The sequence below is a fragment of the Salmo trutta genome, chromosome 21, assembly GCF_901001165.1.
Source record: "Salmo trutta chromosome 21, fSalTru1.1, whole genome shotgun sequence".
NCBI classification, from domain to species: domain Eukaryota; kingdom Metazoa; phylum Chordata; class Actinopteri; order Salmoniformes; family Salmonidae; genus Salmo; species Salmo trutta.
Genome location: NC_042977.1, coordinates 12,095,614 through 12,203,061, shown reverse-complemented (window position 1 = coordinate 12,203,061; position 107,448 = coordinate 12,095,614). Strand labels below are relative to the sequence as shown.

Sequence of the window (107,448 nt, the reverse complement as noted above, 5' to 3'; positions counted from 1 at the left end):
ATACATTTTGCCATGTCTAATGTGTATTCATGTGATATTTGAGTGACAAAAAAATTCCAACAATATCTATGGGCTAAAATAAAACTCCATGAAAGTGTTAGCTGATCTGAACATTTCTGACAAGTTAGAAATAGCTCTCTAAGGTCTACAATAACTAACATGACAAGATTAACTGATGATGCTATCCCAATTTCTAAATTGCACCTTCTGCATTCTACTATTACAACTTTCACGAGTAAGTTTAAAGCCGGAATGAGTTCCTTTAAAAAAAATGTATTTATTTTTTTGTGGGGGTGGAGACCCCGCGCCTCCCCTACCAATCCCTTGCAGTTTGGTAATCACTGGCCTAATACATTGTAGTAGTACAGTAGTAGTAGTTGCAGAGAATAACTATCATGATTGTAACCAAATCTGTCCAGTTGCTGACGCCAATCTAAAATAGCTGTCAACTGACTGCACTTGATACCAATGGCACCACACTGTCCATGTGCAGGCAGGCCTTCTACAGAAATGACTCCAACAACATAAAGAATCAAGTCATGTCCATTATACAATAGATGTCCGTGTGTTAAGTTCTGGACATGTGCGCCCTGTTCAATAATATCCGTCACAACCTGTGAGACACTGGGATGTTGGTCTGGCCCCAGTGTATTATGTAAGGCTGTGCTGAACTCTACCTCTCACTTAGGTGAGACGTCATACATAGACGTCAATGGAATGTGGGAGAGTGTTCCATAGTGTGTGCCCATTACCCAAAATCAACTTTTCTGAACACAGCCCTAAGCTTCTATTAACCTGAAATGTGATCTTTTCAATCCAACAGTACTACAGTAGTTCATGGGTTTGATGTGGTAATAAGTTGGTTTCAAGTGTTGGGTAGTAGTGAACTCAACTCAGCAAAAAAAGAAACGTCCCTTTTTCAGGACCCTGTCTTTCAAAGATAATTCGTAAAAATCCAAATAACTTCACAGATCTTCATTGTAAAGGGTTTATACACTGTCTGGTCCTCACCAGACATCACAGGCAACAACGTTGCCTATGGGCACACACCCACCGTCGCTGGACCAGACAGGACTGGCAAAAAGTGCTCTTCACTGACAAGTCGTGGTTTTGTCTCACCAGGGGTGATGGTCGGATTCACGTTTATCGTCGAAGGAATGAGCATTACACCAAGGCCTGTACTCTGGAGTGGGATCGATTTGGAGGTGGAGGGTCCGTCATGGTCTTGGGCGGTGTGTCACAGCATCATCGGACTGAGCTTGTTGTCATTGCAGGCAAACTCAACGCTGTGCGTTACAGGGAAGACATCCTCCTCCCTCATATGGTACCCTTCCTGCAGGCTCATCCTGACATGACCCTCCAGCATGACAATGCCACCAGCTATACTGTTCGTTCTGTGCATGATTTCCTGCAAGACAGGAATGTCAGTGTTCTGCCATGGCCAGCGAAGAGCCCAGATCTCAATCCCATTGAGCACGTCTGGGACCTGTTGGATCGGAGGGTGAGGGCTAGGGCCATTCCCCCCAGAAATGTCCGGGAACTTGCAGGTGCCTTGGTGGGAGAGTGGGGTAACATCTCACAGCAAGAACGGGCAAATCTGGTGCAGTCCATGAGGAGGAGATGCACTGCAGTACTTAATGCAGCTGGTGGCCACACCAGATACTGACAGTTACTTTTGATTTTGACCACCCTTTGTTCAGGGACATATTATTCCATTTATGTTAGTCACATGTCTGTGGAACTTGTTCAGTTTATGTCTCAGTTGTTGAATCTTATGTTCATACAAATATTTACACATGTTTAGTTTGTTGAAAATAAACGCAGTTGACAGTGAGAGTTCGTTTCTTTTCTTGCTGAGTTTACATATATTTTGAGTAATTTAACTACATCAAATCTTGGTAGTGTTTTCAGTAGTTAATTACTTGTTTTGCCATGTAGCGGTGTAGCTAACTACTGGAACTACACATTAGGCAACTTTTTTTGCAAAAGGAAAATAAAATATGGGTGAAGTAGGCAATAATGATTTATTTTCGGCATCAGACCTCCATAATTCTCACTTGAAACATTGTTTTTGTGTTTAACAGGCTAAATTACACACTGTTAACATTTGACCCCAGAGTGATCTGTCTTGCAATTTGTAGTCTGTGAGATTTCAGATTTAGATATCCTTTTTCACAAAGTAGTTTGGATGTAGTGAACTACTTTTTCAAAGTAACTTTAGTTACGTAAACTATATACTTCTTAAGGGTAGCAGTTAGTTGTAGCTTAACTTCTTCCAGTGTAACGTAATTGGTAGCTTGGTAAACTATATTTTAAGAGTAGCTTCCCCAACACTGTTAGTTTCCTGCTTCTGTATCATCACCAGTACATAAGAAAGTTGTTACACATCAGATTACACTATATAGCCTTCATTACAGGTCCTGGATCAGTTTGGTCATCTTACAGATGAAGAGATCCAATCTCATGAAGTAGGTCTCAGATCAGTCTGGGAGGGCTTGGACAGAGGGCAGGGAAACCCTTTATATTGGGTCACAGTGACAAGTCCAGGAAGTTGTTGTAGGCTGGCTATCTAATGATGGGATTAATAGGAGATTGGTTCAGTAATTGATGACGAGCATGAGATTACCTGGGCCTGGCTGGGTAAAGCTTGGTGAGACACCGATTCAACAGGCAGCCCTGGGACTGTGACTTACCCGTTTCTTCGATCAGAGAAGTTGATGTATACTTTTTGCCATTCTTTTCCTCAGTTTGGAAACCCCCATGTCATTTGGTCTCAATCTGTTTTTTCAGGAAGAGGTATCACCTAGCCTGATCCATGTCTTTTCACTTACAGTAGCCAAGTGTTCATTTGCTGTTTCCATGACACACACACATCACCATGGGCTGGATAATGTCACCCATAGATGTCTCCACTCCAGGCAGGTGAAGACACAAATTAGCCAATGAGCTCCCTCTATAGTACAGAGAGAACAGCAGCCAACATTTTCAGTGTCAATCAATGTACTAACAAATAATTAAATAAAAAGCATGCAGTAATGGGTAATTCATTTTTTTTATAAGACAACAAAAACACGGGAATGACAAAATGATAACAAAAACATGGTGGGGTTGACATTCCAACAGATACTACACAGACAGAGAGAGAGAGAGAGCCTGTCTTTGCAGTGATTTGGGTTGGTTAGGGAGGAAGGGAAAATAGGCTGAGTAACCAAAACTACAGGAGTAGCCTCTGTATAACATAGACCTTAAAGGGGCACTTCACCACTTTAACCTCACATTCATTATACAGTATATACAGTTGAAGTCGGAAGTTTACATACACCTTAGCCAAATACATTTAAACTCAGTTTTTCACAATTCCTGACATTTAATCCTAGTAAAAATTCCCTTTCTTCGGTCAGTTAGGAATACCACTTTATTTTAAGAATGTGAAATGTCAGAATAATAGTAGAGAATGATTTATTTCAGCTTTTATTTCTTTCATCCCATTCCCAGTGGGTCAGAAGTTTACATACACTCAATTAGTATTTGGTAGCACTGCCTTTACATTTTTTAACTTGGGTCAAACGTTTTGGGTAGCCTTCCACAAGCTTCACACAATAAGTTGGGTGAATTTTGACCTATTCCTCCTGACAGAGCTGGTGTAACTGTCAGGTTTGTAGGCCTCCTTGCTCGCACATGCATTTTCAGTTCTGACGACAAATTTTCTATGGGATTGAGGTCAGGGCTTTGTGATGGCCACTCCAATACCTTGACTTTGTAGTCTTTAAGCCATTTTGCCACAACTTTGGAAGTATGCTTGGGGTCATTGTCCATTTGGAAGACCCATTAGCGACCAAGCTTTAACTTCCTGACTGATGTCTTGAGATGTTGCTTCAATATATCCACGTCATTTTCCTCCCTCATGACTATTTTGTGAAGTGCACCAGACCCTCCTGCAGCAAAGCACCCCCACAACATGATACTTCCACCCCCATGATTCATGGTTGGGATGGTGTCCATCGGCTTGCAAGCCTCCCCCTTTTTCCTCCAAACATAACGATGGTCATTATGGCCAAACAGTTCTATTTCTGTTTCATCAGACCAGAGGACATTTCTCCAAAAAGTCCAATCTATGTCCCCATGTGCAGTTGCAAACCATAGTCTGGCTTTTTTATGGCGGTTTTGGAGCAGTGGCTTCTTCCTTGCTGAGCGGCCTTTCAGGTTATGTTGATATAGGACTCGTTTTACTGTGGATTTAGATACTTTTGTACCCGTTTCCTCCAGCATCTTCACAAGGTCCTTTGCTGTTGTTCTGGGATTGATTTACACATTTCACACCAAAGTACGTTCATCTCTAGGAGACAGAATGCGTCTCCTTCCTGAGCGGTATGACGGCTGCGTTTTCCCGTGGTGTTTATACTTGCGTACTATTGTTTGTACAGATGAATGTGGTACCTTCAGGCGTTTGGAAATTGCTCCCAAGGATGAACCAGATTTGTGGCGGTCTACCATTTTTCTTCTGAGGTCTTGGCTGATTTATTTTCATTTTCAAATTATGTCAAGCAGAGGCACTGAGTTTGAAGGTAGGCCTTGAAATACATCCACAGGTACACCTCCAATTGACTCAAATTATGTCAATTAGCCTATCAGAGGCTTCTAAAGCCATGACATCATTTTCTGGAATTTTCCAAGCTGTTTAAAGGCACAGTCAACTTAGTGTATGTAAACCTCTGACCAACTGGAATTGTGATACAGTGAATTATAATTGAAATAATCTGTAAACAATTGTTGGAAAAATGACTTGTGTCATGCACAAATTAGATGTCCTAACCAACTTGCCAAAACCATAGTTTGTTAACAAGAAATGTGTGGAGTGGTTGAAAAACAAGCTTTAATGACTCCAACCTAAGTGTATGTAAACTTCCGACTTCAACTGTATGCCATTTAGCAGATGCTTTTATCCAGAGTTCTCATTCACCCATACCAGTGTCTGTGAAATCAGCATGTTTCTACAAGAAGATGACTGAGAAAATGACTCCTGATAATGTCACATGGTGAAGTGCCCCTTTAAGAACATGAGAACACAAGCCATGTTTAGTTTTTACTGCCTGCCTACCATCCCAACATCACAGTTTACCTCAGGAGATTCAATCTCTCTTTTATAATCCACTGTGGGGGAAAAAAAAAAAAAATCTTTTTCGTACTTCTGCTGTCTCAAAGTCTGGGCTAGGGCTTGATTAATTAAGGGCTGTTCTAGTGCTCCGGCACAGCAGTCACTGTGGCTGGGCTGAGTTACAGAGATGATGTGATCAGTGTGTGTCTGTTAGTAGGCCATCAATAGAAGAACAGGAACTGGCATTAGCAGCACCAGCAGTTAGCAGTGCACGCATTGGGTTAGGTAAAGTTAGTCTTACATGATAACCATAGAAAAATACATGAAAATGGATTGCAATTTATGATCCTAAGGAGAATATAAAGAAATGAAAATAATCTGGGATAAAAAAAAAAATCGGTCATGAATAAAAAATGGTCAACGTCACCCTTTGTTTAGAGAAATACAACAAGTTCATGTGTTTACAGCAGCAAAACAATGGACTTGGGGGCACTTTGGGTTCAAAGAGCAAACATATGATATATCGACAATAAAAGCACTAAAATGAAATGGTCTCTTGCAAATCTAGAGAAAGTAACTAAAGCTGAGAGAAAAATGTACAAATGGCTCGCTCATTAACTAAATGTGTTATACCAAATCTGAAATTATAGCAAGTCCTCTTGAAATAAAATAACCGTTTAATCCAGATGTATTGAAATTAGTAATATGTACAGCAGCTGAATTGTCTTCTTCCATAGTTTAATTACATCATGTGTAAACACTTCACATTCCACCTAGCAATAATCCAACTGGGTCAAAGAGTCTGAAAACAAGTAAATAAGTACAGTATAAAACACTGAATAGTAGTACCATAGTCGTGAACAGGGTGTATCAGTCACCCAAGTCTATGGAGGCCACAGAATTTAGATTTTGTAAAAACGTCTTCAATTCATATAGATAAACTCCAAGATAACATTGTAGTCAACTTTTAATTTTAGACGGTTACATCATTTGAACACATAAAAAGTGGGACGACAATGTTCCCATAGACGATGATAGTAAAGTAGAATGAAAATACAAATAAAATGCAAACAAACAGAACAAGCCAATAAAAACCTGCCCTCTGGACGGAAAATACAAATCATGTGACCAGAAGTAAAAAGGACATGGCCAGCTGCCAAGTAGACTCATCTCCTGCCATGTGTCTGTCAAGCAAATCACTCCTGTGAACTGTCACCTGGAAGGAGAAAGGTAGTCCTGGAACTTAGATGCTGGTGGGAAAATGCCCTATTGGCACTCTCGCACCAGGAAGAGGCAGCTTCCTGGTTCTGTCGGCTACTATGGAGACGGAGGAGTCAGTGAAGCGGGCGACATTCAGAAACTGCTAACAACGTCTAACACAGACAGTTCCACAGATCCACTGATGATCTTAGTTTTCCTCCTCTCCCCTGTCCTCTCCCCAGTGTGTGTGACTACGGCATGAAGCCTAGATGAATGGTCCATCTTTCATGTGCGCTAGTTTGTTTTGGGGTAGATCTTCTCATAGAAGAAGTTCTGAGCCAGCAGGTAGAGTTCCCCGTCCTTCTCCCGGACGGCGTGAGCCCGGACAAACTGGAACTGCTCCAGGGCAAACTCGTAGAACTCGTTCTCCATCTTCCAGATGGCGGACTGCTGCAGCTTGGCGCTGGATTCCTTGGTGGGCGGCTTCTTTTCACTTGTCTTCCTAAGGTGGGATTTCTTCCCTGTTGGGTAAGGGGCATATCGTTTTTAGTTAAAGTTGGTATGTAGAAATTGTCCAATATCATGAAGAGCTGTTAGAGCTGTGAAAAAAAGTGAGAATTGGTCTCTCACAGAGCAGCAACAAGTGAAAATGTGCTTTTGTTTACACACTTAAATCACCTCTCCTGTGACAAAAGGTACATCTACTGTACATGCTTCAACACATTCAAAAACAGGTACGTCATCATTCTACATACGATTGGCTGACACTAAAATAAAAAAAAAGCTGGAAAAAGACTAAATCAATCTCACCTTAGTGATAAATAGTCCTGAATAAAGTCCTAATCTAAAACGCCCTCTCAGTAGGAAGTAGGCATTGGTAGCGTACCCGTTTTGTAGAGCTCAGTGGCGCCCCTGAAGAAGCGCGGCAGCGCCGCCTCCAGCATCATTACAAAGTCCTCCAGTTCCTCAGTCACCCCCACCAGCAGGTACTCATTGACCAGGTTATACTTGGCCTGCTCCAGAGCCCAGTGGCTGCCCACGTTCCTATGGGGGGGGGGGGGGGGGGGGGGAATGGATCGACTGTCTATCAAATGTATTTAGAAAGCCCTTTGTACACCGGCTGTACGCGAGATGTTCAGATTTACGAGCTGAATTGCAGTATACAGTACAAGCACGGGAAAACAAATACAAAAATCAATAAACTGCGTTGCAAATCAAGCAAATAGGCCAGTCTCGCATTCTCGACGGTTGAGACGGGGGGCAGAAAGAGAGGGGGGGATGATACAGATCACAAGAGAGAAAAAGCTTATCAAAAGGCATGCAATAGTATGTATAATGGAGGTAAGTTTAAATGGATGTTAAAAGGGGTTCAACTGTACATATCCCAGCCCATTAAGAAATGTGTTATAGGTTAAGAATGCAGGGTATGGATGTCACGTAAGTAGGGGTACATACCAGCATTCGGAGTAGTGACCACAGAAAAAGGGGATCTGCAGCCACAGCTTTTCCGGGGCGCAGTCTGAGCCACCCGCCGACACACACTCATCAAAGGTCTGAATCACATCAACGAAAAATGTAATGTAGCATTACCTATGGAAGCGTGTTTTACTGTTCAAACACATTGTATACAGTACGGCTAATAAATCAAATATAATCATTCTGTCCTAAGTGGAACCCTAAAGACGGAATCCGCATTAGGGGAAACAGTCCTACTGTTCGCTCCAGCACCTTTGTTATCGTTTTTGTTTTGTGGACGAAACAGAGGTGAGGTGTGTCGAGCAGTAGGTGGGGGAAAAAATCAAAAATAAAACGGCAGTACATATTGCGCTGTTCTACCGCGCATGCAAAGATGTACGAGGTAACGCAGAGGACTGACCTTCTTATCCCCCTGTTTCCGGCGCCGCAGGCCGGGCCGGTAGTCGTCCCCAAAACGCAGGAAGTAGTAGTAGGACACCAGGCGCTCGATGGGGTCGCGGATCACATTGATGTAGACGGGCTTCTTCTTCACTCCAAACCTGGGTCAAAACAGAAAGCTAGTGTTAGAATAAATTGTGTAATGATGTCCTACCCGACCCGTATATTACACATATATTGTCTAAGATGACCTATGAACAGACAATATCTTAATCGCGGGCCTGTTCAATAGGAGATGGTGTTATCATTTATTGTATAAGGACTTACGTCTAGCATAGAGACGTTAGAAATGACATATCTAAGATGACCTATGGACACGTCACAAGTTGCAAATCTAGGCCCTGTTCAATAGGACAGTGTTGCTTCAACTTGCCATTACGACACCCCTTTTCATACGATTTAAAGCCGTATCCCTTCGATAGGCTGCAACCATCTGTGACATTCTGAATGTTGCGCAATAGTGGTGTAGTATTCTATTAGAGCACAAGGGGGAGACAGCAGCAAAAGGGCTATCTGGTAGGATGTGTGCAGTAGTGAGGGGTTCTCACTTTGTAAAGTCCAGGAAGGAGACGTGGCCGTGGTAGAACGCCGGCTTCATCTCCCTCCACTCTGTCACGTTCTTCACAAACCGCACCTGAGCAGGTAGGCAGCGGCAATTAATGCATGACATGTGCCTATGCAATCCCCTCTTCAATCTCTCCCTCCCTCGCATTCACTCTTGCCGATTTTTAAAGTGACACCAGCTGCCACTCGTCGTATGCTGCCAGAATTCTAATGTAGCAATGTTTTGACCTCTGCGGAAGAGCGAGAGAGACGTATAGAGTTACTCTATACGTCTCTTCCACAGAGGTCAAAACATTGCTACATTAGAATTCTGGCAGCATGTAAACAGTGGGCGACGAGTGGCAGCTGGTGTCACTTTAAAAATCGGCGGATGGCCTCATTGCAATGGTTGGAATGGATCACGGAAGAAACCATGTGTGTGGAGCCTTTATATTCATTCCATTCCAGCCATTACAAAGAGCTAATCCTCTGATCTCTCCGTCCATCAGCATCCACTGTATGTAATATTTTCCTCTAATCAGCTACATATAGAGGGACGTTAAACCCTTGACCCTCTGGCCTCAACTCGCTCACCTGGTCCTGCATGGACATGACTGGGTTGTTCTTGGTGGTGTTGATGTGCAGCACGTGGTAGCGGTTCTTGCCACACAGGTCGTAGGCGATGTTGGTGAAGGAGGTGCTGGCCGTCTTGGGCACGCGGTTGTAGATAACTACCACGTCCTCGCCGCCGGCCGCCGAGGGGGCCTCCCGCTCCCGCAGGCCGTCCTGCGTGTGCCTCTCCTCGATCTCGTGCACCTCGTGCCTGGCGATGGCCCGCTCTGCCCAGAAGAAGAGGAGTTAAACGGTTAGTCCACCATATTATAGACAATTTTTTCCACTTAAAAAAAATGGATGCCAAACAAAAAACATCATCTTCAAAGTTTTACTGGAAGAACTACGCAGATGCAAAGTCTGGTAACAGAATTTTGGTAAAATCTCCCTCAGTGTGTTCTATGTGACCACGTATTTCAAAGACTCTTACAATATCTGCTCAAAATGAAAGATTCACAGATGTCTGCAGAAAGAATGGGGTGTCAGCTATGACGTGACACCTTGAGTTTAAAACAAAATCTATTTGGGTTATTGAACTACAGTAAGAGAAGTGAATTTACACGCGGTAGAATAATTGCTTTAATTGAATTTCATCTTCGGTCCCTGATCTGTACTACACAGAAATGCATAATTATAGATATGAATGTCATTCTCTTCATGGTGATGTGTCCTAAATTTGGTACACCAAAAAAAAGGTAGAAATATGCAATATCCTCCTTTGCATATTTGATTATTATTATTATTATTATTATTATTATTATTATAATAATAATAATAATAATAATAATAATAATACACAGATTATACTATTATCCAGAGCGACTTACAGGGGCAATTAGGGTTAAGTGCCTTGCTGAAGGGCACATGAACAGAGCCTTGTCGGCTCTGGGATTCAAACCAGCAAACTTCCAGTTACTGGCCCAACGCTCTAACCACTAGGCTTCTTGCAGCCCAGTCATAGACATCTATGTTTCACAAGTTTAAACATCAAAGTAGAGCTCAGTATAGCACATAACTGTACAGTACAGTCAAGTAGAGTATAATTCAGTACATTATACTGCCCTACCAAGCAAAAAGGCAGTAACTGCTCATTTGGTCGAAAATGAATGAGTCATTTTTGCTACATTAAATAGATGCTTAATCATCTGGACAAGTATCCTGCCTCTATTGTATTGTGTTTTGGAGAAAATGGGGGTCATGTTAGCAGTAACTGCATAAAGTTACTGTGGAACCAAGGTAAATAAAAGCCATTTTTCTCAGTTCCACGCTATAAGCAGTTACCGCCTTTTTGCTTGGTATAGTGTACTCAACTCTAGTGTGCTCTGTGCACTTTACTCTATTGAACTATACTCTACTCTGCTGTCCAAACTTGTGCAACATAGAAGCCTATGATTGCTTCAGATTTGGTCCGGTCCAAATCTGAACCAATCATTGACGTCTATGTTTTGGCCAAATGAAGACCGGTTGAAGGCTGGAATGATAAAATGTCAACGTCCATGGACGTCTTGTGCTCAGTGGGTGAGGAGACCACCAGATGACAGAAAGAAAACAGGTATGAGCTGAACATTACAGTATGCCAGTGGAAGGGAAGTCAGTAGCAGGTGACCCAACTGTGGTTTGTGACTACGATTTCCCCATTGTATCAGATTTTAATTGCAGAAATTCCGTTAACGATTTTTCTGAAATTCTGTTACCAATTTGGTAACAGAATTTCAAGTGTTAATCACTTAACTCAAAATTAATATCAGTTAAAATACTAACTAATAGATAGGGTATACCTTTCATTATCCTCCCTAATGAGGGAAAGAAATGAGAAAATATCTAAAAGATGTGGGCAGGGGTCTTCACTTCAACATTGTGTATGGATGTATTTCTAATACAGTTTAAGACTTTCCGGTAGATGTTTTCTAATTTATTTGAAAATAAATCAAAGCCTTTGCTTATTCCTAATAGGAAATGTATATATGCCTTAATGACCAGTAGCAAAAAATATATATATATATAAAAACCAAAATAAAAACTATGGGTCCTTAGGGCACTTTCTATTTAGGTAAACTATCCCTTTAATGGCCTTCAGCACCTACTATCAAAACAATTGTGTGACTGAAACAAAAATAGGCTTCTGTGTCAAATCAGTCTCAGATTGACTGGTGGTGACAATGGCTCAGATCTGTGCTGGAACACAACAACACTCCTGCACCTAATACTCGTGGGAACACAGAGCCAAGTCAGCCCAGGTCATGCCTATCCATGTAGACACGCTGGCACCTGGTAGAGGGGAAATGAAGATGTAATCTGTGATCACTCTGCTTCCCCCTCTGCCATCCCCACATACACCATCCCCCATACGCCCTCCCAGGCGTCTGCTTATGTCCCACTGATCAAAGCTAGCGCTAACCAACCGTGCTAACAGCTGGTGCTAGCCACGATACTGGGCTGTGACAGGTGGCTGTCTATGGTCGTCTGTCATCATGACCATCGATAAATATGGTCATGAGTAACACCCAAAATAGCTAAGTGACCCCCCCCCACCTAAAGCACATAGCCATAAACGAGCTGTTATCGGACCGTTACAATTTCATAAATCAGGGCCCGTATCCACAGTAGGAGTGCTGATCTAAGATTAATTTTGATCTAAAAGGCTAAACTGATGTGATTATATGGACAGTTGGGTAGCTGATCCTAGATCAGCACTCTCACTCGGAGATGCCATGTATGCGGATTCGAGCCCAAATCTCTAGGCCTAGAACAGGGGTCGACAAAAAGCCATCCAGTGTGAAATGTTTGGGACCTCCAAAGTTGTCAATTTATTCATTTTAGAATTTTTTTTGGGGGGGGGGGGGGTAAAAGCCCTAATATCATCAGGAATTCAACCCCCCCAACCAAAAAAATTAAATGACATACAGTGCCTTCAGAACGTATTCATACCCCATCACATTGTCTGTTACAGCCTAAATTCAAACTTGATTTGATTTTCTCACGCACCTATACACAATACCCCATAACGACAACGTGAAAACATGGTTTAGACATTTTTGCAATTTTATTGAAAATGCAGAAATATATCATTTACATAAGTATTCCCACCAGTCAATTCATGTTAGAATCCCCTTTGGTAGCAATTATAGCTGTCTTTCTGGGTAAGTCTAAGAGCTTTGCACACCTGGATTGTACAATATTTGCACATTATAATTTGTCAATTCTTTAAGCGCTGTGAAGTTGGTTGTTGATCATTGCTAGACAGCCATTTTCAAGTCTTGCCATATATTTTCAAGATGATTTAAGTAAAAAATGTAACTAGGCGACTGAGGAACATTCAACGTTGTCTTGGTAAGCAACTCCAGTGCATATTTGGCCTTGTGTTTTAGGTTATTGTCCTGCTGAAAGGTAAATTCATCTCTCAGTGTCTGTTGGAAAGCAGACTGAACCAGGTTTCTCTCTAGGATTTTGCCTGTGCTTAGCTCCATTATGTTTATTTTTGTATCCTGAAAAACTCCCAAGTCCTTGCTGATGACAAGCATACCCATAACATGATGCAGTCACCACCATGCTTGAAAATATAAAGAGTAGTACTCAGTGATGTGTTGGATTTGTTCCAAACATAATGCTTTGTATTCAGGTCATGAAGCTCATTTCTTGCAGTTTTACTTTAGTGCCTCATTGCAAACAGAACGCATGTTTGAGTATTTTTTATTCTGTACAGACTTCCTTTTTGCTCTGTCAACTGTGTTTGTTTTATGGAGTAACTACAATGTTGATCCATCCTCGGTTTTCTCCTATCACAGCCATTAAACTCTAACTGTTGTAAAGTCACCATTGGCCTCATGGTGAAATCCCTGAGTGGTTTCCTTCCTCTCTGGCAATGAAGTTAGGAAGGACGCCTGTATCTTTGTAGTGACTGGGTGTATTGGTACACCATCCAATGTGTAATTATTAACTTCACCATGCTCAAAGGGATATTCAATGTCACATTTTTTTTATTTTCACCAATAGGTGCACTTCTTTGTGAGGCATTGAAAAAAACTCCCTGGTCTTTGTGGTTGAATATTTTTGAAATTCACTGCTCGACTGAGGAATTTGTATGTGTGTGGGATACAGAGATGAGGTTGTTATTAAAAAAATAATTGTTAAAAATCACCATTATTGCATACAGAGTGAGTCCATGCAACTTATTACTCCCAAATGTATTTAGGCTTACCACAACAAAGGGGTTGAATACTTGACTGAAGATGCTACAGCTTTCATTTGTAATTATACTGAACAAAAACAACAATTTCAATGATTATACCGACAGTTACAGTTCCTATAAAAAGTCAGTCAATTGAAATAAATTCATTAGGCCCTAATCTATGAATTTCACATGAATGGGCATAAGCCCACCCATTGGGGAGCCAGGCCCAGCCACTCAGAGTGAGTTTTTCCAAACAAAAGGGCTTTATTACAGACAGAAATACTCCTCAGTTTCATCAGCTGTCCAGGTGGCTGGTCTCAGATGATCCTGCAGGTGAAGAAGCCAGATGTGGAGGTCCTGGGCTGGCGTGGTCTGCGGTTGTGAGGCTGGTTGGACATACTGCCAAATTCTCTAAAACGACATTGGAGACTATTTCTCTACAATAAACTAACATTAAATTCTCTGGCAACAACTCTGGTGAGCATTCCTGCAGTCAGCATGCCAATTGCACACTCCCTCAACTTGAGACATCTGTGGCATTTGTGTTGTGTGACAAAACAGCACATTTTAGTGACCTTTTATTGTCCCCAGCACAAGGTGCACCTGTGTAATGATCATGCTGTATAATCAGCTTCTTGATATTCCACACCAGTCAGGTGGATGGATTATCTTGGCAAAGGAGAAATGCTCAATAACAGGGATATAAATACATTTGTACACAAAATGAGAGAAATAAGCTTTTTGTGCATATGGTACATTTCTGGGATCTTTTATTTCAGCTCATGAAACCAACACTTTACATGTTGCGTTTATATTTTTGTTCAGTATAATTGGAGAAAATTTCTAAAAACATAGTTACACTTTGACATTATGGGTGTTGGGCGTATGCCAGTGAAAATCTCAATTTAATCATACTGTAACACAACAAAATGTGGCAAAAGCCAAGGGGTGTGAACACTTTCTGAAGGCACCGTATGTGACCGTGTCTCAATGGAATCAAAGCATGATTGTTATTGTCAAATACAATTTATTTTTGGGCTTAGTTGGGCTCAGTTTGCAGTGTACAAATTATTCTAATTATATTCGGCCCACCTGCCGCTCTGAATAAAAATGGTCTGCGGCTGAATCTAATCTAGTTACCTACCCCTGGCCTTAGCCTATTCCCATGGCATGTCCTAAATATTGGAGACTAGTCACTCTAACTGAATCAGGATCAGCTCTCCCTAGCTCTAAAGCATAATGAGCTGAACTTAAAACAGGCCCCAAACCGAAAGTTAAGAGCATGGTGTTCAGTACCAACAACAAAGCATGAGTTACAGCCTTGTTGTAGTCCATGGTGTTGAACAAGCTCAGTTAGAAACCCACTGTATCTGAGCAGAGGGCGCCAGACACTTAAGCTAATGGTCGACTGAGGTAATTTAATTACTGGACAAAAGGCCTGCTCTTAAAAGAATAATCACTCTGGCCACACAGTGCGCTTCCATTCAGTTCCCATTTCCGTTGGTTCCCCCCTCGCCTCCATAGAATTCCAGCTAATTAATGACCTATGGCGGCAACACAGTCTTAAACACTAAACCGATACCTATTATTCTGAACACATTCTAAAAACACCAGCCGAGATCGCAATAGACTATTTACTACAATTTCACGCTTAATTCGAATTTCCAATCAATCATACTCGGCGGGAAATCCGCAAATGACAGTTTGTCATATATTACGGCCATCTCATAAGATCTGATAATAAAAACAGGGGTGATTATCTTTTCTCCGGGCAGCTCATACATCCATCATACTCCGCGGCTATTCATCCTTGTTAGCCCCCCGAGCCAAAGTCTGGGCTAAGGGGTAATAGAGATTGGCTATCGCCAGTCTGAGAGGTAGACGCCTTGTGTCGTTCTGCTTCAATAGCGCTGGATTGCAAAATCAATGGAGTATGACAGGGAGGAGATCTAGGTTGCAGCTAGAAGAAAAAAAAGTTAAAGTGATGTTTTTCCCCCCCCCAACTTTAGCTTTGCCCTGTTTCCTGGTGGATAATTAGGTGAGACACAAATTCTCGCTCATGCCGCACATGTATTATTTGTTTACCGTAGTGCCAGGAGTGAATAAAAGTGTGTGATTAGTTGAGGAGGTGCAAGATGAGAGGTACACTCAGTTTCTATTGAAGACCTGCATAGACATTATTCATGAAATGTCAAGCGTATTGTATGAGGGACCCGTGTGCTAACTTTTCACAGCTGCAGCAACTAGAAATGTACAGGAGCCTGATCAACTAAATGCTTCAATGACGGTACAGAACTACCGTTTCAAACAAATGCATGACAAAAAAAACACAGACCTACACAAACATCAGAATCTTGCAGCGTTTGTGAAGAATTGACAGGAAGTGAATGAGTTACAACTTAATTGCTTTAAGTGCTCTTTTTAGGACAGATTACCGTAGCTGGGGGGGGGGGGGGGGGGGGGTTCCTGGCTTGGAGACAACTGCAGCTTTGATGGCCCATGAAAGCTCTCATTCACGTCTAGCCTGGCAGCTGAGGTCTAGACATCTGAGAGAGTCAAGGCAGTAAACGAGAAACGACTTTTTTTTTTAATATATATTTTTTTAATAAAAAATAAAAAAATTAGAAAATAATTCGGCTGTCGTGTACAGCCTAGCCCAAGCAAGTGCGGATATTTCTCTGGCGTCAGAGTTGCGGTGGCAACCGTGTAACCAAGCGCTCAGATGCCCCATTTCCACATGCCAATACAAATCTGGTATGTGGAAGTAGCCCATTTCTTGGTGGAAAGGTATCTTGTTAAGTGGCCTATTTTCCTCATGGGAGTTTACACAAGCCTCTACTGTCAGTGAAGCGAGACAAAACAAACAATCTGTTGTCAGCAGACAAAAGCATGCCCTTTTCAGTTAGAGAAGGGCAGAAGGAAACACCTTTTCAGGCAGCTGAGGGAGGTTGTTGTTTGGGGTAAAAGGTCTTACGATGGTCCGATTGTAGCCTTATGACAGGGTAAAAAAACTCAATAAAAAATACAAAAGTTACAGTAACATGTCTGGATATTATTTTTGGCGGTGTCGCAATATTTTTGCGCTAGTCGGCTGTACCAGCGGCAAAATTCCAGTATTTTTCATCCTATAGCTTGTTCTCCATCTTCCTTTTAAAATGGTAAGACAATCTATTGTCAGCACTTATTTCCATGACTGTTCAAAGCTAATTTTCTCATGGCTCTCGTGTCCCTCTGCTGCAGACATATAGTGAGCAATACATGTATAGAACATCAAATGGCAATAAAATCACAGTATCGACATGCCTTCATATAAAATTGGGACACCAACAGAATTGCATCGCACCAGTTGAAGTTAACATACACCTTAGCTAAATACATTTAAACTCCGTTTTTCACAATTTCTGACATTTAATACTAGTAAAAATTCCCAGTCTTAGGTCAGTTAGGATCACTACTTTATTTTAAGAATGTGAAATGTCAGAATAATAGCTGTTTAAAGGCACAGTCAACTTAGTGCATGTAAACTTCTGACCCACTGGAATTGTGATACAGTGTATTATAATTGAAATAATCTGTCTATAAACAATTGTTGGAAAAATTACTTGTGTCATGCACAAAAGTAGATAAAACTATAGCAAACTATAGTTTTGGCAAGTCAGTTAACAAGAAATTTGTGGAGTGGTTAAAAAAATTAGTTAATGACTCCAACCTAAGTGTATGTAAACTTTCAACTTCACCTGTATCGTGACAATATCGTATTGTGAGGTCCCTGGCAATTCCCCGCCCAACTTAGTATCATTACGGGTATTCACAATGGAGAGCGTTCAACCTGGCTGGCCTTAAAATCTGTTAGAAAAGATGGAGACCATGCGCTCTTAAGATGAGCATCAATAGGAGTCCAGTCTGTTCTTTAGCCAACTCCTCTTTGTGTTAGAAGACTTAGGCCCATCTAGTTCAGTTTCTCAACCTCCGGTCCGTGGGATGCTATGCTGACCACATCCCCGAGATGGTTCTGCTAATTTAGTCAGCTATAGTCTACATACAGTAAGCAGCACACCAAGGAAGAAAAAAAAAAAAAATCATAGCTTGCTGCCGGCACTTGACTCAAGAGGGATAGCTTGTCAGTCCCTAGTACAATTTTTTAAAGGCTGAGAATGAGAAACAAGTTCATTGTTTCTTAACCACTGGTTAGGCTGTGGACCAACACTGGTCTCTAGGATACTAGTCCCTTGGATGGTTAGCGTAGCGGACAAGGGTTTAGTCAGTTCTTAAGTGCTAGTTTTAAATTTAAGCAATCCTCCAAAAAAAAAGGAAGTACCATAGCATGTCTAGAGTCTACAGTACATAAAGTATGGTACCAGGCTACTGTATCACTGCAAGCTTAACAGATACTTGTAAGGGTACAAATCAGTTGCCAGTATGCGCGTACCTTGTCAGTTAAATAAAAAAAATAAAAAAAAGCTTCCATCACATCCACCCCCCCAAAGAAAACTGCCAGTTACACAAGAATATAGAGCAGTTTATACAGACGGCAGGCCATAGAGACTAATAATTCAATGCCTTGTTAATGGCCGCTCTGTGGGGTGGACAATTGATTTGACTGGATCTCTTGGCAGGACTTGTCATTGACTAAGCAGGGGAATATCTTCTCATTAACAGAGATTTGTCCATGTCCACCACCGATTAAGAGATGGTAAGGCAAACTGATCATGTGGGAAACCACACTGTCGTCCACTATCCAAATGTCAAAACGGTTGTTTAAACCCCAGAAAGACAGTTTATATAACAATACAGATGTACAGTGCCGTGGAAAAATATTTGCACCCTTTCTAATTCTCTATTTTTACATATATTTTTTTTTTACACTGAATGTTATCAGATCTTAAACCAAATATTAGATTAAAAAAAATGGAACCTGAGTGAACATCTAACAAATAAAATAGGTATCAACATTAATATAAGAGAGGTCATAAAACACCCAATGCCCGTGCAAAAAGTAAATTGCTCCTTACACTAACTGGTTTTGCCACCTTTAGCTCCAATGTCTATAACCAAACACTTACATTTTTTTTTTTTACATCTTAGTCATTTAGCAGACGCTCTTATCCAGAGCGACTTACAGTAGTGAATGCATACATTTCATACATTTATTTTTATTTTTTTTCTGTGCTGGCCCCCCCGTGGGAATCGAACCCACAACCCTGGCGTTGCAAACACCATGCTCTACCAACTGAGCTAGTTGTTGATGACAGCCTACAGGGAGGTCAGTGACCTGGCAGTGTGGTGCCGGGACAACAACCTCTCCCTCAAAGTCAGAAAGACCAAGGAGCCAATTGTGGACTACAGGAAACGAGGGGCGAGCATGCCCCCGTCCACGGGGCTGCAGTGGAGCGGGTTGAGAGATATAAGTTCCTGTGTCCAAATCACTAAGGACCTTACTTTTTTTTTCACGACCTTCACAGTCGTGAAGGCGCGACAGCACCTCCTCCCCCTCAGGAAGTTGAAAAGGTTTGGCATGGGTCCACAAATCCTTAAAAAGTTGCACCATTGAGAGCATCTTGATTGGCTGCTTGGTATGGCAACAGTACTGCCCTCAAATCGCATGGCGCAGAGGGTGGTGCGCACAGCCCAGTACATCACTGGGGACAAGCTCCCTGCCATCCAGGCCCTCTATATTGGACGGTTTGAAATGAAGACCCGGAAAAGCCAGTCTTTTCTCTGATCCATACAGCAAGCGGTACCAGGCTTCTGAACAGCTTCTATCCCCAAGCCATTTAGCCACCTTCTTGCCGGGGATAAGCCTTTTAGATCTCCCGTGCCCATGGCGGCAAGTTTAGGAGTGGCAGTACGTGCACGTCTATTTGAATAAATCCATTGAATATACACCATCACAATGAAATCCGTTATTACATTTGTTTTAGGCAGGTCCTAAGACACATAAAAGACTAATAAAAATGTATTTGAAAGACTCAAATGGCATATTGAGATGAATTATGTTACTGGTCTGTGCAGCCTATAGGGTACATGGCTGTGCCGTACACATGAACTCAATAGTTGTTTTGTTCATATAAACCAGACAAGACACATTTAGCCTTCCCTGATCAGTCAACACACATACTGCATATTTTCTAGTAGGCCATATGAAATATAACAGAATAAAATACAAAAGAAACATTTTCCCACACAACTTGCGTTAAGGCAACGTGTGGAACCGCTGTCATATAAATGTGATATTTTAAAAACAGTTTGTCTTGCCCTCACTCCGCTTTGTTAGGGAGAAGGCGTAGGGTCTTACATTGAGAGCATCTTCATCATGATACCGATTGAAAATAGCAAATGTGTATTTTCAAAAGGATGCATGTCCCGTGTTCATACTACACAACCTCCACAGGCTTTTGGAGTTTCCGATACGCTATACACGTGCCAAACGCATTCCAAGGAGGGTCGAGTGTCTGCAGGTTTTTTGCTCTTCCCTTGTACTTGATGAATTAAGGTCACTAATTAGTAAGGAACTCCCCACACCTGTTTGTCTAGGGCTTAACTGAAAAAAGAAAATGGAGAAAAACCCTGCAGACACTAAGCCCTCCCTGGAATGAATTTGACACCCCTGCTACACACGATCGAGCAAAAATAATAGGCCTACACTTGATTTAGGCTACATTATAGCATGTTAAAAACAGATCTGATCAGTGATAGATGAGCAAACAAATACATAACGTATACAACCACTTACTTGCCCAGATAGAGAATTAACCAGATATACAGATGGAGATTCAGTGAAACAAAAATCACATTGAGTAAGACAAGTCACAAGCTTTTTGTCAGGGGTAGTGGATCATTTCTCTTCACTCGCAGTCGTTTAGTAGGCCCAGCCAAGGCCCACTATCAGAACATTTTTTGCTAGCATGTTATGATCAGTGCTAACAAATGAGCCAACATCATCATCGTCATCATCATGAGCAGCACTCATCTCAACGAACACTTCCACAGCCTCCATTTGGATATAAATCAATTTATCTAGACGAGTCCCGACGCTTGTCGCAAAGCAGCGCGAAAAGCTGCTGAAATAGTTGACCACACGCGGGTAAGCTATTGCTTCAAATGTATTATAAACAAGTTTCAGTAAGCAACAATGATGCCTTCAAATTGCGTTAGCCTACTTTATAATATTTGTCATTCAATGATATTTATCACAAAGTCATTCTTTATGGATCCATCCAGTTGTGGTTAAGAACACAGTGCATGTAGTAGCCAAGTTGAAGATAGTTAGCATCCTAGGTTTAAAAATATATCCTACGCTGCCTAGCAACCATTAAGAGCTCAAGAGAGTAGTGCGCATAGATGCAAAGCAAGGTTCTATCATATCCTGACACTTAGGCTGATACATACAATGCATTCGGAAAGTATTCAGACCCCTTGACTTTCCACATTTTTTTATGCTAAAGCCTTAAAAAAATATATATTTTTTGGAGTAAGTTCACAATCTACACACAATACCCCATAATGACAAAGCAAAAAAAACAGGTTTTTATAAATATGTTTGCAAATGTATAGAAATATGACATTTACTGAGTAAAGGGTCTGCGTACTTATGTACTTTGTTAATCACCTTTGGGATCGTTTACAGCCTTGAGTATGACGCTACAAGCTTGGCACACCTGTATTTGGGGAGTTTCTCCCATTCTTCTCTGCAGATCCTCTCAAGCTCTGTCAGGTTGGATGGGGAGCATCATTGCACAGCTATTTTCAGGTCTCTCCAGAGATGTTTGATCGGGTTTAAGTCCAGGCTCTGGCTGGGCCACTCAGACATTCGGAGACTTGTCCCGAAGCCACTCCTGCGTTGTCTTGGCTGTGTGCTTAGAGTTGTCCTATTGGAAGGTGAACCTCCTCCCCAGTCTGAGGTCCTGAGTGCTCTACAGCAGGTTGTCATCAACGATCTCTGTACTTTGCTCTGTTTATCTATCCCTCAATCCTGACTAGCCTCCCAGTCCCTGCCGCTGAAAAACATCCCCACACCATGCTTCACCGTAGGGATGGTGCCAGGTTTCCTCAAGATGTGACACTTGGCATTCGAACCAGAGAATCTTGTTTCCTCATGGTCTGAGAGTCTTTAGGTGCCTTTTGGCAAAACTTCAAGTGGGCTGTCATGTGCCTTTTACTGAGGAGTGGCTTCCATCTGGCCACTCTACCATAAAGGCCTGATTGGTGGAGTGTTGCTGAGATGGTTGTCCTTCTGGAAGGTTCTCCCATCTCCACAGAGGAACTCTAGAGCTCGGTCAGAGTGACCACTGGGTTCTTGGTCACCTCCCTGACCAAGGCCCTTCACCCCCAATTGCTCAGTTTGGAGCTGGCCGCCCAGCCAGGAAGAGTCTTGGTGGTTCCATACTTTTTCCCTTTAAGAATGGAGGAAACTCTTCTTTGTACCCTTCCCCAGATCTGTGCAGCGACACAATCCTGTCTCGGAGATCTACAGACAATTCCATCGGCCCATTGTGCCATAAAGAAATTCTTTAACTCAACGACATTTGTGGAGTTTCAAGCATGAACTGCTTGTTTCAAGTCCTGCCACAACATCTCTAATTGGGTTTAGGTCTGGACTTTGACTAGGCCATTCCAAAACTTAAAAAATGGGTTGCTTTTCAGTCATTCTGACAAACTTGCTTGTGTGTTTCGGCTCATTGCTGCAATACTCGGCTGCGCTTCAGCTCACGGACGGACGACCTGACATTCTTATTATAATGATCTGCATACAGAGCAGAATTCAGGGATCCGTCAATGATGGCAAGTCCTCCAGATCCTGAGGCAGCAAAGCATCCCCAAACCATCACCCTATCACCTAGGGAGGGTCATGAGTAAGAGTACTCAAAACCAACTTCAAACTTAATTAAAAAAAATTAAAAAAGGGGCAATCAGTTGCTACATATTTGTTGGCTTATAAATTAAGGATATGTACCCATAGATTATTGAAGAACATAACTTTTAAATGCCTAAAGCTTAGTTCAACTGTCGTACACCAACAGAACCCAAAATATAAGCTTGGTTTTACACCATGTTTGTAAACAACGTAAATGTAAACAAACAGTTTATAGCCTCAAAACATGGTTAAAACTTATTTTGATGTCATGGATAGTCAGTCCTTGCATCCATAGCTCGGTCTATGAATTTGAGAGGGTCCTCTCCAGCCCCATCCCTCAGTTTTTTACAGAACCAGGGAGGCAGCGTTGCCATTGTTTCTGCTGTTTGCCGCTTTAACCAAATATATATTTTTTACAAAAACTGTAAAACTATTTGGTGGACTGTGCTTTGTGGCTGTCTGAACGGACAAGTGAAGTTGTCTTGAAGACGATGTTCATTTGCTTTGACTCTAGTCTTCCATTTGTACATTTGCCGGTACAACCAAGCTGAGCACCAAACCGGTCTTCTCCCCAAATTCCCTTTGCCCTCAGTGTCTCGTTCACTCAATTGCATTCCGACCGCTCCCTCCACACAAGTCTATTTTCTGCTTAAGCTACTTTGCAAACTGCCATTTAGAATTGTTTAGCCTACACTATAACCCACTAAACAGACCGGCTCCACACTGAAAATATGCAATAACATTATTTTATAACTAAGTGTATTTTCATCAGAATCATTAAGCATATGCCTACCCACCAGATGTCGTGGCCGTAATTCATCAACATGCAGTGTTCAATGTGGAATTGTTCATCCATTTTTTTAAATTCCAAAACAGGCAGAATAAACTGTCTGTCTATTAAAAAGAAACAGATTTTGGTTTGTAACCCTGAAAAACATTGTCTTTCAACTCGCCAAATTGAGCCACGTTTCAAAATTATCACTCGGAGAATAACGGTTCCAGGCACGAATGTGCATTCGCACTGGCAACTTTTTTCATTTCTAAAAAATATTGTTATGTTTTTTTTACTATAAAATAGGCGTGTCTTGACTGTGATAAGTGCTCGTCTGCTAAATTAACAAAACACGGCTATGCCATTGCAAGAAAGCGCAACGGATGAGATTACTGCCTTTTTGAAGATTGTGTTCCACCATATAATATAAGGCTTTCAATAAATTAATCTTAAAATGGCACTTGCTTTTTTATTCACTGAATATACTGTATATTGGGCAATTCAGCAATTAGGATTTGTTATCTGTAATAGTTATGATAAATTAGGCATTGTTGTGATCTCTTGCCTAGTTAAAATAAACACAACATGTAAAGTGTAGCTGAGCTGAAAGATCCCAGAATTGTTTTCATATGCACAGTTTATTTCTATCAAAGTTGTGCCCAATTTTCTCTTTTTTTTTTTTTTTTTCTTTTTTACACATCCCTGTTAGTGAGCATTTCTCCTTTGCCAAGATAATCCATCCACCTGTCAGGTGGATGGATTATCAAGGATTTGATTAAACAACATGATCATTACACAGGTGCACCTTGTGTTGTGGACAAAACTGGCACTCTAAAATGTGCAGTTGTCCCACAACACAATGCCACAGATGTCTCAAGTTGAGGGAACGTGCAATTGGCATGCTGACTGCAGGAATGTCCACCAGAGCGGTTGCCAGAGAATTTAATGTTTGTTTATTGTAGAGAAAGTGTCTCCTATGTCATTTTAGAGAATTTGACAGTACGTCCAACTGGCCTCACAACCACAGACCACACCAGCCCAGGAGCTCCACATCCTGAAGGGATGGTGAAAGACTAGCCATCCAGACAGCTGATGAAACTGTGGGTTTGCACAACTGAAGAATTTCTGCACAAACTGTCTCAGGGAAGCTCATCTGCGTGCTCATCATCCTCACCAGGGTCTTCACCGGACTACAGCTCAGCGTCGTAACCGACTTCTGTGGGAAAACGCTCACCTTAGATTGCCACTGGCACGGTGGAGAAGTGAGCTCGTCACGGATGAATCCCGGTTTCAACTGTACCGGGCAGATGGCAGACATCGTGTATGGCGTTGTGTGGGTGAGCAGTTTGCTAATGTCGACGTTGTCAGAGTGCCCCGTGGTGGCGGTGGGGTTATGTCATGCCATTCAACCGCCACCATCACCTCATGTTTCAGCATGTTAATGCACGGCCCCATGTCACAAGGATCTGTACACAATTCCTGGAAGCTGAAAATGTCCCAGTTCTTCCATGGCCTGCATACTCACCAGACATGTCACCCCATTGAGCATGTTTGGGATGTTCTGGATCAACATGTACAACAGCATGTTCCTGTTCCCGCCAATATCCAGCAACTTCGCACAGCCATTGAAGAGGAGTGGGACAACATTCCATAGGCCACTATAAATAGCCTGATCAACTCTATGCAAAAGAGATGTTGTGCTGCATGAGGCAAATGGTGGTTATACCAGATACTGACTGTTTTTCTGAGCCATGCCCGTAACTTTTTTTTAAGGCATCTGTTGCCACATGCATATCTGTATTCCCAGTCATGTGAAATACATAGAGTAGGGCCTAATACATGTATTTAAAAATTGACTGATTTCCTTATATGAACTGTAACTCAGTAAAATCTTTGAACAATTGTTGCAAGTTGCATATTAGTTGTTCAGTGTAGATAAACGCACACACTTTTTCCAGCACAGGCCTTGTGTTCTAAATTATAAAAATGTTCCTCCCTTTTGGGTACTTGCAAAAATATAAAATCATGTGAGTACTCAAACAGTCAAAAAATGTCAAATGCACATCCTTATTACCATCACAATGCTTGACCGGCGTTCTTACTGTGGAATTCTGTGTTTGGTTTTTCACCAGGATCCACGTCGTCCAAAAAGTGGACTCAAGTTTGCCGAAAGGTGCCTAGGGGAACCTGGATTATCGTAAAGACTCCTGGAAGAATGTTCTATGGCCAGATGATTCAAAGAAACTTTTTGGACGACATGGTTCCCATTATGTCTGGCAAAAAAAAAAGAAAAAAAAAAAAACACTGCATTCCACAGTAAGAACCTCATTACAATTGTCAAGCATAGTGGTGGTTTTGGTTAAACCAGACTGAACACTGCACACTATTGTGAAGTGAAACAATGACAAGCGTCCCATTTAGTCTGGTTTAACCAGGCTACACGAACAACGGCAGTAGCTAATGAATTGACAGAGATCATTCGTCAACATCTCGAGTTTTCCAAATGGCCTTTCTATGACACACCACTTCTGTGGTAAGAAGCTGTCCCTATAGGCAGTCTCGTCAGCGACACACAGTGTACCAGACTGCCAGCACTCACAGTGCACTGCTGAGGAGAAAGTCTGCCAGAGCAGTAGAGAAACTCAGTTCCCCCTAGAGCTGAAAGTAGGATTCAGTTGCATTTCATTTCCACCTTCTATACAGCAAGGCAGGAGGAGAGCAGTGGAACAGTTCTGCCAGACTGCCTTATCCCTCTATTCTCTGATAAAATTGGTTGTAAAATGCTGCAGGCATGTGTCTCTCCCCTCTTTTGTTAAGGCTTATGATGGGTGCTACCAGGGGTTTAACTATTTTTGTGTTGAGATGAAAATGTAATTCCTCCCTCCCCTTTTGATACAACTGTAAGCTCTGAAGCGGGAGATAGAAGTCTGAAATTGGGAAAGACCTATCCAAAAGGCTGTTTGGCCACAGGGGATTATAATCTTGCACTGCGGTATCATCCCAGACTCCAAATTTAAATAATAAAAATATATATATATATATATATATATATATATATATATATATATATATATATATATATAAATAAATAAAAAAAAGAGGCCATTTATGGTTATTCACTAGCAACGGAAGTAATATGATTATCCGTTATGACAGTGCCGGTCTACAGAAGCTCTTGTTTCAGCTGGGTCTCTCATAGGGATGTTGAGCAGTGTTATAAAACGAGATAGTCACCCGCCTCGAATAAAACGACACCTTCTTCCCCCCCCCCCCATGCTTAACCACACCGACCCCGGATCGCTCGTCAAACCTCTTGGAAACCGACAAGGGAACAACATGCGCGCGAGGAGAGCCGTCTCAACTACACTCCGGGTTGCGAAACAGTTCACAGCACCGTGATTAGCCTGTCAGTAATCCGGTCGCAACTGTGCACAAAATGTAGCGCAGAACTTCACCGGAAGACATTCTTCTTTAAAGTGGAAGCCAATGTCCATAAATACACCGAATCAGGGCCCTAACTGCTCGAGATTAGGGCCATTAGCACTCTGCCCACACCAAAGCCATTCCTGAGACCTGCATTTCCACAAATCGGATCCAATCCATTAGGCACTCAAACGGCATGTTTCAGAGTGGTGAGGGCGAGACACTTAGAGATGTACAGTAGCCACTCTGTAGTGAATGCCAGCCAATTAACATTACTCGGGCCTTTTTATAACCCCGGGAGGCTAAAAACGGCTCCACGGTGTCAAAAGGAGTCAGAGTGCGCTGGATAATGGCGACAAAGAGAGAGAGCGAGCGAGCGAGCAAGCAGAGTTGAACTTGGAAAGGAGTCAAGTTGGCCACTCCTCAATTAACCTACTAACGAGGCTAAATGAAATGATACAACCAGGCCTCGACCAAGAGCCATACATTTGCATACACAGCTCTGGCCTAGACTATACAGAAAGGCTGTATTTTCAGACTCTTGATACTTGTGTGTAATTGATTGTTGACGCCAATGAATGAGTTGGTGTTAGAGTAACAGTTTGTGTTACGCAACCTCACTTCAGTTAGGACTTTTCCCCTCAGGTACAACGTGATAAAAACAACTCAATCAAGCAGCCACACTCATCGGCTATAACATTACTCGGTGACTAACTTAGCTCATTGCTCCTCGGGGAACATATGGGGACCATAGTGGAGACTGGTGTGGGCGTTAAACTTAGATGCATAGCCTAGTTAGTGACATGGGCCATGAGGTGACAGGTTTATAAACAGCGTTTCTATTTACGAGGCTCTTAGCAAGCATAGCATGACTCCCCTCTAAAGTTACGGCCAATGGGGAAAGCATCCAGTCAGTGCCCCTCGCCCCACGTGCTAACGCTAAAGCACTTTACGTTTCTACAAAATATCTGTGCCATCCTTAAAATGGCATAAGAGGATGCTAAGAATATATATGTCACCAGATAACACAGGTGATGCTAACACAGATGATGCTAGCTACAGGATAAGCAGATCGTTAAAGGCAGAGATACCAAGCCACTAACAATATGCCTGGAAGAAAATCTAAATAATAGGAAAAGTGATTCAACCTCTGAGTAAAGTAACAAGATATGAATGACACAGGGAGCAAAAAGCAGATAAGAAAATAAGTTGTGAATGGGTAATATTTGAGTGTGCAATAAAATGGGCCATATAAATATACAAAACTTGCTTTCTCAATGTAGACGGAAGAAATGCATCAGAACCTGGTTAGACAGCCAGGGGTGTCCATCATGTCACCCTGCCTCAAACCTCAGAACTATTTGACTATGCAACACATAAGTTCACTGCTCCAGTGTACAGAGACGTTTGATCTGTGGACGGAACAATCAGACGTATTGCAAAGTCAACAAATTATTGGAGTGCGCAGTAATGCTGGCCTTCTAGGCAGAGTTCCTCTGTTCAGTGTCTGTTCCTTTGCCCATCTTAATCTCTTCTTTTTAATCGGCCAGTCAGATATGGATTTTTCTTTGCAACTCTGCCTAGAAGGACAGCATTCCAGAGTCGCCTCGTCCCTGTTGACGTGTGCAAAGCTGTCAAGACAAAAGGGTGGCCATTTGAAGAATCTCAAATATAATTTGATTTGTTTAACACTTTTGGTAACTACATGATTCCATGTCTTATGTCATAGTTTTGATGTCTTCCCTATTATTCTACAATGTAGAAAATAGTAAAAATAAAGAAAACTCTTGTAGGTGTTCTCTGTCAGAGTGACATTGGGTTCTTTGTCACCTCCCTGACCAAGGCACTTCTCCCCCGATTGCTCAGTTTGGTCTGGTGGCCAACTCTAGGAAGAGTCTTGGTGGTTCCAAACTTCTCCCATTTAACAATGATGGAGACCTTCAATGTTGCAGAAATTCTTTGGTACCCTTCCCCAGATCTCTACTGACAATTGCGTCGACCTCATGCCTTGGTTTTAGCTTGACATGCACTGTCAACTGTGGAACCTTATATAGACAGACAGGTGTGTGCCTTTTCAAATCATAACCAATCAATTGAATTTACCAAAGGTGGACTCCAATCAAGTTGTAGAAACATCTCAAGGATGATCAATGGAAACAGGATGCACCTGACCTCAATTTTGAGTCTCATAGCAAAGGGTCTGAATACTTATGTAAATAAGGCATTTCTAAAAACCTGTTTTCACTTTGTCATTATGGGGTATTGTCTGTAGATTGATGAGGATTTTTATTTAGTCAATCCATTTTAGAATAAGGCTGTAACGTAACAAAATGTGGAAAAAGTCAAGGGGTCTGAATTCTTTCCGAATGCACTGTATATTATCACTACATTGTGACGTTTTTTGTTTGTTTTGGACGTAAGCTGTTTGGGTTTAGGCACACACAATTTTTCCCTCGAGGCAAGCCGAAGTCGGTAGCCGAAGCCCCCTCGTCGGCGATTGGTCAACAGTAGGGTTTGATCAATGACGTGCCAGTCGTTATTCAATGAGAGACGAGAGGCTCGGGGGAATGGAAATGGAGTCCCAGGAGATGGCGGAAACAAGATGGTGGTTAGGAGTATTTGCAGTATTATGATGAGGAGACGTGTACTTGGAAAACTGAGGGAAATGGAGAGGGTGAGAAGGTCTGAGAGAGAGAGAGAGGGAAGAGGGTGAGCTTGAGTCAGGTAAGAATGGTGGAAAAAAGGGAGATGGTTTGTTAAAGAAGGGAAGAAAGTGTAAGCAGAGGGTGCTGAAGACAGGAGGAGAAATGGAAGTGAATGAGGGTGAAGTATCGGAGGTGGTAGGTGTGGTGAAGTTATCGGAGCCCGAGGCTTGCACCGAGGGTCAGGATAAAGATGAGTCTGACAGTAGGAATGAAGTTTATGGAAAAAGTGTACTCTTGCCTGATCCATTTGTGGTTTCACAGTGGGGGTCTTTTTTAATTTATTGAAAAAATGAGTTGTACTGTGGAATCGGTGAAGGTAAACAGAATGGGTCTAGTGATAATTGTTTGTGTTTCTGCTGGTCAGAGGGAGAAGGCACTCGGAGTAAAACAAATGGGCGCAAGACAAGTGAATTGTTTCGCTCTCAAGAAAAGGGTGCCAATGAAAGGAGTGATACCTGGGGTCGCAGTAAATATAAAAGTTGACCAGCTGAACTGAAAGATTCCCGGTGTATGTGATGCGACGCAGAAAGGGTGGCGAGAGTGGGGAAACAGAAGTCGTCTGTTCTTTTGAGTTTTGAAATTGAGTCTTTACCCGCCAAAGTGAAGCTAGGATATATACAGTTAAAGTCAGAAGTTTACATAAACTAGTTTTAAATGACTCCAACCTAAGTGTTTCAGCCACTCCACAAATTTCTTGTTAACAAACTATAGTTTTGGCAAGTCAGTTAGGACTTCTACTTTGTGCATGACACAAGTAATTTTTTCAACAAATGTTTACAGACAGATTAATTCACTATCACAATTCTAGTGGGTCAGAAGTTTACATACACCAAGTTGACTGTGCCTTTAAACAGCTTGGAAAATTCCAGAAAATGTCATGGTTTTAGATGCATCTGATAAATGATGTCAATTAGCCTGAGTCAATTGCAGGTGTACCTGTGGATGCATTTCAAGGCCTACCTTCAAACTCGGTGCCTCTTTGCTTGACATCATGGGAAAAATCAAAAGCAAGCAGCCAAGACCTCAGAAACAAAATTGTAGACCTCCACAAGTCTGGTTCATACTTGGGAGCAATTTCCAAATGCCTGAAGGTACTACGTTCATCTGTACAAACAATAGTACGCAAGTATAAACACCATGGGACCACCCAGCCGTCATATCGCTCAGGAAGGAGACGCGTTCTGTCTCCTAGAGATGAACGTATTTTGGTGAAAAAGTGCAAATCAATCCCAGAACAACAGCAAAGGTCATGTGAAGATGCCGGAGGAAACAGGTACAAAAGTATCTATATCCACAGTAAAACGAGTCCTATATCAACATAACCTGAAAGGCCGCTCAGAAAGGAGAAGACAATGCTCCAAAACCATCATAAAAAAGCCAGACTACAGTTTGCAACTGCGCATAGAGACAAAGATGGTACTTTTTGGAGAAATGTCCTCTGGTCTGATGAAACAAAAATAGAACTGTTTGGCCATAATGACCATCGTTACGTTTAGAGGAAAAAGGGGGTGGCTTGCAAGCCGATGAACACCATCCCAACCATGAAGCACGGGAGTGGCAGTATCATGTTGTAGGGGTGCTTTGCTGGTGCACTTCACAAAATAGATGGCATCATGAGGGAGGAAAATGATGTGGATATATTGAAGCAACAGCTCAAGACATCAGTCAGGAAGTTAAAGCTTGGTCGCAAATGGGTCTTCCAAATGGACAATGACCCCAAGCATACTTCCAGAGTTGTGGCAAAATGGCTTAAGGACAACAAAGTCAAGGTATTGGAGTGGCCATCACAAAGCCCAGACCTCAATCCTATAGAAACTTTGTGGGCAGAACTGAAAAAGTGTGTGCGAGCAAGGAGGCCTACAAACCTGACTCCGTTACACCAGCTCTGTCAGGAGGAATGGGTCAAAATTCACCCAACTTATTGTGGGAAGCTTGTGGAAGGCTACCCGATATGTTTGACCCAAGTTAAAACAATTTAAAGGCAATGCTACCAAATACCATTTGACTGTATGTAAACTTCTGACCCACTGGAAATGTGATGAAAGAAATAAACAATTATTATTCTGACATTTCACATTGTTAAAATAAAGGTGGTGATCCTAACTGACCTAAAAAAATGAATTTTTACTAGGATTAAATGTCAGGAATTGTGAAACTGAGTTTAAATATATTTGTTGAAGGTGTATGTAAACTTCCGACTTCAACTGTATATATACACACACACACACACACACACACACACACACACACACACACACACACAAAATCATTGAGGTACGTTTTCCTGAGGTACGTATCGCAAGGCTTCACGGTGTCTTAATGTAACCTAGCCCTTGATCGTGACTCATTTCCATTACATATAAGAGTCATTGGACGAAGGAGTCTTCTGTAGTTTAAGAGCCGCGACGCTTGGTATGAACATAAACACACATCGCTTGTGGTACGGTTTTGGAAGCATAAGGACCTTATCTTTCATATCAGCGAGAAATCATTTTCAAATCAAAAGGTTTAATAGATACACACCTTTATAGGGTTGCCACAGGAGCATATTTCCATGTTACAGCGCTTGTTTACGTGACAAACCGATGGAAGACCGAATGGACTACCTGTGCTAATTACCTGTGTGTTAACAAGACAGACATCACAAATGCATTGTCACTGAAAAATACTGTCAGCTGCAACTGTTAAAAAGTGTACAGTAAGTGTGCATTTTAAATTTGTTTAATGATTTTGATATTAAAGTAGAGGGCTATATGTTTCTAGAACCATATAGCAATTGAGAATCAGTTCACACTTCAAATGGAGTATTTGGCTGTTTTGGCTTCCAGAGCCAATTCACCATTTAAACAGAATATGTAAGGTCCTTGGACTAAGGAGTAACCTTAGGCTCTTTTAGTCCAATATTGGGCTAAATGTAACCATGACTGCGTCCAGACATCAGTGCAGTTTAGTGTAAACAGCGTAAGTGTATGTTTGGTGTCTTCTGGCAAAAACACAATCTGACTGTAAATTGGATATCTCTCTCTCTCACACACACACACACACACACACACACACACACACACACACACACACACACACACACACACACACACACACACACACACGGGTTTGCCCTCAAAATGCCAGTTTGTCTCTTCACACAGACAGAACTGTCACAAGATAACCCTAAATTGACAACCATGCTGACAAAGGCTTAGCAATGATTCAACCCCTATTGGATGTCAGACTCATTTTCCTTGTTGTATTACCTGCATCATGATTAACATGGACAGTTGGAACGCAGTCTTACCTAGCTTCACCCGAGACTCCTCCAGCTTCTGGATTTGGTTCTCCAAGAAGAACATTGCCACTGCGAATGCCAAAAGCGCCAAAAGCTGAAACTTTGGCGGCATCATGATCCTTAGAAGCCCCATCAAACAATCCAGTGAGAACAGGTCATTCCTTGTTTAGAAAATACAACATAAAAGGAAGTGGAACGTTGTCAATAACAGCCCGAATTTGTCTGTGTATGGCCCTGTGCATTTGAATTGTTCTTGTCCAGTGTTTACATCCCTGGTTGTTCAGTAGGGAACACACTCAGTTCCAAATTATTTGTTTCATAGGATAATGTACTCTCATAAAAGAGAACTGCATGAAACCTCAACACCGTCTTGACGTTGAGATGCCCACCCCTCACAAGTGTGTCAACAGAAACGGCCTTGTGTTCCTCGGTGTCTGCGATTCTTCCTCTCTAGCGCTGTGTCCCGTTCAGTTCACTCCGCACGCCTATCTTCGTCGGATGATTTATATTAGTTACAAAATCCCTATTGGTGGAACCAACAGTCCACTAAATTAGATAGGCTTTTCATTGGTCAACAGTCAAGTCTGTTGTAACGGGATTGGACACATTTTAAACAGTTCTTGAATTTGGCAACAGGGGGCGGTGTCCACGTGCGAATGGAATGTAACTGTGTCTGATCAAAGAAGAAATGTCAAAGGTGCCTTTCTGTTAGCCATATGAAAAGAGGAAGAAAAATGACAAATTACAACTTTTAGACGGATAATGATAAACAATCAAATATTATTATTGCGAATATAAAATCACAGTGTGTTGAATATAAAGAGAACCTAAAAAGCGTGTATATTGTAATTTACAGGACATCAGGCAGTTGGCAGTACTACTTCCTACTTTTAATGGGTCCTCAATTTCCTTCCCTAACAAAGCAATCTCCAAAATGTCTGGGGAGGTGTATCTCCTGTGGCTTCTTTCTCTCATACAAACGGTAGGTTTATCAACAAAAATAAGAATAGCCACACGTATAAATAGCACAACGTTTATCGGATGGCAGATTTTCTTTTGTTACACTCGATTTATACCCACTCCTTTGCTGCGACAGTCTAGCAATCTTGAAACGAATGACGTGGTTGATCAAAATCGCACCGGTTTACGAAAGTTGATTCGTTCACCAGCTAACGTTAGCTACAAATGACAAGACATCTCGAACGTTAACACTTACATACTGCACTTTAACGCAAACCCGATTTAACGCGAGTTGTGATAGATGAAAGACTGAAGTGACAAAGGAAAGAGCCAACCACGGCGAGACAGTCAGCAGCTGAGATTATGCAAACATTCTACCTAGCTAACCTCATTGTTGTATTTCTGTGAAGATGAACGCGATAATTTAAACGGGTTACATGCACACGACCCAATGATGTGTATATAATAAACACGTGTATATAAATTAATGTTTACGTACGGAATTTCCACACCTTTACTTTGTGTTAGTAATGGATGCTCAATGAAAGGAATTGTCCTGATTTGTCGTAGAAGCTTGCTTAAAAAACTTGAGCACGCCTTCCTTCATGAACTGGCCTCTGTAAAATGGTATAGAATCTAGCTTGATCCCCTCTGTTGAAGACACTTGGACCTTTTTTGACATTTTCAGTTGTATTGTTAACAAACACGCCCCCATAAAGAAAATGAGAATTAAAAACAGGTTAAGCCCCTGGTTCGACCATGATCTTGCAGAGTTACTCCACCTCAAGAATTGCATTTGGCGAAGGGCTCGGCACACACATACTCAGGCTGACTGGCTCTCGTTTAGGCAAATGAGAAATAAGTGCACTCAGGCTGTCCGGAAGGCCAAAGTTAGTTACTTTAAGGAGCAGTTCTCTCTCTGGGTCTAACCCCAAGAAGTTCTGGATAACGGTTAAAGACCTGGAGAATAAACCCTCCTCACAGCTGCCCATGTCCCTTAAAGTTGATGTGGTTGTTACTGACAAGAAGAACATGGCTGAGCTCTTTAATCACCACTTCATTAAGTCAGGATTCCTATTTGACTCAGCCGTGCCTTCTTGCCCATCCAACATTTCCTCATCTCCCACCCCTTCTAATGTGACTAGCCACTGTGCTCTTCCCTCTATTTCCCCTGCAACGCTACAAAGTTTCTACCTGCAGGTGTTCACTGAGTCCAAGGTGCTGAAGGAGCTCCTGAAACTTGACCCCAAAAAAACATCTGGGTCAGATGGTTTAGACCCTTTTTTTCTTTAAAACTTCTTATGGGCAGGTGGGACGGTAGCGTCCCACCTGGCCAACATCCGGTGAAATTGCAGAGCGTCAAATTCAAAATACAGAAATAGTCAAATTAAACATTTATAAAAATACAAGTGTTATACATCGGCTTAAAGATTAACTTCTTGTTAATCCAGCCGCTGTGTCAGATTTCAAAAAGGCTTTACGGCGAAAGCATACCATGTGATTATCTGAGGACAGCGCCCCGCTTACAAAAGCATAGAAACATTTTACAACCAAGTAAAGGAATTACAAAAGTCAGAAATAGCGATAAAATTAATCACTTACCTTTAATGATCTTCATATGTTTGCAGTCACAAGAGTTCCTGTTACACAATTAATGTTAGTTTTGTTCGATAAAGTTCCTCTTTATGTCCCAAAAACTCTGTTTTGTTGGCGCGTTTTGTTCAGTAATCCACTGGCTCAAAGGCGGTCACGACATGCAGACGAATACATCCTAATAGTACCGGTAAAGTTCGTCGAAACATGTCAAACGATGTTTATAATTAATCCTCAGATTGTCTAAATAATCGATAATGCACTGCTCAAAAAAATAAAGGGAACACTAAAATAACACATCCTAGATCTGAATGAATGAAATAATCTTATTAAATACTTTTTTCTTTACATAGTTGAATGTGCTGACAACAAAATCACACAAAAATAATCAATGGAAATCCAATTTATCAACCCATGGAGGTCTGGATTTGGAGTCACACTCAAAATTAAAGTGGAAAACCACACTACAGGCTGATCCAACTTTGATGTAATGTCCTTAAAACAAGTCAAAATGAGGCTCAGTAGTGTGTGTGGCCTCCACGTGCCTGTATGACCTCCCTACAATGCCTGGGCATGCTCCTGATGAGGTGGCGGATGGTCTCTGAGGAATCTCCTCCCAGACCTGGTCTAAAGCATCCACCAACTCCTGGACAGTCTGTGGTGCAACGTGGCGTTGGTGGATGGAGCGAGACATGATGTCCCAGATGTGCTCAATTGGATTCAGGTCTGGGGAACGGGCGGGCCAGTCCATAGCATCAATGCCTTCCTCTTGCAGGAACTGCTGACACACTCCAGCCACATGAGGTCTAGCATTGTCTTGCATTAGGAGGAACCCAGGGCCAACCGCACCAGCATATGGTCACAAGGGGTCTGAGGATCTCATCTCGGTACCTAATGGCAGTCAGGCTACCTCTGGCGAGCACATGGAGGGCTGTGCGGCCCCCCAAAGAAATGCCACCCCACACCATGACTGACCCACCGCCAAACTGGTCATGCTGGAGGATGTTGCAGAACGTTCTCCACGGCGTCTCCAGACTCTGTCACGTCTGTCACATGTGCTCAGTGTGAACCTGCTTTCATCTGTGAAGAGCACAGGGCGCCAGTGGCGAATTTGCCAATCTTGGTGTTCTCTGGCAAATGCCAAACGTCCTGCACGGTGTTGGGCTGTAAGCACAACCCCCACCTGTGGAGGTCGGGCCCTCATACCACCCTCATGGAGTCTGTTTCTGACCGTTTGAGCAGACACATGCACATTTGTGGCCTGCTGGAGGTCATTTTACAGGGCTCTGGCAGTGCTCCTCCTGCTCCTCCTTGCACAAAGGCGGAGGTAGCGGTCCTGCTGCTGGGTTGTTGCCCTCCTACGGCCTCCTCCACGTCTCCTGATGTACTGGCCTGTCTCCTGGTAGCGCCTCCATGCTCTGGACACTACGCTGACAGAAACAGCAAACCTTCTTGCCACAGCTCGCATTGATGTGCCATCCTGGATGAGCTGCACTACCTGAGCCACTTGTGTGGGTTGTAGACTCCGTCTCATGCTACCACTAGAGTGAAAGCACCGCCAGCATTCAAAAGTGACCAAACATCAGCCAGGAAGCATAGGAACTGAGAAGTGGTCTGTGGTCCCCACCTGCAGAACCACTCCTTTATTGGGGGTGTCTTGCTAATTGCCTATCATTTCCACCTGTTGTCTATTCCATTTGCACAACAGCATTGGAAATTTATTGTCAATCGGTGTTGCTTCCTAAGTGGACAGTTTGATTTCACAGAAGTGTGATTGACTTGGAGTTACATTGTGTTGTTTAAGTGTTCCCTTTATTTTTTTGAGCAGTGTATTTCAACTGAACAATAGCGTCTTCAATAGAAAGGAAAAACAACGAACGGCGTGCAATCGGTCACGCGCTCAAACAGCTCTGGTTCATTCTACAGTCCACTGAAAGAATGGTCTCATTCTTCCTCATTATTCAGAATACAAGCCTGAAACAATGTCTAAAGACTTGACATCTAGTGGAAGCCATAGGAACTGCAATTTGGGTCCTATCCAAATACATACAGTATAGGCATTCAATAGAAAAGTACCCACATCAAAAATATCCCAGTCCCTGGATGGATTTTCCTCAGGTTTTTGCCTGCCCTATCAGTTCTGTTATACTCACAGACATTATTTTAACAGTTTTGGAAACTTTAGTGTTTTCTATCCTGTACTACCATGCATATGCATATCCTAACTTCTGGGCCTGAGTAACAGGCAGTTTACATTGAGCACCTCATTCATCCACAATTCAAAATACTGCCACCTACCCAAGAGAGGTTAAGGTTGCTGTCTCTGTCATAGCCAAGCCTATCTCAGACCTTTTTAACTTGTCTCTCCTCTCTGGGGAGGTTCCCATTGCTTGGAAGGCAGCCATAGTTTGTCATTTATTTAAAGGGGGGAGATCAAACTGATCCTAACTGTTATAGGCCTATTTCTATTTTGCCCTGTTTATCAAAAGTGTTGGAAAAACTTATAGTCAACTGACTGGCTTTCTTGATATCTATAGTATTCTCTCTGTTATGCAATCTGGTTTCTGCTCAGGTTATGGATGTGTTAGTGCAACCTTAAAGGTCCTCAATGATGTCACCATTGCCCTTTATTCTAAGAAATGTTGTGCTGCTATTTTTATTGACTTGGCCAAAGCTTTTGATACAGTAGACCATTCCATTCTTGTGGGCCAGCTAAGGAGTATTGGTGTCTCTCTGATGGGTCTTTTGCCTGGTTTGCTAACTACCTCTTTCAAAGAGTGCAGTGTATAAAGTCAGAACATCTGCTGTCTCAGCCACTGCCTGTCACCAAGGGAGTACCCCAAGTCTCAATCCTTGGCCCCACGCTCTTCTCAATTTACATCAACAACATAGCTCAGGCAGTTGGAAGCTCTCTCATCCTTTTATATGCAGATGATGCAGTCTTATACTCAGCTGGCCCCTCCCCGGATTTTGGGATAAACTCTCTCTACAACAAAGCTTTCTAAGTGTCCAACATGCTTTTTCTGCCCTTAACCTTGTTCTGAACACCTCCAAAATAAAGGTCATGTGGTCTGGTAAGAAGAATACCCCTCTCCCTGCAGGTGTGATTACTACCTCTGAGGGTTTAGAGCTCGAGGTAGTCACCTCATACAAGTACTTGGGAATATGGCTAGACGGTACACTGTCCTTCGCTCAGCACATATCATAGCTGCAGGCTAAAGTTAAATCTTGACTTGGTTTCCTCTATCGTAATTGCTCCTCTTTCAACCCAGCTGCCAAACTAACCCTGATTCAGATGACCATGCTAGATTACGGAGACGTAATTTATAGATCGGCAGGTAAGGGTGCTCTCGAGTAGTTTCTGTGAAATTGTTAGATTACTTGTTAGATATTACTGCACGGTCGGAACTAGAAGCACAAGCATTTCGCTACTCTCGCATTAACATCTGCTAACCATGTGTATGTGACCAATAAAATTTGATTTGATTTACCATTCAGCCATCAGATTTGCCACCAATGCTCCTTATAGGGCACATCATTGCACTCTATACTCCTCTGTAAACTGGTCATCTCTGTATTCCCGTCTCAAGACCCACTGGTTGATTCTTATTTATTAGGCCTCACTCCCCCCTATCTGAGATATCTACTGCAGCCCTCATCCTCCACATACAACACCCGTTCTACCAGTCACATTCTGTTAAAGGTCCCCAAAGCGCACACGTCCCTGGGTGGCTCGTCTTTTCAGTTCACTGCAGTTAGCGACTGGAACGAGCTGCAACAAACACTCAAACTGGACAGTTTTATCTCAATCTCTTCATTCAAAGACTCAATCATGGACACTCTTACTGACAGTTGTGGCTGCTTTGTGTGATGTATTGTTGTCTCTACCTTCTTGCCCTTTGTGCTGTTGTCTGCCCAACAATGTTTGTACCCTGTTTTGTGCTGCTACCATGTTGTGTTGCTGCCATGCTATGTTGTTTTAGGTCTCTATGTTGTGTTGTCTCGCTTGTCGTGATGTGTGTTTTGTCCTTTATTTATTAGTTATTTTTTTTATCCCAGCCCCCATCACCGCGGGAGGCTTTTTGCCTTTTGGTAGGCCATCCATTGTAAATAAGAATTTGTTCTTAACTGACTTGCCTAGTTAAATAAATGTGAGATTCCTCCACATTACTGATTGGTATGCCAGCCTATACTCTATCTGTGACACTGTTGTGGCTAAATGGAGATGTACTTAAGAATAAGCGATGTGACAACCAATCCAATGTCTCCCATTGTCTCCTGCTCAGCTGTCGGCATATGGAGCCAACTTGTCCTCAGAGTCATGCAGGGAGCTGGGCTTTTCCAGCAACCTCCTGTGCAGCTCCTGTGACCTGCTGGGGGAGTTCAGCCTGAGCTCGATCCAGCCTGTCTGCAAACAGTGCTGCCAGCAGGAGGCCCATATGGAGTCCAGGAAGGTAAGACATTAGGCTGCATTTAGACTATCTATGGGTATATCAATTGTTGTTGTCTCTGTCCATTCATCTGCACTTATTGGAAAATAATGTGCTGGAAGCTCATTAATAGCCTGAGTTTCACCCGGGCAGTCCTACTCAGACCAGTGCCAATGAGAGGCGAGGAGAGGATGTAGTGAGCTGTATAAGCAAGGATCGACTACGTTACTTACGTGCATGTCATGGGACCAGCTACAGTGCCTTCAGAATGTTTTCACACTCTTTGATTTTTGTTGTTGTTGCATTTAGTTGTTACAAAGTGAGATTTTTGTCTTTTTTTGTCAATGATCTACACAAAATACTCTGTCAAAGTTGAAGAACAATTCGAACACTTGAAAAAAAAAATAGAATGTTAAATAACTATTTTATATTCAACCCCCTGAGTCAATACATGTTAGAATAACCTTTGGCAGCTGTGGACTAAGCCTGGTTAAGTCTCTAAGAGCTTTCCACACCTGGATTGTGCAGCATTTGCCCATTTATTCGTTTACATTTTTTTTCAAGCTCTGTTGAATTGGTTGTGGATCATTGCTAGACAACCATTTTCAAGTCTTGACATAGATTTTCAAGCAGATTTAAGTCAAAATCTTAACTCGGCCACTCAGGAACATTCACTGTCTTCTTGGTAAGCAACTCCAGTGTAGATTTGCCCTTGTGTTTTAGGTTATTGTCCTGCTGAAGGTCAAAATCAAATCAAATTGTATTAGTCACATGCGCCGAATACAACAGGTGTAGACCTTACAGTGAAATGCTTACTTACAAGCCCCTAACCAACAATGCAGTTTACAAAATACGAATAAAAAATAAAAGTTACAAGTAGTTAAGGAGCAGCAGTAAAATAACAATAGCGAGACTATACACAGGGGGTACTGGTACAGAGTCAATGTGGAGGCTATATGCAGGAGGTACTGGTACAGAGTCAATGTTGAGGCTATATGCAGGAGGTACTGGTACAGAGTCAATGTGGAGGCTATATACAGGGGGTACCGGTACAGAGTCAATATGGAGACTATATACAGGGGGTACTGGTACAGAGTCAATGTGGAGACTATATACAGGGGGTACTGGTACAGAGTCAATGTGGAGGCTATATGCAGGAGGTACTGGTACAGAGTCAATATGGAGACTATATACAGGGGGTACTGGTACAGAGTCAATGTGCGGCGGCACCGGTTAGTCGAGGTAATTGAGGTAATATGTACATGAAGGAAGAGTTATTAAAGTGACTGTGCATAGATAATAACAGAGAGTAGCAGTGGTGGAAAATAGGGGGGAAATGCATTTGATTAGATGTTCAGGAGTCATAAGGCTTGGGGGTAGAAGCTGTTAAGAAGCCTCTTGGACCTAGACTTAGCGCTCCGGTACCTCTTGCTGTGTGGTAGCAGAGAGAACAGTCTACGACTAGGGTGGCTGGAGACTTTGAGAATTTTTAGGGCCTTCCTCTAACACCGCCTGTTATTGAGGTCCTGAATGGCAGGAAGCTTAGCCCCAGTGATGTACTGGGCTGTACGCACTACCCTCTGTAGTGCCTTTCTGTCGGAGGCCGAGCAGTTGCCATACCAGGCAGTGACGCAACCAGTCCGGATGCTCTCGATGGTGCAGCTGTAGAACTTTTGAGGATCTGAAGACCCATGCCAAATCTTTTCAGACTCCTGAGGGGCAATAGGTTTTGTCGTTCCCGCTTCACGACTGTCATGGTGTGCTTGGACCATGTTAGTTTGTTGTTGATGTGGACATCAAGGAACTTGAAGCTCTCAACCTGCTCCACTGCAGCCCCGTTGATGAGAATGGGGGCGTGCTCGGTCATCTTTTTCCTGTAGTCTACAATCATCTCCTTTGTCTGGATCACATTGAGGGAGAGGTTGTTGTCCTGGCACCACACGGCCAGGTCTCTAACTTCCTTCCTATAGACTGTCTCGTTGTTGTCAGTGATCAGGCCTACCACTGTTGTCATCGGCAAATGTAATGATAGTGTTGGAGTCGTGCCTGGCCGTGCAGTCATGAGTGAACAGGGAGTACAGGAGGGGGCTGAGCACGCACCCCTGGTGGGCCCCTGTGTTGAGGAGCAACGTGGCGGACGTGTCGTTACCAACCCTTACCACCTGGGGGCGGCCCGTCAGGAAGTACAGGATCCAGTTGCAGAGGGAGTTGTTCAGTCCCAGGGTCCTTATCTTATTGATGAGCTTTGAGGGCACTATGGTGTTGAACGCGGAGCTGTAGTCAATGAATAGCATTGAAATCATCTCCCAGTGTCTGGTGGAAAGCTGCCTGAACCAGGGTTTTGCCTGTGCTTAGCTTTATTCCGTTTTATTTCTTTTTATCCAGTCCTTAACGATTGCATACCCATAACATGATTCAGCCACCACTATGCTTGAAAATATGGAGTGGTACTCAGTAATGTATTAGATTTGCCCCAAACAACACTTTGTATTCAGGACAAAAACATATTTTTTTGCTGTGTTACTTTAGTGCCTTGTTGTAAACAGGATGCATGTTTTGGAATATTTGTCTACTGTACAGGCTTCCTTTTCACTCTGTCAATTAGGTTAGTATTGTGTAGTAACTACAATGTTGTTGATCCATTCTCAGTTTTCTCTTATCACAACCATTAAACTCTAACTGTTTTAAGGTCCCCATTTGCGTCATGGTGAAATCCCTGAGCGGTTTCTTTCCTCTCCGGCAATTGGGTTAGGAAGGACCCCTATATCTTTAGTGACTGGGTGTATAGGTACACCATATAAAGTGTAAGAACTTCACCATGCTCAAAGGGATATTAAATGTCTGCTTTTCTTTGCGAGACATTGGAAACCTCCCTGATGTTTGTGGCTGAATCTGTCTTTGATATGTTCTGCTCAACTGAGGGACCTTACAATTATCTGTATGTTTGGGCTACAGAGATGAAGTAGTCATTGAAAATCATGATAAACACTATTATTGCACATAGTGAGTCCATGCAACTTATTATGTGACTTGTTAAGCAAATATTTACTCCTGAACTGATTTAAGCTTTCCATAACAAAGGGGTTAAATACTTAATGACTCAAGACATTTCAGATTTTCGTTTTTTAATTGTAGAAATTTTGAAAAACTTTTATTATACTTTGACAAACCTACATTTGAATTCATTTTAAATTCAGGCAGTAACACAACAACATTTTGAAATAGTCAAGGTGTGAAGACTTTCTGAAGGCACTTAGCTCCCTCGGTTGAAACTTGTGGCCCTCAGTTTTAGTTTTATGTCCCTGTATAAAAATAGAAAAAAAAGTTCAAATGATTTGAGTGACAGGTTAGCGACGAGAATATCGATTTTGCGCCGTCAGCACGATAGACAGAGCACACCACGATGTGTGTAGGGGTGCTATGGAAAGCCACTGGGGCACAGAGTTTCCGTTAGCAGGTAATTGCTGACTTTTGGCCAATAAAATAAATTGTCCGGGGCTGCTCCGCTGCTGAGGAGAGAGAGAGAAAGCGAGAGAGGAGCCTTTGCCTAGGCTAGTGTTGATTGCAACGATGGAGGCCTTTTTCATTGAAGTGAAACAAAAGTTAGAGTATGCGTATAGTGAAAAGCCTACAAGGCAGGGCTCCAGACTGCAACCCTTTAGTCCCTTTTTGCGACCATTTGACACCTGCCTGTGGGAATTTTAAAAATGAATTGGTTGCATTTGCGTGGGCTATACATTCACCACCTCACTAAAAATAGCCTATTTATTTTTTAGGAGGCTAAAACCATGGTTTAGTCAAACAGTAAAGTACTTTATCGTCATGATTCCTGTAATGAAAGTGTCTGCCTGCCTGCCTGCCTGCTCATGTACCTGTTTCGCCGGGGCCTGCTGCTGTGTCGAGCGAGTCACACTCTCTCATTTCCCAGAGGAACAAATGCTCCGTAAGTGTTATGATTGAATAACATTTTAAAATCCAATTGCTGGGGAAACACAGCTATCCTGTTGTCACAGCTGGGAAGAGGATGCTCTTAGCTTTCTGTAGGTTTATTTTCAATTTCTCAACTCTCAATGATGAGTTGGATAGCAAATGTACTGTTAGATGAATACATTGCTACTTTGTGTGGGTTTTATCTTTAGTTTGTGATCTACAGTGTATTCGGAAAGTATAGTACCACCAGAGATTCAGTTATATGGATTTTTGTCCATATTGCTCAGCTCTTTTTATTATTAGGTCACTGTAGAGTCTATGATTGCTGGGAAGATAATAATCTTTGGGTCTTTTCACCATTATCACCTGACCAGTGGAGGCTCCTCAGAGGAGGAAGGGGATGTCCATCCTCAGTGAATTTCAGAACAATTGTGAAAACAATGTTATCCTTTTTAGATAAAACTATACTAAATATATTCACTACACCAAATAATTGATTAAAACACACTGTTTTTGCAATGGTCTACAGTAGCCTCCGTGGCACTCTGTAGGGTATCACCGTGGTGTAGCCGGAGGACTAGCTAGCTTCTGTCCTCCTTTGGGTACATTGACTCTAATACAAAACCTAGGAGGCTCATGGTTCTCACCCCCTTCCATAGACTTGCACAGTAATTATGACAACTTCCGGAGGACATCCTCCAACCTCAGAGCTCTTGCAGCACGAACTGACATGTTGTCCACCCAATCAAAGGATCAGAGAATGAATCTAGTATTGAAAGCATAAGCTACAGCTAGTTAGCACTGTATAAAATGTGCTGAGTAGTTCACTCAGAAAACAAGAGACTATAGTTGGAAAGTTTTGAACAAGTTCATTTAGAGATTAAAAAAAATAAAAAAATCGCTAGTGAATGCAGCTAGCTAGTTTAGCCTACTCAAACACCAGAATCAGACAGAGGGATGCTAGCTGGCTATGGCCATCCAACACTGGAACTCTTCCAAGTTAAGGTAAGCTTTTTATTTGATTAACTTATTGCCACCGTTGCCCGTCGGTTTAACATGCTGTAGCGGGTTTACTAACATGTTCTAGTATGTTGACTATGACATGACAATGATGTAGGCTGTGTGTAGCAGTTAGTGGTTATGATATAAAGGTTTGGCTTGGAAAGTTGTTTTTGCTTGGTCACAGAAAGCTGATGTGTTGTGCACTGAAGTCCACAAGTGAAAACAAAAGGTGAGAGGAGGAGGAGGGTGCGTAGATAGTTGTGAGAAGGCATTATATACAACGAGCAAAGTGATCTTGCTGTTTTTATGTGGCTGCTATGAAAATGAACTGTGTTTTGCGTGTGATCAGGGGTGAATTCTGCCGATTCTGTTCAAAAACGTTTCTTGAACGGAAGCAAACAAAACGGGGATAAAAAAAAATTCCAATAGAAACTCTCATTTGCAACTGTTGGACGAATGATTACACCTTAGATCAGCTGGATGCGGGCAAGAGTGTGCAAGGCGTATTAAATGTGTCACTGCCACTTTGATTACTTGTGTCATGATCACAATGAGTCAGATCAGCTTGGCAGTGGTTGACAATAACCGGACCTTCTCTCACCCACAGAAGAGGCGAGGAGGGAGCTGGGGGGGGGGGGGTTGTTGGCACCTCACGCCCTGTTGTACATTTTAGTAGAAGAAGACTTTCTTTCCCGCTTCAGTTTTAACCCAAGGAATTTTCTTTTGTTAGAGTTTCGGCGGGAAAAGTCTTAACACGGTCAAACGTGAATAATGGAACAATAATTGGAAAACTATGGAGCTATGGAAAACAAATGTAATATTGGTTTTCATTTTGTGATGTCATTGACTGTATGAACAAAATACTGTAACTTGGAAAGTATATCCCCTTTATCTGTCAAGTTTCCATCCAATACGTTGTGCATATAATATGGAAAATGATGAATGTATTTTTGTTAAGATACGAATGTGATTTTAAGAGGTATAATTGAATCTATCTCCTATAAACTGTGCATAAGTAAGTAGCAACGCCCCGACAAGGTCAGAGAGCATGTCATGCTGACGGAACCGTCCCCTATGCTTCAAACTATCCAATCATACTATGAGTCTCAAATCACTATATTCGCCGACTATCATCATCAATGGGAACCGTCAACACGGCTGGCTGTATTCCAGAGTGAACTTCAGTAGAAGAGACGGGTCCGGACTCTTACAAGCGTGCCGCTGAAAGGCCACTAGCCGTTCTTGGGGGAGGCCCCCCTAAATGTGGAGTATGGAATCATTTTTACATAACTAATTTTTGCTATTCTTTTTTTACATCCGTTATTAGACAGTGGCAACAAAGATGATTATGAACATGGTCTTTTGCCTGCTAATGCCTGCAATGCAGTGAAGAAAACGATATGACAACAATAACATCTAATGTAACTGCCTCCTCTAACAGTACAACTGGCCCCAGCTTGGCCCCCCAGTTGAAATGGTCTAGAACCGCCACTGTGAAAGGCCAACCCACATCCGTCCTAAGAAGGCCTGGTTCCAACAGAGATAAACGGCGAACACAGGCACTCATTCATGATTTCGAATTCCAAATGGGCGGCGGTTTGTGTGCAAAGTATATGATTAATGTGTAACTTGGGCGGCAGGTAGCCTAGTGGTTAGAGCGTTGGGCCAGTAACCAATATCTCAATTCTTATTAGCCAATGCCTGACACGGGATACAAGTGAAGACAGACGCAACTGCTCGCGTCCATATTGAATTTAGAAGCGCATATTGAAGATGATGGAAGAACTGTCCACATTTGCTATTCGTCAGCCAACAAGATGAGTAGGCCTAACGAACAGCAAAAGCACTAGCCTATGTCAATCTACTATCCCCCATAGTACAAAAGTTGACTGATTTCTGTGAGTAATAAATACTCCAAACATAGTCTGGGACAGTTGTGGGATGCGATAGATCCCAAATTAATACAACCACTAGCATAAAAAAAAGCAACAGACCAGAACTTTTAGCTTACATTTTTTATAAACTATTAGGCTATTTCTACACATTTATAAGTGCAGCAATGCGCACACTGCAGTCAATTGGCAGGAAAACACCGATCGCAAATGTGATTATGCATGTAATGCTTTTATTATAAAGGTGCATTTTTTTTCTGCAAAAATGACCTTCCCCAAACTTGAAACTGACACGCTGCCTATGTATACCAGTTAGGCTCTACACCCGTTGTAAAGTGGATTCATTTCCTTACTTTTAAGTTATTTGGCCACTTTAGTTGTGATACAAACCTTATCAAAACATGTAGGCATATGGGCTAGGCTACATGAGGTGTGCGACTATGATTTTTTTTAAAGTTGAGGAAAAAAGGCATGCACTGCTTCTTGCCTTACTGCAAAAAAGCTGGGCATGATTCACAAATGATAATATAATTAACAAGTGATAGGCTAATATTGTCACCCATCAGACTATTCTTGATTTAATCTAGTCTTTAGATATACTAAATTATACATGCATACCTACTCATTCCAGGGTTTTTCTTTATTTTTTACTATTTCCTACATTGTAGAATAATAGTGAAGACATCAACTATGAAATAACACACATGGAATCATGTAGCAACCAAAAAAGTGTTAAACAAAATATATATAGATTATTCAAAATAGATTATTCAAAGTAGCCACCCTTTGCCTTCATGGCAGTTTTGCACACTCTTGGCATTCTCAACCAGCTTCATGAGGTAGTCACTTGGAATGCATTTCAGTTAGCATGTGTGCCTTGTTAAAAGTTCATTTGTGGAATTTCTTACCTTCTTAATGCATTTGAGTCAATCAGTTGTGTTGTGACAAGGTAGGGGTGGTATACAGAAGAGAGCCATATTTGGTAAAAGACCAAGTCCATATTATGGCAAGATCAGCTCAAATAAGCAAAGAGAAATGACAGTCCATCATTGACTGACCTTCATGTCTTAAAGCAATCTGGAAAATTTCAAGAACATTGAAAGTTTCTTACATTTTTACATTTTAGTAATTTAGCAGACACTCTTATCCAGAGCGACTTACAGTAGTGAATGCATACATTTCATACATTTTTTTTTTTTGTACTGGTCCCCCGTGGGAATCGAACCCACAACCCTGGCGTTGCAAACACCATGCTCTACCAACTGAGCCACTGCAGTCGCAAAAAACATCAAGCGCTATGATGAAACTGGCTCTCATGAGGACCGCCACAGGAAAGGAAGACCCAGAGTTACCTCTGCTGCAGAGGGTAAGTTCATTAGAGTTACCAGCCTCCAGAAATTGCAGACCAAATAAATGCGTCAGAGTTCAAGTAACAGACACATCTCAACATCAAGTGTTCAGTGGAAACTGCGTGAATCAGGCCTTCATGGTCTAACTGCTTCAAAAAAAAAATAAGAAGAGACTTGCTTGGGCCAAGAAACACGAGCAATGGGCATTAGACCGGTGGAAATTTGAAATTTTTGGTTCCAACAGCCATGTCTTTGTGCGACGCAGAGTAGATGAACGGATAATCTCCGCATGTGTGGTTCCCACCATGAAGCACGGAGGAGGTGTGATGGTGTGGGGGTGCTTTGCTGTTGACATTGTCAGTGATTTATTCAGAATTCAAGGCACACTTAACCAGCATGGCTACCACAGCATTCTGCAGTGATACGCCATCCCATCTGGTTTGGGTTTAGTGGGACTATCATTTGTTTTTCAACAGGACAATGACCCAACACATCTCCAGACTGTAAGGGCTATTTGACCAAAGAAGGAGAGTGATGGAGTGCTGCATCAGATGACCTGGCCTCCACAATCACCCGACATCAACCCAATTGAGATGGTTTGGGATGAGTTGGACCGCAGAGTGAAGGAAAAGCAGCCAACAAGTGCTCAGCATATGTGGGAACTCCAACACTGTTGGAAAACCATTCCAGATGAAGCTGGTTGAAAGAATACGAAGAGTGTGCACAGCTGTCATCAAGGCAAAGGGTGGCTACTTTGAAGAATATAAAATATATTTTGATTTGTTTAACACTTTTTTTGGTTACTACATGGTTCTATATGTGTTTTCATAGTTTTGATGTCTTCACTGTTTTTCAACAATGTATAAAATAGTACAAATAAAGAAACCCTTGAATGAGTAGGTGTGGCCAAACTATTGACTGACTGGTACTGGGTGTGTGTGTGGCTCATTTTTGTGTTAGCCAGGTAGGCTATACTCATGTTGTAAAGATAAGCATTGTGCTTAATATTAGGACAGTTGAGAAATAAATATAGTAGGCATAGCTTATAGGAAGCTGATGGGATCCTCTTTCTAATAGAGGCCATTTAACTCGGGTTTTCTCACGCAATTGCGTAGCCTATAGAATTGTTGTGCAACATGAGCTCGTGGGCTCTCTTTTACATTACATTTGCTTTGATGTCAGAGTGATTAGAGAGACAATAGTGATGAGTAGCAGGTTTGGTAGGCTACTAATGACCATCCGCATCAGAGCTCGCAGGAGCCTAATGACCGTGACTAAACGGACACGTTGAACAGCCCTACTCCCTCATCTTAAACGGCAACGACCGCCACTGCAGCTTACGTGCCCCAGTGTTTGAAACTTGGTAAAATGTTGCAGTTAACGCAGTATCAACCACACTACCAACGGTGCCACTCTATCCTTAACAAGCCTTCGACTACTCAAATAGACTAAAATCTGATTCAGGTGGTGGAGTACAAAACAACTGTCATTTCTGCTTGATTAAACTAACCCCACGTGCTGCGGTATCCTAGCAACACTACTTAGGAGAGCAAGCCTACAGAGAGCAGTGTGAGCAGCAGCACACCTCATGTCACTTCTTGATTATTACCTCAGTCCTGTAATGTATAATTATACAGTGGGGGGGAAAGTATTTGATCCCCTGCTGATTTTATACGTTTGCCCACTGACAAAGAAAGGATCAGTCTAGAATTTTAATGGTAGGTTTATTTGAACAGTGAGAGACAGAATAACAACAAAAATATCCAGAAAAACGCATGTCAGAAATGTTATAAATTGATTTGCATTTTAATGAGGGAAATAAGTATTTGACCCCCTCTCAATCAGAAAGATTTCTGGCTCCCAGGTATCTTTTATACAGGTAACGAGCTGAGATTAGGAGCACACTCTTAAAGGGAGTGCTCCTAACCGCAGCTTGTTACCTGTATAAAAGACACCTGTCCACAGAAGCAATCAATCAGATTCCAAACTCTCCACCATGGCCAAGACCAAAGAGCTCTCCAAGGATGTCAGGGACAAGATTGTAGACCTACACCAGGCTGGAATGGGCTACAAGACCATCGCCAAGCAGCTTGGTGAGAAGGTGACAACAGTTGGTGCGATTATTCGCAAATGGAAGAAACACAAAAGAACTGTCAATCTCTCTCGGCCTGGGGCTCCATGCAAGATCTCACCTCGTGGAGTTGCAATAATCATGAGAACGGTGAGGAATCAGCCCAGAACTACACGGGAGGATCTTGTCAATGATCTCAAGGCAGCTGAGACCATAGTCACCAAGAAAACAATTGGTAACACACTACACCGTTAAGGACTGAAATCCTGCAGCGCCCGCAAGGTCCCCCTGCTCAAGAATACATATACATGCCGGTCTGAAGTTTGCCAATGAACATCTGAATGACTCAGAGGACAACCGGTGAAAGTGTTGTGGTCAGATGAGACCAAAATGGAGCTCTTTGACATCAACTCAACTCGCCGTGTTTGGAGGAGGAGGAATGCTGCCTATGACCCCAAGAACACCATCTCCACCGTCAAACATGGAGGTGGAAACATTATGCTTTGGGGGTGTTTTTCTGCTAAGGGCACAGGACAACTTCACCGCATCAAAGGGACGATGGACGGGGCCATGTACTGTCAAATCTTGGGTGAGAACCTCCTTCCCTCAGCCAGGGCATTGAAAATGGGTCGTGGATGGGTATTCCAGCATGACAATGACCCAAAACACACAGCCAAGGCAACAAAGGAGTTGCTCAAGAAGAAGCACATTAAGCTCCTGGAGTGGCCTAGCCAGTCTCCAGACCTTAATCCCATAGAAAATCTGTGGAGGGAGCTGAAGGTTCGAGTTGCCGAACATCAGCCTCGAAACCTTAATGACTTGGAGAAGATCTGCAAAGAGGAGTGGGACAAAATCCCTCCTGAGATGTGTGCAAACCTGGTGGCCAACTACAAGAAACATCTGACCTCTGTGATTGCCAACACGGGTTTTGCCACCAAGTACTAAGTCATGTTTTGCAGAGGGGTCAAATACTTATTTCCCTCATTAAAATGCAAATCATTTTATAACATTTTTGACATGCGTTTTTCTGGATTTTTTTGTTGTTATTCTGTCTCTCACTGTTCAAATAAACCTACTATTAAAATTATAGACTGATCATTTCTTTGTAAGTGGGCAAACGTACAAAATCAGCAGGGGATCAAATACTTTTTTCCCCCACTGTATGCCACTTGGCAAACACTTTTCCTAAAGTGACTTAACAGTAAATGCATACGTTTATACTGTGTATGGGAACCCTCCAGAGCGCCACCCTCTTGACAACTGTGCCACAAAGGACAACATGTACTGTAAGGCTGTGGTTGCCATTTTCCATGTTGAACTAAAAACATCACATTTCTGCCCCTCTTCTTAATCCTTAGGAGACCTGGGAGATGGCACTACTACATTCTGCTGCATTATTAATATTTGCGAAAGGACTTTGTATGGTTTTAATGAGCCTCGATGAGCATTGAGGACATTTGTCAATCAAATCTCTCTGTTTGTCCAGAAATGATCCTTCAGTTGCACCTACGGCCCTGCTGCCTCTCTGCAGGCTAATATTACTGTCGCTCCAGATGCATTAGTGGAGCAAGCCAGCAATGGCCTTTTGGGTTTTGGCCCATTCTAATGAGTTTTTACTCAAAGCGTTTTAGAAAATGCCCAAGAAATGGGCATGACATTAGGGATGGGCATCGTTATTTCAATATGGTACTACTATGGTACTTCCACTTATACCATGGTATAGTCTGACTCATGAAAATGTACCATGGTTTTAGCCTTGAAGTATGGTGGTACTGCCATGCACGCAAATAATAATAATAATAATAATAATAATAATAATAATAATGTTATCGCTTAATTTATACCATGGTAGTTGTGGATCATGGAAATTCCATGGTTTTAACCTGCATTATACATTCTACCATGGTAATGCACAATTATGAAAAATGGTACCAATAATTATCATATGGTACCATCTTTATTAATTGTGCGTTACCATATCACAATGGCAGTATAATACATTAAATAAATACCCCCCCCAGGTCAAGAGGTTGGTATTATATTGATTCATTTATATAATCATATGGGCAAGTTTGTAATGAAGTCAGAGGTAGGCTTCTTTTGTTGGTCCTAGTTTGTCTGTAACATCAAAGAAAAAGGGCAATAGTTGCTGTGAAAAAGGGGTAGTCATTTCTGTATTAGTACTGTTTTTGCTCATGTTTAGGTTTCCTGTAGAGGGAGGGAGAGACAATTGTTGGCATTTTGTAATTTACAGTATTTATAGGCAAGGGGTGTTGTGCTTGTTTTGGCCCGCAGAGGGAGCCGCTCGCTCTAGTCATTGCATCACGCACTCTTGCGCTAACCTGCCTAGTAAGTGAGTCAGTTGATTGAGAGCCAACTGAAAATTGTATTGAAGAGGGAAGCACCAGATACTATTTCCTCACGGACCCTTGTAAGAGCAGAACGGAACACGGCTACGTTCAATCCTCGCGCCTTTACATCGCTGAAGACCGTGTACCTCTAGATAAAATCATTTAAATGGAATCCCCGCATGTCGTGGGCCATTTTTGTAACTTTTTTAAATGTATTAACCTGTTGGGGCTAGGGGGCAGTATTTGCACGGCCGGATAAAAAAAACGTACCCGATTTAAACTGGTTACTACTCTTGCCCAGAAACGAGAATATGCATATAATTAGTAGATTTGGATAGGAAACACTTTAAAGTTTCTAAAACTGTTTGAATGGTGTCTGTGAGTATAACAGAACTCATATGGCAGGCCAAAACCTGAGAAGATTCCATACAGGAAGTGCCCTGTCTGACAATTTGTTGTCCTTCAGTTGCATCTCTATCGAAAATACAGCATCTCTGCTGTAACGTGACATTTTCTAAGGCTTCCATTGGCTCTCAGAAGGCGCCAGAAAGTGTAATGGGGTGTCTGCTGTCTCTGGGCGAAGAACAGCAGGAGAATTTGTGAGTGGTCAGCCTGAGAACAGTGACACTGGAGATGAATACAACGTCGCCCGGTTGGAATATTATCGCTATTTTACGAGAAAAATAGCATAAAAATTGATTTTAAACAGCGTTTGACATGCTTCGAAGTACGGTAATCAAATATTTTGACATTTTTTGTCACGAAATGCGCTCGTGCGTCACCCTTCGGATAGTGACCTGAACGCACGAACAAAACGGAGTTATTTGGATATAACTATGGATTATTTGGAACCAAAACAACATTTGTTGTTAAAGTAGAAGTCCTGGGAGTGCATTCTGACGAAGAACAGCAAAGGTAATCCAATTTTTCTAATAGTAATTCTGAGTTTGGTGAGGGCCAAGCTTGGTGGGTGTCAAAATAGCTAGCCGTGATATGTACTCAGAATATTGCAAAATGTGCTTTCACCGAAAAGCTATTTTAAAATCTGACACCGCGATTGCATAAAGGAGTTCTGTATAATTCTTAAAATAATTGTTATATATTTTGTCAATGTTTATGATGAGTAATTTAGTAAATTCACCGGATGTTTTCGGTGGGAATGCTAGTTCTGAACATCGCATGCCAATGTAAAAAGCTGTTTTTTGATATAAATATGAACTTGATTGAACAAAACATGCAAGCGTACCACCTCGCCCAGACAGGTTAAACTAGGCAAGTCAATTAACAAATTCTAATTTACAATTATGGCCTCCCAAAAGGCCTCCTGTGGGGACGGGGGCTGGGATTAAAAATAAAATAAATATAGGACAAAACGCACATCACGACAAGAGAGCCAACACAACACTACATAGAAACCTAAGATGACAAAGCATAGCATGGCAGGAACACATGACAACACAGCATGGTAGAAACACAACATGGTAGCAGCACAAAACATGGTACAAACATTATTGGGCACAGACAACAGCACAAAGGGCAAGAAGGTAGAGACAACAACACATCACGCAAAGCAGCGACAACTGTCAGTGTGAGTGTCCATGATTGAGTCTTTGAATGAAGAGATTTGAGATAAAACTGTCCAGTTTGTATGTTTGTTGCAGCTCATTCCAGTCGCTAGCTGCAGCAAACTGAAAAGACGAGCAACCCAGGGATGTGTGTGCTTTGGGGACCTTTTAACAGAATGTGACTGGCAGAACGGGTGTTGTATGTGGAGGATGAGGGCTGCAGTAGATATCTCAGATAGGGGTGACTTGGGCCTAAGAGGGTTTTATAAATAAGCTTCAACCAGTGGGTCTTGCAATGGGTATACAGAGATGACCAGTTTACAGAGTATAGAGTGCAGTGATGTGTCCTATAAGGAGCATTGGTGGCAGATCTGATGGCTGAATGGTAAAGAACATCTAGCCGCTTGAGAGCACCCTTACCTGCCGATCTATAAATTACGTCTCCGTAATTTAGCAAGGGTAGGATAGTCATCTGAATCAGGGTTAGTTTGGCAGCTGGGGTGAAAGAGGATGATTACGATGGAGGAAACCAAGTCTAGATTTAACTTTAGCCTGCAGCGTTGATATGTGCTGAGAGGACAGTGTACTATCTAGCCATACTGCCAATTACTTGTAGGAGTTGACTACCTCAAACTCTAAACCCTCAGAGGTAGTAATCACACCTGTGGGGAGAGGGGCATTCTTCTTAACAAACCACATTACCTTGTTCTGAACACCTCCAAAATAAAGGTAAAGGGCAGAGAAAGCTTGTTGGACACTAAGAAAGCTTTGTTGTAGAGCATTTAACTCGTAATCTGGGGAGGGGCCTGCTGAGTAGAAGCCTGTATCTGCATATAAATGGATGAGAGAGCTTCCTACTGCCCGAGCTATGTTGTTGATGTAAATTGAGAGGTGTGGGGCCTAGGATTGAGCGTTGGGGTTCTCCCTTGGTGACAGGCAGTGACTGAGACAGCAGATGTTCTGTCTTTATACGCTGCACTCTTTGAGAGAGGTAGTTAGCAAACCAGGCCAAAGACTCCTCAGAGAGACACCAATACTCCTTAGCCGGCCCACAAGAATGGAATGGTCTACCGCAGGGGTGCCCAACCAGTCGATCGCGAGATGATTATACATTTACTCAAATTCAGCCACACAAATCAATGCCTGTAATCTTTCTGTTTTAATGTTCGACAGTCCTCCATTCACAGCAATGTCTGAAAAGTCAGGTGATTTACATAAAATATGACCAGTCCCTGCCCACTTATTGACGTATGCCGAGTTTGCGTGTGTCAGGTGCCCCCTGCCAACTCCAAGTCGAGGTCACGGTGATGCCAGGCAGGTAGCTAGCTAACTTTGTAGCCAGATGTGTCCTTAAGTTGTGTGGTCAACACGCAGCAATAATGAGTGAAGGATACAGAAAACAGGAATGAGTGGAGGATTCTTTTTTTCGTCATGTCCAACTCAATGTGTGTGCCTCATCTGCCATAATAGCATCGCTATCCCAAAGAAAGGTAACAGAACGCCATTTTTAAAACCACACACAAAAGCCCAGGAAAGTGATTTTCCAGCAAAGACTGAATTACGAATAAGAAAGGTAGAAGAACTAAAAAAATCAACTGGCAGCGCAGAAGTCAATTTTCACAAGGCCTGTGACTAAAGGGAAGGCGGCAACCATAGCATCTTATCGCGTGAGTCGCGTTCTTGCTAAGCATAAAAAGTTGTTCAAACATGGGGAGATGATCAAGGAAGCAGTTATTGAGGCTGCAGACTCGCTGTTTGGGGATTTTAAGAACAAGACTGACATTATGGCTGACATCAATGACATTCAGTTGTCTAGAAATACGGTGACAAGAAGATGAGGGAATAGCGGAGAACCTCAAGGATCAACTGAAGAAGGATATTGACAACTGCGAGTGTTATTCCCTACAGTGTGACGGGCCCACACATATGGTAGATGTGGCACAGTTATGCATTTTTATCCGAATGTTATTTGACAACATGAGTACAAAGGAGGAACTACTCGCCATTTTGCCACTGAAAGGACATACATAGGGCGAAGATATTTTTCAAGCTTTTATGGAGTTTGCTAACAAATTCCAGCTGCCCTTTTGTAAGCTTGTCTCCATTACTACCGATGGGGCACCCGCTATGGTAGGACGCATTAGTTAGTTCGTTGCATTGTGCAAACGAGATGATTCTTTCCCGGACTTTCTTAGTTATCACTGCGTAATTCATCTGCAAGCTTTGTGCGGGAAGATGTTAAACATGAAAGAGGTGATGGATGTTGCGATGAAGATTGCGTGTTCTATTCAAGCAAGAAGTCTACAGCGGAGGCTATTTCGCACTCACTTAGAAGAGACTGAAGCAGAGCACACAGACCTGCTGCTGCACACGGATGTGCGGTGGCTGAGCCGAGGGACATTTTTAGGGAGATTCAGTGAGTTGTTGCCTGAAATCAATGAGTTTCTCAAGGTCTCCAAACATGCAGAATATGCACAGCTAGAGGACACACAGTGGCTTCTGGATTTAGCTTTTCTCACTGACCTAACTTACATGCTTAATGAAATGAATGTAGAGCTGCAAGGAAAAGGCAAACATGTAATCAACATGATCAGCTCTGTGAACACTTTTAAATGCGAACTACAACTGCTCACGAGAAAGCTGCAACGTAAGGACCTGCACTTCTTTCAACACATGCATTCAGAACTTGAACGTCAGGGCAAGGATACAGCACAGCTTGACAATGCACGTTACTTGGAGCAAGTCCAGAGCATCTCATCCGAGTTTGACAGTCGTTTCACTGACTTTGCATCACGTGAGTCTATTGCCACTTAAATGTTCTTGCCGTTTAGCACAGACATAAATTTGGAAGTCGTTGCCTCCAAAATGTGATCACATTTTCAGTTGGACACAGCTATAGCAGAAACTGAAATTCTCACCCTTCATAATGACATTCAACTGAAATCCAGGGCAACCACTGAGATGAAGAGTTCTGGGAGCTACTGCTAGAGGAGAAGTATCCCAACATAAGAAGATGTGCTCTCGACCTACCTCTGAGTCTGCATTTTCTCATATGAAGATAAAGTCCAAGTACAGATCTACTATGACTGATGACCACCTTGTGGCCTGCATGAGACCTGCAACAAGCTGCTAAAGCCTTAATTATGAAAAACTACTTGCCTCCACCCAATGCCAAAAGTCACACTAAGGTAGGAAATGAAATTAGTTGCACTTACACTTGTGGAAAACATGTTATTGGTCTACATTATATTTAGGTATCAAATGGGTATCAGAGCGGAGGTCCGTACTCAGTGGTGTGTTGCATTTCATACATTTTGATGGTTGGTTTAGATTTAGAGACTGGTAGACCTCAACAGGCTGGCAAATTTAAAAAGTAGATCTCACATCAAAGAAGGTTGGGCACACCTGGCCTACCGTATCAAAAGCTTTGGCCAAGTCAATAAAAATAGCAGCACAACATTGCTTAGAATCAAGGGCAAAAGTGACATCATTGAGGACTTATAAGGTTGCAGTGACACATCCATAACCTGAGCGGAAACCAGATTGTATACCAGAGATAATACTGTAGACCTCAAGAAAGCCAGTCAGTTGATTATCAAAAGTGTTGGAAAAACTTGTCAATAAACAGGGCAAAATAGAAATAGGCCTATAACAGTTAGGATCAGCTTGATCTCCCCCTTTAAAGAAAGGACGAACCGTCGCTGCCTTCCAAGCAATGGGAACCTCCCCAGAGAGGAAAGACCGGTTAAAAAGGTCTGAGATAAGCTTGTTGACGATAGGGGCAGAAACCTTAAAGAAGAAAGAGATTAAACCATCTGATCCAGATGGTTTTTTGAGGTCAAGTTTAAGAGCGTCAAGTTTGTAAGTGACGACATACAAGATCAGTCATTAATTCATTGCTATTTCCGCGTTCAAGACAAGTCGGAACTCAGACAAACATTTCAGAATTGGAAACTTGTTGTAGAAAGACGAGGGCCGAGTTTCCCACTTGGAAAGTATTAGTAAATCATTTAAAAAAAAAAGTTTACTCAAATTTGACACTAAAGAAAGATTATTCTATTTAAAAAGCAGGGCATTGAGTTAACTTGTTATGGATAGGGGGCAGTATTTTCACGGCCGGATTAAAAACGTACCCGATTTAATCTGATTATTACTCCTGCCCAGAAACTAGAATATGCATATAATTAGCTTTGGGTAGAAAACACTCCAAAGTTTCTAAAACTGTTTGAATGGTGTCTGTGAGTATAACAGAACTCATTTGGCAGGCCAAAACCTGAGAAGATTCCAAACAGGAAGCGCCCTCTCTGACCATTCCTTGGCCTTCTTGATCATCTCTATCCAAAACAGGGGATCTCTGGCATAACGTGACATTTTCTAACGCTCCGATAGGCTCTCAGAAGGCGCCAGAACGTTGAATGATGACTTTGCAGGCCATGGCTGAAAAACAGTAGCGCATTTGGATAGTGGTCGATCTGAGAACAATGAGACTGGGGGCGCGTGCACGAGAAGACTCCATGTTTTCATTTTCAGTCTTTGAACGAAAACAACGACTCCCGGTCGGAATATTATCGCTTTTTTACGAGACAAATCGCATAAAAATTGATTTTAAACAGCGTTTGGACATGCTTCGAAGTACGGTAATGGAATATTTTTAAAAAAATTGTCACGAAACGCGCCGGGCGCGTTACCCTTCGGATAGTGTCTTGAACGCACAACAAAACGCCTCTATTTGGATATAACTATGGATTATTTGGAACCAAACCAACATTTGTTATTGAAGTAGAAGTCCTGGGAGTGCATTCTGACGAAGAACAGCAAAGGTAATCCAATTTTTCTTATAGTAAATCTGAGTTTGGTGAGGGCCAAACTTGGTGGGTGTCAAAATAGCTAGCCATGATGGCTGGGCTATCTACTCAGAATATTGCAAAATGTGCTTTCACCGAAAAGCTATTTTAAAATCGGACACCTCGATTGCATAAAGGAGTTCGGTATCTATATTTCTTAAAATAATTATGTTTTTTGTGAACGTTTATCGTGAGTAATTTAGTAAATTCACCGGAAGTGTTCGGTGGGAATGCTAGTTCTGAACGTCACATGCTAATGTAAAAAGCTGTTTTTTGATATAAATATGAACTTGATTGAACAAAACATGCATGTATTGTATAACATAATGTCCTAGGAGTGTCATCTGATGAAGATCATCAGGTTAGTGCTGCATTTAGCTGTGGTTTTGTTTTTTGTGACATTAAATACTAGCTTGAAAAATGGGTGTCTGATTATTTCTGGCTGGGTACTCTGCTGACATAATCTAATGTTTTGCTTTCGCTGTAAAGCTTTTTTTGAAATCGGACAGTGTGATTAGATAAAGGAGAGTCTTGTCTTTAAAATGGTGTAAAATAGTCATATGTTTGAAAAATTGAAGTTTTGGGATTTTCGAGGACTTTGTATTTCGCACCACGCCCATCATCTAGCGGAACGTCTAGATGTAAGAGGTTAGTGTAAAATGTTCAATGTAATGCATCTCAATAGGTAGTATGTAAAACCTAATGAGAAACTTTTTATCATTTTTGCTTTTTGTAACAAACAAATGTCTTTATAGGGTTAAATATTAGTTTACAGGGCACATGTGATTTTAAAAGTAGCTAGAAATGTATATAGGCCCTATATAGGCTAAATCTCAATCAATTTAGAAATCTTATTTTCTGGTGCTCCTAAACTTTGTTGTGCTCCTAAACTTTTTAAAGTTGGGAGCACCAGTTCTACCAATGGAAAATGTTAATTTAGAGACCTGTCTGTGTCCAAGGCTTTGTCGATATGCACCCATAATCAACAAAACTGTGACTTCCTCCCATGCAGTGTGTTGTGATAATAAATGTTGCTGTCCGTCCTGGCTTAGGGAAAAGGAAGCTTGCTGGTGTAATTTAATTTGTGTTCCCAGTAACAGCGTGCCTGTGAAATACTGCTGTGACACTCCAATTTCCGCTAAGTTATTGTGTTTTGGTGTGGAGCTTTGATTACCAGCGGGCCACAAAGCTGCCATCCGTCAGAACCCTTCCATATGCAGAGGCTCACAGTTTAATGACCCTGATGAAGAGCCTGTCTACCACGTTTATGAATCAGACTGCCCAGAATCACATTATCCCAACTCAACGCCAGGAGCTTCTCTGTGGGTGGGCATCAGTGTGTAAAAATGAATAGTCAGGAAGGTAGTTGGATTGTTTATTGGTCAAATGATTGCGAAGATAAATCTCAGCATTGGTTTAGGACAAAGGTGCTCCAATTCTCGAGGGCCGTAGTCCTGCTGTTTTGTTTTCTGTTTTTTTTTCTCCCTGGCAATTAATGAACTAATTAATGTCGTTGACTGACCAGTGATTGCTAGTTACCACGCATGTTTAAAAAGGCAAGGAGGAGAACTAGCTTGTGGCCCTTGACGTCTGGAGTTGTTTTTCTGGTTTTAGTGATGAGCTGATATATTAGTCAAATGTCGTTTTTTTTTTATTGATGTGAGCTGAGCTCCCAGGGCGTAGTCTTCCTCCAGTAGAACAACATGGACACCCTGAGCCGCACCCTGACCACAACCGTACACTACAGGACTTAACACAGTACTTTCCCCTCCACAGCTCTACCCTGGGGCCATCCTGGAAGTGTGTGGATGAAAATTGGGGAGGTTCCCTCAAGTCCAAGGTGAGTTGTGTCAACATGTCGTCGCGGGACCACCCATCTTGTAACGCTTATTGGTGTCCGTTGTCGTCTTGGTGTCAGTTGGCTGTGAAGGGGCTGTTATTGTAGGCTGCCTTTGTGTAGGGTAGAGCCTCGGAGCTCTCTGCCTTATGGCACTGTTTGTGTTGCGGACAGCTGTACGCTCGCCTTCACAACTGTGGTCCCTTTTAACTTGATTACCGAATGTTTTCCCAACGGTTTCTGTTTACAAGCTTTGTGCCAAAAAAATAGAACTGTCCATCAATTGATTAATTCATTAGACCTTTTGATATTGTTGACCTTTTGTGTCCACAGCTTTTGTCAGGTCTGACAAGCCGAAGATGTTCAAGGGTCTTCAAATTAAGGTACAACATGAATTGTAGATACTCTTGCCTGTTGCGTACAATTAATTAGTTGAGTTAAATACAGTAAAGAAGTGGTTGTTTCTCTGACAGCTTTTATACAACTTTGGAATGAAAACCACATTATGTTCAAGACAATCTCCTGTCATTATGGAAAAGCATGAACCCTATGCTACACCGTATAGAGTTTTTATTATCTTATAGGCATTACAATGGCTGTTGGAATTGGTTAACTTTGTTTGGCCGTAGACCTGATAGTCCTCTGCGTGTTTTTTGTTTCAGTATGTGAGAGGCGCAGACCCTATACTAAAGCTGCTGGACGATAACGGGAACATCGCTGAAGAACTCAGCATCCTCAAGTGGAACACGGATAGTGTGGAAGAATTCCTGAGCGAGAAGTTGGAAGTATATAATACCGATTTGTAGTACTCATCACCAAATTTTTCTGTGCTCTGTTTTGGATTTTATTGTTTAAAGGGACTGCACTATTGGACTTTTTTTTTTTGTAGTATCTGAAAATCGTGAACTTCGTCCGTAGATTTTGTGAACTGACATTATGTGCCAGGGTGTAAAATGGCTGTTTATAGATTTGTAAAGATTGGTGAAGTACATGAACTTACCTGCAAAATGCCTGGCATTAACATCAAAATGATTGGAATGAAGTAGCCAAAGAGAAACTAAAGATGTTCACTGCTTGTTACCTTTTGTGTTGTTTATTTGTTCTCCCATCTGTCAGTTGTCTCTGTAGTTTAAAAAAAATATTACTTGTGGGATCTTAGAGGGGGGTGTGGGGGGGGTCGTTCGCTTCATGCAGATGTTTCGGGGAGGAACACATTAGTGAAGGCCTCACAGTAAACCACATTTTGGGATGTGAGACCCGATGTCCCTGTGTGTCACTCTGGGCATCTTGCAGTGGAGAGAGATTGGATTCCCCAGTGTGTGAATTAGAAAGGGGAGGAAAAACGCTACAATTAATAAAATGTCTCATGTTATTTTTTTATGATTTGTGTCTTCTGTTCAAGCATACACTGCATTTAATTAATTGTGCTGTGTTGTATATTTCTGGTAGTATGACATGGAGGGTAGCTGCGATTTGCCAAAGGGTGTAACATTCATGCCATCTAGTGGAAGAAAATAGTATCATTTCCAGGCACAGTATGAGTACAGTCTACTACTCAGTTTAACTCAATGTTATGGTAGGCCTTTTGAAATGCAGAAAATACGCTTTTGATACATAGAGGGGTTTTAAAGATTGATTTGGTTCATTACATTATACAAATGAAAGCTTCCTCAATAAACCAAGATTGAAACAAATGGTTATTGCCAGTATAAAAATGGAGCCCATTTTCAACCACAGCACAACACACTTTAAATATATGCAGTAAAATGTATGAAAACTCTTCTAATGAATCTAGCACTATATTCTGAGCAACATTTAAAGACCTAACCCTATCCTTAATGCATAATCGAACAAGAATTATATATTTTGGGTTGTCTCTGTTCCCATCCTCTGCATGGTGGTGATCATCTTGGCTTTAGAGGAATCCTCCATGCTGCCCATTTTACAGCACTTGAGCGAGAACAGGGCTATCATCGCCCCAATAACACCCAGGACTATGCCCACTATCATCAGTGTCCTCACTGCCTGAAAGGTACCTGGAAGACCACACCAGATCACCATCGATAACAAACCAAGCTGTGATATCTTCTTCAGAACAGAAACCTAATTAGGTCAGTGAATATAATCAACTATGTATATTACTGACATATGAGCCACATAATGTATGAGTTTACCAGTCAAATTGCCAGGGATCAAGGTTCCAATATGAATAACACACTGAAATGTATTCTGTTGGTATTTGAATTTTGAATCTCTGTTATGTGTTTTGCCTGTGATAATGGTGTTGACTGAACATGAGCCTGGCAAAGAACCATGACACACAATTGCATACTGATAGGAGTAGGCCAGGGCAAAGTGTGGGAGAGGACAAACTAAAAAGCAGAATCACTCAACGTTTTGAGGAACTGAATTGCTCTCCATACACTGAATCATGGCCACCCGAATTGGACCAGAGGCCCTCTTACAAGTCAATGTGTAATTAGAACCCTGAAAGACTGTCTCGGTAAAGACACCACACCAACCTAAATGTAGACATGTTGGCATGCATCACCCAGGTGGGCTCTACTACACATTGGTGGTGAGTGAATTCCCCCAACCTTACAATGTAAATCAGTTGGAAAAGAGCTTTGAATGCTGTGTTTACACAGGCAGCCCAATTTGGATCTATTGCCCAATTACTGGCAAAAGAGCTGATATTCTCATTGGTCAAAAGACCAATTTGTGGGGAAACATGAGAATTGAGCCGGCAGCGCCTATCAGGCCCAGGACAAATTCACCCGTCTAGAGTGCCGTGGCCATACTCTCCGCCTGGTATAGAGGTTTTGGATGGCAGGAAGCTTGGCCCCAGTGATGTACTGGGCCGTTCGCACTACCCTCTGTATTGCCTTGCGGTCGGAGGCCGAGCAGTTGCCATACCAGGCAGTGATGCAACCAGTCAGGATGCTCTCGATGGTGCAGCCGTAGAACCTTTTGAGGATCTGAGGACCCATGCCAAATCTTTTCAGTCTCCTGAGGGGGAATAGGTTTCACGTGCCCTCTTCACGACTGTCTTGGTGTGCTTGGACAATGTTAGTTTGTTGGTGATGTGGACACCAAGGAACTTGAAGCTCTCAACCTGCTCCACTGCAGCCCCGTCGATGAGAATGGGGGCGTGCTCGGTCCTCTTTTTCCTGTAGTCCACAATCATCTCCTTTGTCTTGATCACGTTGAGGGAGAGGCTGTTGTCCTGGCACCACACGGCCAGGTCTCTGACCTCCTCCCTATAGGCTGTTTCGTCGTTGTCGGTGACCAGGCCTACCACTGTTGTGTAATCGGCAAACTTAATGATGGTGTTGGAGTTCAGGCCAAAGAGTTCAATCTTGGTTTCATCAGACCAGAGCATCTTGTTTCTCATGGTCTGAGAGTCCTTTAGGTGCCTTTTGGGAAACTCCAAGCAGGCTGTCATGTGCCTTTTACTGAGGAGTGGCTTCCGTCTGGCCACTCTACCATAAAGGCCTGATTGGTGGAGTGCTGCAGAGATGGTTATCCTTCTGGAAGATTCTCCCATCTCCACAGAGGAAACCTGGAGCTTTGTCAGAGTGACCATCGGGTTCTTGGTCACCTCCCTGACCAAGACCCTTCTTCCCTGATTGCTCAGTTTGGCCGGGCGGCCAGCTTTAGGAAGAATCTTGGTGGTTCCAAACTTCTTCCATTTAAGAATGATGGAGGCCACTGTGTTCTTGGGGACCTTCAATGCTGCAAAAATCTTTTGGTACCCTTCCTCAGATCTGTGCCTTGACACAATCCTGTCTCGGAGCTCTATGGACAATTCCATCGACCTCATGACTTGGTTTTTGCTCCAACATGCACTGTCAACTGTGGGACCTTAAATAGACAGGTGTGTGCCTTTCCAAATCATGTCCAATCATTTGAATTTACCACAGGTGGACACAAGAGCATTAGTGAGGTCGGGCACTGATGTTGGGCAATTAGGCCTGGCTCACAGTCGGCGTTCCAATTCATCTCAAAGGTGTTCGATGGGGTTGGGGTCAGGGCTCTGTGCAGGCCAGTCAAGTTCTTCCACACCGATCTCGACAAACCATTTCTGTATGGACCTCGATTTGTGCACAGGGACATTGTTATAGTTAAACAGGAAAGGGCCTTCCCAAAACAGAATCTTCTAGAATGACATTGTATGCTGTGGAGTTAATATTTCCCTTCACATGAACTAAGAGGCCTAGCCGGAACCATGAAAAACAGCCCCAGACCATTATTCCTCTTCCACCAAACTTTACAGTTGGCACTATGCATTGGGGCAGGTAGCATTCTCCTGGCAACCACCAAACCCAGATTCGTCCGTCAGACTGCCAGATGGTGAAGCGTACGGACTCGTCGGAATATGACTATACATGTGTGAAGCAACAAAAGCAGATTGTGAATAGAAGCAATATTAACGTTAGTGTAAAGTATTCATAGGTTGCACCTCCGTGCAAATAGCTAGCAATGCTAAAGTTGGCTAGCTAAAATCCGGTGTTCTAAGATAGCTAACGCTATTCTGCATCTAATGTCAATCTGACAACACAAAATTATGACAAAAAGGTTTTCCTACTAATAATTTGCGTCATTTAGAAATATAATTGTATTTCCAAGCCACTGTAATGCAATTTTGATTAAATGTCCATCAGCACCATCTGGCAATGCATTATTGTGACAAAACGTGCAACCCGTGAATAGCGTAGTACCGTGTGGCTCAGTTGGTAGAGCATGGTGTTTGCAACGCCAGGGTTGTGGGTTCGATTCCCACGGGGGACCAGTACGGAGAAGAAATGTATGAAATGTTTGCATTCACTACTGTAAGTCGCTCTGGATATGGACAAATGTAAATGTAATAGCTTTTTTTGCTAGCTAGTAGGATTGACATGACCTATAGCTGCAGGCTACCATTTCGTCTTGGCGTGAACGTGCAGAGGAGTATGAATTGCACGAGACTAATGGACATTCAGTTTGCATGATTCATATTTTGCATGGGACTAGTATGGGCCTTTCATAATATTGGTTTGAATTGTAGAAATTAAAAGCAATTGTCAGCGCATCCCTGTTACTGGCAGGACATCTTTCAGTTGGCCAGGGGGCTCAATTGGACTCATGCTGCTATGTTAGCGATTCACCTAAATGCCTGCACCATTGGGCGACCAAAGAGCTGTTGATATAGGGGATTCTTTTATTGCTATTTGTAACCCCTATAATTGCACAACGGTGAATCACCGGCTAAGCGCAGCCTCGACACCGCACTCTGGTTCACATTATCAAAGACCCATGTTCAAACATTTATTGTCTGGCTAGTTATGGTTAGCTAAACAAATAACACAGTGGGTGATAATCATAAGCCTAAACAGAAATATGGAGGAGCACAGTCCCATCCTATCTTTATACCACCAAATTGAAAAACTTTGTTCTGGAAACACCTTTTGTTCCTACTCTATAGGCCCAGATAACGAAATTGAAAGTTCAAAGTTGGCTGCGCCATGGGGGGGATGGGGGTCAAAGAGCATCTACTAGGGCTGTCAGCACTGCCTGCCTAGCTTATTTAGTACTGATGCTCAGAGATGAATTTGGCCCCAGCCATGAATCAGGGGAGTCCGTTTGCACTACTCCAAACATTCACCTTAACTCTAAGAAAACATATCTAAAATGTCTTCATTTTTTTCAAGAATTGCTGCCCCAAACTGTCTTGAGGCAAAAATATCACATGACGCAATTGCTAGAGTGAGCTCCCCTCGACCTTGACTTCTTGGAGTTCATATGCTCCCAAGAGTATGAAGTGTTAACTTCCGTCGCAAGCCAAATTGAGATTCCCCTGGAAGTGCCCTTAGTGAGTTCGTTTGGTCACCAATTTCAATCAAGCTGCAGAAGAACACAATGTTGTTGAATTTGAGGAGGGGATGACTGGACGTCCAAGGATAAACATTCATGAAGACTACATATCCCGACTCCTTTGCTTGTCCTTGCCCATCCCATGTATTGCAAAGCTGTTGGGGGTATCCATAAAAACAGTACACAGGTGCATGACAGAATGGGGACTCTCGTGAGGGCATTGTATAGCCCAGAGGTTCCCAAACTAGGGCTCGCGACCCCATGTGGGGTCGCCTGATAGGAAAATGATTATTGTCTTTGTATCTCAAAATCCTTTAACCTCTCTGGCGCATGTGGGACGAACTCGTCCCACCTACGTAACAGCCACTGAAATCCAGTGGCGCGATTTTTGAATCGTTAGAAATACTATTACTTCAATTTCTCAAACATATGACTATTTTACAGCTATTTAAAGACAAGAATCTCGTTAATCTAACCCCACTGTCCGATTTCAAAAAGGCTTTACAACGAAAGCAAAACATTAGATTATGTCAGCAGAGTGCCCAGCCAGAAATAATCAGACACCCATTTTTCAAGCTAGCATATCATGTCACATAAACCCAAACCACAGCTAAATGCAGCACTAACCTTTTATGATCTTCATCAGATGACACACCTAGGACATTGTGTTATACAATACATGCATGTCTGTTCAATCAAGTTCATATTTATATCAAAAAACAGCTTTTTACATTAGCATGTGACGTTCAGAAAAAGCATAACCCCCGCAAACTTCCGGGGAATTTACTAACAGTTTGCTAAATTACTTACGATAAACATTCACAAAAAGCATAACAATTATTTTAAGAATTATAGATACATTACTCCTCTACGCACTCGATATGTCCGATTTTAAAATAGCTTTTCGGATGAAGCACATTTTGCAATAATCTAAGTACATAGCCCGGCATCACAGGGCTAGCTATTTAGACACCCACCCAGGTCAGCCTCCACCAAAATCACATTTCCTATAAGAAAAATGTTCTTACCTTGCTTGTTCTTCGTCAGAATACACTGCCAGGACTTCTACTTCAATAACAAATGTTGGTTTGGTCCCAAATAATCCATCGTTATATCCAAACAGCGACGTTTTGTTCGTGAGTTCTAGACACTATCAGAATGCTTCATCACGGTCTCGAGCATGGCGCATTGGCGTGACAAAAAATGTCTAAATATTCCATTACCGTACTTCGAAGCATGTCAACCGCTGTTTAAAACCAATTTTTATGCCATTTATCTCGTAGAAAAGTGTTAATATTCCGACCGGGAATATGCATTGAGCCTAAACAGCCGAATTAAATTTCTCCTCAGCGAATCGTGCACGCGCCTCATTCAAAGGTCCTCTGAGCCGCCACTTACCAAAGCCGATAATGTCTTTCAGCCTGAGGCTGCCTCGTCAACCTTCAGTTATTTCCCGGGTTCTGAGAGCCTATCGGAGCCCTGGGAATTGTCACGTTACAGCTAAGATCCTTACTTTTCAATAAACAGATGCAAGACGCACGACTCCTTGTCAGACAGGGTACTTCCTGCTTGAAACCTTGTCAGGTTTTTGCCTGCCATAGGAGTTCTGTTATACTCACAGACACCATTCAAACAGTTTTAGAAAATTCAGAGTGTTTTCTATCTAAACCTGAACAATAATATGCATATTCTAGCTTCTGAGTTGGTGTAGGAGGCAGTTAAAAATGGGCACATATTTTTTCCAAAATTCTCAATACTGCCCCCTATCCCAAACAGGTTTTAAGGTGGTTAACCTTAAAAATCGAAATGAAAATCATTCAAATCTAAAAGATAAAATTCCATCAGAGTGCCCTTAGATCATGGGAAAAGGCCGCACTTGACCATTGCACTTGAATCATTCCCACGGTGAATGGCTAGGCCCGCTATGAAAGAAACCATACACACTATTGCAGAGACTCTGATATTACCTTCAGCAATTGATATGGTGAAAACATTGTGTGGGGAAGCAGAGGCGCGGAAACTCACATTAATACCTTTGTCAGATAACACTGTTAAACAAAGAATGTATGCTATTGCTAGCAATCAAGAGGAAACTAACTGAATGACTCAAAAATGTCCCCAGCTTATGCTCTCCAAATGGAAGTTAGCTGTGAGGGCCGAGATGCAATCTAGTTACAGAGCATTTCGTATTATTCTGAACGTAAATCCGAGACATTTCATATGGTACGTAGTAATTTGTGGATGCCCATCACCCATTTCGTATGATATGTTACGAATTTGCAAAATGTACAAAATGTTATACAATTGGAAAATGTACAATATGTTATGAATTTGCAAAACGTATTATATGTTCAGAAATCTAACTAGGTGGCTAATGTTAGCTATGCTAAGGGTTAGGCTTAAGTTTAGGGTTAAGTTTAGGAATTAGGTTAAAGGTTAAGTTTAGGGGAAGGGTTATCTAACATGCTAAGTAGTTGCAAAGTAGCTAAAAAGTAGTAAGTAGTTGAAAAGGTGCTAATTAGCTAAAATGCAAAAGTTGTCCATGAAGAGATTTGAACTCGCAACCTTTAAGTTGCTAGATATTCGCGTTATATGCCCACCCAACATACCACCCTACTTTTGTTTTTGCGTTAAGTAACCATCTGTCTTATGTAACCATACCAAACGTGACATACTGAATCATAGTTATGAATGTGTCTCTGTCTGCCATATGGACGCATTGTATGATACACCTGTCACACCCTGATCTGTTTCACCTGTCCTTGTCTCCACCCCCTCCAGGTGTCGCTTATATTCCCTGGTGTATTTATCCCTGTGTTTCCTGTCTCTCTGTGCCAGTTCGTCTTGTATGTTTTCAAGTCAACCAGTGTTTTCCTGTGCTCCTTTTCTATTCTCTTTTTGCTAGTCCTCCCGGTTTTGACCCTTGCCTGTTTTCTGGACTCCATTCCTGCCTGCCTGACCATTCTCCCTGCCCTGACCTCGAGCCTGTCTGCCCTTCGGTACCTCCTGGAGTCTGAACTGGTTGTGACCTTTTGCCTGTACACAACCATTCTTTTGCCTGTACACGACCATTATTTTGCCTACCCCTTTTTGGATTTATTAAACTTCAAAAGACTCCAACCATCTGCCTCCTGTGTCTGCATCTGGGTCTTGCCTTGTGCCTTTATAGTACAAACTGGCCATGACAGACCCAGCAGACTTGGACCAGCTCCGCCACGCTGTCTCCCTGCAGGGAGCCACCATGGGGAGACATGAGGAGCTGTTACAGGACTTTCTGGAAGGGCTTGGTTCCTTGACGGAACGCAACAACCAAGGGTTTAAGGCTATAATGGAGCAAATCAGGGAGTTAGCTCCTGAGAAACCACCCAGTAACTTTTTCCCTATTTGTGGTGAGTTTGTACAGCCTACCCAGGCTCCCCGAGAACCCCACTTACCTCCCCCGGAGCAATATTCTGGGGATCCTGGTACCTGCCGGGGTTTTCTTTCTCAGTGCTCTTTTATTTTTGAGCTACAGCCATCTTCGTTTCCTTCAGACCGATCGAAGATAGCATATATTATCAAGCTAATGTTAGGAAGGGCACTCTCCTGGGCTACGGCAGTTTGGGAGCAACAATCCGCCATTTGTTGTCATCTGGAGGATTTCATGGCAAAGGTGAGGAAGGTATTCGAGTCTCCTGTATCCGGGAGAGAGGCGGCCAGTAAAATTTTCGATACCTTTCTTCATGGATTATCTGAGGTGGTAAAAGATCAGCTAGCTGCTCGGGAATTGCCGGTGGATCTCGACTCCCTCATCGCCCTAACCATTAGAATTGATGTGAGAGGAGGTCTGGCCTCGGGCACACTCGTTCATCTGCTATGGCTCGCTCACCTTCAAAGGAATCCGGAAGTTCCCGAAGGCAGTTTTTCTGAGAGGATCCGAAGCCACCCGAGTTCCCTCGTGAATCATCAACGACGGGTGAGTTGGATACTCCTGAGCCTATGCAATTGGGAAGAGCTAGGTTATAGGTTGGGGAACGCTCACGTAGGCTGAGTTCTAACTGTTGTCTGTACTGTGGAGGGGTAGGACATTATATAGCTACCTGCCCTGTTAGGAAACCCTTGTCTCTGGTGGGTACAAGTACTCTGGTGAGCCAGACTGGGAGTTCCCTAATTCCCATCACCCGCACACCTTTTTTTTGTGCTTTTGCTGTGGGTAGACCAATCTAAGTCTCTCCGAGTGCTCATTGACTCTGGGGCTGATGAAAGTTTTATGGATGCTACTATTGCTTTTGAGCTTGGTATTCCCACTCTAGCTCTCTCGGTTCCCATGGATGCTAGGGCACTGGACGGCCGCTCAATAGGTGGAGTCACCCATAGTACTGTGCCAGTTCGTATACGGGTTTCTGGTAACCACAGTGAGACCATACCATTCCTCCTCATTGCATCTCCCCATGTTCCTGTTGTTTTGGGATTTTCCTGGCTCCAAAAACACAACCCTGTTATTGACTGGACCACGAGCTCCATCCTGGGTTGGAGCCCATTTTGCCATTCCCACTGTCTTCAAGCAGCACAGCTTTCCCCGAGACTTCCTCAGGACGTTAGCAAGACTGTGGATGTCTCTGCTATCCCCACAGAATACCAAGCCCTCCTGGAAGTGTTCAGTAAGGCACGCACTACTTCCCTTCCCCCGCACCGTCCTTATGATTGTGCCATTGATCTTCACCCAGGCACCACACCACCTCGGGGTCGGCTATATTCTCTATCCGGGCCAGAGACCAAGGCCATGGAGGAGTACATAGAGGAGTCTCTGGCTACTGGGGCCGTCTGTCCATCTGCATCTCCTGCTGGCGCAGGGTTTTTCTTTGTGGAGAAGAAGGACAAGACCCTGCATCCGTGCATTGACTACCTGGGACTGAATGACATTACTGTTAAAAATCGTTACCCCCTACCACTCATCTCCTCGGCTTTTGAACCTCTCCAGGGGACCACCATTTTTTTCCCAAGCTGGACCTTCGGAATGCCTACCACCTGGTTCGGATACGCGAAGGGGATGAGTGGATGACAGCCTTCAACACAGCCAGCGGACATTATGAGTACCAGGTCATGCCGTTGGGACTCACCAAGTTTTCTTATCTTGCCAATGAAAAAGTAATTGAAGTAGTTGGCAATATCAGTGGGTTTTGTGATGAATGAGGCATCTGATTCAATTAATGAAGGAGCCGAGTTTGTCTTTTTTCCCAAAATGTAATTTAAGGTGCTCCAAAGCTTTTTACTATTATTCTTTATATAATTTATTTTTGTTTCATAGTATAGTTTCTTTTTTGTTTTATTAAGATTAGCCACATGATTTCTGAATTTGCAGTACGTTTGTCAATCAGACTTATTTGCCATACCTTTTGCCTCATCACTCTCAACTACTTTAATGACTTTTTCATTGGCAAGATAAGAGAACTTAGGTATGACATGCCAGCAACAAACGCTGACACAACACATCCAAGTATATCGGACCAAATTATGAAAGACAAGAATTGTACTTATGAATTACGTAAAGTCAGTGCGGAAGAGGTGAAAAACATTGTTGTCTATCAACCACCGGGGTCTGACAATCTGGATGGAAAATTACTGAGGATAATAGCGAACGATACTGCCATATCATTTTTCAATTCCTCATCAATTCAAGGGGACCTAACAGTTTTTAGTCATTTTCTTAATGGGTGCGTGCTTATTAGTAACTGGAGTAAGCAATTTCATAAATGTGTCAAGTGCAGTGTATGGTTGCTCCTCATTACACACCACAGACCAGCAAACATTCTTTACATCATCAACATATGAGTCACTACAACATTTCTTGTATGACCTCTTATACACTATATTAGGTCCAGCCTTTGGATCTTTGGTTTTCCTAGATATGGCTACTATATTGTGATCACTACATCCTATGGATTTGGATATTGCTTTGAAGCACATTTCTGCAGCATTAGTAAAGATGCGATCAATACATGTTGATGATTTCATTCCTGTGCTGTTTGTAACTACCCTGGTAGGTTGAATGACAACTTGAACCAGGTTGCAGGCACTGGTTGCAGTTACAATTTTTTTCTTGAGTGGGCAGCTTGATGAGAGCCAGTCAATATTTAAATCACCAAGAAAATATAGTTCTCTGTTGATATCGCATACAATATCATGCATTTCACACATATTATCCAGATACTGACTGTTAGCACTTGGTGGTCTATAGCAGCTTCCTACAAGAATGGGCTTTAGGTGAGGACAGATGAACCTGTAGCCATATTACTTAACAGTATTTAACCTGAGATCGTCTTTAAGCTTTACAGGAATGTGGTTCCTAATATAGACCGCAACACCGCCCCCGTTGGCATTTCTGTCTTTTCGATATACGTTATAACCATGTATTGCTACCACTGTATAAAAGATAGTCAGAATATGAATGTAATCTGTTACAAGCAAGTTATTGACTTCATGGACCTTGTTTCTCAGGCTGCATATGTTAAAATGGGCAATTCTTTTGTACTTTTTGTTTGATTGTTTTCAATGCTTTACTGGGAAGCTTATCCGAAGTAGACTTGTTCATGTTATTTATATTGGAGCTGATAGTGCAGGGTGACCTGCACACAGTGCTCTTCCTACTAGGGCACACCGACTCAGTACTAACACTAACTCTGGTTCATAGGCTCATGATTACTGCATACAATAGCTGCAGGATCAACAGAGGTATACAGGGAAATTAGGGGGACATCAATTATGTTACTTACATTGTGTCTGCCAACGGCCTCAGGATAATGGACATTTGATGCAGCAGTATGATTACTTATTGTCACAATGGTAGGGATTAACTGAGTTGGTCTTGGGTCATTGATAAGTCATTGTTTCAACACAGCCTTGAAATGCATGGACAGGTGTCCAGGAGCCAAGATGATTTGGATGGACTCGGTCATTCCTGTAGAGCAGGTATTCCCAAACTGGGGTAAGCAATGCCGTCGGGAGCACGCCAAATAAAAATGTGATTCACATTTATTTATTTACTTAAGTAAAAAAAAAATATTCACATTTTCAAACAGTCCATTTAGATTTTCCAATGGGGCTATACATTTGGGTGATGTTTTTTTTCCTTTCCGTTTGCTAAAAAATGTATTAAAACCTCTTTGGGCTAGGGGGCAGTATTTTGATGTCCGGGTGAAAAGTGTGCCCAAAGTAAACTGCCTGTTACTCAGATATGCATATAATTGGTAGATTTGAATAGAAAACACTCTAAAGTTTCTAAAACTGTTAAAATAATGTCTGTGAGTATAACAGAACTGATATGGCAGGCGAAATCCCGAGGACAAACCATCCCCCCCAAAAAATTAATTCAGCCTACCACTGTTTCCAATGGCTGTCATGTTTATTATGAAGCGAAATCCTCCCATATTGCAGTTCCTAGGGCTTCCACTAAATGTCAATAGTCTTTAGAAAGAGTTTCAGGCTTGTTTTTGGAAAAATTAGCTAGAATTTGTAGTTTTTAAGTGGCTCCCATTTTGGCTGTAGTGTTTTCATGCGCGTGAATGAGAGTGCGTTCTTTATTGTTAATCGCCGGTAAAGACAATAACGATTCTCCGTCTTAAATTTGATCATTTATTTACGTATTAGGGTACCTGAGGTTTGATTATAAACGTTGTTTGACTTGTTTGGAGAAGTTTATTGGTAACGTTTGGGATTCATTTTGTATGCAGTTTGAAGGAGGGAAATCGGTGGATTATTGAATGAAGCGCGCCAGCTAAACTGAGTTTTTGGGACTCAGACTTTATCGAGCAAAAGGACCATTTGTGATGTAGCTGGGACCTTTTGGAGTGCCAACAGAAGAAGATCTTCAAAGGTAAGGCATTTATTATATCGCTATTTCTGACTTTTGTGGCGCACCTGCCTGGTTGAAAAATGTTTTTCATGCTTTTGTATGCGGGGCGCTGTCCTCAGATAGTCGCATAATCGTAGGGCCCCCTCCACTGCGCCAGCAAACGGTGTTCAGCCGTGGGCACGAGCACCATCACTTTCTCTCCCATGGTGAACTCACGGGGTGTCGCGGACTTATCGTAGGCCCGGCCTTGGGTCCTTTGCGCCTTCTCCATATGCTCCTTTACTATGGGCCACACTGCCGACAGGCGGTCTCTCATCAGGGTAACATGTTCTATTGTGGACCTAAAGGGGCATGGTTGGGTCTCCCAGATCTCCTTGGCTAAGTCGAGGATCCCTCGACAGGGTCTGCCATAGAGCAATTAAAATGGGGAGAATCCAGTGGACGCCTGGGGTACTTCTTGCAGCGCAAACATTAAGTGTGGGAGAAGCATGTCCCAGTTTTTCCCTGTCTCTGGACACCACTCTTCTCAACATGCTTTTAATCGTTTTGTTCAAGCGTTCGCACAACCCGTCCGTTTGAGGGTGGAATATGCTTGTACGTATCTGTTGAACCTGATATAACCGACACAAGTCCTTCATCAACCGGAACATGAACAGGGTTCCCTGATCAGTTAGGATCGTCTTGGGAAGGCCCACCCAAGAGAACATCAGGAACAATTCCTTGGCAATTCCCTTTGACGCCATGTTACGCAGGGGTATGGCCTCTGGGAACTTGGTAGCGTAATCTACGACCACTAGGATGTACTCGTGTTCTCTGGTGGATTTTGGGAGGGGTCCCACGAGGTCCATAGCTATGCGTTCAAAGGGGGTCTCTAATGGGGAGAGGAATCAAAGGGTTACGTAGGTGTGGCCGTGGGGCTGTACGCTGACATTGATCACACGTCCTGCAATACCTGGCCACATCCCCGGGTGACAGGGGGCCAATAGAATCTCTGCATGATCCTGTCGATAGTTTTGTTCCGTGCCAGGTGTCCTCCTAGGACGTGGGAATGGGCTAACTGTAGGACTGTATCCCTGTATGGTCTAGGCACCATTAGTAATTCCTGGTTTTTCCCCCTTCATTGCACGACCCAATATAAAAGAGACCCCGCCTGATTGCATAGTAAGGAAGAGTGGGCTTACCTGATCCGTCGATGTTCCTCCCGTCGATCACCTTCACCTTCCTCATGGCCTCCCTTAGGTCTGGGTCTCTATGCTGCGAGGTGCCGAACTGTCCCTTTAATTCCTGGGGCAGGTCGACCTCGGTAGAGGGGTGTGGAGGTTGTTCCCCATACCCGCCAGGGGTGACCGAGGAGAATCCCTTCCAGGTTCCCTCCTCGGATGGGGCTTCAAATATATCCCATAGCGCCTGGTTGCGCCTTCCTTCCTGCGTTGTGTATAACCCTTTGCAGGTGTCTTCATCGGTGGTTTCCTGGAATATCTGTCGTAAATGTTGGGTCGCTATTTCTTCCTCTGCTCCAGAGGACGAGGTCGAGGCTACGTCTCCTTGTAGGACTACTACCTCGGGCTTGGATTTTGTTTTTTTCTTCCTTCCTGTCCCCGTTCATAACATCATCTGCCGAAGCTTTATATAGGGGACAGTCTCTCCCGATCAATAATGGCACCTTCAGCTGGGGTACTTTCCCTGCCCTGACTGTACACCTTCCTTTTGGAGTGAGAATAGACAGATTCACAGTGGGGTAATAGTGGGTGTCTCCATGGATACAGGACACGGCTACTTTGTCTTGTAGCAGTGTTGTGGAGGTCACCATCCGCTCCTCTACTAACGTAACCATACTTTCCGAGTCGAGAATGGCTACCACGTCTTGTCCTTTTACTCGAACCGGAATCTCTGGGGCTATTTCTGCTAACCAACAGTGTTGATCCTGCCCTCTCGAACCGGGATGCGTGGGGATGGGCAGCGATGACTCTGTGACCATGGACTCGTCCTTGCTAGGACATTGTGGGGCATAATGGTCTGGAGACTGACATTTATAACACCGACCCTGCTGGGTGGGGGATGACTTCTCCCACCTCCGGATGGGTTTTGGACGTTTCGGTGGCGGACGCGCCGGGGTGAGTCGTGGTACGGGATTTGTAGAATCCTTCCATTCCTCCTTGTCACCTTTTAACAACTCCCCTGTAGATCGGTATGTTTCCACCGCCTGGGCTATGTCGTCGGCTGACAACGGGTTGGCTTGCCCCACAACCCTTTTTAAGTCACTGGGTAATTCCCTCAATATCTTGTCCACTACAAGGGTCTCGATTACATATCCTACCCCCTTTCTGGGTTCCAGCCACTGTTTCGTCAGTCGTATTAGTGCGAAGATCTGGGCACGGACAGGTTGGTCAGCCGTATAGGTCCATTGATGGAACTTTACGGCTCTATCTCTGGCAGTCAGCTGGTACCGGGACAGGATCTCGGTTTTTAGTCGCCCATAGTCCGCAGCTTCGCGGGAATCCAGGTCAAAATAGGCTTCCTGGGCCACCCCGGTCAAAAGAGGGGCTAATGCGCTCGCCCATTCTGTGGGTGGCCACTCTTCCAAGGTGGAAGGCCTCGATATCATCCTCCTTAGAGAGACGAGGTAAGATGGCGTGAGCAGCCGCTCTTGGCTTAACTCTAGGTTCTTCCCGCCGGCTCAGCTGTTGTTGCAGGAGTTCTATGGTTGTCTGCTGTGCCGTGATCAACTGTTGTAGTAGGACGTTGTCCATCGTTCTTGAATGGTTCCTCTGTGTCTACTGGAAGAATTTACTCACTTATCCTTGTGTCACTCGTCCACCTAATTTCCGCATTCCCCACCAATGTGAGCGGACCAAGTAATTTGGCGTCACTCTAAAGCGGAAAGGTGGAATAAACGAGTCAGGAGTTGGTTTCTTGATTGAACACAGTTCTCTATTTAGGGATTTTGGTCAATACAAACACTCCAACATAATCAATAAAAATCTCCCAAGGAAAAACATACATCTTCTTCTCCAGATGAAACAGGAACACAACACGATTATCTTTAAACTACAACAAAAGTCACGGGTTTGTCACCGTCTTAATGGTTCTTCGTGATTAGCATCTCTCTCTTGGTAGCCTTCTTCCAGAGATAGGTTTTTCCTCCTTCTTGCTGGTTCCCTCCTCTCTCTTGTAGGGAAAAGATAATAGGTCATTAGTACCATCAGCTGTGCTTAATTGCCTCAGGTCCCCTTGACTCACATGCCTAGTTGGGCTACTATCCGTGAGTCCAGCCTGCCCTCTGGTGGTCCTTCCACATTTGCAACTGGTTGCATGCATCCACCGCCATATCTTCTTCAGAACTGTGGCCTCTTTCCCCTTCAACTCTCTTCACTGCCTCCATATAGGAAATTTGCTGTACATCCATGATCCTTGACACCTCAATCTTTTTCACCCTGACAGGGCACTCAGGGAATATGATCCCCACCACAGTTGCAACATTTTACATTCACAGACTCTTGAAAAACATATTCCTTTTGTCTGGAAAAACTTTTTACACTTTTCACGCATCGCATCGGGTTTTGCACGGAATGCTCTTACGGCATATCTTATATATCCCAACTTTACATACGGTGGTAGATAATCTTCATTAAACATCAATAATACAGAAACTTTGCTCCTTTTTTCCATTCTCCATAGGGGTCAAGCAACACGCATTAACTACCCCTGGAATGTTTTGCCTAAGATATTGATTATCAGTCTCTAACGGGATGCCAGAGGTATCACCTTTTACCGGTGCCCTGCTCCACTTCATGGGTCGATAACTTCGCGCCACAATGCACACTCCTTTTGCTCTTTAGATACACATGATAAAACACCATACCACTCCTGGTTACTTTGACTGCATCCACTTTTCCCAACGCCTTCTCCACCATCCTTGTCACTTTAAAATGGTTTCCCAAATGAACATCCTTATCCAAAAAACATACTCCATCCAGCAACGATTCATCAGACTCATTTTCCACAACGAATATAGCTGTTTTTCTGGGTTTTTTCACTGTTGTCCAATCATCTTTCTCACTAACTGTACTCGAGAAGCTTTCTGCTTTCGCCTTCTCAACTTCCTCCTGTCAGGTGCACGCTACAGCTCCACCAGAGCCTGTCGTTTCCAATGGGAGCAAATTAATTGTAGTGGGCAGAACAAGCAAAGAGGTGGGCAGAGCCCAGCATGAGCTAGTGAGATCCTATTGGCACGTTCTAGCATTTATTTGCATATTTCCGTTAGGGAACGCCTACTATGTGAAGTGGGCGTGTGCAGTATCTCAATTTGCCTTTGCACTCCTTCGAAACAATGCCATTTTTTGAAACTTTAGCAAAGGGTGAAGTCTACAAACGCAGTCCACTCCGTGTGTTACAGATACTAGTTTTGGAAAAAGAAAACGGTATGGAGATCAAATGTTTCGTTGATGTGAAAATGTGCAGAATGTCGGCCAAAATCCATCTCGCTCCATCTTCTCCCACTGCCAGCCACTGGGCTTCCTCTCATCACCATATTTGGTAATGAGTGGAAACGCCAACCGGATGCTTCACATTTATACATCCGGTGAAATATCTGGCTCATTGTTCTATTTCTGGCAGAGCGGTTGTGAAGGAAGTGGTCTTCTTCTTTGGTGCCATGGCGATTTTGTTTGTGCATGCCGCCACCTACTGTGCAGTAGTGTGTGGTCAATCACTTTACATTTTGCGATACAAAAATAAAAAAGTAGGGGACAGGAAAAAAATTGCACCACCAACTAACCCTACACCATAGTTCCGACTAGGATGTTGTAACGGTTTTGACTTGAGGTTATTGTTTGTTAGGGGTGCCAGGTAGGTTGTGCCTACCAGAGAAAATATTGATTTCTCCTTTTTGTTTGTGAGGGAATGAGTCCCGTCTGGTCCGTCAAATCAAAACCAATACAAAGGACTCGTGTAAAAGTCAGTATGGAAATACACTTTTCATAAACCTTTAAAACATTGGAAATAACTTCAAAACCACTGTTCTTTTGCGTTTGTTGTAATTATCACAATAATCACACAATCAATATAAAAGCCACAAAATAATAACATCCTTGGTTCACTGGTAAGTGTCCCATACCTAAAAAAAAAAAAATCCTGCCTGGTAAATCAGTGCAGTGAACCCAAGTCACCTCAGTCACAAAATTATCCTTACATAATGTGATGCGTAAAACCTGTCTCATTCCACAATCAGATTGCAATAAACTCCGGCAACACAAACAATAAAGAGTATCGGATTTCTCAGTAGTCTTCAACTACAACTGAACACATAAACCAACACGGTATAAATCACACTAAAACAAATGAAATACCATATGCAAAAAAGTTGTGGTCAGTCAGACAATCCAATCCGCCAACAGATCTCCAGCAGAGAAAGGCCACGGAAAACAGCGGGAGACCAACGTAGATCGATAGTCCAACAATAGTAAATCCGTTCACGGTAAATGCTGTATGTCGGCTCAAATTGGCGATACGGATTGAATCGAGCCCTTAGTGACATAATCTGCCTTATTGTCTTTTAGAATCTAGTGGGCGGTATTCTTGCTGCTAATAGCTCATAGCATGCCTTGGCAGTAGGCCTAACCTTTCTGGGGACTGGCCTGCTAAACAAGATCTAAAAAATTCTAAGACATTCCATAAATATGGTAAGTACTTCCTAATCATTGACAAGACCCATCCTAGATCTTGTTGATCAGGTGTTGGGTCATTGTTGTTGGATTTAGCTGATGTCCTGTTGCTGTCATGTGGCTGTGTATCTGTTGTTGTAGGCCTATCTCGTTTTCGTTTCCGAATTGCATTATTCTTTTGTAACTTCTGTGAGTGTAATGTTTACTGTTCATTTTTATTGTTTATTTCCCTTTTGACAGAGCCATTGTGCCCGTTTCTGAGGTGGGCTGGGTAGAGCTCAGCAGTACACAACACAGGCAAAAGATAAGGGACTGGAAAATCTTGGTACAGTGAGGGAAAAAAGTATTTGATCCCCTGCTGATTTTGTACGTTTGCCCACTTACAAAGAAATGATCAGTCTATAATTTTAATGGTAGGTTTATTTGAACAGTGAGAGACAGAATAACAACAAAAAAATCCAGAAAAACGCATGTCAAAAATGTTATAAATTGATTTGCATTTTAATGAGGGAAATAAGTATTTGACACCTCTGCAAAACATGACTTAGTACTTGGTGGCAAAACCCTTGTTGGCAATCACAGAGGTCAGACGTTTCTTGTAGTTGGCCACCAGGTTTGCACACATCTCAGGAGGGATTTTGTCCCACTCCTCTTTGCAGATCTTCTCCAAGTCATTAAGGTTTTGAGGCTGACGTTTGGCAACTCGAACCTTCAGCTCCCTCCACAGATTTTCTATGGGATTAAGGTCTGGAGACTGGCTAGGCCACTCCAGGACCTTAATGTGCTTCTTCTTGAGCCACTCCTTTGTTGCCTTGGCCGTGTGTTTTGGGTCATTGTCATGCTGGAATACCCATCCACGACCCATTTTCAATGCCCTGGCTGAGGGAAGGAGGTTTTCACCCAAGATTTGACGGAACATGGCCCCGTCCATCGTCCCTTTGATGCGGTGAAGTTGTCCTGTCCCCTTAGCAGAAACCCCCCCCCAAAGCATAATGTTTCCACCTCCATGTTTGACGGTGGAGATGGTGTTCTTGGGGTCATAGGCAGCGTTCCTCCTCCTCTAAACATGGCGAGTTGAGTTGATGCCAAAGAGCTCCATTTTGGTCTCATCTGACCACAACATTATCACCCAGTTGTCCTCTGAATCATTCAGATGTTCATTGGCAAACTTCAGACGGGAATTTATATGTGCTTTCTTGAGCAGGGGGACCTTGCGGGCGCTGCAGGATTTCAGTCCTTCACGGTGTAGTGTGTTACCAATTGTTTTCTTGGTGACTATGGTCCCAGCTGCCTTGAGGTCATTGACAAGATCCTCCCGTGTAGTTCTGGGCTGATTCCTCACCGTTCTCATGATCATTGCAACTCCACGAGGTGAGATCTTGCATGGAGCCCCAGGCCGAGAGAGATTGACAGTTATTTTGTGTTTCTTCCATTTGCGAATAATCGCACCAACTGTCACCTTCTCACCAAGCTGCTTGGCGATGGTCTTGTAGCCCATTCCAGCCTTGTGTAGGTCTACAATCTTGTCCCTGACATCCTTGGGGAGCTCTTTGTTCTTGGCCATGGTGGAGAGTTTGGAATCTGATTGATTGATTGCTTCTGTGGACAGGTGTCTTTTATACAGGTAATAAACTGAGATTAGGAGCACTCCCTTTAAGAGTGTGCTCCTAATCTCAGCTCATTACCTGTATAAAAGACACCTGGGAGCCAGAAATCTTTCTGATTGAGAGGGGGTGAAATACTTCTTTCCCTCATTAAAATGCAAATCAATTTATAACATTTTTGACATGCGTTTTTCAGGATTTTTTTGGTGTTATTCTGTCTCTCACTGTTCAAATAAACCTACCATTAAAATTATAGACTGATCATATTTTGTCAGTGGGCAAACGTACAAAATCAGCAGGGAATCAAATACTTTTTTCCGTCACTGTAATGATCCTCTTTAGAGCAAGTTGGAGAAGCACACCAAGAAAAATCAATGCACACACTGAGGTTAGTGCTGACAATAACATGACATGTGCTTCTACATCTGCATTGCTTGCTGTTTGGTGCTTTAGGCTGGGATTCTGTAAAGCACTTTGTGACATCGGCTGATGTAAAATGGGCTTTATAAATACATTTGATTGATTGATTGATGTAAGGTGTAAAGGACCAGCAGCAGGCATTTACCAAGCAGAAAGGGAGTAACTGATCTTAGCGTGGAACTGAGAAAAATGGCTTTTTATTTACCTTGGTTTCACAGTAACTTTATGCAGTTACTGCTAACATGACCCCCATTTTCTGTCCACATGTTTAAGCATGTATTTACAGTTGCAAAAATGACATTAACTCATTTTCGATCAAATGAGCAGTTACTGCCTTTTTGCTTGGTAGGGCAGATTAGGACTAGAGTGTATTTGTTTAACTGCACACGATTGCAGTACTGAAGAAGGCCAGAAGAGATCAGCATAACAACAGTCATTCATTGGGCTACAATACAGCAAGTAACCTGTACATTTATTTCATCAACATTTGGAAATAGGTAAATGTGAGGTTAGATCCATCCCTGTGTTATTTCTGAGACTAGACATTTATTCTCAAGCGTCATTAGGCCTACTTTCAGTCTTAGATGTCAGAGCTGGCAACCTATAAAAACACATTCCAGATCAAGATGAATTTATGGACAGACGAGGTGAATGTTCGAGGGAAGAAAAGTTTAGGATAATTGGCCTTGCTACAAACATACCGAAAATGTGAGGACCACGGTGGCAAAAGATTTGAAACTGGGACCTCTCGCACCCAAAATGACAATCGTAGCCCTAAACCAATGAGCCACTTAGAAAGTCTGCATATGTCGATATTTTACTACATATCAAACGTCAAGACGGCCAGAAAATTAAACTTTTTGTATGGAATGAATTTGTAGCCATCGATTTTGTCAAAAGATTTATCCGGATGTTAGCGGCAAACTAATCACTTGGAAAATACAGACTTTCCTTTTTTATTATGGACAAAACCCTGGCTTTACATACCTCAATTTCACCCAACTTGCCTTAACATCTTGTCAACAAAAAAATGTTTGCTGCACAAATTTGTTATTGGTGTAAGATGGCACATTGATGCCATCTGTTGGTAAATGTTAATTACTGCAACTCCAGTGTTTTTACCTGTGTGCTTGAAATACCCGGATGTTTTGTAATGTACTGAACAAGACTGGTTACTTGTCATTTATTAACATTCAAACAAAATTCTACCGCCGAAGTTTCACGAGCACTGGAGTTGTTGATTCATTTCCTCGTTAGCCAGCTTGTAACGCTGGCTACAGAAGATGAGATACTTGAAGACACCTGAGCAGTGTTCAAATACCCATGCTAACATACTGTATATGAACTGCTTAATGAGTATATACGACGATTTGTATCGGGGCGGCAGGTAGCCTAGTGGTTCGAGCCTCGCTTCGGTAACTCACAGGTTGCTGGTTCGTGGCTCAGAGCGGACGAAGTTATACGCTGTCGTTCTGCCCTTGAGCAAGGCAGTTAACCCACTGTTCCCAGATAGATTGTCATAACTGACTTGGCTATCAAAGAAAAAAAATTCACTGGGGAATTCCCTTTTTAACAGCGCACTCTCAAATGTTGTTTTTTGCCATCATTGTAAGCCTGCTTCACACACACACACGCTCGCACGCACACACACACTATACGATACATTTATTAAACATAAGAATGAGCGTGAGTTTTTTTGTCGCAACCAGACTCGTGGGAAGTGACAAAGAGCTCTTATAGGACCAGGGCACAAATACAAATGCGGGCTAGAGATTTAAAATGTCTTGCAGTAAATGAAGTGCTGCTTGAAAGTGAAAGGTGTCGGCTAAGCGGGGCAATGCTTTCCTTTTAAATGGCAGAGTGGTTAGGGGCGTGAGAGTGCTCCCCAGTTGGATTAGCTTCAAATTCAGTCCAGTTCATTTTGTATCCTCCTTGGTGAGCGTTCGGTAGGAGCACTTGACATCTGAGCGAACGAAAGCGTCACAACTCTTGACCATGATTCATGACTTTCAAACTAGCACAACTGATATCAACGTTATACTGACCCATACATAGTTGGTTTTATATCCACCTCAATTGAATTGAACTCCTCATATTTTTGAAACAAAGTAGGTTGTGAAGATGATATTGATCTTTTTCATGAATGGCTATCAGTTTTGTGATAGGTCATCCTTCACCAATTCCATCATTTATGAACTACTGCATTTGAAACAGGGACCTACCAAGGGATAAAGAAAAGAGACAAATGTTTTACATACACAGTGATTTGCCCTCTTTTGTTGCAATACAGTTTTTTTCAAATGTTTCAGTTTCATGCATTGGTCAAAAGTGAAGTCACATAGTCCAAACTCTTCACACAGTCAGTGAAACAGAAGTGTATGTGGAGCAAACAGTGAATCATTTTTCATTGCTTTCACACAAAAGGCATTGAATGACCACATTCTTAGAAATCCATTAACTCTTTTCTCATTCCTACTGACATGATATATTATGCAAATATATCGTTTTGCAGGTGGTGGAGTATGAACGGGAAAAGAGTTCATGGATTTCAAAGAATGTGGTCATTGAATGCATTTTGTGTACAAAAAGGTTCATGTTCTGCTCAGGTGTCCCTGGTGCGATAATGTGGCATTCCACCACTCTGCTGCAATCACAGACTGGTTTGCTGCACATCCCAGTACTATTCCTGCCTCCATATACCCCCTTCCTAAACCCCATAGAGGATTGACCACCACCCACATGACCAGATGTCCTTAGTGTTTGTGTGTGTGTGTGTGTGTGTGTGTGAGTGACTGAGTGAGTGAGTGAGTGACTGAGTGAGTGAGTGAGTGAGTGAGTGAGTGAGTGAGAGAGAGAGAGACCAACCAAGAAGGGCCTACAGCAGCACCTAGATCTTCTGCACAGATTCTGCCAGACCTGGGCCCTGACAGTAAATCTCAATAAGACCAAAATAACGGTGTTCCAAAAAAGGTCCAGTCGCCAGGACGACAAATACAAATTCAATCTAGACACCGTTGCCCTAAAGCACACAAAAAACTATACATACCTTGGCCTAAACATCAGCGCCACAGGTAATTTCCACAAAGCTGTGAGCGATCTGAGAGACAAGGCAAGAAGGGCATTCTATGCCATCAAAAGGAACATAAAATTCGACATACCAATTAGGATCTGGTTAAAAATACTTGAATCAGTTAAAGAACCCATTGCCCTTTATGGTTGTGAAGTCTGGGGTCCGCTCACCAACCAAGAATTCACAAAATGGGACAAACACTAAATTGAGACTCTGCATGCAGAATTCTGCAAAAATATCCTCCGTGTACAACGTAGAACAACAAATAATGCATGCAGAGAAGAATTAGGCCGATACCCGCTAATGATCAAAATCCAGAAAAGAGCCGTTCAATTCTACAACCACCTAAAAGGAAGCGATTCCCAAACCTTCCATAACAAAGCCATCACCTACAGAGAGATGAACCTGGAGAAGAGTCCCCTAAGCAAGCTGGTCCTGGGGCTCTGTTCACAAACACAAATACACCCCACAGAGCCCCTGGACAGCAAAACAATTAGACCCAACCAAATCATGAGAAAACAAAAAGATAATTACTTGACACATTGGAAAGAATGAACAAAAAAACAGAGAAAACTAGAATGCTATTTGGCCCTAAACAGAGAGCACACAGTGGCAGAACACCTGACCACTGTGACTGACCCAAACTTAAGGAAAGCTTTGACTATGTACAGAGTCAGTGAGCATAGCCTTGCTGTTGAGAAAGGCAGCCATAGCCAGATTTGGCTCTCAAGAGAAGACCCACTGCCCACAAAATGAGGTGGAAACTGAGCTGCACTTCCTAACCTCCTGCCCAATGTATGACCATATTAGAGACACATATTTCCCTCAGATTACACAGATCCACAAAGAATTTGAAAACAATCCCGATTTTGATAAACTCCCATATATACTGGGTGAAATACCACAGTTTGCCATCACAGCAGCAAGATTTGTGACCTGTTGCCACAAGGAAAGGTCAACCAGTGAAGAACAAACACCATTGTAAATACAACCCATAGAAATGCTTATTTATTTCCCCTTTTGTACTTTAACCATTTGTACATAGTTATAACACTGTATATAGACATAATATGACATTTGTAATGTCTTTATTCTTTTGTAACTTCTGTGAGTGTAATGTTTACTGTTCATTTTTATTGTTTATTTCCCTTTTGACAGAGCCATTGTGCCCGTTTCTGAGGTGGGCTGGGTAGAGCTCAGCAGTACACAACACAGGCAAAAGATAAGGGACTGGAAAATCTTGGTAATCCTCCTCTTGATCAAAATGTTCCTTATGAATGTGCCTCGTTGTTGTGTTTCTCTGAAGCATATTTCTTGCATTTCCCCCTGATTCCATAGTAAACACTGAGCAATGATGACCAAGACAGGAGACATGATAAAAGCACTAAGACATGACAGAAAGCCAATCTGAAAACAAACCCCAATACCATGATTGGAGAAGCATCTAGATTTAGAGCAAGTTGGAGAAGCACACCAAGAAAAATCAATGCACACACTGAGGTTAGTGCTGACAATAACATGACATGTGCTTCTACATCTGCATTGCTTGCTGTTTGGTGCTTTAGGCTGGGTTTCTGTAAAGCACTAAAATGGGCTTTATAAATACATTTTATTGATTGATTGATTGATGTAAGGTGTAAAGGACCAGCAGCAGGCATTTACCAAGCAGAAAGGGAGTAACTGCTCATAGCATGGAACTGAGAAAAATGGCTTTTTATTTACCTTGGTTTCACAGTAACTTTATGCAGTTACTGCTAACATGACCCCCATTTTCTCCAAAACACAATACAATAGAGGCAGGATATTTGTCCACATGTTTAAGCATGTATTTACGGTTGCAAAAATGACATGAACTCATTTTCGACCAAATGAGCAGTTACTGCCTTTTTGCTTGGTAGGGCAGATTAGGACTACAGTGTATTTGTTTAACTGCACACGATTGCAGTACTGAAGAAGGCCAGAAGAGATCAGTATAACAACAGTCATTCATTGGGCTACAATACAGCAAGTAACCTGTACATTTATTTAAATCAACATTTGGAAATAGGTAAACGTGAGGTTAGATCCATCCCTGTGTTATTTCTGAGACAAGACATTTTCAAGTGTGATTTGGCCTACTTTCAGTCTTAGAGGTCACGGCTGGCAACATAATTAGTAAAGCAACCTATAAAAACACTTTCCAGATCAAGATGCATTCATGGATAGACGATGCGAATGTTCGAGGGAAAAACAGTTTATGATAATTGTCTTGCTACAACATACGGAAGATGTTGAGTAAAATGTGAGGACTATGGTGGCAAAAGCTGGGCTCGTCCGGGATTTGAACCCGGGACCTCTCGCACCCAAAGCGAGAATCATACCCCTAGACCAACGAGCCACTTTTAACAAGCGCTGATATCGATATATTACTACAGACCAAACGTGAAGACACCAAGAACATGACATTTTTTGTCTGGGATGAATTTGTAACCATCGTTGTTGTCTAAACATTATCCGGATGTTGGCGGCAAATTAATAGCTTGGAAAATACAGACTTTCCTTTTTTTATTATGAAGCCAACCCTGGCTTTACATACCTCAATTTCACCCAACTTGCATTAATATCTTGTAGAAAATGTTTGGTGCACAAATTCTACCTCCGAAGTTTCACGAGCGCTGATGTTGATACGCTTCGAACACACCGACTGTGCCATTGCGTTTCGATACACCAGAAGTACATTCATTTCCAATGGAACGCTGCGTTTGTCTTGCAGCACGTTCTGTGTAAATCGAACGTATGCATCAAATTGTATGCGTAGACTTGACAAAAAGTAGCAAAATGTGAATGTTGAATTTTTGTTGCACACATATCCAGTAAAAAAATGTGGGATTACATAATAAAAACAGTTTGACTGGAGAATTTCTTAAAATGTTTTATTCATTTATTTGCCGAGTATATTATTTATCCGATGACATCCACAAATGAATTGTGAGAGCCTATAATATAATTTCCCTCCAAAATGCAGCTTTGGAGAGAAACGCATAATAAATAGTCAAGATAGCAGAGTCGGCTCTTTCAAGAATGAGACCAACGTTGAGGAAGGTGGTCTTGATCGCGCTGTTGGGCCGGGACCAGCCCCGCCGAAAGCGCAGGTCTGTGTGGGTCCAGAGATGGTTAAAGTCCCGAAAGCAGGCAGGGGAGTTCCACCGTCTCATTCAAGAGCTTCGACTGTTTGGAGAGGAATTCCGAAGTTACTTTCTTCTGGACCGAAGCCAGTTCGATCACCTGCTCCAGATGGTTGGAGACAGGATCACCCGGATGGATACCAACGGATGGATACACCCGGATGAGTCCATCAGCCCAGTTGAACGCCTGGCGATTTGTCTCCGGTAAGCTACATTCTAGTACATTTTTAAAGCCTTTGATACCATAATTGATTGATATTTGATACATTGTTTTTATGTGGAACCTAGCTAGCTAAAGGGCTCTCTAGTTAATAGTCCCTATTTGACATCAGATGTACTTTTACATAATGTTCATTAGGACTATACATTTTCCCAAAGTTGGTTTATAATCCTTTTTAAATTATGCAATGTTACCAAATGAAAAGAAAATTGGGGTGCCTTCTGCTCTGATGAAGGTAGGCTAGTCTTCTCCAGGACCCATTGTTGTTCAAGAAAGTTACAGTCATTCATTACATTCTTATTGGACTCACACACTCTTAGAGAAAAAGGTTCCCAAAGTGTCCTTCTGCTTTCCCCATAGGATAACAATTTTTGGTTCCAGGTATAACCCTTTGGGGAAAATGTTATACATGGAACCCAATAGGGTTCTACTTGGAACCAAAAATGGATCTCCTATGGGGAAAGCCGGAGAACCCTTTTAAGTGGATAGTACCATTCTTTCTAAGAGTAGAGTTGGCCTGGGCTACAGTTTATTGATATAGTCATAGACTGAGTTGTACTGTTTCAAGGCATTGTTAATGATGGTTGATGAGTATTACAATATAATTAGTAGAGCATAATAAACTGTAATGAGGTAGATATATGAGTAGATAGAATATGTGGGTGGAATTCAAGTTACACACAATATTGATCATTATTTTGAATTATATTTAAGATTCTTGGCGACAGGGGACTCCTACAGGACCACCGGATTCAGCTTCCAAGTTGGATGGTCCACGGTGGCAGGCATTGTCCCCTCTGTGGCACAAGCCATTTGGGACTGTCTGGTTGGTGAATACATGCCTGTCCCCAAGGAGGAAGACTGGAGGGCCATCGCTGCCAAGTTCCTGGAGAGGTGGAATTTCCCCAACTGTCTTGGCTCCATTGATGGGAAACATGTAGTAATTCAGGCTCCACCGTGCTCAGGTTCGTAATTCTACAACAACAAGGTTACATATTCAGTCGTACTCTTCGCTGTAGTAGATGCCATCTACTGTTTCCGTGTTGGTGCTTACGGCAAGGGAAGTGATGGCGGGATCCTCCGGGACTCTGCCTTTGGCCCGGCACTTCAGGATGGCACCCTGGAGATTCCACCACCTGCATCACTCCCTGGGGCTGAAGACCTGGGACCTGTTCCCCACGTCTTCGTCGGCGATGAGGCCTTCCCTTTAAGACCCAACCTCATGAGGCCCTATGCTGGACGCCAGCTGCCATTGCCAAAGCCTGTAAGGATCTTTAACAAACGACTGTCCAGGGCAAGGTTAGTAGTTGAATGCGCCTTTGGGATTCTGGCAGCCCGGTGGAGAATGTATCGGAGAGTGCTTGGTCTCAGCCCCTCAAATGTCGATGCCTGCGTGAAGGCCACATGTGTTCTCCACAACTACCTGCGGAGGTCATTCCAGGAGCCGCTCCGGATGGAGATGGGCACGCCAAATGGTCACCTTCCTGATGTCACCAGGGCAGGTGCCAACAACGCCCCCAGACAGGCACTCCAGGTGAGGGAGAAGCTGACCACCTACTTCTCATTGCCAGCAGGTGAAGTCCCATGGCAGTATGCCGTGGAGTGAAACAGCTCTTTGAAGAGCCCAATAACACAAAGGTTATTTTAAGAACCATCCACCGTTGTCCATAAAATTGCATTTTTCCCCCAGATTACTTTATGTATCATTGTCTCTCTTCATTTGGAAGCTATATTTAAGTGACATTTGGGAGTAAAGACCACACCTTAAAACCTCTTCCCTCTCTCATTAACATCAGTATTATACACACCTGGCATGGTACATCAGTTGAGCAGGAGCACTAATTAAGGTTATACGACATACAGTTAGTATGATAACTAAGGGAAAGGGTAACCTAGGGTCTATACAAATAGTACAGTTTACCACCATGTTCACTGGCCTGACAAAATACAGGTGGGAAAAAAAACAAATTAGGAAGAGAATGTGTTTTTACTTTCATCTTGTCGTAGCGAAGGTGTAGGGAAGAAATGAGAAGATTGTCACGTCCTGACCATAGTAAGATGTTATTTTCTATGGTAGAGTAGGTCAGGGCGTGACAGGGGGTGTTTTGTGTTTTTCTATGTTTTGTATTTCTATGTTTGGGGTCTAGTTTTCTATTTCTATGTAGTTTTTTTGGGATGATCTCCAATTAGAGGCAGCTGGTCCTCGTTGTCTCTAATTGGAGATCATACTTAAGTAGGGGGTTTTGCCGCCTGTGTTTGTGGGTAGTTGTCTTCTGTTTAGTTTTCTGTACCTGACAGAACTGGGCGCTTTTGTTTTCTCTTTGTTATTTTTTCTTTAGTGTTCTGAGTTAAAATAAATATTCATCATGAGCAATCAACACGCTGCGCTTTGGTCCCCTCTCTACGACAGCCGTTACACAGATTAAGTCTAAATGAGATATTAATTAACAACTGACTATGAAAACATTATAATTGAATAAGTATTCAAGTACAGGAAAGAACATGACAGGTATGTGTGTTGTAAAAATGTTTAAAAAAAATACAACTATTGAAAGAGGTGTGTGTGTGTGTAAACATTAAAAAAAAAAATGTGTAGCCTGTAATCTGTAAGAGAACAACAAGAGCATGTATTTTTTGGTACAACTGCAGACAGATACAGGGACTACTCATAAAGCCTAGACGTAGTAGGGGAACTTCAGACATGGCCATAAAGAGAGAGAGGGCAGGGCACTGGAGATCTGAGGTACAGGGAGGAGAGGTGTGTGTGTGTCTCTGTCTCTGAAAAAAAGAAAATAATGTGTAGCCATAACACAGCTAAACAAACAAATGGCCCCTGGACATCATGGACCAGTCGATGGAACATAACTTCACAAAAAGTTTCAACACCCTGGTTTTCAAGTGGTTTTAAATGAAAGAAATATATTGACCTTTAGTCTTGTAAGAGACCAACAAGAGCATCTGTGAATTCTTCGGTGTATGAGTTTCAATTCTGTCAATTCAGAAATCTATGTAACACTAATAATGAATGCTATCCTAAGACTTTATAAACAAATGACTTTATGAATTGACTGAATTTAAACGGAACGGACGTGTGTGAAAAGAAAGGGACAATGAGGGAGGTCAAAAACAACAACCAGACAACTCCTCTCCTCTTCCTGTCCTTCCTGTGAGCTGGTCGGCTAAATGGACTCCATCTCTGGAAGGGAAAAGAAAAACAACACATACAAGCTTAACATAAAAGAAAACCATAAAAGGTGAGATTTATGTTAACTAAATACTGCTTGTATAGTGTAGTTAGAGGCATAAATATTGGAACAGTGCGGTAAAGTTGGTATTACACACGGTTTACTCATGGAATTTGTATTTCAGAGATAAAGATGAATATGAGAGGCAAATATTTAGACAGTAAACTGTTGTTTTGGGATATTTTCTAACCTAGAAACAACAGCTGTACATTTGCCTCATATTAATACTTTGATCTGAAATACCAATTAGCCTACATGAGTATACTGTAAAGAATGACCTATCGGTACTTTACTTCACTGTCACAACACTTATGACACTACCTGTGATGTGGAGAAGAAAAAAACCGTACCACTGAACTCGGCTTCGAAAAGCAGCTGATACATTTTAACCTTGACTGCTGTCTTTCTTTGCTGAGGCAGCCTCTTCAGGGTTGGCACCAGGCTCATGGCAAAGAGGGTCTCTTCATCCTCCTTCCTGTGAACATCAGGTTGGGCTGCATCCCTCTCGACGACTTGGAAGAGCCTTTGCTGAAATGAGTTGAGTGGCTCTGGGGGCTGGTACCTCCGATGATGCCTGGTGTGACGACGTTCCTCTTCGTTTCTCTCTGTGTTTCTCTCCTTGTTTGTCTCCACGGCCACATCCTGTTCAACGAGGTCCTCAGTGGTCACTTCTGTGGGGTTCATAATAATCTCAGGTGGTCCGAGATCCAGAGGTGCTTCCTCCATTTCATCGTCTTTATCGCTGCCGCCCCCCGTCTTCCATGGCTGCACCGGTGTTGGTCATACTCGTGGATGACGTAGACGTTGTAGAGGATCTCGCTGCACCGGTGGAGGCCATGGTCGCACTTGTAGATGACGTTGAGGGTCTTGACGCACCGGTGGCGACAACACTTGTGGATGACGTAGTAGAGGGTCTGGCTGTAAAATTTCCACTCGTTGCCATAGGCACAACAAATGGATCCAGAGAAGAAAGAATGTGGCAGAAGCACCAAGGCTGCTGGCCTGAAGCTGCTGACCCAGACCTCTTCTTCTCTTTCTCTGCCCTTCTCTCTCTCCGATACCTGTCCCTGAATACTCTCCACTTCCTCCTAAAATCTTCTTCTACATAGACATGAACATGATAAGCCAAACCATTACCTAGCATAACTATAGTTATTAGATAGCTATCATGGACATGTCACCTACTGTACACACACACGCACATGGTTATCTGACCAAATTATCAGGGGTACAGTAGTATCTACCATTTCTATTACTATTTTATCTGACATACACACTCACTCTTTCAAACATGATTATTTGGTAAAGTTATCAGGGGTAGGAACTAGCATAATTTATATGACTTTCTTTCACACACACACACACACACACACACACACACACACACACACACACACACACACACACACACACACACACACACACACACACACACACACACACACACACCTCATTGGCTAGGTTAGCTAGCTAGCTCACGTTAACTAGCCACATCTAGCACAAGCTCACTACTAAACTGACCTGGCAATCCTACTATCGTGGACACTTGTCTCCAAGCAACATTTTTTGTGTTTATGTCCCTGTAGCTGTCAGCAGTTGTCTCAAAAAGACACGGTTTTGAGGATACTGCTAAAATGATTCTCTCCTGTGTCCAACCGCATGCGACCATCTGCAAAAGATACCTGCATCAGTATAGTTGCCTAGCTGGCGAAATGTTATGCAGCAGTGATGCAATAACGCAGTCGGTGTGTTCGAAGCGTTACGCTGGCTACAGAAGATGAGATGCGTAAGTACACCTGAGCAGTGTTCGAATACCCATGCTAACATACTGTATACTACATACTTAATGAGTATATACTATTAGTTCATTTTAGTATACTGTAAGCGAACGGTATCATTTCAGTTGAGCATACTAGCGCTTCGCCTGTCTACCGGAAGTTGATGCTGCTGCTTTGCAACCTCTTGCTAGCTTGTTACCATGACAAGTCACTAGCTAAACATTTTATGATTTCGGGTTTGTTCATGAATTCAATCTGGAGTGCAAGAGTGTGCTCTGGGTGTTTGTAAATTCAGAGTGTTGTCAGATTGGCCGCGCACACTGGACGCACTGGCCCGAGGAGTTTGGTTGATCCTAGAGAACACCTCACTCTGACCATTTCCTCATTCTAGCAGAGCTGGTTAGGCCGTTTTCATGTTATCCAGAGCGTTGGTGACTGTAACTGTGCTGGCAACAATTTAATGACGCTTTTTTTTTGCCAGCGTTCGTAAAATTCATCAGTTATTCATCTGGCACAGGTACACCCATTCAGACAAGAGTGCTCTGAAATCGGAGTAGATTGCCAGAGCGAATTTACGAATGCACCAGAATGTCCATTGAGAAAACACAACGACTATACCATTTAGCTAAGCTAAGAATGACGGGAATAATCAAGTCAATAAACGTTGGGTAGTTAGCATATAGTTAATATACTGGCAAGTGGGATGTATTAATAGCCAACTAACTTTAGGTAGCTAGCTAACATACCGGTACATACTGCTGTAATGATACGCTATGCGGTTCGTAAGGATAGTGTAGATAACAAATTGTCAGCCAACATAACGTGTAAAATAACGTATTTGAAAATTCATTACTTTATTACATTGCTCAACATTTTCTTAACATTTGTCAAAATTAGTTAAAGCAATGAATTTGAATCCGCTCTCGTTGGACTTCAGCTGCTTATTTTCTGCCATTCTCTTCAAATCTGAAAACGGTGTGAAGCTACCCCCATTTTCTGAAGAATTACATTATGGGCCCTAAAAGCACGGAAATAGTGTCCACTGCTTGTATACTTCGTATTTTGGCAAATGTAGTACCACATCTGGGAACTTTTGGAATACTAACTATATCCATACTATGACCAACAAGCAGGGTTGGGGAGTAACGGATTACACGTAAGGGATTACAAAAAACGGAAACTGTAATCCGTTACATTACCAGCAAAAATATTGTAATCAGATTACCGATACTTTTGAAAAACTAGATGATAACATCAAGGATTACTTTTAAATTCAGAAAGGATGTTTGCGAGAAAAAAAATCTCTGACACTTCTGTGTTTTCGCAATGACATTCAAATCAGCATTGAAAAAAGCCACATATTTAACTTTGTTCCACTGACCACAAGTCAGAGACCACTATGATGACACCAAATATGTTTGATGGATCGCGGAAAAAGAGCAGTCCAAGAGCAGGCTACAGAGCAGGCTACAGTCCAAGCTATGTCTTCCAATGGTGCGACTGCTGTCGGCATCCAAAGATTATCCAATTTGAATTAACGCTTGAAGGTAAGGATGACAGTAGTGCTGTACGGCGATACGGATATCACTTATTATTGATATCTACATAGCGCATTGATGTGAATCAAACCAGCTCTCTCATTTAGCTATTTGCTTTTTGCGCCTTACGGATTGTGGTTGTTGTGGATGGCTGTTCACAAATCTAAATGTACATTTGAACCCAAATATGGTTGAATTCAAGAAGATTAAGCTGCCTATCAATAATTGTTTTTGAAACCAGTGGACAGCCTGTGAAAAATGCGATCTTGCAACAGCTGCATAGTGCGGATCAAAGTCTGTGGAATAAAAGTGGAGCTTTTATTGCTCAATCTAATTCGTGCTGATATAAAAAAAAATCCATAGGCCTAATGGACACATGTTCAAACTTTCACACCTTTGATAGACTTAAAGTGGCAATCTGTAGTTGCTACGTCCATTTTTGGATTTATAAATTATATATATACACAGTATCTCCCAAAAGTGAGTCCACGCCTCACATTTTTGTAAATATTTGAGTATATCTTTTCATGTGACAACACTGAAGAAATGACACTTTGCTACAATGTAAAGTAGTGAGTGTACAGCTTGTATAACAGTGTAAATTTGCTGTCCCCTCAAAATAACACAACACACAGCCATTAATGTCTAAACCGCTGGCAACAAAAGTGAGTACACCCAAGTGAAAATATCCAAATTGGGCCCAAAGTGTCAATATTTTGTGTGGCCACCATCATTTTCCAGCACTGCCTTAACCCTCTTGGGCATGGAGTTCACCAGAGCTTCACAGGTTGCCACTGGAGTCCTCTTCCACTCCTCCATGACGACATCATGGAGCTGGTGGATGTTAGAGACCTTGCACTCCTCCACCTTCTGTTTGAGGATGCCCCACAGATGCTCAATAGGGTTTAGGTCTGGAGACATGCTTGGCCAGTCCATCACCTTTACCCTCAGCTTCTTTATCAAGGCAGTGGTCGTCTTGGAGGTGTGTTTGGGGTCGTTATCATGTTGGAATACTGCTCTGCGGCCCAGTCTCCGAAGGGAGGGGATCATGCTCTGCTTCAGTATGTCACAGTACATGTTGGCATTCATGGTTCCCTCAATGAACTGTAGCTCCCCAGTACTGGCAGCACTCACACAGCCCCAGACCATGACACTCCCACCACCATGCTTGACTGTAGGCAAGACACACTTGTCTTTGTACTCCTCACCTGGTTGCTGCCACACACGCTTGACATCATCTGAACCAAATAAGTTTATCTATGTCTCATCAGACCACAGGACATGGTTCCAGTAATCCATGTCCTTAGTCTGCTTGTCTTCAGCAAACTGTTTGCGGGCTTTCTTGTGCATCATCTTTAGAAGAGGCTTCCTTCTGGGACGACAGCCATGCAGACCAATTTGATGCAGTGTGCGGCGTATGGTCTGAGCACTGACAGGCTGACCCCCCACCCCTTCAACCTCTGCAGCAATGCTGCCAGCACTCATACGTCTATTTCCCAAAGCCATCAGATCCTCCTCTCCACCCTCTCCGAGTTGGTCATCTCCAGCGCAGCTCACTCTTGGATTGCGTTCTACCTGACAGGTCGCTCCTACCAGGTGGCATGGCGAGAATCCGTCTCCGCACCACGTGCTCTCACCACTGGTGTCCCCCAGGGCTCAGTTCTAGGCCCTCTCCTATTCTCGCTATACACCAAGTCACTTGGCTCTGTCATATCCTCACATGGTCTCTCCTATCATTGCTACGCAGACGACACACAATTCATCTTCTCCTTTCCCCCTTCTGATAACCAGGTGGCGAATCGCATCTCTGCATGTCTGGCAGACATATCAGTGTGGATGACTGATCACCACCTCAAGCTGAACCTCGGCAAGACGGAGATGCTCTTCCTCCCGGGGAAGGACTGCCTGTTCCATGATCTCGCCATCACGGTTGACAACTCCATTGCGTCCTCCTCCCAGAGTGCTAAGAGCCTTGGCGTGACCCTGGACAACACCCTGTCGTTCTCCGCTAACATCAAGGCGGTGATCCGATCCTGTAGGTTCATGCTCTACAACATTCGCAGAGTACGACCCTGCCTCACACAGGAAGCGGCGCAGGTCCTAATCCAGGCACTTGTCATCTCCCGTCTGGATTACTGCAACTCGCTGTTGGTGGGGCTCCCTGCCTGTGCCATTAAACCCCTACAACTCATCCAGAATGCCGCAGCCCATCTGGTGTTCAACCTTCCCAAGTTCTCTCACGTCACCCCGCTCCTCCGCAAACTCCACTGGCTTCCAGTTGAAACTCGCATCTGCTACAAGACCATGGTGCTTGCCTACGGAGCTGTGAGGGGAACGGCACCTCCGTACCTTCAGGCTCTGGTCAGTCCCTACACTCAAAGAAGGGCACTGCGTTTATCCACCTCTGGCCTGCTCGCCTCCCTACCTCTGCGGAAGCACAGTTCCCGCTCAGCCCAGTCAAAACTGTTCGCTGCTCTGGCACCCCAATGGTGGAACAAGCTCCCTCACGACGCCAGGACAGCGGAGTTAATCACCACCTTCCGGAGACACCTGAAACCCCACCTCTTTAAGGAATACCTGGGATAGGATTAAGTAATCCTTCTAACCCCCTCCCCCCCAAAAAAGATATATATGTACTATTGTAAAGTGGTTGTTCCACTGGATATCATAAGGTGAATGCACCAATTTGTAAGTCGCTCTGGATAAGAGCGTCTGCTAAATTACGTAAATGTAAAAATGTAAACAACCTCTGGATATGACACTGAGCACGTGCATTCAACTTCTTTGGTCGACCATGGCGAGGCCTGTTCTGAGTGGAACCTGTCCTGTTAAACCGCTGTATGGTCTTGGCCACTGTGCTGCAGCTCAGTTTCAGGGTCTTGGCAATCTTCTTAAAACCCAGGCCATCTTTATGTAGAGCAAGAATTCTTTTTTTCAGATCCTCAGAGAGTTCTTTGCCATGAGGTGCCATGTTGAACTTCCAGTGACCAGTCAGTATGAGGGAGTGTGAGAGCGATGACACCAAATTTAACACACCTGCTCCCCATTCACACCTGAGACATTGTAACACTAACGAGTCACATGACACCGGGGAGGGAAAATGGCTAATTGGGCCCAATTTGGACATTTTCACTTAGGGGTGTACTCACTTTTGTTGCCAGCGGTTTAGACATTAATGGCTGTGTGTTGTGTTATTTTGAGGGGACAGCAAATTTACACTATTATACAAGCTGTACACTCACTACTTTACATTGTAGCAAAGTGTCATTTCTTCAGTGTTGTCACATGAAAAGATATACTCAAATATTTACAAAAATGTGAGGGGTGTACTCACTTTTGGGAGATACTGTATATATATATATATATATATATCCATTGATTCTTGAAGAATATAACTTATAAATGCCTCATGATCTTAGTTCAACTGTCACACTCCATGAGAACCCACAATATAAGCTTGTTTTTCTCCAATTTTTGTAGACATTGTAAATGTAAGCAAACACTGTATAGCCTCATAACATGGTTAAAACGATAATTTTGATATCATGGATGGTCAGTCCTTGCAGCCATAGCTCTGTCTATTACAGTTTTTTTTACAATCGCTAGGACCCATTTCTTAATACTTAGGTCACTTTTTCAAAACTCTTCACACAGTTCTCCTAACCAACTTTAAGCTTGGCACAGCAGTTACTTTCACATCCAAAATCCACTAAAACTACCAAAACACTTCATACATGTCTCAAATCAGCTCATTCTTCCATAACACAAGCAAAGGTTGTCACCCATCAAGCACACTTTGTCACTCATAAAACAATTACCTAAAAAACACTAAAAACAGGCTGCATTACTCAATGTTTTCTTTTGTAAAATGTCTTTAAAAAACAAGAATGACACCTCTCTACTGTTTAGAATTCACTGCAGTATATGTCACAGGAATGAATCAGACATGACGCAATATGCTTCAATATGTTTTATGTATTTATTTGGCATTGAGTGTATATATATAATAATTTGTATATACACCAATGCTAGTCAACCCTGTCTTCTGCATTTGGCCACAGGTTCTCATCCACATCACATCTTATGTCATCTTGGGCAATACACCTAAGAAAGAATCTTTTGGCATCCCTGGCAATCTTCTGCAGATATGTCCAGGCATCCAGCATTCATTGCGTCCAGGAAGGACATTTGCTTATGTCATAAACCTTCCACATCCATGAGGAAAATAATTCCTCTATGGGGTTGAGGAATGGAGAGTAAGGTGGGAGGAAAAGTGACACCATCCTGGGATGGGCTGCAAACCACTCTGTGACAGCACGGGACTGGTGAAATGCCACATTGTCCCATACAATTACCAAAAGTTGGCCGACTTCGCCTCACTGCAACCCTTTCCTCACCTGGCACAACCCTTCCATAGAGGTCATCCAGGAATGAAATGAGACGCTTGGTGTTGTATGGTCCAATTAGCGGTTTGTGTAACAGCAATCCATCAGAGGATACTGCTGTACACATTGTGATGTTGGCACCCCTCTGGCCCGGGACATCCACTGTGGCTCTTTTCCCAATCACATTCCTTCCTCGCCGCCGTGTTTTGGCCACGTTGAAACCAGCCTCATCCACAAAGATGAATGTGTGGGGTGTTTGCCTGGCTTCAATCTCCATGACTCTCTAAAATAAATCCACAAGGCAACATAAGAGTCAGGCTATTACGCTAGTTTACATTATACCTAAAAACATGCCATTGTGTGCCTCTGCCCTGTTTGGTTTTGTTCAAAACCATTTCTGTATTTTACAGTCATCTTACCTGGACATATTGGTTCCTGAGTTGCTTGACTCGTAAAGAGTTCCTGTCAAAGAGGACAGTGTACAACTGCTTCATCCTGACTTGATGTTGTTTCAGGACTCTAGAAATAGTTGTTATGCTTACTTTGTGAATATTTCCAAATGTAATGTTGTCTACCAACACTCTGTCCCGAATCTCTGTGAGTTTTATGCCATTGTTTCTGATGACCATATCAACGATTGCAGTTTCCTGCACAGCAGTGAGAATCCTACCTCTCCCACCTGTGGGAGGTAACAGTTGGGTCCTAAGCAGAAATACAAAAACAATTACACACAAGTGGGTTTGGAGGCTTTGCTCAATTTACTTCTGTAATGTGCAGTTCAGTCAGATGCCCTTGTAGAATGCACATCTTACCTGTTGTTTTGCTGGAAATTTCTCACAATAGATGCCACTGTTGAGCGTTGCAGATGTGGCTACACTCTCAGATCAGCCTCTCTCATTGATAGACCATGATTTATTACACGATCAATTATAGTAGCCCTAATCTCATCTGAGACTACAGCTCTTGATCTTCCTCTCAGTCTTCTTCCACCACGCATACATTGCAAAGGTCCTGTGTGTAGCTGGTGTAGAGAGTCAGGCGCAAGACAGCAAATATGAGTAATCAACGTATTTTTACTCAAAATGACAAATGTACAAAGTAACATACGAGCACACAATAACAGACCGAAAATACAATTAACAATCACTCACAAACAAACATGGGGAACAGAGGGTTAAATAATAAACAGGTAATTGGGTGAGGGAAACCAGGTGTGTAAGACTAAGACAAAACAAATGGAAAATGGATCGGCGGTGGCTAGAAGGCCGGTGACGTCGAACGCCGCCCGAACAAGGAGAGGGATCGACTTCGGTGGAAGTCGTGACATACGTACTCCTCTTCCTGTCACGGTTGTCGTATGGATTGGACCAAAATGCAGCGGGAATATGTATACTCATCTTCTTTTTATTTGAAGAAGGAGAAACAACTAAATACGTATACCAACAACAACAAAAAAATTACGAAACAGTCCTGTCAGGTGCAACAAACACTAAACAAGGAACAACTACCCACCAATCCCATAGACAAAACACCCCTCTTAAATAGGACCTTCAATTAGAAGCAACGAGGAGCAGCTGCTTCTAATTGAAGGTCAACCCCATTAACTAAACATAGAACTAGACATACTAGAACTAACATAGAAATAGACTAACAAAGAACATAGCCCAACAAACCTCGAAACACTCTAAACAAACACCCCTCTTAAATATGAACATAGCCCAACAAACCCCGAAACACTCTAAACAAACACCCCCTGCCACGTCCTGACCAAACTACAATAACAAATAACCCCTTATACTGGTCAGGACGTGACACTTCCACTCCCTCTCCCAGCCACTCTTCTTCCTCTGTCAGCCACTTCTCTATCTCTGGCTGGGTCCATGTTTACATTACAGTACAGCATTATTCCTAAAATGTCCCTTTTTGTAAAATGGTAATGAAATTGAAAGACTAACACCTGGGTAGGTGTTCAGCTACAATGGGAATCAGCTGTGGTTGGTCTAATTGTTTTGATAGTATTTCATTTTTTAGATTTGGAACATATTTCAATACGGTATTACTGTGTCTTATTCAATTTTGTGTTATGTTAGGTTTTGAACTTAAGTATAACAGTTTTCAAAAGAGTATGTAAACATGTGCAAATTGGCCTGTAGGTACATAGAGTTTTGGTGGTGGTTGTGTCTGAGTGAGAAAAGAATCCATGAAATTTGAAAGATGTAGTCATTGAATGCATTTTGTGCCAAAGCAATGAAAAATGATCCCCAGTTTAGCCCACATAGACTGCTGTTATGCTCACTGTTTGAAGAGTTCTGAAAAAGTGACCTAAGTATTGAGAAATGGGTCCTAGCGATTGTAAAAAAAACTGCAATCTGAGAGTGGTTACATTTCTCCAGGCCCATCTCTCATCTTTTTACCAAAACAGAGGTGGTTGGTTGCCCGACCGTTTTGTCATTGTTTCATCTGTGAATTTGCCCTTTAAACAGCTGCATATCAAAGTGACACTAACAAAAAGGTAAACAATAGGTCTATAGCAAATGCAGCATATGGCATTCATTTTTCACATGTAAATAGCAAATTCCTAACCCTGCCAACAAGCATATTATATACTCAATTTATGTTACAAATAGTACGGTTAGTGCGGTTAGAATGAGTATTTGAACACAGCTATGGATTGTGTGTGTGCCATTCAGACAGTAAATGGGCAGGACAAAATATTGAAGTGCCTTTGAACAGGGCATGGTAGTAGGTGCCAGGGGCACTAGTTGGTGTCAAGATTTGCAAAGCTGTGTTTTTCATGCTCAACAGTTTCCCGTGTGTATCAAGAATGATCCACCACCCAAAGGACATCCAGACAATTTGACACAACTGTGGGAAGCATTGGAGTCAACATGGGCCAGCATAGCATACCTGTGGAACGCTTTCAACACCTTGTAGTCGGAGTCCATGCCCCAACGGATCTAGGCTGTTCTGAGAGCAAAAGGTGATGCAACTCAATATTAGGAAGGTGTTCCTAATGTTTTGTACACTCCGTGTTTAATATAGAGAATCATTGTACCATCTAGACCACTGTAAAATATATTTTCTTTAACCAAAACTATTGTATTTGCAGCGGTTTGAATCTGGTGTGCAAAACCGAAAGTAAAATACAAAAAAGGAAACTTAAGCACGGGAAGCATAGAAATAGAACAGATATACCACTTTTTAGACTTGCTTTCAATGATAATGACAGATCTATAACTCAATTTTCTATGTTAATTTGGTTGGGTCCCCCAAAAACGTACACATTGCAGCTTTAAAGGGACAATTTGCAATTGCTACATACATTTTTGGACTTTTAAATGAATGATATTTACCAATTGATTCTTGAAGAATATGTAGGGGATAATCAACGAGGGGCTGTGTTCTATGGAAAATTGTCACACCCTGATCTGTTTCACCTGTCTTTGTGATTGTCTCCACCCCCTCCAGGTGTCGCTCATCTTCCGCATTATCCCCTGTGTATTTATACCTGTGTTCTCTGTTTGTCTGTTGCCAGTTCGTTTTGTTTCGTCAAGTCTACCAGCAGTTTCCCCTCTGTTCCTCTATCGCAATTGTTCCTGTTTTCTAGTTTTCTCGGTTTTTACCCTTTCTGCCTGCCCTGAGCCTGCCTGCCATCCTGTACCTTTGCCCCACCTATCTGGATTACTGACCTCTGCCTACCCTTGACCTGTCTTTTGCCTGCCCCTGTTGGATTAATAAACTGTTGTTAATTTGACAACCCAGCAGACTCGGGCTAGCTGTGCAACACCATCTCCTCCCAGGGAGCCACGAGGAAATTCCCAGAGGGGGTCCAAACGTTGGCGTAACACCATGACCAGGCGTTGGACATTTTGCTGGAGTAATTCCGCGGGTTGTCTGTGAGGCAGCCTTCTGTGGTGGTAACCCCACAGCAACTCAGCAGTTAGCAGCGCAGTCTCATCAGTCACTTCACCTTCTCGGGAGCTTACCTCCCCCAGAACACTTCAATGGAGAGACAAGCACCTGTTTCTAGCTCAGTGTTCCCTCATCTTCAACCTTCAGCCCTCTTCCTTACCCTCAGATCACCTACTTCATCATGCTGATGTCCAGAAGGGCTCTCACCTGGGCTACTGCTGTATGGGAACAACAGTCTGGAGGGGTTCGTGGGAGAGGTGAAGAAGGTTTTTGATGCCCCATTTTCCAGGAGAGAAGCTGCCCTAATTCAGCAGGACTCTCACAGTGTGGCAGTGGATTTCCACACATTGGCAGCAGAGAGTGCTTGGAACCAGGAATCACTGTTCAATATTTTTACCTTTATTTAACTAGGCAAGTCAGTTAAGAACAAATTCTTATTTTCAATGACAGCCTAGGAACAGTGGGTTAACTGCCTTGTTCAGGGGTAGAACGACAGATTTGTACCTTGTCAGCTCAGGGATTCGAACTTGCAACCTTTCGGTTACTAGCCCAATGCTCTAACCACTAGGCTACCCTGCCGCCCCAATATATTCCTGCACGGTGTCTCGGAGGAGGTCAAGGACGAGCTTGCTGCTCGGGAGTTACCTACGGTTTTCGATTCATTCATCGCGTTGACCATCCGCATCGATGGTCGATTACGGGAACGACAGACGGAGAGAATTTTATTTCGCTCATATATCCAGGGATTCCACCTTGCCTCCGAGTCATCCCAGAAGTCCACGGCGGTCCCATTGCCTAGAGAACCCGAGGCTTCCTGACCTCCCCCGAGAGTCGCCGAAGACGGCTGAGTCACCTCTTCCTGAGCCTATGCATACTAGGCAGGGCTGGGCTGTCGCAAGCGGAACGGCAATACAGGATCAACACGAAGAGTTTTCTGTATTGCGGGACTCTTGGTGATTTTGTGTCCTCTTGCCCTTTAAAAAGACCAGGCTCACCGGTAGGAGCGAGTACTCTGGTGGGCCATATGGAGAACTTTTATGCTTCCCTTGCTCTCATCCCTTTTCATGCCATTCTGCTGTGGGGAAACCAGTCTAAATCTCTCTGGGTCCTCATTGACTCTGGGGCCGATGAGAGCTTTTTGGACGCTACCCTGGCTTCCGAGCTGAACATCCCCTCTCGATTCCCATGGATGTTAGAGCACTGGTCAGATTCTCGTGGTTTTGGGATTCTCCTGGCTCCAGCGACACAATCCCCTCATCTACTGGTCTACGGGTGCCATCATGGGCTGGAGTCTGTTCTGCCACGCCCATTGTCTGAAGTCTGCGCAACCTGCCCCAGGATGTCTTCCTGGGTACACGGAAGGTGCCCCGGACCTCTCCGCCATCCCCGCGGAGTACCATAATCGGAAATCTTTTTTTTTTTAACACACCTTTATTTAACTAGGCAAGTCAGTCGGGCGGCCTTGGAACGGTGGGTTAACTGCCTTGTTCAAGGGCAGAACGACAGATTTTTACCTTGTCAGCTCAGGGATTCTGTAACGGTTGTCGTCGGATTTAGACCAAAATCCAGGGTGGAAATGTGCACTCATCCTCTTTATTATAAATGGACAAGAAGGAGAACCAAAACAAACACGTACACAAAGATAACACAACGACTAATCACAGGCTGGTAAGGCACAAAGCTATACACAGCATAATCTCCCACAAAGTACTCAACAAACACATACCTATATATAGGACTCTCAATCAGAGGCAACTAGAAAACACCTGCCTCCAATTGAGAGTCCAACCCCAAATAACAAAACATAGAAATACAAAAGACTAGACAGAACATAGAAATACACTAACATAGAACAGTGCCCAAAACCCCCCGGAATACATAAATCAAATACCCTACTAAACAAACCACCACCCCGAACCACATAAAACAAATACCCTCTGCCACGTCCTGACCGAACTACAATAACAAATAACCCCTATTACTGGTCAGGATGTGACAGTACCCCCCCCCCCCCAAAGGTGCAGACCCCGGATGCACCTCACAAAAAAAAAAAAAAATTACCCCAAAACAAACATAAATTCCCTAAACTAAAGGGAGGGAAGGAAGGGTGGCTGCCGTCAACGACGGCACCTGTGCCATCCCCAACCCACCTATACTGGAGGTGGCTCAGATTCTGGTCTACAGCCACCCCCTGACCAGTCCACCCCTGCACAATGTTCAGGGCTGTAGAGCGTCTCTGGGGGCTCCGGACTGTGGACCAACTCTGGAAGATCCAGACTGTAGGCAGACTCGCTTGGTTCCGGACCGTAGTCAGACTCACTCGGTTCCGGACCGTAGGCAGACCCATTCGGTTCCGAGCTGTAGGCAGACTCACACAGATCGGATTTATCGGCAGACTCACACAGTTCGGAGTTATAGGCAGACTCACTCGGTTCGGAGTTATAGGCAGACTCACTCGGTTCCGGACCGCAGGCAGACTCACTCGGCTCCGGACCGCAGGCAGACTCACTCGGTTCTGGACCGCAGGCAGACTCACTCGGTTCCGGACCGCAAGCAGACTCACTCGGTTCCGGACCGCAGGCAGACTCACTCGGTTCCGGACCGCAGGCAGACTCATTCGGTTCCGGACTGCAGGCAGACTCATTCGGTTCCGGACTGTAGAACCTCTCACTCCGTTACGAACTGTGGGCCGTCTCACTCGGCTCTAAACAGTGGGCCGTCTCCCTTGGTTCCGAACTGTAGGCCGTCTCACTCGGTTCCGAGCTAGACACTCTTACCGGATACTCAGGACGCGGTACCATTGTTGGATACTCTGGACGAGGCACTGTTGCCGAATACTCTGGACGGGGCACTGTTGCCGGACACTCTGGACGGGGCACTGTTGCCGGACACTCTGGACGAAGCACTGTCGTCGGAAGCTCGAGGCTGGGCTGACGCACTGGAAGCCTGATGCGTGGGGCTGGTAGTGGAAGTACCAGCCTGGGGACACGCACCTCAGGGCTAGTACGGGGAGCAGGAATCGGGCGAGTAGGACTGGGATTACGCACTGGAAGCCTGATGCGTGGTGCTGGAAGTGCCAGTTTGGGGACAAGCACTTCAGGGCTAGTGCGAGGAGTGGGAACTGGAAATACCGGACCATGGAGGCGCACAGCCTTCCCTGTAGCTCAGTTGGTAGAGCATGGTGTTTGCAACACCAGGGTTGTGGGTTCGATTCCCACGGGGGGCCAGTACAAAATAAAATAAATGAAACGTATGCATTCACTACTGTAAGTCGCTCTGGATAAGAGCGTCTGCTAAATGACTAAAATGTAATGTAAATGTAATAGCGTTTCAATCGGTGACGTCACTCGCTCTGAGACTTGGAGGAGTTGTTCCCCTTGCTCTGCAAGGGCCGCAGCTTTTGTGGAGCGATGGGTAACGATGCTTCGAGGGTGGCTGTTGTCGATGTGTTCCTGGTTCAAGCCCAGGTAAGGGCGAGGAGAGGGACAGAAGCTATACTGTTACACTGGCAATACTAAAGTGCCTATAAGAACATCCAATAGTCAAAGGTATATGAAATACTTTTTTGGTCCTCTAATAATCGGTATCGGCGTTGAAAAATCATAATCGGTCGACCTCTAATGGAGACCTACATTGGGGACTCCCTAGCTGCAGGATTTATCCGTCCCTCTTCTCCTGCCGGCACAGGGTTCTTCTTCGTGGAGAAAAAGCACAAGAACCTGCGCCCGTGCATTGACTACCGGGGACTCAAGAAGACATACCTTGGCAGGTTGTGCTGACTTCAGACAATCGGCTTGGCAGAACGGACTCCAGCCCATGATGGCACAGGAAGACCAATACATAGGCCTATGCAGGCCTGTGCAGAAATACATTCAATGCTGTTGTTCTGTTGTAGCCTATCTAATTACATGTGTATGAGCCCTAGGCCCACCTTCCCACCTTATTCTGAGCCTAGTGATGGCTATAATGGCAGTGTTATTATCCTATGGGCCTAATGTTCGTAAATTATCAAATGTAATGCGCCTACCTGATGATGTGGCATTGTAGGTGGCTTAGGTTGGTTAAAGTATGTATTTATAGTGTCACGTCCTGACCCTAGTAAGATGTCATTTTCTATAGTAGAGTAGGGCAGGGCGTGACAGGGGGTGTTTTGGGTTGTTCTATGTTTTTTATTTCTATGTTTAAGTTCTAGTTTTTCTATTTCTATGTTGGGATTGTTTGGGTTGATCTCTAATTGGAGGCAGCTGATCCTCATTGCCTCTGATTAGAGATCATATTTAAGTAGGGGTTTTTCTCTTCCTGTTTTGGTGGGTTATTATCTTTTGAGTAGTGTGTTTTCCTCTCTGCGTCACGGTTTGTTGTTTTTGTG

At 42.9% G+C, this 107,448-nt stretch overlaps 1 protein-coding gene, 1 non-coding gene and 1 pseudogene across 2 annotated transcripts; 1 reads left to right on the top strand and 2 right to left on the bottom strand.

The window, feature by feature from the left end:
- Positions 1-5,754: 5,754 nt before the first annotated feature.
- LOC115156694 (heparan sulfate 2-O-sulfotransferase 1) lies at positions 5,755-32,705 on the bottom strand. The gene is made up of 7 exons (XM_029704273.1): positions 32,582-32,705; positions 9,347-9,591; positions 8,758-8,843; positions 8,172-8,310; positions 7,751-7,848; positions 7,182-7,339; positions 5,755-6,816 (listed from the first exon to the last, which is right to left on the bottom strand). The coding sequence occupies exons 1-7, from the start codon at positions 32,703-32,705 to the stop codon at positions 6,590-6,592; spliced, it is 1,077 nt and encodes a 358-aa protein (XP_029560133.1). The 3' UTR covers positions 5,755-6,589.
- Positions 32,706-33,449: 744 nt separating this feature from the next.
- Positions 33,450-61,768, top strand: LOC115156693 (selenoprotein F-like; annotated as a pseudogene).
- Positions 61,769-87,142: 25,374 nt separating this feature from the next.
- trnap-ugg (transfer RNA proline (anticodon UGG)) lies at positions 87,143-87,214 on the bottom strand. The gene has a single exon. It is a non-coding gene; the product is annotated as a tRNA-Pro (tRNA).
- Between the last annotated feature and the right edge of the window lie 20,234 nt (positions 87,215-107,448).

Excerpts from the sequence above, each read along its gene's own strand:
- LOC115156694 (XM_029704273.1), bottom strand. The coding sequence starts at position 32,705 with ATGGGGCTTCTAAGGATCATGATGCCGCCAAAGTTTCAGCTTTTGGCG. Across the intron at positions 7,849-8,171 it reads GGAAACAGGGGGATAAGAAG|ACCTTTGATGAGTGTGTGTC; the intron begins GTCAGTCCTCTG and ends GATGTGATTCAG. Across the intron at positions 6,817-7,181 it reads CACTGAGCTCTACAAAACGG|GGAAGAAATCCCACCTTAGG; the intron begins GTACGCTACCAA and ends CTTACCCAACAG.